Source organism: Balaenoptera musculus, chromosome 19 (assembly GCF_009873245.2).
Source record: "Balaenoptera musculus isolate JJ_BM4_2016_0621 chromosome 19, mBalMus1.pri.v3, whole genome shotgun sequence".
In the NCBI taxonomy this organism is placed as follows: domain Eukaryota; kingdom Metazoa; phylum Chordata; class Mammalia; order Artiodactyla; family Balaenopteridae; genus Balaenoptera; species Balaenoptera musculus.
Genome location: NC_045803.1, coordinates 58,508,725 through 58,630,620, shown reverse-complemented (window position 1 = coordinate 58,630,620; position 121,896 = coordinate 58,508,725). Strand labels below are relative to the sequence as shown.

The 121,896-nt window shown below is 48.9% G+C and overlaps 2 protein-coding genes across 4 annotated transcripts; both read left to right on the top strand.

Moving 5' to 3' along the window:
- Nucleotides 1-3,173: 3,173 nt before the first annotated feature.
- Nucleotides 3,174-46,447, top strand: FBXO31 (F-box protein 31). Of its 3 annotated transcripts, XM_036833705.1 has the most exons (12): nt 3,174-3,605; nt 17,825-17,896; nt 21,133-21,219; nt 28,657-28,733; nt 31,305-31,472; nt 32,091-32,165; nt 39,174-39,283; nt 40,743-40,896; nt 41,982-42,343; nt 44,299-44,752; nt 45,369-45,413; nt 45,952-46,447. In XM_036833705.1, exons 1-10 carry the CDS (start codon nt 3,257-3,259, stop codon nt 44,519-44,521), a joined length of 1,677 nt encoding a protein of 558 aa, XP_036689600.1. In that variant the 5' UTR covers nt 3,174-3,256; the 3' UTR covers nt 44,522-44,752; nt 45,369-45,413; nt 45,952-46,447. The 3 variants fall into 3 exon arrangements, with proteins under 3 accessions (XP_036689600.1, XP_036689599.1, XP_036689601.1); XM_036833704.1 differs by having other exon boundaries at nt 44,299-45,413; XM_036833706.1 differs by lacking the exon at nt 21,133-21,219 and having other exon boundaries at nt 3,176-3,605; nt 44,299-45,413.
- Nucleotides 46,448-54,477: 8,030 nt separating this feature from the next.
- On the top strand, nt 54,478-66,115 carry C19H16orf95 (chromosome 19 C16orf95 homolog). The gene is made up of 7 exons (XM_036832346.1): nt 54,478-54,537; nt 55,693-55,747; nt 56,505-56,643; nt 61,478-61,554; nt 61,704-61,850; nt 62,716-62,752; nt 65,892-66,115. The coding sequence occupies exons 3-7, from the start codon at nt 56,505-56,507 to the stop codon at nt 66,113-66,115; spliced, it is 624 nt and encodes a 207-aa protein (XP_036688241.1). The 5' UTR covers nt 54,478-54,537; nt 55,693-55,747.
- Nucleotides 66,116-121,896: the final 55,781 nt, after the last annotated feature.

Sequence of the window (121,896 nt, the reverse complement as noted above, 5' to 3'; positions counted from 1 at the left end):
CTGAGATGGTACTTTCGCTTAATAAATCCTCACTTTGCTTTCTTGAAAAAAAATAATTAAATTAAAAATACAACAAACTAGTGAACATAACAAAAGAGAAGCAGACTCACAGATACAGAGAACAAACTAGTGGTTACCACTGGGGGGGCAATATAGGAGTGGGAGAGAGGGAGGCACACATTTTTGGGTGTCAGACAGGCTCAAGGATGTATTGTACAACACGGGGAATAGAGCCAAAATTTTGTAATAACTGGAAATAAAAAGTAAGCCTTAAAATTGTATAAAATTTTTAAAAATTTCCATAAAAAAGGGCGTCTTCTATCTAGGTTTTCCTCATTTATGAATGTATCCTCCTTAGCGTTCTTTGTAAGGGATACAGTTCTATATAAGGCACTGTAAAAGTTTCAAGGACACAAAGCTTTCAGGGTTCAATGTGTAATAGTTCTCTGCTACAGCCTAACTCTTCCCCTCTGGTTCCTCTCCACCGACGTGGATTACCCAAGCTCTCACGGCTATCCTTTTCTTTCTGTTCTGATGGTCAGCACAAATTCCATCCTTTCACACCTTTGTGGGTTATTGTACACAGCCTTCTGTTGTTCCTGCTGTCAAGAATATATAGATTTAGAGGTATCTCTTCACTGAATTATGCATTATTCAAATTATGAACATACATTAACCATTCTTCTAAAGATGGAAATTTTTGTACATTTTAATGTACTCTAAACTGTATTTTATTAATAGGACCTGAGAATACTGTATTTTATTAATAGGAGACTACTGTATTTTATTAATTGGTGAATACTGTATTTTATTAATAGGACCTAGTAGGGAGTAGATAGATTTAAAAAACAAACTGATTGAAATATATAACAGCAAAGCTCATGCTTTACAATCTATGGATCCACACAGAACATAGCGTGTAGGTTAGTCAGGCATTCTATAAATATTTATTACATTAGTTAATGCATTTCTGTTTGCTGGGAGACTTCCTAGCTTGGATGGTTCAGGTGATAAATAAACTAGTCTTCTCTAAATCTGGTTCACGTTCCTCACTTTTTAGCCTTCTAGCCAGTTTATCATTTGTTCCTTTTTCATTGAACAAACATTTAGTCAGTACACATTTGCCGGTTACATGATGTGTGTTAGCAGGTCTATCATGTGACAGGAGATACATCTAGTAAGGCTGCTACCAAAGGAAGCAAATGTTTGTAATAAAACAAATGATGGTGCTGTAATAAAGGGACATTCTGAGAAGGGGCGGCTGTTTACTGGCACAGACTGGGGAGAGGGTTCTCCTGGCAGAGGAGACAGCTTGAACAAGGGGCAGACATGGTGAGTTTCAGTGGAGACAGGAGATGATGCCAGACTGGGAGGTTAGGACAGGATTGTGAGGTACTTTGTGTGATGTGATAAGAAGTCAATGGAGCCATTAAATATTTCTAAATAGGTGAGTGAAGCGATGAGTATGCTTTTGTTTATGTGTTGCTATTTGCAGGAAGAGAGTTCTGATAACAGGGTGGAGGACAGTTTGAAAAACCGTTGAGATACAGGGAGGGCAGTTACATGTTTTTCTTTTTTTTTTTGAGTGCGGAGTCTTTTTTTTTTTGAAAATTTATTTATTTTTATTTTTGGCTGTGTTGGGTCTTCGTTGCTGCGCGCGGGCTTTTCTCTAGTTGCGGCGAGCAGGGGCTACTCTTCGTTGCGGTGCGCAGGCTTCTCATTGGGTGGCTTCTCTTGTTGTGGAACACGGGCTCTAGGCGCGCGGGCTTCAGTAGTTGTGGCACGCGGGCTCAGTAGTTGTGGCTCGCGGGCTCTAAAGCGCAGGTTCAGTAGTTGTGGGGCACGGGCTTAGCTGCTCCGTGGCATGTGGGATCTTCCCGGACCAGGGATCGAACCCGTGTCCCCTGCATTGGCAGGAGATTCTTAACCACTGCGCCACCAGGGAAGTCCCTACATGTTGTTTTTCAATTGCCTGGAGCTGAGATGGTCAAGGTTTGAAGCACAGAACGGTTACTTCTGTCAGAAGATGAACTTCCCCGTTTATGGGATTCTGTGGACTGGGGTAGGCAGCCCTCTCTTCCGCTTGGAGACCTCCTTAGGGAGGTAGTGAATAGCCAGGACCTTGTGGAGGCTGGGCCCAGGGAACTGCGCGGTCACTATTTTCTATTTGAGTAGAAATAGAAACACTGACCAGAATGGGGTGGTCTGTGGATTCTTAACTTCCTTTTGGGCTCTGGTTAGTCTTCCTTTTGGGCTCCTGAAGGGCTCTCCAGCACTTCAGGGCATTGAAGTCAGTCTTGACCAGAAGGGAGTTGGGCCCACCCAGGCGGAGACTCCTATAATCCTGTAATCTTGTAATCACATCCATACCCTTGGCCCTACTCTCTGGTCAGTTTCTTGTTATCAGTGCTCCTTAAGGTGAAGCCACTGTCAGGAGAAGGTCTGCACATTCTCCACCCCCGCCCTAGGCCCCAGTCAGCCTGCAGAACCCAGTAAATAAGGTAACTAGGGCACAGCAAGATCAGACAGACTACACACCTAGCGTGAAGTTCTTGGGGTCCTCTGGGGAGTTCTGGTGGGCTCCTCCAGGCCTTCCTGGGAGGTCCTCGGAGCAGTGTCCTCTGGGCTTTCCTGGAGGATTCTTCATGGAAGGGTGATGGGGGGGGTTCTTGGGGGGCTACCTTGGGCCTTCCTGGGGGGTTCCGCGGGGGCCCTTCGGACCTTCCTGGGGCATTCTGGGTTGGGGGGAGGTGCCCCGTAGGGTGTTCGGGGCTGATCTCAGGAAGAGCGCGTCAGCCCCATACTCGGGAGGTGGTAAGTTCGGCCCTCACACCCGACAGCGCGCCATTTGCTGCCCAGGCGCCGGTCCCCCCGGGGGTCGTGGGGTCGTGGGGCCGCGGGGAGATGGTCCCAATGACACGGGGAGGGCGGGGGCAGGCGGGAGGCGTTCGGGTTCGGCCCAGGTCTTTGCAGGTCCCCCCTAGTGGGCGGGGCCAAGCCCTAGACGGCGAGGTCGCCTATGCATTGGGGGCGTGGCTTGAAAGTAGGGAGGGGCGTGGCTCGAATCCCAGGGGCGTGCCTTGCTGTCTAGGGGCAGGGGCTCGGATCCTCCGGGGGGCGGGGCTCGGCTCTACAGGGGGCGGGGTTCGACGCTCACCGGGGCGGGGATAGGCTCCCTTGCTGGTGGGGCGGGGCTCGGCTCTCTGGCGGCGCGTGCGCACCGGCGGCGGCGGCGCGGCGGCCGTCAGTCGCCGGCATGGCGGTGTGCGCTCGCCTCTGCGGCGTGGGCCCGTCGCGGGGATGCCGGCGCCGCCAGCAGCGCCGGGGCCCGGCCGAGGCGGCAGCGGCCGACAGCGAGCCGGACACGGACCCCGAGGAAGAGCGCATCGAGGCGGGCGCGGCGGCGCTGGCCGGGGCGGGGGGCGGCCGGAGCGCGGGCCCCTCGTCGCCCCCACGCTGCTCGCTGCTGGAGCTGCCGCCCGAGCTGCTTGTGGAGATCTTCGCTTCGCTGCCCGGCACCGACCTGCCCAGCCTGGCCCAGGTCTGCACCAAGTTCCGGCGCATCCTGCACACCGACACCATCTGGAGGCGGCGCTGCCGGGAGGGTAAGTGCGTCGGGGCGGGGCCTGGTGGAGGGGGCTCAGCCGGGGGAAGCTCTGGGCGGGGTCACCACGGGCTCTGGAAGGGCACCTGCCTCGGAACGGGGCTCCAGGGGGAGGGTCCCGGCCGCCGGGGCGTGCTGTGACCCCGGGGGGCCCTGCCACAGACCCGGGACCGCGGGTTCCGGGCGCGGTGGAGTTCCGGGTGGGCGGCGGACCGGGTTCTGCCTGCATGGGGTGCTCAGAGAGGGGTGAGGGGTCCCCCAGCTGCGGGGGCCAGGACGCCGAGGGCAGTGACGCGAGCTGGGGCTGGGTTTAGGCCGGGGAGCAAGCTGACGTCTGTCCTTGGTCCCCAGTCCTTGGGGGCGGAGCTGACGGGAACGATGAGGGTGAACTTGAATAGTTAGGGGAGCCCGAGGGTTTGGAGTGTCTCCTGAGGGCGAGGACCTGGTCTGTGGAGCGGTGGGTGGAGCCGGCCAGTGCTGCAGGGGGCTAATGCCCCCCTCAGGGATGGTGGTGGCCGAAGTGAGGATAGTGAGTAGTTTTGTAACAAATCCCAGGAAGAAAGCTTTACCTATTCCACAGTTCAAGTCTCTCTGTTCATTTAAACGTTGATAGATCTCTGATGTTCAGTGAGCTCTCATGTTTTGGTAAAAACAATAGGTAAGAAAAAAAAATCAAACAGTGAAGGACAACAAAGGGAAGAGAGTAAAATATCTTCCGGGACCCCTGCAATCAAAGATAAGCCACTCTTAAAATTTTGGAAAAATTTAGTATAAAAAATCTTCATAGTGTTCCACTGTCTATGTATGCCACAGACTAGTCCCTTACTGATAGACTTTTTTTTTTTTTTTTTCTGATAGACTTTTAAGTTTGCAGTTTTTTCTTGCTGTAAACAGTGCTATCAAGAGTGCCTTTGTGCATTTTATAGGAGTTCATGGGACTTACATGTACCTTTTAGAACTTCTGAGATTATCTTCTTGGAGTGTACTTCCCAAAGTGGGGTTGTAGGGGCAGTAGGGTGTGCACGCTGATAACACCTTAGGTACTCATTGCCCAGCTGTTGGTATTTGCACCCCCAGGAAGACTGCATGAGAAGGCCGCTTTCCCGAAATCCTTCCCAGCAGGGGATCAGTCAGTCATCTTCTTTCTGCCATAAGGCTCAGTGGTCAAGACTGATTTGTAATCTGTTTATCTGCTCTGAGATCCTGAAGACGCTGCTTCACCTTCCCAAGTGTTATTGGCAAGTGCTGCTCCCATAGGGTGACTTTGAGGGTTAAATGGGATGATGCAGATGAAGCCCTCACCCCCTAAATGGTTATGATGCTTCTTGGCCATTTTAATTTCACCTCTTGTGAATTCCATGTTTGTGTTTTGTTTTGGTTTTTTTGGTCTCTTTTTTTCTTAGGGAGTTTATTTTGTCTTAAAAATTAGTAAGAGCTCGTTGAATATTAGCAGTATTTTTTTTTTTTTTTTATGTTGAGGTAAGTTCCCTCTATCCCCACTTACTGGAGAGTTTTTAATCATAAATGGGTGTTGAATTTTGTCAAAAGATTTTGCTGCATCTATTGAGATGATCATACGGGTTTTTTGTTTGGGTTTTAATTTATTTATTTTGTTCATTTATTTTGGGCTGCTTTGGGTCTTTGTTGCTGTGTGCAGGCTTCCTCTAGTTGCGGTGAGCGGGGGCTACTCTTTGTTGTGGGGTGGGGGCTTCTCATTGCGGTGGCTTCTCTTGTAGCGGAGCACGGGCTCTAGGGCACGTGGGCTTCAGTAGTTGTGGCATGCGGGCTCAGTAGTTGTGGCTGGCGGGCTCTAGAGCGCAGGCTCAGTAGTTGTGGCGCGTGGGCTTTGTTGCTCCGCGGCATGTTGGATCTTCCCAGACCAGGGCTCGAGCCTATGTCCTCTGCATTGGCAGGAGGAGTCTTAACTACTGCGCCACCCAGGAAGCCCGATCATACGGTTTTTATTCTTCAATTTGTTAATATGGTGTATCACATTGATTGATTTGCGTATATTGAAGAATTCTTGCATCCCTGGGATAAGTCCCACTTGATCATGGTGTATGATCCTTTTAATGTGTTGTTGGATTCTGTTTGCTAGTATTTTGTTGAGGATTTTTGCATCTGTACTCATCAGTGATATTGGTCTGTAATTTTCTTTTTTATAGTATCTTTGTCTGGTTTTGGCATCAGGTGGCCTCATAGAATGAGTTTGGGAGTGTTCCTTCCTCTGCAATTTTTTGGAAGAGTTTGAGAAGGATGGGTGTTAGCTCTTCTCTAAATATTTGATAGAATTCACCTGTGAAGCCATCTGGTCCTGGACTTTTGTTTGTTGGAAGATTTTTAATCACAGTTTCAATTTCATTACTTGTGATTGGTCTGTTCGTATTTTCTATTTCTTCCTGGTTCAGTCTTGGAAGGTTATACCTTTCTAAGAATTTGTCCATTTCTCCCAGGTTGTCCATTTTATTGGCATAGAGTTGCCTGTAGTAGTCTCTTAGGATGCTTTGTATTTCTGCGGTGTCCATTGTAACTTCTCCTTTTTCATTTCAAATTTTATTGATTTGAGTCCTCTCCCTCTTTTTCTTGATGCGTCTGACTAAAGGTTTATCAATTTTGTTTATCTTCTTAAAGAACCAGCTTTTAGTTTTATTGACCTTTGCTATTGCTTTCTTTGTTTCTATTTCATTTATTTCTGCTCTGATCTTTATGATTTCTTTCCTTCTGCTAACTTTGGGTTTTGTTTGTTCTTCTTTCTCTAGTTCCTTTAGCTGTAAGGTTAGATTGTTTATTTGAGATTTTTCTTGTTTCTTGAGGTAAGTATTGCTATCAACTTCCCTCTTAGAACTGCTTTTGCTGTATCCCATAGGTTTTGGATCGTCGTGTTTTCGTTGTCATTTGTCTTGAGGTATTTTTCGATTTCGTCTTTGATTTCTTCAGTGATCTCTTGGTTATTTAGTAATGTATTGTTTAGCCTCCATTTGTTTGTGTTTTTTACATTTTTTTCCCTGTAATTTATTTCTAATCTCATAGCATTGTGGTCAGAAAAGATGCTTGATATGATTTAAATTTTCTTAAATTCACTGAGGCTTGATTTGTGACCCAAGATGTGATCTATCCTGGAGAATGTTCCGTGTGCACTTGAGAAGAAAGTGTAATCTGCTGTTTTCAGATGGAATGTGCTATAAATATCAATTAAATCTATCTGATCTATCGTGTCATTTAAAGCTTGTGTTTCCTAATTAATTTTCTGTTTGGATGATCTGTCCATTGGTGTAAGTGAGGTGTTAAAGTCCCCCACTATTATTGTATTACTATTAATTTCCTCTTTATAGCTGTTAGCATTTGCCTTATGTATTGAGGTACTCCTTTGTTGGGTGCATATATATTTATACTTGTTATATCTTCTTGGATTGATCCCTTGATCATTATGTAGTGTCCTTCCTTGTCTCTTGTAACATTCTTTATTTTAAAGTCTATTTTATCTTATATGAGTATTGCTACTCCAGTTTTCTTTTGATTTCCATTTGCTTGGAATATCTTTTTCCATCCCCTCACTTTCAGTCTGTATGTGTCCCTAGGTCTGAAGTGGGTCTCTTGTAGACAGCATATATATGGGTCTTGTTTTTGTATCCATTCAGTGAGCCTGTGTCTTTTGGTTGGAGCGTTTAATCCATTCACATTTAAGGTAATTATCGGTATGTATGTTACTATTACTATTTTCTTAATTGTTTTGGGTTTGTTTTTGTACGTCCTTTTCTTCTCTCTTGTTTTTTTACATTTAAAAAAAATTTATTTATTTATTTATTTATTTTTGGCTGCGTTGGGTCTTCATTGCTGCGCATGGGCTTTCTCTGCGGTGTGTGGGCTTCTCAGTGTGGTGGCTTCTGCTGTTGCAGAGTGTGGGCTCTAGGTGCACGGGCTTCAGTAGTTGTAGCATGTGGGCTCAGTAGTTGTGGCTCACAGGCTCTAGAGCGCAGGCTCAGTAGTTGTGGCGCACGGGCTTAGTTGCTCCACGGCATGTGGGATCTTCCCGGACCAGGGCTCGAACCCGTGTCCCCTGCATTGGCAGGTGAATTCTTAACCACTGCGCCACCAGGGAAGTCCCTTTTCTTCTCTTGTTTCCCACTTAGAGAAGTTCCTTTAGCATTTGTTGTAGAGCTGGTTTGGTGGTGCTGAATTCTCTTAGCTTTTGCTTGTCTGTAAAGCTTGCCGGGTAGAGTAATCTTGGTTGTAGGTTCTTCCCTTTCATCACTTTTAATATATCATGCCACTCCCTTCTGGCTTGTAGAGTTTCTGCTGAGAAATCAGCTGTTCACCTTATGGGAGTTCCCTTGTATGTTATTTGTCGTTTTTCCCTTGTTGCTTTTAATAATTTTTCTTTGTCTTTAATTTTTGTCAGTTTGATTACTATGTGTCTTGGTGTGTTTCTCCTTGGATTTATCCTGCCTGGAACTCTCTGTGCTTCCTGGACTTGGGTGGCTATTTCCTTTCCCATGTTAGGGAAGTTTTCGACTATAATCTCTTCAAATATTTTCTCAGGTCCTTTCTCTCTCTCTTCTCCTTTTGGGACCGAATCATGCAAATGTTGGTGCGTTTAATGTTGTCCCAGAGGTCTCTTAGGCTGTCTTCATTTCTTTTCATTCTCTTTTCTTTGAATATTAGCAGTATTAACCTTTTGTCATCTATTTGGCAAGTGAGTTTCTTTTGACATTTTAAAATAGAGGCAAAGTGAGTTCCACCTTTTCATTTGCTTTGTTTTGCATTTTGTACACCTGTGAGACCCAGGTTCATCACAGCTGTTCCTTTGTGGAGTTTCTCCATCAGTCAGCCAAACCTGTGTGGTGGTCTCCGGGTGTTGTCTCTGGGGAAACTGTAAGGTATGTAGCAAGAGAGAGTAACGGAAGACTTCTGTATAATCAGAAAACTCTAAGGTATGCCACATAGTAAAATTAACTGGAGGTACAGCTCAGGGCAAATTCTTAGAATTGCTAGTAGAAGCATAAGAAGTCCTCATGAAGATGTAGACAGACTTTGGGGGGCAGACAGAGAAGGACTCTTCAGTCCTTCTTTTCCTGCTTCTGTGCTTCTCAGTTCAGCTTTCGTGGGACAGCAGACACCGTGACGGTAGGATCAAGGTCTCTTCTTCACCAAGGTGGCTTAGCAGCTAGGAGAATTTTCACTTTGAGAAATTAAAAAAATGAAAAACAAACATGGTGAAACAGGCATATTCCTAGTCATCCCCAATAAATAACAGTTAAGTCTTCTGTCATATTTGCTTTTGAAATCTCTACCTTTTTTAAAAGAAAACCTCTCAGCCAGCATTTAAGTCCCTCCTGATCACCCCTCTCCTTCCCACTCCCAAGAAGCAACCACTATTGTGGGTTGAGTTTACTTGTATATACATACTCCTGTAACATCCCCAATGTATAATATTGTTTTATGGTACTTTAATTTTAAGAAATATATCATACCATAAGTATTGTGCATCTGCCTTTTCCCCCTGTCAACTTGTGTTTTTAAATTCTGTCCACGTTAATACGTTTAAGTCTGGTTCAGTCTTCTTGAACACTATGTGGTGGTTCATAATTTGAAGAGGCCACATGTGTTCCTTTGCTCATTTTTATTTTTTTCATACAGTGTACACAGTGTTACAGCGAACAAGCTCTTACGTGTCTTCAGATGCAGATAAATTTGTAAATTTCTCTAAGGAATATATCCAGAAGTGGTGTTGCCGGGGTAGTGGGCTGTGAGATTTGCAGTTTTACTAGATGCTGACCAGTTATTTTTTTGGAGTGATTCTTCACTCCAAATATAACATAGTTGTATTTTCCTCTTTGCACACCTGTCACGAGGGTGTGCACAGGCAAGTCACCGAAAATGACAGGAATGCTCTGTGTTTATTCACAAAGTAGCTGTCTTTGTGGTTTGGGTTCTTTAAGTTATCTCATTTAATCCAGTGTCCTCTAAATTCTTTCTAGTTTGAATGATTCATTTCTAAAAATCTGTGTCAATCTGGGTGAGAAACAACATCTCATTTTAATTTGCAGATGGCTGATAACTCGTGAAGATGCACATTTAAGAAATAAAATTATAGGCAATTTGGATTTCTCTTATTTGCGTATCCTTAATCTTTGCCCTTTTTCTCTATCGTTATTTTTTCTTATTGATTTGTGGGTTTTATTTATTTAATCTGGGTCGATTTCTGTTTAATATATGCAAAACATTTTCTCATAGTCAACAGTCCTTTGCTTTTTTTTTTTTTAATTTACTTATTTTTATTATTTATTTATTTTTGGCTGTGTTGGGTCTTCGTTTCTGTGCGAGGGCTTTCTCTAGTTGTGGCAAGTGGGGGCCACTCTTCATTGCGGTGCGCGGGCCTCTCACTATCGTGGCCACTCTTGTTGTGGAGCACAGGCTCCAGACGCGCAGGCTCAGTAGTTGTGGCTCACGGGCCTAGTTGCTCCACGGCATGTGGGATCTTCCCAGACCAGGTCTCGAACCCGTGTCCCCTGCATTAGCAGGCAGATTCTCAACCACTGCGCCACCAGGGAAGCCCAGTCTTTTGCTTTTTAACTTCATTTACAGTGACTTTTGCAAAAGTTACCGCTTTAGTCAAAGTGACTTTTGCAAAAGTTACAGCGTTAATCAAAGTTACGCACTTTTAACTTTGGGTTTAAGTAATCATTGTCGTCCCGAGGTTTTGAAGGTCGTCAGTTTCACTAGTTCATTTTGGTAGCTTTCATTTCCAGCTCATCTGGGTCCAACATTGGATGGTTGGCAGTTCCGTGTGTCATTCATAGGCATCTCATAGGGTTAGTCTAATTATGACTGGAATATGTATAATAATAGTCGTGTGTGAGACAAGTCTGATCTTATTTCCCTGCGCCCCAAACTTCTTCCATCCCGAAGCAGACATTTGGTTATGGTGGGTGTTAAGGCCAAAGTCGTGTCCACAGAGGCAGAAACCAAAGTGCTCCCAGCCTTGGTGAGCAAGAGGTAGGTGGTCCTAGCCCAGCAGGTTTCCTGGCCCAGAAGCTCCAGGTCCGGCCCTGACACGGCACGATGGTGCTTCCATTTGTTAGTGTCTTGGGAAGGTGAGTGAGACGTTAGTGAGTCTGCACGTTTACTACTCAGTGTTTACACGTTTGCTTTCTGTATTTTGATAATTGGGTTTCCCAGAGGAGAAGACAAGCCACAGAAAGGGGCACAGGGAGGAGGGTGCCACGCACCTGTGTTTTATTGCTTCAGAGCGTTTTGGGCCGTGATGGACTTCCAGGGCATGGGCAGGGCGAGCATGTCAGTGGCTCGTCGTAAAATGAGAGGAGGACTCAGGGGCAGGGGTGGGTAGGGACACTACAAACTTAAAATGAGAAGGCTTTATAGCGCTTGGTGAGAATCTCACAATTTTCAGTGTCCTAGCAATAATAAGTCAACAATAATAAATCAGTTGTTTTTATAGAATTTGGTCTTTTGAGCCCCCTGCCTGTTGGAGCTATTTGATTAACTATTTTCAGTGGTATTTCTGTGGGCGGGTTACAGAAAGTTGCTACTGAGAGGCCCAGTCTGTGCTCCTGTTTTGGGGGCAAATACACCAAATAGGCGCTATTTTCCCTCTTACAGGAAACCAAACCAGAGCAACCCCAGCTTGCAGGGTGGGCGCGCGGGGTCAGGAGCCGAGCAGTGTTTTGATGCATCCCTCCTTTGGCTTCAGGCCTCCTGCAGTTACTGGCATGTGGGGTATAAATAAGCCATCATTTCTCAGAGCATAGCGTAGAAGCCCAGTCTGTTCTTTGCCTTTGACCCAGAGGAGGCTTTTCTTGGTTAACACTTCACTGTTTAGTTGGTGAATTTTGAAATGCTGGCCGGTCTACCTGAGGCTAAGGCGTTTAGAAAATTCAGACCATGGTTCTAAATCAGAACATTCAAATAATAACAAAAGAAACATTTAAAAGCAAAGGAAATGCAAAGGAAATGCTCACACGTGTATTTTCCCTTCTACACCAAACTCTTAAATATTGAGACAGAGAGTGAGGTTTTGAATTTATAATATATAATTTGTCCATTTCTTCCCTTGATGGTAAGTGTTTTAATGACACCTGGAATAATATTTGTATAATATTTTGATCAGTTGTAAGTCTAAAGTGGGCTTAAATTCCATCATAATTAGAAATACCCTTTTCCCATAATGTATGAGCTTTATGACAGAAATCGGAAGTTAAAAACCAACATTTAATTTTGTATTTGCATGCAGAAGAAAACGCTTTCTATTCTGTTTGATATGCTGATGTGAAATGTGAGAAATGTGGCTTTTGTTAAACATGGCTGAAATTGGAAGGGTCATCTTGGGAAGAGGTGAAATGGGCAAGTTGTTGGCTTTGAAGTCGGCTTTGGGCATATTTTATGTCTCTTGTTAAGCAGTTGCTTGTTGAGCCTTCCTGTTTTGGGGCTGGGGTGGGCGGTGTTGAAGTAGTAGAAGCGTACCTGCCTCAACCATGAGAAGAGGAAAGCAGGCCACCTCCTGGACATATAGCAGGCTCTCAGAATTGTAGGGAAACATTTATCCTTTTCTTCTGCTTTGCTGATTGTCAGGACTACAGTCTCTTTATTTTTGGAAGTCGAATCTCATCCGCTGCTTCACAGAGAAACCTAATCCTTCCGGTTAGCAAAGTAGGAAAGGGTAAGGGAAAACGGTGCCTCTGAGGGACATTGCTAACCTTAAAAAAGCGAGCTGGGAAGTTGACCTGGCCCCCAGAAAGCACCGAGTGAAGATTTCCCCTTGGCCATGTTTAATTGGACAGATATGGTTGCCTTGCCAGGAAGAACCGATGGGCCGTTTTCACTGTTTCACTGTGTTTGCAAAGTGATTACATAATGCATTTGAGGATCTTGGTTTGTCTTTCTGGCTGGAAAGAGTGTGCAAATACAAGGGCATCTTTGGGACTTTGGAGGAACAGGTGTCCTGTGAGAAACCCAGGACCGGTCAGGAGGCGACCTGGGTTCTAACTCATGAGTCAGCATCCTTTGCCAGTGACACCCTCACTGTCCTCCCGGTGCTGATGGACAGGGGAGGAAACCCAGCATAGCCAAGCCTGTCTGAGGAGTATTAGTGGGGAGTCGAGAAGTGTCTGAAATCTGAGAAGGGGTCCGGAGTGAGGTGATGGCAGAGTCAGACTCTGCTTACCTCCTGGTCTCACGAGTGGGTGACGAGACCGAGAGGGTGTGCGTGCACCAGGAAGAAGTGTCCGGGCATGACAGGTGGGCCTCAGCTGGAGTGGGGCTCCCTTGGCCAGGGATACCTGTCGTGGAGCTGGACAGGGTCCGCGTCCTCTGGCTGGCAGGGCGAGGCTTCTCGAGGCTGCTGTGGGCACCAAGACTGTTCATCTTTGCAGGGGTGGAGCCGGTTGGGAAGGAGTCGCGTTGAGTATGTAGGCGCTGTCAGCTGTCCTTGGGAACTATTGGTTAGCATTCCGAATATTCTAGGTGTTGAATAAGAGATGCCTATGGGCTGTATCCAGGTTTTGGTTTTCACATTCTTCCCATCCTAGGATGAGCTAGCTGCTCAGTGTTTTTCCAGATCTGCTACATTATTAAAAAAAAAAAAAAAAAAAAGGCATTTCATGCAGTTATAGTAATAGCTAAGGAAAGCAGCGAGCTGGGGGACACACAGGGGTTTGGAACCAGCACTCTGCTGTTGCAGGGGTGTCCTCGGAGCAGCTGTGTCAGGAAGCCTGGGGGCCAGTTGCCTGACACCCCTGAGCCTGGCGGAGCCCCCTCCCCACCAGCTCCCACCCCTGCCTCTGCCTCCTTTTTCAGCCTCAGAAGTAAAGGTTTTTATTTATTTATTTTCCTTATTTATTTATTTTTTTGGCTGAGTTGGGTCTTAGTTGCGACACGCGGGATCTTTCATTTTGGCGCGGGCTCTTCCTTGCGGCGCGAGGGCTTCTCTCTAGTTGTGGCGTGCGGGTTTTCTCTCTCTAGTTGTGGTGCGCAGGCTCCAGGGCGCGTGGGCTCTCTAGTTTGTGGCCCGCGGGCTCTCTCATTGAGGTACGCGAGCTCAATTGTTGTGGCGCGCGGACTTAGTTGTCCCGCGGCATGTGGGATCTTAGTTCCCCCACCGGGGATCGAACCCGAGTCCCCTGCGTTGGAAGGCGTATTCTTTACCACTGGACCACCAGGGGAGTCCCTCGGAAATAAAGTTTTAACCATATTTTATTAAGGGATATAGTTATCCCCTAATTTAGTGCAAACAAAAATGCGCTAAATTTCCAATCAATACTGCCTTTTGGCTTTACTTGGAAAACTGTGTGAGTTTACAGCAGGTGGGAAACAAGCCCGCAGCGCTCCTCCACTCTTCCTCCTCCCACTCTCTCCTGCCTGCCGGGGGCCACAGCTGGGTTCCAGCTGGGCTCCCCCATCCTTTCCTGCCACCTCTGCCTTACCTGGTGGTGCAGTGGCCTCCTCATGGGACCCCCCACCTGCGTCTCCAGGTGTGTCTCCGCTGGCTCCACCCACAGGTTACCCGGTCCAGGCTGCTTTTCTACCTGAGACTCTTCAGTGCTTCTGCATTTCCTGTGGACTCCCGGCTCTGGCAGGACCAGGAGACCACCCCCTTTCCAGCCTTATCTTGTGTGCCCACCAGCTTGCTTCAGAGACTGTCTTAGTGCTGTGCCCTTCCAACGTGGCAGGGACCCTCATAAGTGGCATTTGTGGGGAGCATGGGGCTAAGTTCCCTCTAATTGCAGGTGCCAAGGCTGGTGCAGTGCATAGAATTATGATGTTAACTTTGTCATCTTCCATTCCGATGCAGAGTGTGTGCACGTCTCAGCCACGGCTGGCACAGGTACTGCCTCCGTTAATCTCCGTTAGTCTTCTCTTCGAGGGAAGTTGCCTCAGGAAGCAGCGTGTGTTCCTTGGGTTCTCCTGTAGGGGCAAGAGAGTGGAAAAGAGGGAGAGAGAAAACTCTTCTCACCCATTCCCACCCGCAGAGACTGAATAGACTTCCTGCACATTCAGACACATGCTCTGGGAGCAGGGGTTTTTGGTAATGCCCGTCACACAGTACTGACCTCACTGGACAGGAAGTGCGCCCCTGGCAGTCAGGTCACCAGCGGATGCAGCTTCAGTGTCGACTTGGCCCAGATTCCTGGGCTGGTTTTCCGTCTTGGCAAAACATTTGTTCAATAGCTTTCTGGAAATTTTCTGATTGGAGTATTTGAAGTGGCAACTTAATTTTTTTATTGTGGTAACATATACACAAAGTAAAATTTACCACTTTAACCATTTTTAAGCTACAGTTTAGTGGCATTAAGTATGTTCACATTGTTGTGCAGCCGTCACCACCATCATCTTCAGAACTTTTCCATCTTATCCAGCTGACACTCAGTCCCCATTAAACACTGACTCCCCGTTTTTCCTTCCTCAGCCCCTGCACTCACCATTCTACTTTCTGTCTCTGTGAAATTTGACTACGCTATAGAGACCTCATATAAGTGGAATCGTACAATATTGTCCTTTTGTGACTGCTTATCTCACTCAGCACAACGTCCTCAAGGTTCGGCCAGGCTATAGCAGGTGTCAGACTCTCCTTCCTTTTTAAGGCTGAATAATATTCCATTTCATGGATGGACCCTGTTTTGCTTATCTAACCTCCATCGATGGGCACTTGGGTTGTTTCCCCTTCTTGGCTATTGTGAATAGTGCTGCTATAAACATGGGTGTACAAACATCTCTGAGTCTCTGCTTTCACCTCTTTTGGGTATGTACCCAGAAATAGGATATAGCTGTATCATATGGTAATTCCATGGTTAATTTAAATTTCCTCAAGTCCAGCTCACCCATTTTTCTCCCCCTTCCCAACTTTTTTTTTACTTGTTGCCATTTTTGGAGCAGACACTTTCAAACCAGACTTTCACAAGCTACTGTACGTCATAGAGTAGCAAGGAAAGTATTTGAATCGGCAGTCTGCAACCCAAATTTGGCACTTAGAAAGCAGCTGTGGGCAGCACGGTTTGCTGTGCTAACTTTAACCATCTTGGGTAGGACGGCGTTAACGCTGGTCTTGGGTAGGATGGCGTTAACGCTGGTGAGTTTTTCTAGGGGGAAGGATCTGTGGTGCTGCATGTACACTGGCCTTAATGCTATTTTAAGGACACTTTCCCTGATGACTTATGGGAAGGTTTATGGAACAGTCAGAGGATGTGGAATTGTTCTGAGCCACTGTTTAAAAAAAAAGATTTTTCCATCATGTGAAAAATACTGAACATTTCTTGAAGGAGCAGTTGGGTCAGAATGACATTGTTCCGCTTCGGTGATTTTATTATCTTTTGGGAACATTAAGAAAAACCCACTAAGCGTCGCTGTATTTATTAGCACTGCATCATACTTTTGCTTTTCTTCTGATTGTTAGTGACATTTCTGTGGATGGTGTGTCTGCTCGTGCAGGTTCATCTCTTGTGTGATATTAGCAGCACCTTTTCTTGACACGATGTGCAGAGATTCTTGACAGTTTGGTCATCCTGGCTTTAAAAACCTTAGACTTGCTTGGAAGTCTGAGCGGGTGCTGGGAGGTGGTGCGTTGTCTCTAGCAGGTCGGAGGATCGCTGGGCTCAGATGCGAAAATCACCCACTGGCTCGGCAGATGCTGTGGGGCGGCACTGCTGCTTCAGTGTGCTGCAGGCCGCCGGGGCACACGCGGATGCGCCTTGGGTCTGTGCCCTGCATCTCACCGGCAGAGTGTCCACATGTATCACTAAAGCGCGCGGTTCAGAGAAGACTACCTGCCGCCCAACCCCGGCTTCCAAACTGTCTCGTCAGCGAGGCAGCAAGAGGCGCATCTCGTGTACCGCGTGCGCTGGTCACTGCTGGAACCGGGAGGGGAGCTGTCCTTTGCACACCACACGGGAAACAAACTGAGGCACCAGTCTTGTGCGGTGAGGGTTTTGGAGTGCCTGGTTGGTGCGAGGGAAGGACGCTGTTTATGGAGAGCACACGAGGTGGTGACAGCCGCTGTGGCCGTCAGGAGGGCCACCTGGCCTTGTGGACGTCCCAGAGCAGACGGGGGATCATGAAGACAGCTCAGCATGGAGCAGAGCTCTTCTCAAGAGCGCGGTAGACCAGCTCCAGCTGGTCGCTGCCCAGGGCGGGAGTGGCCCTTCCAGCTGGTCCCTGGCATGGTCTGCAAGGATTTTGACAAACCGGGGCCTCTCAGTTGCTGGTGACTCACGTGACATGCAGGTGTCACCCCGTCCAAGGTCACAAACAAGCACATTTCGTTATCTAGTTCCTCACAAGTTCTTGTAACTTGCATAACACTCCAGAGCGGAGTCCACATTCTTCCTGGCAGGAGGATAAAACGTGTGTTTTTGTCTGGTGACGAGCAAGGCCGTGGTCTGTTCTTCAGCAGTGGAAGCAGGGAAAGCAGCACCGTCGGGCAGGCCCATCTCGGGGAGGTTTGCCAGGTGCTAACCGCCTTGCCCCAACTAGTTTCTCCACCGTCTGCATCTTGAACTTGGCTTGGATATGGTCAAAATCCTCACAGAAGCATTGGGTTAGTGTCGTCATCCATTCCGCTGAAAAGACCAGGCCTTGGGGCCGGGGTGGGGTCTGTGATGTGATGAGGTGGACAGCCTTTTGCTGGCCAGACTGCAGTCCCCCTTCTGGAAGGACTGCTGAGTCACCAACCTCTCCAAGCCTGGGTTTCTCTCCCCGAGGTGGGGCAGAGCACTGGCCGTGGAGGTGGGTGTCAGGGTTTTGCTTCAAGGCCGTCCTGGGCAGCCCCAGCTGTGTCTTCGTTTAACAGAATCAGTAGGGGGTTAGGGGGGCCTTCGTGGAAACCTGACACCAGTGGTGGTCTCATTTCCATGGGAACTCGCATCGTCTCCAGACTCTGAGTTTCTGCCACACCGTGGTCATAAACCAGGATGTCTGGTTGTGGGTTTGAGAGATTAGGTTTCTAGAGCTTATCAGAATAGACATGGCAGGTTGCTATTTCATTCAGAGTGGTGTTACCTAAAAATAGAATAGTGGCTTCATTGGTGAGTGAGGGTGTTGACTGAATGTGGAGAAGGCCCATGAAATCTCCACAGTGAAAGAAGGGTCAGGCTGAGAACACAAGGCCAAGGCTGAGGCATGCCTGCTCCACCCCCACCCGCACGTCTATTAATATTTCTGCTGCTTTATGACTTCTTGACTGTAATTTCCAGCAAACGTTTCTTGTTGCAGAGTACGGCGTTTGTGAAAACTTGAGGAAGCTGGAGATCACGGGCGTGTCTTGTCGAGACGTCTACGCGAAGTGTAAGTTAATCTGTCACCATCTTCTGTTAACTTGTTCCAGAAGCAGGTGCTCAGTGACATCAGCCACGGAAAATAAAAGTCCATGGCCCTCAGCCCACAGGTCTGTTCTCAGATACCCTTTAAATTCAGTTTTGACATTGTAGAGACAGCGCTGGTAGTAACAGCACTGAAAAGGTCGGGGGCTCTCTTCTCCCTTTCTGAGTGAATCATGACCCTGATTTTGCAGCGCAGGTGGATGAAGGTGTCTATCCTCTGGGAAACGTGGCTGCCCTGGAAACAACTCTGGTGTGCTTGGAGGTGCCCGTGTCTCTAGATCCCAGGCCTGCAGCCTGGTTGGAGACGTGGACACCAGGAGCGACTGTGACATGCAGCCGTGGCAGCTGCCAGGGCCCCTCCTCGCCACCCTGACCGCACCAGCCCCGGCCCTTCCTTGGCTTGTTTCCTGCAGGCACGTTGAGTCTCCCAGCACCCCCATTTCTTGTCCCCGCCCCTTTGCTTTCCAGAGTCGCCAGCAACGCTCTGTGATGCCTAGAGCCCCCGGCCCCAAGCACCTCTCTGCTGGCCCTTCCTCAGGGCCCTTTGCGTGAGGCTGTGAGGGTGTCTGTTGGCACTGACGTCGCCCAGGGGCAGTGGGCACACCATCCCGCGGGGAGCAGCCCGCCTGTCCCTGCCCAGCGGGGTGTGGCGTGTGTTGTTAACGCTCGGGGCTGGTAGTAAAGGACGGGGTAAGAAGGATCATGACGGCCCGCTTCTCTTTGGCCTAAGGTTGACCTGTTGACCTCTCTGAAAAGGACCTTAAGTGTTCATCTTAAAACCGTCTTGGTAGATTTTGGCTTACACATTCTTTTGAACTCTGCACCAGTTCTGCACTGAACACTTAGACCAGATGGTGCTTCTTACTTAAACACCCAGAGGCTGGGGACCGGGCTCCCGCTCGGAGAAACGTGTGATTCAGGATGGAGGGGCTTCCCGGGGCCGGGCTGCTGGCTGGGAGCCAGTGTGCTGGAGGCTGCCTTCCAGTGCCAGGGCTCGCTCGTTGCCGTCGCTTGCTGTGTTCCCTCGTTTCCGTGGATTCGCTGCTCTCAGAGTCCCCCTGGGAGACGCCTCGCCTCCTTTGTCCCGCATCCCCCACACAGGTAGACTGTGGACTTCTGCGGAGCATCAGCTGTGTGGGGAGACAGCCCGGGGGGGGCGCAGTTGGTCCCCGAATCTGGGCTGATTTCTTCACCCCATCAGGCTTCTCTCCACCTCGATCCTGTGGCCATTTGGGATGTTGGATTGGCCAGTGTTCCTGGGTTAGAATTTGCTCACGAGTGGGGAGATCTCCTGTTGGAGGCTCTAAGTTCTTCGTGGACCTTCCCCGGCCGCCCTGGGCACGTGTGGTTCTCGATGTTGGCCCTCGGCTGTGCCTTCTAGGCTGTTGCCCCCTCCCACCTTCTCTGGGAGCCCTGTGTGTCCCAGCCCCACTTCGGCCACCTCCCTGTATCCCCTTCTCCCCACTTGCCGAGGGGCTCGGGCTGCACCCTCACCCACCCTCGGACGCCATCCCAATCCACTGCCCCGCCCCCGCCTGCCCCTGTCCTTGGTCCTGAAGCCCAGGGCAGGGCTGGTCTGCGCAAGGCCTCCCGCTCCTCCTTCACTGGCAGGTTTGCACTTTGGTTTCTTCTCTGGCCTCTGCTTCATGTCCCACCCACCCAAGAGAATGCGTGTCTCCAGGGGAAGTGGGTCTTGGGGCCCGAGTGGTCACGTCTCGTGAAAATGTAACTCCTTCCTGTCTTGTGGTCTCAGTGGTGAGAACAGTGCCACTTTGAATCCTGCAAAGCCCGGAGTTCCAGGGGTGGAAAGGTGGTTGTGTCCCCTTCCCTCCCCTCCCGCCCTCCATTCTGGGGGTGCCCCCAGGGCCCCGCCCCACTCTCGGCTCCACTGTTGCTCCCCAGAGTCCGTGTCTTAAGTCTCCCAGAGCAGAGAATCCAGGAGGCCGCCCTCGCTATGGGCGTCGTGTCCAAGTCAGAGGTACACTCCCCACAGGAGTCCCTGTGAGCGCACAGAAACGAGAGGTTTCCTGGCTTTTGGGGTGGTCAGCTGTTTCCATGAGGATCTCATATGAGAAGTCCTTATCATCTCACTACTTTTTGAGTTTGTCAGGCCATTTGATGATATCATCTCAAAGCAACTTGAGTTCTCTCTAAGAGTTGTAAGCCCTCAAGATACTCCTGGAGGGAGGCAGGTGCTCATACCTGCTAGGTGTTGGGGGCTGAAGCACCCAGAGGAGAACACGTGTGAGAATGAAGGCCCCCACAGAGCTCATCTCAGCTGTGGGCAGAGGGGTTGCCCGGGCCTTGGGGGCATCTGTCCTGTGGAGGGGACATCTGGACACAGGTGGATGGGCAGGTGAGCAGGAGAGAGGGGGAGGTCCAGGTGGGCCAGGGAGAGGGGACAAGGGCCACGGCGAGGTCACAGGCAAAGGAGGACATCTGGAGACTTCTTTGACTGCTGGTTCTCAACCCCTTGAACATGGTTGTCAAATCCAGAGACTGATTCATATTATCTGTTATCAGCACCCCAGAGCGTTTGATGTGCCCCGGCCAAAGCGAGCTTCAGTTTTCATTTTCACAGTGCAGGAACTGTGTTTTTGTGAATTTGCTTTGAAGGCCTTATCCAGGGGAAAATCACTTAGCTTCTGGAATAGGTGGTAGAAGACAGTCGCCCCTAGTTCCTGCTTAGATGGTAGAGTCAGCTACCTCAATCCAGGGGTGAAGGGGTCTGATTGAGTTAGGAGGCTGGCAAACACTGTCCTTTGTCAAAAACAAAACACACGCAACAGGTGAAGGACAATGCCAGATGTGCAGCGGGCAAGCTGGGGATCCTAGTTGGGGCACAGGGTTCCCTACACAGTCACCCCAAATATCTGTGAGCTGTGACCTCTGCCCTCCCACCTCGGTGAGCCCCGCTGATTGTGGTGGGTGATGGGGAGAGAGCCCGGAGGGGGTCCCGAGCGGGCCTGCCATCATGAGTTCCTGGTGTGGATCACTGACTGACAGGAACACCTGTCACCACGATTCCTTCTGGCCAGGCCGGCCTCCTTGGCAACCGCTTGCCTCCCAAGGTTCTGGGGGTCGAGGATGTAGGGAAGCGTGTGATGTCGGTGAGGGACAGGTGTTGAGTCCTGTGAAAATGGTTTCTACAGTCGAGAAGGCAGAACCATCTTCAGCCCTTTCCCTGCTGTGTCTGTTCAGGTATAAACCCTCGTGTGAAGTCGGGCCGTTTCATGAAAATTCTTCCCGATTACGAGCACATGGAATACAGAGATGTTTACACCTGCCGTACGTATCTCCTGCTGGCTTCCGCTTTTGTGGGCGAGCAAGACCGAGAAGCTGCATGGATAGGGCCTCTCACTCACAGCACGAGACAGCTTTGGTGCCGAGAGCGAGCTGACCTCCTTGGCTTTTGCTGGTTCTCACTTTGCTGCAGCGTCCTCCGTGGCTTGGCACAACCAGGGTCACTCTTGAGCGGCGACCCCAGGGCAGCTGCACAGACGGGCTGGGTGTCCGCAGCAGCTTTGGGTTTTTGGATTGTACCAAGCAAGATCACCACGTTGCTGTGCATTTTAACATTTATCGCTTCTTGAGACAGAGTAGAAGCCTCAAAAACCTTTCTATTCCAGAATGGAACATAAGCATTCACATCTAGGCTTTATTAGTCAATCACGTTTTCACAGCATATGTCAATTCAAAAAGTTTACATACACACACACAACAAAAGTGTGTAGAAACAGTTGATTATTTAGGTCCTGATTCCTCCTTCGATTGGCATTACTTGAGCTCTGGAAATTTTCTAAGCCACATTCCATAGGTGATGAATGCTGTCCCTGCCTTTTATTGGGTTGAGCCGAGATGCACTGAAAGCTCTTTTTTTTTTTTCTTTAAGTTATTAATTTTATTTACTTATTTTTGGCTGCGTTGGGTCTTCGTTGCTGTGTGCGGGCTTTCTCTAGTTGCAGCAAGCGGGGGCTACTCTTCATTGCAGTGCACGGGCTTCTCATTGCGGTGGCTTCTGTTGTTGTGGAGCACGGGCTCTAGGTGCGCGGCTTCAGTAGTTGCGGCACGTGGGCTCAGTAGTTGCGGCCTGCGGGCTCTAGGGTGCACAGGCTTCAGTAGTTGTGGCTCGTGGGCTTAGTTGCTCTGTGGCATGTTGGAGCTTCCCGGACCAGGGATCAAACCCGTGTCCCCTGCGTTGGCAGGTGGATTCTTAACCACTGAGCCACCAGGGAAGTCCTGAAAGCTGTTTTTACGTTTCGAGAAGCACAGGGACACCCCTTCTGCTCTTTACTCCACCCCCCGAGTGCTCCTCATGTCAGCGTTGCCGCCGTGGAGCAGACCCACTCCTGAGTCTTAGAGGTGCACGGTTTCGGGACTTCCCTGGTGGTCCAGCGGTTAGGACTTCACCTTCCAATGCAGGGGGCTTGGGTTCAATCCCTGGTCAGGGAGCTAAGATCCCACATGCCTAGCGGCCAAAAAACCCGAAACATAAAGCGGAAGCGATATTGTAACAAAGTCAATAAAGACTTTAAAACTGGTCCACATCAAAAAAGATCTTTTAAAAAAAAAAGGAAGTGCACAGTTTCTAACAAAACCTACTCAGAGTAGAGGAAATAGAGTTGTTTGTGGATTTTCTCCTAACCCCCATCGGACTCCAGCCACCTAGCTGCCATGTGCTGGCTGGTCCCGTTTTACTCAGGGGGTTATCCTGGGGTCCGGACGGGGCTGCCCGGGTGTGGGCAGCATGCTTTGGGGTGGTGTCTGGGCTAACAAACCCACCTTGTGTGTCACCCAGGGCCCGGGGGGATGGGTGTGGGAGCGATCACCACAAATCTGGGGCTGGGCTGGCTGGTTATGAGGACGCGAGTTCTGTTCTTTTCCCTGCCATCTCGGCAGTAGGCTCTCTAGAACGTTTTCTCACGGACTGCGCTGCTCTCCCTGCTTAGCAGTCAGTGAGCCCCGGTGCCTTCTCCAGCCCCACGGGAGAGACGGTGACGTAGCGGGTATTGATGAGAACAGCGGATCAATGACACTGGCTGTGCTGACGGGAACTGGGTGCCGCGGGCTTTTCGATACAAGCAGACAAGCACTTAGAGGTCCATTATGTCACACGGCTGTCACAGGCTTCTTCTGGAACAACAGCCCATCTGGAACTTAATACCATAGGGCTAGTGTGGAATTCTGACCCACCTCTGGGGGTGGCCGGGACCTAGGAAGCACCTAGAGTTGTTTTGGGGGGTGTTCTTTTTGTCCCCAAGCGGTGGGCAGAAGCTTCCTGCAGCTGATGAGGACAAGTCCTGAGTCCAGACTTTCTACCATGCTTCTAGGAGACCACGTCCAGAGTGTCTGGACTAGAGCCACATACTGTGATGCCCCCCAGTTGCTTGTAGCTGTATTGCAGACTTGTTTTAATTAATTGGGGACTACTGTCCCGTCTGAGGTGTGAGTGTAGTTATAAAATACAGTAGAAAACTTGAAAGATCTAGAAAACATAATAAAAATAACCAGTTGTCAGCATTGGTTGCCTTTCTCTGTGGACTGGTCTGTTACCTGGATGGTCTCCTAAAACATCAGGGAAAAACTTACATGCATGAAAAAAAAAAAACAGTTTCAACTGAATTTGAAAACCTCTGTACGCCCAGGTGTTCTGTGTTCCAGTGTCCTAGTGTGTCCTAACCGAGGGCACCTCAGAATTCATCCCTCTGACACTCACCAAAGCTCCAGAGACGTGTTGCTGTGACGACTGGCTTGTAAGGAACGAGGCCCTGGGGCTGTTCCTCATCCACTTGTGCTCTTTCCTAGAGCCGTGGGGCATCGTTGTCCCCTGGTCCCCTGAAGTCCTCTGGGCACGTTCACTTGGACCCAAGAGATATCTCCCCACAGCCTTGTGGCCCAGATCAGCTGCTCTTGGTGTGTGTATGCAGCTTCCTGGGAGTCTTGATAATCCATGTCTTGTAAAGCGTGGAGTGTCCTAGGGGATATATTGCCTTTACGACGGGTCTGACATGTGTCTGTGTGTGCTAATCGTTGGTGAGTGTCCGAGTGCACTTTGAACTTAAAAACAACGTCGTGTCCCTGTAGGGCTCTGGGTTTTGAGGTTCATACCCAGCATCTTGGCAGTGCTTGAGATTGCTCAAGTAGATACGAGGAATTTGGTGGACCCCCCCCCCCCCCCAACTGGTGAGGAGACGGACAGACCACTTTTAATCCTCAGGTGCAGATAACACAGGGTGGAGTCTTTGGAGGGGAAGGCCCCTCCAAAGTCCAGTCTGCCAAGTGGAGCCAGCAACACATTGCAGGATGGTTACTGAGGAAGGAAGGAGACCATTGGTAAGAATAAAACAGAAGGGTGCTCCTGGAAAGGGCAGTGGGGCACCAACGGTATGTACGTCTGAGAGAGGAGAGACCCTCTGCTGATTACGTGTCTATGGAATGTTTCTCCTGATTTTTGTTCTGTGTATTGATTTGTATCCTGCAACGTTACTGAATTCATTTATTAGCTCTAATAGCTTTTTGGTGGTGTCCTTAGGATTTTCTATATATAGTATCATGTCATCTGCAAATAGTGACTGTCTTACTTCTTCTTTTTCAATTTGAATACCTTTTATTTCTTTTTCTTGCCTAATTGCTCTGGCTAGGACTTCCAATCCTACATTGAATGAAAGTGGGGAGAGTGGGTATCCTTGTCTTTCAAAAGATTTCAGCTTTTCATTTTGAGTGTGATACTGGCTGTGGGTTTGTCATACATGGCCTTTACTGTGTTGAGGTACATTCTCTCCATACCCATTTGTCATAAATGGATGTTGAATTTTGTCAGAAGCCTTTTCTGCATGTATTGAGATGATCATGTGATTTTTTTAGCCTTCATTTTGTAAATGTGGTGCAGTACATTGATTGATTTGTGGATGTTGCACCATCCTTGCATCCCTGGGATAAATCCCACTTGATCATGGTTTATGATCCATTTTGGTTTGCTGATATTTTGTTGAGGATTTTTGCATCTATGTTCATCAGGAATATTGGCCTGCAATTTTTTTTTCTCGTTCTGTCTGTGTCTGGTTTTAGTATCAGGGTAATGCCGCCTCATAGAATGAGTTTGGAACTGTTCCCTCCTCTGATTTTATTCTAATTACCAACAGCTTCTAGCAAGTGGCAGGAGATACCATTAGTTGTATGATTTTCCTTTGGGCAAGAAACCTCAGTTCTGCAGCGACAGATGTGGTGATGTTACGGCCTTGCTGGGTGGTGGGCCGCTGTCCCGAGTGTGGTGGGCAATGGCAGCTGCTGGTAGGACAGCAGGGAAGCGACTGCTCAGTATCAGAGCATGCTGTGCAAGGAGAGTTGGGTCTTTTGGGTTGGGTGTTGTCCAGTGTGTCGGAGTTTCCCACTTGGCTTGTTAAGTGACCCTTCCTGTTGGCAGATGAGAACCCTGACTAGGACCCTTTTCCTGTTAGCTCCTGAGCTGAGCCGTCCCTTAGCCATCTTGGACTATTGTTCCTATTTTGGGGAGTAGGAGGGTTGCGTTAGAGCCAGGGATGGTTTTCTGAACACAGCCATGCTGACCTCGGGGATCAATGGTTGGAAGAGTCTCTGAGCTGGTGTTCATTCTGGAAGGCCCAAGTCCTGCTTCGTGGGGCTGAGAGCAGGAGTGTTGTCGTTATTCTGACTGAGTTTAAGTGTGGTTCTCTGGTATTTGGGTCCCCTTGCCCACGAATGCCTGTCTTCTGTGGTCTCCTAAGAGCTGGGACCTTTGAGCACACCTGCCTCTGACAGGAAAGCACCCGAAGGGTCTGACCCAGTCCACTTGCTGTCTTAGGTCCAAAGCCTGCCGTCTGCACCTGATCCGGTGTCATTGGGACTTAATCCCGTTTACTCTCCTGCATGGTCAGTGGTTGTTTGGAAACAGCGTCGGGAGGGCTTGTTGAGCTGGGATCTTCTTCCAGGCAAGGAGCCCTGGGGTGTGGTCAGCGCCTGGGCCAGGAGGTGCCGTGGATTCTGTCTTAAGCCCGCAGGCCCCTTGTGTGCCCTAGGCAGGGTCCGGGTGCGGGTCAGAGGAGAGCACAGGGGCCGCTGCCCGAGCTCATCGTGCTCCTTACCTCCTGTGGTGGTGACGCCTTAGAGCTGCCCTCCCCAGCAGGCCCCGGGCACAGAAGGTCGCCGTGTGGACAGGCTGCCCTCCCACTCCTGACACCTAGAGTTTCGTGCGACTCCAGTGGACTCCTTCTGTCTGAGTGCTGCCTGGACTTGTTGAGTCTTTCAGGTCACTTCTGCTGGACTAACTCTGCGACTTCTTAAAGAATACGTTATGAAACACAGGTGTCACGTGGCCTTAGGAAACCGCGTGCCTCACAGTCTGCCTGACGACGATGGTCTCTGACTTCCCCTCGGATTGTCCTGGGTGGGCCCAGGCTGGGCAAGCCAGCGTGGTGTCAGCGGGAGCGAGGGGCACACCCGAGTCTTCTAACGGGCACAGAGCTTTAAAATCCAGAGACAGTGCTGCTCTAAGCACACATGGGAGGCTGAACTTTTATTTCAAAGAGATGCTGCTTTTTAAAGCAAAACAAGGAACTCCCCTTTGGGAATTGCTGAGTCTGTGGCATATTCTTTGAACAGTCTTTCCAGGGGCTTCGAGATCAGATTGATTGATCTTGGAAAGAACCAGATGTTGCCAGCAGTCAAGTTGGGAGATGAGGGGAGGGGAGACAAGAGAAGACCATGCTGTATGGGCCCATTTAATTTTTTCTCCACTATTTTATCGTGAAATTTTAAAAACACACAGAAAAGTAGAAAGAATTGTACAGTGAACACCCATTTACCCGATTCCATAGCGCCCTGCTCCACTTCACTCCCATACACCCGTCCCTCCATCCGTCCTGTTTTGCGATGCATTTCAAGGTAACTGGCAGCCATCAGTCGATTTCACCCCTAAACACCTGAGTGTGTGTTGCACTGTCTGAGTTCAGTATTTGTTTATGGCTCCTGACCCTGCTTATTATTGCTGGTTTAACAAACACAAAACCCATCCGGGTATGGCCATAAAATAACCACTGACTTTAATGTGTGTCTTGTAAACCGACTCAGAGGATTGCACACGGCATGAGTGGCAGGTGCCCTGCAGACCATCAAGGCTCATTTAGAGAAGTGTGTCTTCAGGCTGAAACTTTGGGGAACAGTTGGTAGTTTCCCACCAGCCGTCTGCATGCCCTGCAGGCTTGGGATGGTTCTGGCCTCACATTCCTCTTCCCTGTACCCCGGACCAAGTGGTGGCTGGAGAGCTGCTGTCTGGGCTCAGGTCCCTCTGGGCCTTGCTGCTTGGTCTTCCTTCCTGAAGTCTGTTGTGATGATGCAGCTCCAGCACTTGGAGACCGTCCATGGCTCCCACTGGGTATTCGCCAGGGTTTTCAGACACAGAACCAATTTCTTCGTATATAAAGAGATTATTATAAGGAATTAGGTGGCACAGCTATGGAGGCTGACAAGTCCCAGGGTCTCCGGTCAGGAGGCTGGAGACCCACAGGCGCTGATGGTGTAGGTCCCCGTCCGAAATCTGACAGCCTCCAGACCCCGCAAGAGCCCATGTTTCAGCTCGAATCCAGAGGCTGGAAAAGACCAATGTCCCAGCTCAACGCGGTCAGGCAGGAGAAAATTCCTCTGTATTTGTGGGAGGATTAGCCTTTTTGTCCTCTTCAGGAAGAGCCCATGATTTTAGTTAGAGTTCGAAGTTAGAAAAGACTGATGTCCCAGCCTGCAGCCAGGCAGGAGGAGCGTCTCCTTACTGGTGGGAGCACCAGCCTTCTTCTGCCCTGGCCTTCAACTGATTGGACAAGGCCCACCACACTAGGGAGGGCAATCTGCTTTCTCTTTCCACAGATTTAAATGTTACTCTCATCTGGGAACACAGACACACCAGAATAATGTTTGGCTAAGAATGTCTGGGCCCCCCATGGCCAAGTCCAGTTGACATATAAACTTTACCACCACACACTGGCTGCAGAGAGACCCCAGACCCTGAAACTGGCAGGCAGGGCCCTGCATGAGCTGGTTGTCTTCTTTGTGCAGTTTGCTCATTCTTTCATTTGTTCACTGTTCACTCAACAAATACACGTGCAGAGGAAATGGAAGCGAAGGACTCTTCCCAGGGCATTTACTGCGCTGGCCATGGCCATGCAGTGGGGTCTCAGGTCGGCATTAGGTGCCCTTTTCTCCCGGTGCCCTCAATGAATATACATGCACTGCTTTTGAAATACGGGGGAATGTGTGTGTGTGTGTGTGTGTGTGTGTGTGTGTGTGTTTAAAAAAAAGACAGATGACCCAATTAAATCTTACTCTACAGCCCCATGATGTTTTGGACTCTGCCCCTGGTAAAGAATCCCACACCTCCTCCGTTGTGTAGACTGATGGGAGGGGAGGTTCACTGCTTCACAAGGGCGCCCACTGCACGTCCTTCGAGGCAGCAGTTCCTTGTCATTGGAGCTGATACGCAGAGGCTGGGTTTCAAAATGACCCAGTTGTCTGTTACATTTTTACTCTTAGAATGATTTAGACACTTGTAAGATTTGCTTGAATCCACATTTGTTTGCAAGGCTCTGTTATGAGCCTTCGTGAGGGATTTCTTCACACATCCCTCCTCCTCTTCCTCGTGCCCTTTCCTCCGATTATTGACTGTAAAGTGAAGATCAGCTGGCTCTACAATGAAGTCCTGTCCTCTCTCTTTCCCTGTAGTGCTTCACCGATACAGACACATTTTGGGACTGTGGCAGCCAGATATTGGGCCGTATGGAGGACTGCTGAACGTGGTGGTAAGTCCCAGAGCGTCGGGCCTGGGTTCTTGCGGATGGGACTGCGTCCTCCCTCCAGGGGGCAGGCCAGTGGTTCACAAAGACTCATTGGGCCAGATTTTATTTTCTAAACAAGCAGAGATTCATTTTAAGTGGCTCTTGGCTTCTGCCACATCCATGGACTTCGTGATGACGGGATGCCTTCCCCGGTCCCTGCCTCTTGGACACTGAGGGCCATCGGCCTTCACACCCCCGGGACACTCCAGTGTTGGTTTGTGCACTGGTTCGTTGCCCTAAATCAGGGGTCTGCAGGCTGAGCAAAGCAAAGGAGGCCGTGTGGGGCCCTCGGAGGCTGGCCCTAGACAGAAAGCCCATGCCAGGCCTGCTCCACCCGGGGACCAAGTGGCATAGGCTTGGTGTCATGGCAGGTGTCTGTCCCTTCTCTTCAGGCTTGCCCCCTGAGGTCTACAAGCAGCATTTTAACTTTACTTTATTCAGTCTTTATAGCTGGTCTCAGCAGGAGGGGCTGTTTGATACAAGCTCCTTGGTCGTAGCCAGGAGAAAAGTCTTCTGGTTTTAATTTTTATATGCTTCTTGGTCACTTGCCTAGAAGCATATAAGAATAGCTGCTCATTTTTGGGTCCATTTGAGAAACTCAGATCTGACTTTTCTTGGGTTTAACTGGTGTTGGCGTCTAGCAGGATGCAGCCCTCGCCGGTGCTCTTGCCAGGCACGAGTGGTGCCTCTGGGACAGAAGCCGGGACCTGAGTGGGGCCATTGTACTTGCTGAGCTCTGGGCAGGGGCCTGGCCTCAGTGTTGCCGTAGCTGATGGTGTAGGGAAAACACAGCCAGGTGCCCTTTGGCCGGCGCTGCACACGTGCTCGGCAGGCCAGAAGCCGAGTCCAGGGGACTGGCTGCAGCCCGTGTCATGGCTCACGGGTCTGCCTTGCTGTGGCCGTTGGGGCCCCCAGGGAGCCTCATTGTGGTTCACGTAGGCCACGGGGTGACTCTGGTTACTTCGTCACTCTGTATTTTGCTCACCAGGTGGGGTTTGGGCAGGGATAAATATTGCTTCATATTCTTTGTAATTTGGTGGAAACATGTGTTAAGAAACTTGCTTTACATTTGTTATGTTTAATATCACTGGGGAAGCCTTGCTTTTAGAACATTCTCACAGGGGCCAAGACAGACAGCTCCCAGCGTGGGCAGGTTCTTTCCTTTCTTTTAGTCGGGGAGGGTAATAATTGTTTGTCTTACTGGCAGTGAGTAATAGAGTTAAAAAAAAAACAAAAAAGGCTTCTGAAAGCAGGGGATAATTAGGGGAAAACGGAGCCCATGACAGAACACCGCCAATTGGCTCTTGTCTCAGATGGTTAGCGATTAAGTTCTCTCCTCTGTTGCTAGAGCCAAAACCTGTGGACCCAGGCTCCCCCAGGAAGGCAGGAGCGACTGCTGGGGCATCCCAACTGGGCTACAGAGGCCACCCCCTCCCCTCCACTGAGAACGTGCCTGGGGACTGCCCCCTCCTTTGACCTGATCACCACTTTTATCATTTGCCATTTTGAACCATACAAGGGTAGCGGGAATGGCAGGGTGAACGCCCACAGACGCCCACCTCCTGGACTCAGAGGTTGGCCGTAGTGTGCCAGGTTCACGGTGTCTGTCTCTGCCCCTTTGCCTTTGCTTTTCAGTATTTTAAAGCAAATCCCAGGCCCGTGTCAGTTCATGTTTGTACTTCAGTGTGGGTCTCTAACCATGTGGGTGTTTCCCACGTTCCCACACATGTGAGGTCCTGATCACACCTCACAGCAGTGGCAGTAATTCCTGGATTACCTGAGACCCAGTCCACACTTGAGGCTTCCTGACCGTCTCAGAACTGCCTTCGACAGCTGGCTCGTTCACATGAGGATCTAACCAGGCCCTCGTGCTGCTCGGTTTGTTTTGCCTCCTGAGTCTCTTCTGTGGAAAGCAGCACCCCCGTTTTCGTCTGGTCAGTTGCCCTATTGGGTGTCGCACTTTCTGGATCATTCCTGCTTCTTTCTTACGTCTTTTAGCTTGTTCTCCCGGCGCCTACCCACCCCCACTTCATAGCTGGAAGTTCTCTCTAAAAGACTTGCTCGGATTCGGGGCTAACCACTATATTTTCTATTAAAATATTTAGTTACTTTTTCAGCTTTACTTAGGTATAATTGACAAAACTGTAAGATATATAAAATGTACATTGTGGTGATCTGATTTGATGTACGAGTACACAGTGGAAGGATTCTCCCGTCTACTTAATTAACGTACCCATCACCTCACATTTTTATTTTTTTTTGAGGGGTGGGGAGAGCACTGAGTTCTATTTCTTAGTAGATTTCAGTGATACAGCAGTGTTATCAACTTTAGTCACCATGTTTCATGTTGCGTAAACCACTTTTCGATTAACACACACTGGTGGGCGGGGCCGTGCTCGTCCTGCTGCGCTAGATGGGGCCCCAAGGTCCCCGCGGGACCGGAGTGTGGAGACGGGAATGGTCCTCGTGGTGATCTGGGGGGTGCGGATGCTGAGCCTCCGCCTCCCCCTCACCCGTGTGTGCACCTCTGCACAGGTGGATGGCTTGTTCATCATTGGCTGGATGTACCTGCCTCCCCACGACCCTCACGTGGACGACCCGATGCGGTTCAAGCCCTTGTTCCGAATCCACCTGATGGAGAGGAAGTCGGCCACGGTGGAGTGCATGTACGGCCACAGGGGGCCCCACAATGGCCACGTCCAGGTGAGCAGGCGGGGCAGCGTGTGCAGGTAAGGGGCTGGGTCTCCTCACTTCTTCCCGGGCCTGCTGCCAGCGGTTTGCCAGGGTCTTCCCAGCTGTGCACCGCGCCCACGCCGGTCAGCAGGAACAGGAAGCGGGCCCTGGCGCGGCCCTTCTGTGCGCTGTTTGTGCCGCTGTCGCTCCTCAGAGACTCACTTGCTGGAGCCTCCCCTGATTCTGCCTCTGCTTAGAACCAGTTGTGCTTCCAAGCGAGGTTCCTCACTGTTCCTTTTTCTCATCTTCGCAAGGGCATCAGCTTGGAACCAGACGTTCTGCTCTCGGATGTGGGCCTGGCAGGTGGCCAGCCCACGAGCAAGCCTGTTCTCTGTCTCAGTGGGAGAGCGCCAGCCCCTTTGTGCTGCTCTCGGACGCCCCGGGGGACAGCGATGCCTGGCCCCCTGGGAGGGAAGCGTGTGCTCAGGGGGGTTCCAGCCTTCCTTCTTAGACGACCTCGATCTGGCGGCCTCTGGGGCTCCTGTAGACGAGTGGGATGCATGGGTGCGGGAGGGACTGGTGCACGCCTGCTGTGGTGGCGGTTAGGGGCTGACTCGTTACCCTTTCTCCTTGCTGTGGACACTCAAGGTCGTGAAGAAGGACGAGTTCTCCACCAAGTGCAACCAGACGGACCACCACAGGATGTCTGGTGGGAGGCAGGAGGTGAGGCCGGACCCTCCTGTCCTGCGGGGCAGCCGAGAGGGTGGGTGGTTTGAAGGGAGGGCCGCCTCCCGGGCTCGTGCTGGCGCTGTGGGCGTGTGTGCTGGGCCCAGGTTCTGAGTCCCCACCGCCGCCAGGATGAACGGGCCGAGTAGAAATAGTCCTCTACCTGGTTCTCCATCGCCCCTTTGACAAGAGGCCCGTGGGCGGTGGGGTCTCTTCCTGGATGTGAATTGCAGGGAGACCAGAGGCTTTTATTGGCGTGAACCCCGTGGTGGAGGTTCCCAGGTCACAGCCAAGTGGTGGGTGAGCCTGCGTGAGTGTCTTCGGGTTTCATTTCCGCACGAGTAATCTCACATCGCCTTTGAGTTTTAATTACACCACCATCTCGAAACATTCTTAGGAAAACCTCGGACCTTTAAGTACAGGATGCTCGTTGCAGCTTGCGTTTATTTGTCGGGTGCATCTCTTAGCGTTTCTGAGTCTGCTGGGTCCCTGGTAGCCAGGGGTCTGCGGGGAGACAGCGCAGATGGAGAGTACATACGTGCTGCTTGGAATCTGTTGAGGGTGAACGAGGCCCTTGTTTTCCCAAACGCATGGTATGTGAAGATGCTGGTAATGACATGCTTCCTTCTCTAATAACACTGTCATTCACGGTCTCACATACAACCACATACACATCAGTGGCTGCTCCAAGTCCACGTTTAAGTGAAACACGTCAACAACATATTTTCCAAGAATAGAACCTCCTCAGCTGTTGAGACCTTAAAAGGGCCGTGTCATGGATTTCTGGAAATACGCACTCTGGGATCAGAGAAAGTTCCTGTGAGCCAACTACCGTGTGTGGCCTCACCAATTTGGAGACGGAATGGTATTTTTTCTCATTGTGAGGGTAATAACATGCTCCTTGTGGAAACTAGAAAAACACCTAGAAGTTAAGGTGAGAATAAAATGCTTTGTTGGAATCCTGACTTTGGTGGTTAATTTGCATTTCTCTTGTGTCTGAGGCTAAGGTTAGTGTCCTGTGGTTCCTTTTCTGTGAAATCTGTGTTCATATCCTTTGCCTGGTTCTGTTTGGTGGTGTTATGTTTCTAATTGATTTGTAGGAGCTTTCATCCTGGGAGGACGTGAACCCTTCAAGATACGAGGAAATATTTTTTCCTCCTTCATTCTTTTGTCTTTGTTTGATATGAGGTATGTTTTCACTTGTGGAATTTAGTTTTTAATTTTTATATTTGCAGATGTATCTGTCTTTTCCTTTTTTTTTTGGCCACACTGTGTGGCTTGTGGGATCTTAGCTCCCCGACCAGGGATCAAACCTGGGCTCTCGGTAGTGAAAGCGCAGAGTCCTAACCACTGGACCGCCAGGGAGTTCCCCTTCCTTAATAGCTTCTTAGTTTGATGTCATCTTAAAATCCTTTCCCCACTTTGAAATTATACTTACAGACGAGCTCGTGTTTTCATTTTCATGCGTTTGTTTCCCACATTTATTGCTGGTTCTGTGGGTTTATTCTGTAGAGTGAGCTTCAGCCCGCCTTGGCTATAGTACAGGTACCCTTCAGTCACCCCAGCACTGGTGCTGAGTGATCCAGATTTCCTCTACGATTCAAAATGCCATCTTTGTCCTGTGCTGCCATCTGAATTTGATTTTCTTCAGGTAGATCTTGCAAGTTTGTTGTAAAACATCTGGTCTTTTGTTGCTGTTGTAAATGGACTCTTGGCTCTCGTATCTTTCAGCTGGTGATTTTATATATAAAAGCTGTTGCATATTAATTTTGTACCCACCCATCTTACTGAATTCTGTTTCATTTATGAGCATCTTTGAGTTGATTACCTTGAGTTTTCCAGGATAATACTGATTATCTGCAAATAATGACATTTCCTTCTTCCTTGACCCCTTGTGGTGAGGACAACACCCTTGTCTAGTGGTGAGTGTGGTTCACATGGTTCTGTCATGAGGCAGCAAGGTGGCCTTGGGGTCAAGATATACATTATTATGCTAGGGATGGAGCTGTTTATTTGTGTTTTATTAAGAGGGCTTTGTTTGTTTTAATTGAGAAATGATGTTGAATTTACCGGTTTTTTTGAGCATCTGTGGAAACCATCAGGTGATTTTTTTCCCCTTAATCTAGTAACGTGATGACTTATGTTAGTAGATTTCTAACCACTTCGAAGCCGTGAGAAGAGGTCTTGTTTGATCGTGGGGTACAGTTCTCTTTGCTCCTGGATGCTCTTTGATCCTGTTTTATTTAGGACTTCTGCATTGATGAACGGGCTTGGTCTAACATTTTTTGTGCTGTCTTTGGCTTTAGGAGCAGTCTTTCGCTGGCTTCTAGAACTGGGGAGCCTTTCTTTTCTCTCTAGGCCTCGGAATCATTTAATAGTGGACTTGGGACTCCTGCCGGGCTGGGGTGGGGAGATGCCGCGCGTCTGCAGGCAGAGCAGGGGCTGGGCTGCCTGAGGTGCCGAGGGATCCATCCTAGAGTCATGGGGGCAGGGGGCTTGCTGTCTGAGGCACGGTCGCTCTGTCCATCTCAGCTGCCCGGGGCCTCTTTGCTGGCTCCTTGTGCTCTGTCTCCCGTCTCCCTCCCTCTCGCCCTCCAAGGGGGGAGCTGGGGGACTGGGGGACGGGTTCTCCCATGGATTCCTGTGTCAGCCTGAAACATCTTCACTCTCTAGCTGAGCCTTTCAGACCCAGAGCGTGGCTTCAGGCTCCAGGGGGAGAGGAGGAGCCGTGAGGTGGGCACTGCCGTGTGTCCTGACAGCTCTGAAGAAGAGGTGAAAGTCTCGGCCCCGGATTCCGGGCTCCTCTGTGCTCTGATGGTTGATAGTCACTAAAATTCTGGGCCACAGGGGTGCTTCCCAAGGGAACGGAGGACTCCTGGTGGCCTAGGAGGGTAGGAAGGTGCACGGGCCTTGCTTGTCACCGTCCCCAGGCAGAAGGCTGTCCTTGGTACCGTGGAGCGATGTGGAGATGCCCGCCCCAGCCCCTGCAGACCGTGCTGGCTGTGGTCCCTTCGCCAGCACCCAGGGCCAGCTCTGCATAAGCTGCGTCCTGAGGCCTTGCCAACCACCCCGCTCCCCGTCCCAGTCCCCAGTTCTGGGACTTCTGCCAGCTTTGTGCACCTTCCACGGCCACGTCCTGCGGCGGGATCTGGCCCCTCAGGACCGGGGTGTCCTGCTTGCTCCTTACGTGCCCCTCCTGGGGGCCCTCCCTGTGCTGCTCAAACTGCAGCTTCACCTCCTGGGCCTTTGAGAGCAGCTCAGGCCTTCGCCCGCCCGGACCCCGGCCGTGCGTCTGCTCTCTGGCTCCCGCGGCAGACGCTGCCTGCTCTTCTTCCTGGATGATGGCGTGGCTGAGCCACCATCTTCCCTCCCTGCCCCCTCCCGTCCAGGCCCTGCAGCCTGAGGCTTCTGGAAATCTGGGGTGGGGGGCGCTGTGAGGAGGAGCAGAGATAGGGAAGGGCGTGTGGCCTGGCCCTGCCTGGCCCTGCCTGTGGTGTGCTCGGCCCTGCGGAAAGGCTCTGGCGCTGGACTCCCCAGTTGCACACAAGTGGCTTTCATTTTGCTTTCCTTTGTCTTCTGTCCTTCCTCGCCACATGCCTGAAATGATACCTCGTCATCGTCAGCTACGAAATCCTCAGAGTCGGGAGGGAGAAGAGTGCTGACACAGCCCCACGAGGAGCGGCCTCCGCGCCCGTCCTCCATCATCCCTTCAAGTTTCCTTCAGCCTTTGTGATGTAATTGCAGTCTAACTACCTAATTTGGATAGTTTTTCTTTTTTTTTTAGCTTAACCGTTATTCCAGAAACATTTCCCAGTCTCATTAGAATTCTTTACAAACTTTTTTTTTTTTTTTGGCCACGCTGCGCAGCACGCAGGATCTTAGTTCCCTGACCAGGGATTGAACCCGTGCCCCCTGCAGTGGAAGTGTGGAATCTTAACCACTGGACCGCCAGGAAAGTCCCTACAAACTTTATTTTTAATGCAGCGTTCCATCTGTCATCTGCTGCGATGTAATGACTGTAGGTGTGTGACCGTCCTGCAGTTGGACTTGGGGTTTGTGGTCAGATATTCCCCTGTTACCCTCCTGACCATGTGCCTCAGTGACTTAGCCTCTGGGAGCCTCAGCCCTTGTCTGTAAAACGGGGCCATGAGGTTACCTGCGGTGCCGAGTCATTCTGGAGGGTTGAGTAAGACGCTGCAGGTGAATGACTTAGTGCCAGGCCTGGTCGGAGCCGCCCAGGAGAGATGCCGGGCATTATTACTGTGACCCACTGCCTGAACTCTGCAAAAACGTTGTGGTTTTGGATTGTACAGAAATGGAATTGGGTAAAAGGCCCTGAAGGTATTCCAAATTCTCTTTACATGCTGTCAGTTTGCTGGTCCCCGTCTACAGCCCACCAGGGCACGTGAGCCCCCTGCCTCACTGCGTTCCTGCCAGCCCTGGCATTGGCCCTGGCAGAGATGAGACCGGTTAGCACGTGGCCTTTGGTTAGGTTTAATTCTGCCACCTGCTAGCTGGGTGGCTCTGGAAAGGTCTGTTGACTTTTCCAAGCCCTAAACCTCTGTAGAACAGGGAAGATGTTAGCACCCAGCTCCTAGGCCGCTGTGCAGAGTGAAGCAGTGATGGGGCGGTGTTGGCCGTGGTGGACGAGCCCTGGGTCCATAGTGGACTTACTCTTGTCTGATATGTTCTAGGCCCCTGTGTTTTTCCTTGTGGATACATATCTGGTAAGATAATTTCATAGTAAGCACATTTGTTCTGAGTAATTGGGTCTGCTTGGTAGTCTTAATGACTGACCTTCTCATGCAAAGTAAATAAGATTATGACTGTTCACAGGCCAGCTTCATGGTATTTAGCTCAAGTCTGATTATGCACCATGGCAACACTGAAATCACTACATTCTTTTACTTCCATTTTTATCTGTTATTTCTCTATTTGATTTTTTTTTAAGGGCCTATCCTTCATGAGTTAAGCCACTTAAGTGGAAGATTTTGATTTGGGTGAAGTCTAATTTGTCAAGTTTTTTCCTTAGTGGTTATTGTTTTCTGTGTCTTAAAAAACTTTGCTTACCCTCCAGTTGCAAAGAGAGTCCCTCTCTCTCTCTCTCTCTCTCTCTCTCTCTCTTCTTTTTAGAAGTTTGGTAGCTTCACTTTACTTTTCGGTCTGTGACCCATCTTGAATGGTTCCTGTGTGTGGTGTGAGGTGGGGATCGGGGCTCCTTTGCTCCCTGTGGTTGTGCAGTTGTTCGAGCACCATTTGTGTAAAAGACTTTCTTTCCCTGGGGGGTGGCTTGGACGCTGTGATCGAAAGTCCACTCCTGAGACACGTGGGTGTTGCCAGGCTCTCTCTCTCTCTCTCTCTCTCTCTTTTTTTTGGCTGCACGGCTTGTGGCATCTCAGTTCCCCGACCAGGGATCGAACCCAGGCCATGGCAGCAAAAGCCTGGAATCGTAACCACTAGGCCACCAGGGAACTCCCTCCAGGCTCTCTCTTCAGTTCTGCCCTCTTGCTCAGGTACCATCTTGGTTACTGTCGTCTTGTAGTGGGTCACAGTGCACGCTAGTGTACATCCTCCAACCTTGTTCTCTTGCAAGATTGCTCTGGATGTTCCAAACGAATTCCAGAATCAGCTTGTCAGTTTCTACAGAAAGCATGGTGGGATTACAATTGGCCTGATGTTGAGTCTGTAGATCAGTTTGGAGACAGTTGCTGACCTAATACCGAGTCTCCCAGTTCGCAGGTGCCTCTGCTCTGTAGGCCTCTTCCCCCGCCTTTCAGCAGCATCTAGTGGTTTTCGGAGTAGAGGTATCACGCGTGTTTTGTAATGTTTATTCCTAAGTCCTATGTCTTTTGAGGCTGTTGTAAGTAGGATTTTTAAGTTTTTTTTTACTTTCCACTTTTGTGCTGCTAGTATACAAAAATTCAGTTAATTTTATATATTGACCTTGTAGTTCTAATAGTTGTTTATTTCAGTCACTAGTAATTTCTCTTCTTTGCCAGGGATTGGGCAGTAACATATTAAAGCAATTGACAGATTGTAGCTTTTTTTTTGTAAATTCCTTTTGCTTCTGTTTGTAGAGCTAATTCTATATATTCATTAGAAACACTGTGTTGAGTTAGGATCTCAGAGCTGTGGATTAGTTATGTTAAGTGTACAGAATGAAACTGTTAAGCACTAAATATCCTTCATTGTTCGATTCCATAATGAATTATTGGGCTGTGCGAATGAGGTGTTTATAAAAGTTTTCTTTTTATAAATATACTTACTGAACATAACTGTGAAGGCACATTTTATTTTATTTTATTTAAAAAATTTTTTATTGAAGTATAGTTGATTTACAGTGTGGTGTTACAATGTGGTGTACAAAGTGAATCAGTTATACATGTGCATATATCCACACTTTTTAAAATTCTTTTCCCATATATAGGTCATTACAGAGTATTGAGTAGAGTTCCCTGTGCTATACAGTAGGTCCTTATTAATTATCTATTTTATATATAGTAGTGTGTATATGTCAATCCCAGTGAAGGCACATTTTAAAAAGGAAAATCCACCTACACTCTCTGCCCCGCCTGTCCCTATCCTGTTCCTCACTGGTGGCTGCAGAAAGCAGTTCTGCTGACTTGGCCGGCATGGGGGTCTGCTGTGCCCACTCCCCCAGAAACCTGAGAACCAGGCTCAGTGTAGATGCCACCTGTGTGGGTGGCACAGAAGTGAGGCTTGCACAGCTGCCTCCTAGGCACTCTCGACACAGGCTGCAGCCCCATCCTCCCCGAAGGACCCCCACGGTCCCTGCGCTTCCTTCCTATTGAAGTCGGGGAAAGCAGGGACCAGAGCCCCTGGTGCCACGCCTCAACAGGAAGGGAGGCCAGGAGCTGGGAGACCAAACACACAGCAGCTCCCCTCCGTCCTGCTCGACCTCTGTCTTCATCCCATGCACCCAGCATCACAGCCTCTCCGAGCCCTAGTGTTGTGGCGGTTTTCGTGACCTGTGTTCTCTTGAAGGAATTCCGCACGTGGCTGAGGGAAGAATGGGGGCGGACGCTGGAGGACATTTTCCACGAGCACATGCAGGAGCTCATCCTGATGAAGTTCATCTACACCAGTCAGTACGAGTAAGTGCAGCCCCTCGCTGGGTGTGAGCAGCCTCTGTCTCAGGCACTGTGAACACGGTCTCTCTCCCGGTGGGTGCTGTGTGCACAGCCCCTCTCTGGGTACTGTGAACATGGTCCTTCCCTCAGGCACTGTGAACATGGTCTCTCTCCCGGTGGGTGCTGTGTGCACAGCCCCTCTCTCTGGGTACTGTGAACACGGTCTCTCTCCCGGTGGGTGCTGTGTGCACAGCCCCTCTCTGGGTACTGTGAACATGGTCCTTCCCTCAGGCACTGTGAACATGGTCTCTCTCCCGGTGGGTGCTGTGTGCACAGCCCCTCTCTGGGTACTGTGAACATGGTCCTTCCCTCAGGCACTGTGAACATGGTCTCTCTCCCGGTGGGTGCTGTGTGCACAGTCCCTCTCTCTGGGTACTGTGAACACAGTCTCTCTCCCGGTGGGTGCTGTGTGCACAGCCCCTCTCTCTGGGTACTGTGAACCTGGTCTCTCTCCCGGTGGGTGCTGTGTGCACAGCCCCTCTCTCTGGGTACTGTGAACACGGTCTCTCTCCCGGTGGGTGCTGTGTGCACAGCCCCTCTCTGGGTACTGTGAACATGGTCCTTCCCTCAGGCACTGTGAACATGGTCTCTCTCCCGGTGGGTGCTGTGTGCACAGTCCCTCTCTCTGGGTACTGTGAACACGGTCTCTCTCCCGGTGGGTGCTGTGTGCACAGCCCCTCTCTCTGGGTACTGTGAACATGGTCTCTCTCCCGGTGGGTGCTGTGTGCACAGCCCCTCTCTCTGGGTACTGTGAACATGGTCCTTCCCTCAGGCACTGTGAACACGGTCTCTCTCCCGGTGGGTGCTGTGAACATGGTCCTTCCCTCAGGCACTGTGAACACGGTCTCTCTCCCGGTGGGTGCTGTGTGCACAGCCCCTCTCTCTGGGTACTGTGAACATGGTCCTTCCCTCAGGCACTGTGAACATGGTCCTTTTCTCAGGGTACTGTGAGCACACTCCCTGTCTCCTGGCCCACCTCGGTGTCCGTTTTCTGTCTGTTGGCCTATCATCACCCACCAGCCGTGTGCTGTCACGGGCCTGGCCTGTGTGTTAGAGCCTCATAGTTGCTTTCCCACGTCCACCTGTGGGGCCTCTTAGCCTCCTTGCTGCCATGCCCTTGCCTCCGGACCCTGTCCCATGGCCCCTGTTTAGCCCCTTTGCAGTCTCAGGGGTCCCTGCCCCAGGGTGATGGAGAAGGTGTGAGGTGTGCTGTGCACATGTGAGTTGGGGGGAGCGTAGCTCAGGAACGACGGGGTGCCCCTGCTCCCCACTGGCCTGGTGGGGAGCTAACCCTGGCTGCCCTGGGCCACCCTGCCCAGCCCGCCCTATGCAGCATGGCCGGAGGTGCATGAGCTCTGTACTCCTGCCCCGGCTCCCGTGCGGCTCTGTAGCCGAGCTCTCATGCTGCCCGCTCCCCCTGCAGCAACTGCCTGACCTACCGCCGCATCTACCTCCCGCCCAGCCACCCAGACGACCTGATCAGGCCTGGCCTCTTCAAGGGCACCTATGGCAGCCACGGCCTGGAGATCGTCATGCTCAGCTTCCACGGGAAGCATGCCAGGGGCACGAAGATCACGGTGAGTCCAGGGGCTGCCCTGGCAGGCCCAGCACCGTGTGGACCCCATCAGATGGGCGTGGCGTAGTGTGACTCGGGCCGCGCCCTGGCTGCTCAGTGTGGGCCCCGGACCTGGCACTGCTTCCCCGTGGAGCTTGCTGGGAACGCAGGCCCCACCCAGACCTGCTGATCCAGGGCCTGCCTTCCACAAGATCCCCCGGCGATTCTGGACGTTTCCAAGGCAGCCTTACCACACGGCTCTCAGCCCTGGCCACACCCTGGATCCCTGGGGAGGTGGAGGAGACACTGATGCTGGGGCCCCATCCCAGAGATTCTGATTTAATGGGGGTGGGCCGGGTGAGGGGCTCCAGGAGCTCCCTGGGTGACCCTGAGGTGCGGCCATGGTGGACACCCTCTGCATTAGCACTCCGGCCCCCGTGGCCCGTCCTGGCTTCAGCAGCTCGGGAACGCACTGGGAGGATTTCTGAGCTGAGTGGGGGTCCCGGATGACAGGCCCTCTGTCACCCGCTCTAGGGGCTGCTATTCACGTGCTCGCCTGTCGCTGTGCAGGTGTTGGGGGAGTCTCTGCGGAGGCGCAGAGCAGGCCTCTTCCTGGTCCTCACAGGGCACTGCTCGCAGCTCCGTCGGCCGGGCTCCTTGTGGACGAGGGCCTGGGACCAGGCCGCGGGGCCTGGGCGTTCTCCCAGGTTCATGCTGGGGAGCTTTCGTGTTCCAGGCAGACAGTCTGGGCTGGCATTTCCGGCCTGCCCCCCATCTGACCGGGGAGGGTCCATGGACCTCTCCGGGCCGTGCACCTCTTCAGCTGTCACGCAGGCCGGCTCCCACCTGAGGTCTCTGGTTGCAGATGTGCCCGCGGGCCCTCCCAGGGTCGCTCGTGGGTGCTGTTGTCCCCTATCCTCAGAGGTCCTTCACAGAAGGCTGCCTGCGCTGGGCGCTGCTTTCTAAGGGCTTCTGAGATCTTCTGACTTGTGAGGGGTTGCCGCCAAATCAGTAGGAAGGCTGAGCGAGTGCCCTCGGCCGGAGGTGTGACCGGGGCTGGAGGCTGCGGTCTCTGAGCCTGCTGACCGCCGCCCGCTGGCTCCGCAGGGTGACCCCAACATCCCTGCTGGGCAGCAGACGGTAGAGATCGACCTCAGGCACCGCATCCACCTGCCCGACATTGAGAGCCTCCGCGACTTTAACGAGCTCTCGCGCATCGTCCTGGAGGTGCGCGAGCAGGTGCGCCAGGAGCAGCAGCAGGAAGGTGGGCCCGAGGACGCCGAGGGCCTCGGCCGGCAGAGCCCCCAGCCCTGCGCGGAGCCACCCGCCGAGCAGGCCAAGGGGCCCGGGGATGGAGGGGCCGAGGCCGCGGCTGAGCCGCCCGCCCAGTCGGGGCAGGGGCAGCCGTTTGTGCTGCCAGTGGGCGTGAGCTCGAGGAACGAGGACTATCCCCGGACCTGCAGGATGTGGTAAGGATGCCGTGGGGCAGGCAGGACGGGGCTTCCCGGAGCGGGGCTCTGCCCGGCCAGCAGGGAGGTGGCCTGGGGTGGGGCCGACCCCGCATTGGGGGCCCTGCACCGGTGGGGAAGCTCTGCCTACTTGGGCCGGGTCCCAGCTCGGGCCGAGCAGACTGTGAGGCTCCTGTCCCCTCACCCCTCTGGGGCCTCAGCTGCCAGGCAGGGGGCCTCCTCCCCAGCGCCTCTCACCGCACAGCCGCTAAGGTCAAAGGTAGACAGGCAGACAGGTGAGACGTCGGGCGGTGCTGAAAGCAGGCCGTGGCGTCCCTCCCCACGCGTCCCCTGGAAAGCCTGCTCGGAGCGTCCTGGACGACCTTGCAGGGAAGGCCTGTCCTGGGGTCTCACCGCCTCCTCATTTCTTCGTGTGGTTTCTCCCTGGCTCTAACAGCCTCCCCGCAGAGGCCGTGGGCCCCGGTCTGGGACAGAGCCTGCCCGCTGCTGCCAGCTCCTCGCTTGGCGTGCTGTTTGCACGGTCCTGTCTTAGAGATGCACGCCCTGCCCCAGTCCCCTGCACTCCAGGGCTGTTTAGTTTAATTACAGAGAATAAAATGAAAAATTCAGGTCCTTGGTCACACTGGTCATATTTCAAGTGCTCAGTAGCCACTCGTGTGTTGGACAGTGCAGGTCTAGAACATTCCATTGCCATAGAGAGTTCTCATGGACAGTCACCTCGGGGTTCATTGAGGGAGGAACCTGTCAGTCTCCTGGCAGATTATTACAGCCGACTTGTCTCTGCCTTTGTCACGTTACATGTGAAGGTTTCTTTCTTTACCTCTGGGCCATCTGCTGCCTCCCTTGTGCCCGCAGTGGTCTCCTTGGCTTTTCACATGTAGGTGGGCACACGCCGAGCTCCCCAAAGGGAATTTAGGCGTCTGCGTGGACTTGATGGAAAAAATTCATTACATTTTCTCCATGTTAATACAGTGGTGATAAAAGAGGCTGAATTTGGGTTTTCTGGAGGGAGATGTACACATAGTGAATGTATGAATTTTTGAAAGGTCATAAAGGAAAAGGCTTTGTTATCCCTGGGAAGCTTGACAACTTTCAGCATCTCAGGGCCAGCTCAGAGCCCTCTGGCAGCGCCGGCCTGGAAGCTCTGGCCCAGCCCCCGGCTGTGTCACGGGATGGTCCTCCACCCGGTGCTAAACATCAGGGGCTCGGCCAGGAGGGGCACATGCGTTCTCTGGCACTGCCACAGTGCCTGCGCAGCACACGTCTCTGTGTATCTAAGCTTGGTGCCCCCCCTGCTCCCGAAACTCTCTGAGCCACGGGCCCTCAGGCGCAGGGCTGCTGTCCCCCTCCCGCCAGGCGGAGCCTCAGCATGGTGGGCGGAGGTGGGCGTCCCATGCACCATTCCGCGCATTGGGAGGTTCAGGCCAGCCCCTAACTCCTCGTCACCTGTTCTTTGCAAGAAAGAAAGAAACATATTACAGCCTGAGTCTCAAAACTTGGCTGTAATGGGTATTTGAAAGTTCTGCTTCTGATTAATGTCAGTTGCATGCCGATAAATCATTATTGATTACATTTGAGTTGTTCATACGTGGACCTAACTGTCCCAGGGACTGAGATTTCTGTTACCTGGGTCTGCATCATAAAGACATGTACTTTTGGATAGAGATACGAGGTGGGGCTGCCTGGGACCCTCGTCCTTTCGTTGGGTGAGCTGGTAGAGAGAGAGCAGTGGTCGGCAGGGTGAGCCCGACTGTGTGGGGTGAATGCCGGCCTCCCCGAAGGCGCAGGGCCCCACCTCTGTGCAGAGCTGCTGGCAGATGGTGGAAGTGGCCTGGAGGTGGAAGGGAGAATGTTCCAGAACGTCCAGGACCACGGGTGATGGGCTTGGGCCAGCACGTGCCTTCGAGGCCCCGCTCATCCCCTCTCCCCGCGCTTTCCCTCTTGTCCTTGTTCAGTTTCTACGGCACGGGCCTCATCGCCGGCCACGGCTTCACCAGCCCCGAGCGCACCCCCGGGGTCTTCGTCCTGTTCGACGAGGATCGCTTTGGGTTCATCTGGCTGGAGCTGAAGTCCTTCAGCCTGTACAGCAGGGTCCAGGCTGCCTTCCGGAATGCGGACGCCCCGTCCCCGCAGGCCTTCGAGGAAATGCTCAAGAACATCCAGTCCCTCGCCTCCTGAGGGCCCGCTCCCCCGCGGCGGGCGGCCCGGGCTAGGAGGGCAGCGGCGTGCGCTCAGGAGACGCGGCCTCTGACCGGGACACCCACCTCCTTGTAGGAGCCTCGGCGCGGCCTCCCCAGACGCTTTCTGTGGGCGCCCACATATCTGCCAGGAGCAAGGGGAAAGCTGAGCATGTCTGAAACAAACAACAGAACCAGAACCAACCGACTTAGAGGACGGGCTGCAGGGCATGTAGGTGACTGAACTGGAGAAATTGGCCATTTTCTAGGGAAAACAAAATCCTCCTCCAGGGAGGTTCACAACGCAACAGAGTCTGTTGCCTCCAGCCGATGGAAGGGGTCATGGGTGAGGTGTGTGGGCTCCACCGTCCCCTCTGCAGGAGGTGAGCCAGAGGGCCTTGGTGACTTCGACACAACCTGGGCGGGTGGGGGCACTGTGTGTGGAATATGAGCTCCAGGGAGTCGGGCTTGGGACCCACTCCTCTACCGACTTGCTTGGATTTTGGACAAAGGCATTTCACCCTAATCTCAGTTTCCAAATCAGTGAAATGGGGCCAATGATACGGGTCACTAGGGAACGCCACTGCAGGCCTTCCAGCAGCTCGGAGGCCCTGCGAGCACCACCTGACCCCGATCCCTGCGGTGCCGTGTGCCTGCCCGGCCTCTCTCAGGCTTTAGAACCTAGACCTTCACTGCAGCACTTCAGACAGGCATTCACTTAGTTCACGCCCTGCCCCTGCCCCGCACTCACTGGTGTCAGACCCTGAGCTGCAGCCGCTGGTCTCAGAACCAGGACAGGGCACCCTCTGAGATAACCTGCGTCTGTTCCTCCTGCTTGGTTTACACAGGTGCCGCTCTTGAGAGGGGCGAAGCAGCAGAAGGGGTTGTGCCAGGTGAGCGTGACGTCCCTTTGCGGGGGGGTGGGGGGGCTTTCTGGACGCTGCACGTAGGGAACGCACTTTGGAGACCAGGACCCTCGGGGAGCCTCCAGCATGCAGACCCTCGGCGCTGACCCTTCTGCTGGCATTGTCCCTGTGTCTTGGGGACCCCTGTGAGCGCTGATCTTGCTGTCTCCTGAAGAGTGGAGCCCCATGTGCCTGTGCACAGACCTGCTGGAGTTCTGTTCAGCCCTCCCTCCAGGCTGCACTGCCTACCAGGGCGTGTGGCTTCCCCGGGTGCACGGACTCTGTTCCTTCCCAGTTGCTCGTCCTTGTCGGCTGGACTCCGCTGAGCCCTCACACTGGGGGCGGGGGCCCCAGGGAAGGGGCAGCTTTGTGGTGCCTTCATGTAGAGACCAACCTGAGGTGTCCCATGAAACGTGGCCTGTGTCTCGTGATAGCGTTCTCCCTGACCGGCCCTTTTCTAAAATAACAACCCCCCACCACCCCCGCTTCAGCACATTTGGCGACTCTGGCCTTCCTTTGCTACCAGAATCATAGAAGCAGCAAGCTCTGGGCATGGCCTTGAAACGCAGACTGGGCCTCCCCGGAGGCTCCGTGGGGCTGCCCTGGGCACGCCGGGCGCTGTTGGCCGTCTCGTCCGAGGCACGGAGGCCCACCTCCCAGACCCTTCCAGCAGGACCCGGGGTTGGGTGGGGACGTGGTCCCAGCTCCTGCATCTCTCGAAGGACTGAGCCTTAGAGCTTGAGGCTCCTCCCTCCCTCTCACAACGCGGCTGTTCTTCTCTCGTGCCAAGCGTGGCCGTCCCCAGTGGTGACAACTGGCCGCAAAGCCTTGAGGACCGTGAAAACGGAGGACAGCTGGGCTAAGCTGTTCCTCTCTAGGTTTCATCATTGTTTAAATAAAATCAAGAAAATGCGTATTTTACCCAGAGCTAAGGGACCGTCTCCGTCTGAGGCCCCCAGCGTTGTAAAGCGCACACAGATCGAAGATGAGCACTTCTGATTAAAAACCAGTCTCAAACTAAATGCTGTTCTGCCTCTAGTGTCTGGCCTACGCATGGTTTCCACTAACAGTGACTAAAATAACCCTGCTCTCTTGGCTGCGTTCACGTTGGCCTCTGTCTCTGGTGTCAGGCGGGGCCCCCGGGCCTGTGGGTGGGGTCTGTCTAGCTGGCAGTGGCCTGGGTGACGCCAGGCAGGTCAGCGGCAATGAAGGGTGAGGGCTTGCCATCCGCACAGCCGGTCGTGCAGGGGTCTCCCAGTCTGACCCGTGCTCAGCCAGCTCTTGATGTCAGTAGGTGAGGTGTAGGGACAGCGGCGGTTCTGTGCGCAAACCCGGCACTGGCCGCTCCCCTTCCTGGCAGACGGTCAACCAGCTCAGGAGGGGAACTTCCAACCAGTTAACTTGTAGGCGAGGATTCAAAAAGGCTGATGTCGTTGTCCGAGGCCTAAAGGCAATCGGGCTTTTGAAAAAGCAGGTTCCAGTGGTGCACTCGACCCAGGTTAGGGGCTGGCAGCGTCCACGTGGGGCTTGAGCTGGGGGTGGTGGGTGGATCTCGGAGGGTCTTTGGATGTTTCCCATGGTTGGCACCGCCTTCACTGCCACTTTGCTATCGTGAGGTTGGGGAAGGAAGCTCAGGTGCACCTCTGCGTACCTGGGCGGGCTCCACGCTCCGCTAGTCGATCGGAAGTGATGTGATTGGAGATTTCAAACACGGGTCACTGGCGATTTTCCCTGTTGGGGCTGAGCGTTTTTTGGTGTGAGGCTGTGGGAAATGACCTTACTTTTGGGCCGTGGGACGTGGGCCTGGCCCCTGCTCCAATACAGTCCAGCTCACTGTGGCTGGTGCTCATGGCCACAGCTGCCCTGCTCCGCCCCTTGCCCCCTCCTGCCCCGACACCAGGCTGCTCAGTGCCAGGTGCCTGCGTCCCTGGCCAGCGCGGAGGGCGGGGGAGTGCACAGCGGTCTAACGAGCTGCATTCCTGCTTCCGGCAGAACAAGCGCAGGGGTGCAGTTGTCCTGCCAGACTTTCTTACTGAGTTGTTTCCAGATGGCCAGACCCCTCCCTTAGCCAGCTGCCCTCTCTGCCCGACACCTTCAGGGCTGGTTGCAGTTTGCGGGTTGCCCAGGTTGCACAGCTGCTGCTGTGAGGTCACTTCAGTGCTTGTGAGCTGAGCTGAAGAGGATCAGAAACCTGCTCAGCCCTTTGTCATTCGGGGAATTTCCTAAGTTCCTTGTGACCACGGTGTCTTGAGTGTAGACTTGGAGCACCTGACTGTGACTCAGTAGCCGTGTCCTTTTGGATACTTTCAAGAATGCCTACGGGAATGTTCTCATATAACCCTCACCTGCCTTGAGGATAAGATGACCCAATTCATGGTCCATCCCAGTGTTAACGTAGGCTAACTTCTCTGTCTTTACTTTTGGGAGAAGATCTGAAGTGTAATTTGTATGTTCTCAGAACAATTTAGAGAGAGAAGAAAGCCAAAATGCCATCAGTTTGCCTGATGCTGTGCATGGGAACCATACGGAGCGGTGTCATTTACAGCTCGGTGGCCTGCAGGCCAGCCTTCCATGGGGCCAAGGTGACCAGCAGTGACGCCTGAGGCTCGGACAGAAAGGCAGCCCCTCTTCTGGGTCCTTTCTGTGCTCGCCGGGAGACCAGCCAGAACATATGAAGGGATCAGAACATTTTGCTTTTTTAGCTTAATTCAGTACTTTTGGTTGTTGTTTGAGGTCATATAGCCCGCTTGGAGAAGAAAAACATTCATCCTGTTTGATCTTGAAACCCCACCCCCTGAGTGAGAAAGACAACAGTTGAGATGGAAGGAGTTGTGGTCGCTCTCAGGCATCCGTTCGGGCTTGCCGGGTGCGGCTGAGGCAGGGCCGGGACCCGAGGAAGCAGCTGCCGCGAGCCTGGGCCCCAGCTTGTGACCTGGACATGACAACCGTGCGGGGTTGTTTCTCCATAAAGCAGCTTCTGAAATCTTGTTGTGTGCTTTGTAATTTGTTTCTTTTGGGATGTGGTTCAGATGGAGGCTGGAGCCCTAAGCAACATGGCCTGTGGATGTGGGCAGGGGACGATCGTGGGAGGGGGCTGCGGGCCGAGGGAGGGGACTGGGGCACGGGTGGGGGGCCTCCCCAGGTGCCTGCGCTTTTCACACTTGATCTTGACAAAATTTTGATTTTCCCAGTTATGGAATGGAGTGGTGAGTGACCCCCAGGGAACCCAGACAACCGTGGGTCCCTGGATCCCTCCCTTTGACCCAGCGGACATGTGTCCCCCTCCCCAGCAAGGCAGCCCTGAGGGCAGGGCCGAAGTGGGTTTTCTTAGTCTGAAGTCTAAGTAAGTTGCTGTTTCTGAGAACAGAAGGGCAGGATAGATAGGGCAGGGGATGTGCTCAGCGGCTGGGCGTACAGCTGAGGAGCTCATTTATGTATTAACCTGTTTACAAAAGTAATATTCTTGTGAAAAATTCAAATATTTTATGTAGGAAGTAAAAGTACCTCATGTTCCCATCCAGCTGGGCCTGGAGCCCTGAGAAGGGTTGGGGCTAGGTCCCCTCCCCCATCCGGGCCGTCGCATCACCCCCATCCCTGAAGGCACTGTGCTTGCCCTTCCCCGCGGCAGGAGGCCGCATTGGCGGCCTTGGGGAGCGTGCTCCCCTCCAGTCTGGGGTCCCTGTGACCGGGTCCCTTTGTAGCCCGACCTCTAGTGGGCACATAGAGTCGCTGCATGCTGCGTGACCCCAGCCAGCAAGGTGAAAACAACAAAGAAAGATACGCCACTTGGGTAAAGTTTTCAGACCTTTCCCCCCACTTTGACTTGAAAATCCATGAGTGATGGAAGGCCGCCTTTCAGGAAACTTGGGGGAGGGAGGGCTGGCAGCTCTGCCCCGCCCTGGGATGAACAGGTGCTTCTCGGGGAGCGGACTCCGAAGGAGGCAGCGGGTCACCCAGGACACCCACGGGGGGCCCTAGAGGCGGACCTGAGAAGCAGACCTGAGGTCCACCCGACAGTCCTGCTCTCGTGGCACGCACACGCATCCTCAGCCTAGGCCGAGCCCCAGACACAAGATCTTTTAGGGGAAACCAGCCCTGCTGCTGCCTAGGCCCCTAGAGCTTCTCAGTCCCCAAGCCTGGCTGCTTGCTTGGGGTGGGGCTTCTCCACCAGGCATGAGGTTTCCACGTTTGGGGCCAGGTGATTCTGTGCTGGGCCACCCCGCTGCTGTAGCGGCTGAGCCGCATCCCTGGCCTCCCCCATCATGACAACCAAAAACGCCTCCAGATGTGGCCAGAGTCCCCTGGGGACTGTCACCTGGTGGAGAACCACTGGGTAAGTACCTGCACCTCCATGCCCCAAACAGGGTGCCAAGTGTTGGGGACACAGCAGTGAACAGGTGGCAGGGTCTCAGTCCTGCACAGGTCACAGAACAGAACATCCCCCAAATGGGCTCAGGTAGCCTCCCCTTGACTCTTGGGTGCCGTATCAGGTGATGATCTGTCTCTAGTGCAATGAGGGGTCAAGGCTGAGATGGAAGCTGTTGCAGGTGGTCATGTGGTACCTCGCCTGCAGGGCCCAGACGGTGGGCGAGGTGCTGTGTCCTCACCTATCTCCCTCTCTACCCAGGAGGACGTCACTCCCAGAACCTCAGCAGGGGCCCAGGAACGGGATGTCCGCAAAGCTCCAGAGCCGTGGGCTCCTCCCTGGTACCGGCACCGTCCTCGGCACATTTCCCAGTCTCCTGGTGGGCAGGAGGGGGCAACGGCTGTTGTGTCAGCAGCAACACTGCCTGCCACTCGAGCTGGTGGCTTGGCTTCCCGAAGGGTGGGTGGGCGTGAAGCTCAGCGCCACCAGGTCCTCAGCAGGAGGGAGATGCCTGCCCAGCCCTGGCATGCTGAACTGTGATCTCTGGGGAGAGGGGTTGAGCAGTCTAGTTTTGCAAACCCCCCAAAGGATTCTGATGTTGCACAAATATCTCCTTTTCCAAAATCTTTTGGGAAGAGGATTCCAGAGAAAATACCTCAAGGAACATGATTTTAAACACATAGCTGTTCTTGGCACTGTAGTGGGAATCACTGAACTGTCCTTTTTTATTTCATGGTTAGGTTTTTTGAGATACAAATTATGTCAACTTTTAGTGTAAGTATATTTCTTTAAGTTGACCAACACATAGAGCTGTGAACAGGCACCACAGTCGAGATACAGAATGTTCCATCTTCCTCAAAATCCCTGGTGCTGCCCCATCATAGCCAGCGCCCTGCTCCGAAACCACTCATCTGTTCTCCATCTCTAGTTTTGCCTTTTTTAGAATGTCAAACTGAATTGCATAGTATGTAGCTTTTTTAGTTTGGTTTCTTTCATCAGCAGTTTCTCAGCCTTTTATTCATTATCATCTCCCTCCAAGGAGCCTTTTTAGACATTTTTTCCCCTAATACTCCCCATGACAATTTAATGCCACAGATATAGTTTATATGTACTGTATGCATTTGTGTGGGTCTGTGTGCGTGTGTGAGCCCAGGTGGATGGCCCCACTGCTATGGAATGTCTCTCCTGTTCCCAGTGTTCCACAGTCCTATTGGAAGGCAAGCTCCCATGGGGCGCTATGGGTGCAGGGAACATGGTGCCGAGGCTTCTCCTAGAGGACGCTTCAGTGATCTCGGGGAAGGCACTAGAACGGGGCCCTTGGTACCTCAGAGGTGGGGGTGAGACAGTGACAGAGGCACTTGAAAACGAACAGACTCTCCTAGCCTGGTAGCCTGGCTTGGCTGTGCCGTTTCATAGTGCTCTGACAACAGTGAGGAGGAGGATGGCAGTGGTCCTGTGTCCCCCAGCGGATTGCAGGAGCTCGCAGTGAAGAAGGGAAGGGAAGCCGAGACGCTGATGTCAAAGCCACCGAAGAGAGAAGTCTAGGTGTCTCGGTCAGTGAGGGCGACGAAGCCTATGGTCCCACGAGGAAAGGGTAAGGTTTGGGGCAGCAGAGTTGACATCATGCTGTCCACCGGTGGGAACCTGTCACATCATGCAGGGCCCCCATCCAGGTAAAAAGTGAGTCCTGTGTCCAGGGCTGTGGCGACAGTGGCACCTGGTGTGATCTTGACCAAAAATGCTGTGCGGCTTGGGCTGGGAAGGGACTTGGGTGCTCAACATCAGAGAGACCCAAAAAGTCATGAGACATGAGAACTTAAGAATTACAGTTCCTATTTAGATTTTATTTGAACATCATGATTTCACTTAATCCGTAGGATTTAGGTTTGTGGAACTCCTATGCCTGTCACAGGTCAGTGAGGCAAGGCTATCCTGAAATAACAAGCCAACCTCAAAACAAAAGCACAACTTTTTGGTTCTTTTCTGGGTTACCAGTAATATGTACTTTTTTAGGAACGTTCTCAGAGACACAGATACGGATGCATGTCAAAGAGTGGGAAGTGGCTGTCCAGCTGCTGGCCGAGCCAGCACTGTGTGTGTTTTTGTCTGTGTCCTCTAGTGGACATAAGCTCTCACTCTCTTGGGTGTATACCCGGGTGGGGGGAACTGCTTGGCCATAGGGTAGTCACACGTTTAGGCTTTGTTAATACTGCCCAACAGTTTGCCTGTATGGTTGTATCCATTTTGTGAGTAATGTATGAGGGTTCCAGCTGCCACATCCTTGGTACTGTCAGCCCTTTTAACTATTTTTGGTGGGGATGGGGACGGTGATGAGTCACTCTTGACATGAGATGGCAAGTCCCAGGGGTGAGGGCCAGAGTTTCTAGGGGGGCACAAACCTGGCTTCTATGCTACCACGATGTTCCAGTGGGCTCAGGAGGAGAATGGAGAGTGCAAGGAAGCCAAGGGCCCTCCAAGGCTGGCAGAGACAAGACAGCCATAAATAAAATGCTAGGCTAATGGTGAGATTCCTGGATAATTTTGTCATTAGCTATTAAGAGACCAGTGGTGACATTATTTATAGACACACATGCGGTGGGGGGGTGGTGGTGTCTGAAATAATTAGCAGCTAATATGGTGGGGTGCTGCCCGGAGAGCCTGCGTGGGGGTACTGGCTGGAAGCTCAGACCTGTTTACACGTCATGAACTTAGCAGTTTAATAAAGGAGCCAAGAATCCTGAGCAGTGCCTGGGAACTCCTGTTTGTCCATGGCTAGAACACAGCACGCGGAGATGTGCCCCCCCCCCAAAAAAAGCAAAACAAACACTAAGAAGTCTGTTTCCAAAAAATACTTTTTTTTTTTTTGTGCCCCACGGTGTGGCTTGCAGGATCTCAGTTCCCCGATCAGGGATTGAAGCCGGGCCAAGGCATTGAAAGCTCGGAATCCTAACCACTAGGTCAGCAGGGAACTCCCATGCTTCCAAGAAATACAAATCTGATCTTGTGATAAAGATCACAGAGAGGCAGAAAACATTCAATTTTACTAAAATGTGAAGACAATCATCGTGTCTTCATTTCGGAAACTGCCCAGAGCGCACACGTTGCGAGGCGGAGGAAGGAGAGACCAACGGGCAGAGAAACGGGCAGAGCGTTCAAAACGACACGGCATCTCTGGATGTCAGTTGTTTTGAATTCCACGGCCTTCGAACCCCCAGGTTGCTTAAGAAACACACATTCTCTAAAGTCACAATTTGAGCCCGATTCAGCCAGTGACATGCGGGGCGCCCGGTTAAATCTGAACGTCAGAAAAACGACTTCAACTACAAGTACGTCCCGGGTCCTGCGTGGGACACGCTCCTACCGAGATGCTCCCCGGTATGCGGAATCGGCCCTGGGCCGGCACCGCGCCCCTGCGGCCTCGGGGGGCGGGTCCCACCTCTTTCTCTCCTTCCAGGGGACAGAGACCCCGGCTGGTGCGCCCCGCGGCCCCGCAGGCCCGTCCATCGGAAATGGTGAGTGGGCATTCCCGGGAGTGGGGGGGTGGGTCTTCCGGGGCCGACGCCCATCCAGGCCAGGCAGGGGCCACAACCGAAACGCGGCCACCCGCGCCCGGCCCAAACTCCGCTCCGTCCCCGGGCCCCGCCGGGCCCCACCCCGCCGGGCCCCACCCCACCCCGCTGACCCCGAGGCTCGTGGCGCCAGGGCCCAATCAGCTGCCAGGTAAGTGCCTAGAAGGCAGCGTCTGATTGGCTGAACGAGGGCCAGTCAGCGGCGTGCGCAGAGGGCCGTCGCCGGAAGAGCCTGGCCTCTGGGGCGGGGAGGCGGAAGAGGAGGGGCCTTGGGGGTCGGAGGAGGCCCCCGGGAGGGGCCGGGCGCAGTGAGGAGGACGGTCTGTGGGAGGAGTGACAGGCGTGGGCCAGTCCCCGCTTTCGTCACCGCCGTCGTCATGAGCTTCGTCACCCCCCTCACCACGACTTAGAGTCGCGGCGGGCACTTCCGGGAGCCCTCGGGTGTCCATTCGGTCTGTCAGCGCGCACTCATCCCGAGCGCGTCATGACAGGCAAGTGATCCCTCAGTCCTAAACTTTGGGCCACCACGCCACACCTGGGGGCCCGGCACCCGAGTCACCTGAGGGAAGCCGGACCCCGAGTCACCTGGGGAAGCCGGACCCCGAGTCACCTGAGGGAACCCGGACCCCGAGTCACCTGAGGGAAGCCGGACCCCGAGTCAGCTGAGGGAACCCGGACCCCGAGTCCCCTGGGGAAGCCGGACCCCGAGTCAGCTGAGGGAACCCGGACCCCGAGTCACCTGGGGAAGCCGGACCCCGAGTTCCCTGGGGAATCCGGACCCCGAGTCACCTGAGGGAACCCGGACCCCGAGTCCCCTGGGGAAGCCGGACCCCGAGTCACCTGAGGGAAGCCGGACCCCGAGTCAGCTGGGGAGGCCGGACCCCGAGTCACCTGGGGAATCCGGACCCCGAGTCACCTGAGGGAAGCCGGACCCCGAGTCACCTGAGGGAAGCCGGACCCCGAGTCCCCTGAGGGAAGCCGGACCCCGAGTCACCTGAGGGAAGCCGGACCCCGAGTCACCTGAGGGAACCCAGACCCCGAGTTCCCTGGGGAAGCCGGACCCCGAGTCACCTGAGCGAACCCGGACCCCGAGTCAACTGGGGAAGCCGGACCCCGAGTCACCTGAGGGAAGCCCCAGGACCCCCAAATCACCCTGTCCCATAGAAGCTTGTACCAGGTAGGCAGGACAGATACCATACCTACATCATGTAAGCCCAAAAGGGCAATTCGTTGTTTCACCTGAGGATGTCAGGAGTAAGTCATCAGGAATGGATGTACCCACATGCTCAAGGATGGTGGTCAAGGACTGTTTGTCTCCACCTTCGGCTTTGCTTTCTTCCCCTCCTGGAGGCAAAATGACCAAGACCTCTGGAGGCTTACAGCCTCAACAGAAAAGGACATTCCCTTTCCCAGTAATTTTAACACAAAGTCCCAGAATGGGTTTCATTGGGTTGACTTGGGTTATAATACCATTCTGAGCCAGCCTCTGAAACGAGCCGGCTTCACCTTCTTGGCTGGGGTTGTGGCCCCCCGCAAGGAAACAGCAGTGCTGTCATGAGCGTTGGGGGCTTGGGTGCTGTGCAGCGCAGCATTCCACATCCTGTGTTGTCGAGGATCAGTCGGGGGAGTTGAGCTCAGTGACCTGAAGCGATTGCTGTAATGGGATAGCAATAAGAGTGATTATTATGATGATATCACTTTTACCATTTCCATGTTACACATCGCTCTCAGGGAAGCTGGTCTTTGTGTTGGTTTTATGCCCACTGGACACTCTCCATACAGTGGCCAACATTCTAGCAACTTGTTTTGGGGAGAATGGGAAGAGTAACAGAGGCTATGCAACCCCAAATGCTTTGTCATCCCAGAGACAAAGCACCCAGGTTTTTATACTGCAAGGAATTTCATTAGATGTAGAGCTTTGATGATATTTTCCTTCAGAATTCCAAGTATGCTCAGGGTGTCTGTTAAAGCCTCATATATGTTGTGGTTGGCAGCTCCACGTCTTGGAAAATTCTCACCAGGTTGGAATGTTGCTGTCTCTCCCAAAGGGCCTAGCACGGGTTTAGCTATAGTGTGCCTGAAGCACGTAGGTTTGGGGATGCAGGATTCCACAATAGCTTGACATCTGGGAACCCCCAGACCTTAGCATGTGAGTGTGCACATACCTGCTTCTATTGTCACCCTCTGCCCCCTCTTAGGCTCAGAATGATAACCCCTTCCACTCTTGGGGTTTAATGGTATGAGCCAAGCTGGCCCAGGCCCTCACCCTAGTACTCCTGCTCCCAATTTACACGAAGCCCAGAACTTTCTAAGCCTTCCTGTTCTTTTCTAGGGAAAGAAGCACATTTCAAACTTTTGGGGAAGAAGTGTGTCCCATAGATCATTCGGTAAGGAAAGCAAATCTCAACTACTTTGCCCCAACCCTGACACGCCTCTGTGGGGTGGGGAGAGCAGAGAATGTGGGTCCAGAAGTAGCATCTCACGAGAGGGTGTGTCAGACAGGGCAGTCCGTGGTTTCAGGGACCATGCAAGCCCCCAAATCTCTATGTAGGGTCACCCACTGCCTCCCCCACCCCTCAGTTTTTCATGACAGGGATTCAGAAGGCCTGGGAGAACAAGTGTTGCCCCTTAAAGTGTCTGCTCTGGGCATCAGCTCCATCTGCCCCTGGAGAGGACGACTTTTCCTCTCCGCCTGCCTGTGGGTGTGGTGGGATCACATGGGATGGTTGTGGAAGCCTTTGCAAACATAAAGCGCTGTATGCAGATTGACATGGATTGCCACAAAAAGAGCAATCATTCTCCCCAACCCCTGCTAGAGTTGGTTGTACTTCCCCATTTTTAGGGGGGAAATCCAAGACTTGCTCATGGTAATGTGGCTGTAAGTGGTCGCACATCCCAGCATACCTGGTCTGCAGGCTCTGGTGGTCCCCCTCTAAGTGACTTTGGAGGGCCTCAGGGCAGGCCAAGATAGCCTGCCTCTTTGTGAGCTTCAGGAGCTGAGGCTCCTGTCCCTGCACCTGCCCCTGGATGCCCTGTCTTAATCTTGCTCCCTCTGAGCATGGATTTACTATTTCAGAGAGTACCTTGACTCACATCACTAATGCAGCATCACATTTGATTCTCTTTTTTCTGCCTCTGGTTCAGATGTGCCCTGCCCCCAGCTCTGTTCACCGAGAGCCCATCTGCTGTGAGTGCCAGGCCAAATTTGGGGGTCGCCTGCCGGTGCGCAGGGCTGAGGCAGTGCTGCCTTACTGGGTCCCTCTGTCCTTGACCCTGAAAGCAGGTAGGTGACTCGAATCAGGGGTTCAGATTTATGGAGATACGATTGGCATATGATAAACGGCACATATGTAAAATGTAGTGTTTGATAAATCTTGACATATGCACACACCCGTGAAACCACCACTACAATTGTGACAATGTACAGTCATCTCTAGGTATTCAAAGGGGATTGGTTCCAGGACCCCTGTGGATATCAAAATCCAGGGTGCTCAAGTCCCTTGTATAAAATGGAGTAGTGCGGTACATGTACGCAACCCTAAAAGGTTTCCTTGTGCCCTTTTGAAATTCCACTCAACCCCCTCTGCCCTGCGGTCCTCAGGCGACTGTGGATCTGTTTCTGTCACTAGAGATTCATTTGCATTTCCTTGAATGTTATATAAATGGAAGGCAACTATGCTCACCACTGTCCACCAACTCACACTATATAAATGGAATCATCTAGTATGTACTCTTTTTGTCTGGCTTCTTTTACTCAGCATGATCATTTCTCAGATTCATCCACGTGGTTGTGTGCATTGATAGTTCATTCCTTTTTACTGCTGAGTAGCGTATCGTTATACGGATAGACCACAGTTTATCCATTCATCCAGTGAAGGATGTGTGGATCATTTCCAGCTTTTTCTATTCTGTCCAACAAATAAAGCTGCTGTGAACATTTGTGTACAAGTCTTTGTGTGAACATGCCTTCATTTTTCTTGGGCAAGTACCTAGGAAAGGCATTGCTGCATCATATGGTAGGTATCTGTTTAACTTTTTAAGAAACTGTCAACTGTTTTCCAAAGTGGTTGTACCATTTCACAATCTCTCCAACAATGTATAAAGTTCCAGTTCCTTCACATCTTCACTGACACTTGGTTTGGTCAGTCTTTTAAATTTTGAGCATCTTAATAGGTGTGTATCTCATTGTGTGTTTTTTTTTTTTTTTTGGCCGCACAGCTTGCGGGGTCTCAGTTCCCCAAGCAGGGATTGAACCCGTATCCTTGGCAGTGAAAATGCGGAGTCCCAACCACTGGACCACCAGGGAATTCCCTCTCATTGAGGTTTTAACTTGTATTTCCACAATGACTAATGATGTTGAGCATCTCGTCATATATTTTTGCCATCTGCATATCTTACTTGATTTGTGTCTTTTTTGCCCCTTAAAAAAAATTGGGTTGCTTTTTTTAGATTAGTGAGTTTTGAGAGTTTTTTATATATCTGAATACAGGTTCTTTACCAGATATTTAATTTGCAAGTGTTTTTTCCACGTCTTTGGCTTGTCTTTTAATTCTCTTATCACTGTCTTTCAAAGGGCAGAAGTTTTAAATTTTGATGAAGTCCAGTTTATCAATTTAATCTTTTCTGGATCTTGTTAGGCGTGCCTGTCCCCAGCACAACAATGGATCATGCTTTCTATGCATTTCTAAGAAACCTTTGCCAACCCAAGGTCAGAAAGGTTTCTTCTATGTTTTCTTCTGGAATTTTTATAGTTTACTGTTTATATTTAGGTCTGTGGTCCATTTTAAGTCAGTTTTTGTATATGGCATGAGGTATGGACTGAAGTTTATTTTTTGCACATGGATGTCCAGTTGTTCTAATACCACATATTATAAAGCTCATCCTTTCTCCACTGACTTGCCTTTACACCTTTGTCAAAAACCAATTGTCCATATACACGTGGGTCTATTTCTGTTGCGGTATTCTGTTCGCTGACCTGATTGTCTATCCTTGTACCAGTACTACACTAACTGGATTACTGTGGCTTTATAATTATAAAAAGTCTGGAAATCAGGTAGTGTTAGCTCTCCAACATTGTTTTCTTTTCAAAGTTGGTTATTGTATGCTCTTGGCATTTCCACGTGAATTTTAGAATCAGTTTGTCAATTTTTTACAAAAATGTCCTACTGGGATTTTGATTGGGATTGTGTGTAGATCAATTTGAAGAAATTGTCTTCTTAGCCATATTGAGTCTTCTGATCCATGAACATGGTAATTTCTATATTTATTTAGGTTTCTTTACTATTTCTCAGCAGTATTCTGCAGTTCTCAGTGTACAGGTCTTGCACATCTTTTGTCAGTTTTATTTATAAGTATTTCATATTTTTGATGACATTGTTCTTAAAAGTCAGTTTATGTTTGCTCATTGCTAATATTTAGAAATACCATTTATTTTTATATTTTGATCTTGTGTCCCACAGTATTGTTAAACTCATTCTGGTAGCTGTTTTTGTAGATTCCATCAGAATTTCTGCATGGATGATTATGTTATCTCCAGATTGAGATGGTTTTATTTCTTCCTTTCCAATCTGTGTGCCTTTTATTTATTTTTCTTGTCTGATACACGGATAGAACTTCTAGTAAACTATTGAAGTGGAGTGGGGAAGTCAGACATCCTTTTTTTCCCCTGATCTTAGAGGATACGTTTGAGTTTTCACCATTAAGTATGATGTTAGCTGTAAGTTTGGATGCCCTTTATCAGGCTGAGGAAGTTCCCTTCTATTGCTAGTTTGCTGAGAGCTTTTATCAGAAATGAACGTTGGATTTTGCCTGTGTCTATTGAAATCATTTTATAGTTTTTCTTTTATGGTTTATTAATGTGATGAATTATATTGATTGGTTTTCAAAAGTTAAACCAACCTTTCAAACACATTTAATTATGATGTATTAATCCTGGCATCGTAGAATCAGTTGGGAAGTATTCTTTCATTTTCAGGAAGACTTTGTGTAGAATTGGTATTATTTCTTCATTGAGTGTTTGGTAGAATTTGCTGGTGAAGCCATGTGGGCCTGTAGCTTCCTTTGTGGGAAGGTTTTCAACTACAAATGTAATTTCTTTCATAGATACAGAGCTATTTAGTTTATCTATTTCTTCATGAGTGAGCTTTAGTAGTTTATACCTTTCAAGGACTTTGTCCATTATATCAGTGTTGTTGAATTTATTGGCATAATGTTGTTCATAATATTTCCTTATTGCCCTTTTAATATCAGTAGACTCTGTAGTGATTGTAGAATGTGGAATCTCTCGTTTCTTGTTTTTTAATAGACTCTCAAAGGGGTCAGTGTATCAAGATGACTAAGTCATATTGTTCTAGGCAGAGGTGATAGCCTCAGTCCCTCCTGTTGGTCATTGTATCATTTGAAAGTTGGGCAGAGTAAGTATTATCATCTCCCTTTGGCAGATGGGCAAACTGAGGTCCAGAGAGGGACGGGGGCTTGTCCAAGATCACACAGTCAGTCCATAGCAGATCAGGGTTTAGAATCTAGGTCTCTGGCTCTGATTCCAGCACTCTCCCCACTGAATTTTGTTGCTGGGTGTCAGGGGTAAGGGTGGAAGGAATATAGAAGTCAAGGTGCCCAGCACATCTCACCAGGGTGACTGCCCAGCCTCCCAGCTGGTCTCCTTGCCTACATCCTTTCTAACTCTGACTGTCCATTTTCTGATCTGTAGCTGGTGAGCTTTTAAAACCATATATCTGGTCCTGTCACTCCCCTGTGGAGACCCATTTCCCTCAGAATATGGACCAAACTCCCTGACACAACTCTTGGGGTCCTTCTTGACCTTGCCCCTGCCTGGATATCCAGTCCCCTTTCCGCTTGCTCCTCAGGCTCCTGTTCCATCAGAAGGGAAGTGTTGGGCGCAAGAAACAGAAAACTGACCCACAGTGGGTTCAACCAGGGTCTTTGGTAGAGAGAGGATTCTTCTAGGATTGGTTTTTTGGCTTTATGATGTCTGCAGGGACCCAGATTCTCTTCATCCTTCCACTCAGAGTGTTTGTGCTGTCACTTCTAGTGTTTTTAGATGGTGGCCACGGGTCTCTGTTTTACACCATGTTACACATGGCAGAAAGTGAGTCTTTCGGAGTCTTCCAAAGGCTTACTGTACCACTCTCTCTTTCTTCTCAGGTATAAAACATTCTCAGAAGCCCCAGCTGACTTCCCCCCTACCCCCCAACCAAGACTCTTTGCTGGCAAAGTGGGACTGGCTGATCCCTGGGGCCTGGCCGCTTTGCCCTATGAGCAAAATTGGTTTCTTTTTAATTTATTTATATTTTATTCATTTATTTTTGGCTGCGTTGGGTCTTCGTTGCTGTGCACGGGCTTTCTCTAGTTGCGGCAAGCAGGGACTACTCTTTGTTGCGGTGCGTGGGCTTCTCATTGCGGTGGCTTCTCTTGTTGCGGAGCACGGGCTCTAGGCGCATGGGCTTCAGTAGTTGTGGCACGTGGGCTTCAGTAGTAGTGGCTCGCGGGCTCTAGAGCGCAGGCTCAGTAGTTGTGGCGCACGGGCTTAGTTGCTCCGTGGCATGTGGGATCTTCCCGGACCGGGGCTCAAACCCGTGTCCCCTGCATTGGCAGGCGGATTCTCAACCACTGCGCCACCAGGGAAGCCCCCCCTCCGCCCCCCCACCTTTTAAAAAAAAAACGTAAATGGTAGCATACAGTGCTGCATTTCCCACTTAATATCGTGTCTCTGTGCTCATTCTATATCAGGACAGACAGGTCTGCCTCATTCTTTCCAAAGGCCACCCATTCCCTCTGTTCCCACGTCCATTATTTATTGTCCCTTATTATAGGCATTCAGGCTATTTGGTCACTACAGCCAGTGCTGTACTGAGTGTTCTTGAGCAAATGCACATGTGTCCTCCTGGGATACAGTCCCAGGAGTGCAATTGCTAGACCAAAGACTATCCATTTTAGACTCTGACCAATGTTGTCAAGATTCTGGCAGAGCGCTCTCTCTAGCCGAGAGTGCTGAGGCTCAGAGAGGCTAAACATTGTGCCCAAGGGTTGTTCCTGGAGGCCGCCAGGCTCAGGACAGAGCCAGGCCTCCCGACTCCCACCCATGTGTCCCGCCACAGTACCACACAGATGCCCCACTGCAGAGGTGCAGGTGGTGGGTCGTGAGGGTGCCGGCCACTCCTGGGAATATCATGGAGTGGGGACCTGCTCCCTCAGCTGGGCTGTTGGGGTGTGCTGTGGGCGGGGCATAGGAGAGGCGCTCTCCAGGGCCCTGTCCCCGAGGCTGAGGTTGTCTGGGGCATGGCTCCACCCCGCTTTGGACCTTCTCTTCCCTTCCTCTGTTAGATCCAAAAGATGGTCCGGTTTTATGTCCCCAAAACCACCAAGGCGTGCCCCTGCCCATGCCACCACTTTGGGGGCCGCCTCCCAATGCCTAGGGATCAGGCCATGATGCCCTACTGGGTGCCCCAGGTCCTGAGGTCTCACAAGAAGGTAAGAGGGAGGCTCGCATGGCAGCGAGGCCTGAGAGTGAGGGGCAGGCTAAGGAGGGACCCAGAGATGAGGGGAAAGGGTGCTGGGTTCTTTCCCCACAGTGGCCTCCATTGATGTCTGGGGGCCTTCTGGAAGCCGTGGCTCAGGGCAGCAGAGTGCAGGAGGCAAGTGGTACTCAGGGCAGGCCCAGGTCAGGTGTCCTGGTGGTGTTGGGAAGGGTGGGGTGCACTGCTTTCTGATGAGGGTGCCCACCGCTGCTGTCACCTTTCCGGCCATCTCTTCTGTCCCCTTCTCCTCTCCTGCCTTCTCCTCCCTCTTCCCTCTTCTTCTCCACCTCCCTCACCTCCCTCCCTCTTCCTTCCCACCCCTCTTCCCTCTCCTTGCCTCCTCTCCCCCTCAGCTCTCTTCGCCTGTCTGAGCATTCTGCACTTGTAGCCCCAGCCTGGCAGGCCTGGAGGGAGGGTGCTGGGGAAGGACCACTGCTCGAGTGTCTGTCCTTGCTCTTTGGCTCTGTCTGGTACCTCCACAGCTCTGGGTTCCAGGTCAGCAACTGTGGTGGGAGATGGTCAGCCAGGTCCAGCCCAACTCAGCTCCAGGGCCACTTCTCTCCCTTGCTTTCTGAGTGTCCTGGAGTTAGAGGCTTCCTTCTGCCTTCACCCACATTCCAGCTGCTGGTTTTCTGTCATCAAGTAGCATACTGCCCCCAGAATTAAGACCCAGAGGCTTTTTAAAAGGAGAACACAACTTGCATTCTGAGCTGGCCATGGACCCCTTCCAGGGGGTTTCCAGGCCAAATCACTGGGACCCCGTCTTGGTGGATCACTGGGGCTGACACGCTTGCCCACATCCTTATCTTTTATCTTAGGTGGTGAAAAGGCTGCAGAGTTTTAAAGGCATCCCAGGTAACTCAGTGCTCACGTGTCTCATCCCTTCCCTGTCCCCAAGGAAGGCGGGGGTCTCATGAACATCATGATGGGGTGGGGGAGACTCCTGTCATCCCCAGATGGGTGAAACACAAAGAAGACCACAGACTGGCGCACACACCACTTCTCCCACCCCAACCCTCACCAGGCATCACTAATCATCTCCCATGTTTTCCCAATGAACCCAGAGAAGACTCAGGCTCTACCAGTTATCAACACTGGCTCTCAGGATGAAACCAATTTGCAACCTGGGGTTAGGTGGTATCTGAAGTGTTTTTTAAGCTCTAATCTTCTATAATTCATGATATGGTATGTGTATGTATGTGTTGTATATAAATATGTATTTATGACATAGTATATATGTTTGTAGATGTATTCCTACTTTCATATGTTCATGACACGTTATATGTTCATGGCACCACATTTATGGATATATTCATCATGCAGTATATTCATACATTCATATGTTTATGACAGGCATAGCACATACTCGCATGTTCATATGTTCACAGTGCAGTGCGTAGTCATGACAAGGTGTGTTCACATATCCATATATCTGTGGCCTGATGTATGCATGTACTCACGTGCTCAGTCATGGTGCACCAGGAGGTGGTGTCTCCACCCGCACCTTTACTTTCTTTGTCTCTAAAATGAGTGGAGGTGCTTTCCCTTGCAGATGGCCGACACGTCTGCTTTCTCTGCATTGCATGTGAGCAAAGGAGTGGACGTTTTGTCGGCTCAGATCACACCCTCCCCTTTTCGTGCTGGGGCCAGAGGGCATAGTGAGTCACCTTGATGGACTCTGTGAAGGAGGGACTGGACAGGTACTGAGAGGTTGGATGTCTGACATGGGGTTCCTGTGATGTGCAGGTGATTTGAGAGGCCTGCCCAGGGGCACTCAGCTAAGGGGGAGAGCTCTTGGGAAACAAGCAGCCACTACCCCACACGCCTACCTCTTCATGCAGAAGATACCTTACTTTTTCCTGATTTTAAAAGTAGCACAGGAGGAACACGAATTGTCACAGTCTTTGGCGGGAGGTTTGGAGGTATCTATCAGATTTTATAACGTGCACAATCTTTAATCCAACAAGCCCACATCTGGGTAATACATGTAGACACTCCACGCACATCTGTCTGCAGCAGTGATTTCCTTGGCAAAAAACTGGAAGCAACTTAAGTGTCTCTCAGTGGGAGGATGGACATGAATGGGGGTGCATTTGAAATGTGGTACCAGCTGCCTAGAGTTCGCAACTGTTAGGGACGATGAAATGAACTCCCACACACATTGCAGTGTAGGAGAAGAAGTCATTGTAGCCCAGGTAATAGGACTCCATTAATGTCAGTTTTAAAAATGAAAGCTCTGTTTGTGCGTAGGTGAAGGTTGGTGTCATTTGTCTCAGCTGACAGTCACAGGTAACCCCTGTGGGTGGGGAAGGGGGCAGGTCAGGCCCAGCAAAGAGAGGCTCTTGGTGGGTGCATGATGAGCAAAACAGGTAGCAATACGTTGCCTCAAGCTTCAGGTGGAAGAGCCAGAAATCACTTCATCAAAAACAAAAAACAAAACAAAAATAAAACAAAAACGAAAAAACAAAAAACAAGCAGTAGAATGAGAACCACCTGAGAAACTACTCTTCTCACCCTATAATCACCGATCTATGGGCTTATTTTTATTGGTTGTTTTTGGCTTTGAACACTCTGAATCTTTAAGAAAGTCTAAAAGCTCAGTCAGTTTATTGTTGAATAATGCATCCACTGATACATTGTTAAAAACCAGTATTAATTTTTTTTTTTTTAAATTATTTATTTATTTATTTGTTTATTTATGGCTGTGTTGGGTCTTCGTTTCTGTGCGAGGGCTTTCTCTAGTTGTGGCAAGCGGGGGCCACTCTTCATCGCGGTGCGCGGGCCTCTTACTATCGCGGCCTCTCTTGTTGCGGAGCACAGGCTCCAGATGCGCAGGCTCAGTAATTGTGGCTCACGGGCCTAGTTGCTCCGCGGCATGTGGGATCTTCCCAGACCAGGGCCCGAACCCGTGTCCCCTGCACTGGCAGGCAGATTCTCAACCACTGCGCCACCAGGGAAGCCCGAACCAGTATTAATTTTTACTCCAGCCATTGTTTTATAGTTCAGGTGATTTATGTTAATGTTTCAAGCCTCAAACCCATTCAAGCCAGAAGGTGTTCACAGGACAGGAGTGAGAGTGCGAGTCTCACTGCTGCCAGGAGGATAAGGATCCTTCTCTCCTTGAGCTGAGCTCTGTACAGAGTGACTTAAAAATATGGGATGGTTCCCTTGGCCTCAAATCCAGCTGATTTCCATTTTAAAGAGAAAATCTGTGTTTCTGATCTTGTATTTTCCTTGTAAATAGAGGGCTCATGTGCTTTCTTCTTTATGCTTTTGTGGTAGAATTTTTTATAAGGAAAATATACTTTATATTGAGGGCATTTTATATTAGTATAATTAGAGTGTACATTTCATAGTAGTAGCATATTAATAGTGTAATAAGGAAATAAGAGATATAACATCAGGAGGGTCACATGTGACAAAAGCAGGTCTTGAAAAAGCTAAAGAGCATCAAGGAGATGGAGATGTTTGAATTCTGTTTGTGGATGTGGTGGTTGTTGACTTCTTATTATGGGAAATTTCAAATACTCCACTAAAGCCCAAGTTCCCGTCACTCATCTATAGCCCTGACCAGCTCCTGGTAGATCTGGTTTCATATGTGCTTCACCCACTCCATCCCCACCTCCAAAAAAAAAAAAAGAAAAAAATGAAAAAGAAAAAGATTAATGTGGAGCATATCCCAGTTAACTACCATATCATTTCATTCATAAATATTTCAGTAGGCAGCTCTAAAAGATAAAGACTCAGAAAACACAGCCACGAGGCTCCACAATCACCCTAGAAACAAACAAACAGCAGTGCTCTCTTCACCTCAGTGGGCGCCGGGTCAGCGCCCACACCCCTGGGCTGTGACCTGCCTTGTTGGGACACCTGGTTTCCTTGCCCTGGGTTCCAGAGGGCTCTCTCATGGGTGCAGACTTGAGAGCATCCTGTCCCCACCGAGGCCTGATTTGCTTTCTCTGCCTAGAAGGCCTGATTTGCTTTCTCTGCCTAGAAGTCCCCCTGGACGTGCGCTCTGGGTACAACCGCTGGCGAATCTGTGACGGCGAAGGGCGCTGTCTCCTCAAGTGGCAGCAGCTCCAGGTCCTTCACCAGGCTGAGCCGGTGGCCCCGGGGCAGCCAGCAAGCCTCCCGGCCTCCCTCCTGCCCCTCAGCCTCAGCCTCAGCCTCCTGACCCTCCTCCAGGCCCTACTGAGTGTCATCGTGGCCATCCTGTGAGCAGGTGCTGGCGGGGCAGTGGTGGCCTTGGGCTCATCTCACTCCCAGGGTTTAGTTGAGTTGAGGATGTGGGAGAACTTGGTTGTTGCTCAGCAGAGGGTGAGAGATGAGCACGGCCATGATTACTGTTATGTTGTTACCATTGTCTGGACTCTTGCTCACACCTGACACAGGTATCTTCTTCCAGAAAATGCAAGGGAAGAGCAATCCAGATACGCCAGGGCCAGGGCCGATGGTGGGGAGGTGGGGCATCTTGGGACCACCCACCTTTCTTTCCTCACCTCTTCCCTGTTCCCAATTTCCCAAATTCCCCTGCCCCCAAAGGGCCATTGGTTCCAGTTTCTGCAAATTTCTGTTGTGTTGGGGTTGGAAGTGGATTTTAAGCCAGCTTGACCAGCCAGCCTTCTGAGGTCTGAGCGCACCGCACCCTCGGGGGACCTGCTGCCTCTCCCCCAGACCAGCCCCAACCATCAAGGCTCCATATTGAAAAGCCCTTTCTCCGGCCTCGGACCCACTGGCCTTGCCCAGGCCTGTGTTTCTCACCTGGAACCCCACTCAGTCCCCCACCACCACCCAGGAAACCTCCAGGGCGACTTCAGTTTCAAGACAGGGTGTCCCCTTACCTGGTTGTTTGCTTTAGTTTTCTTGGAAAAAGCTCTCCTCCTCCTTCTCCTCTAAACGCCGCTGCCCCAGTTTACCCATCTCCCCAACCATTACCCCCATCCACCCCCTTCTTCCTGTTTCTTTCATCACACCTATATGTAAATACGTGCAAACATACACACACAAATATGTAAATATGCAAATACATAATCAACATGTAATTGTGCACAATTAGAATTTACATATATTGACTTGTTTGCTTTTTGTCTGTCTCCTCCACACAGTTGTAAGGGGAATGTTCTAGAAAATGTCCAGTATCTGAAAACAGCTTCAGATGTCTTCTGCCCAGTTTTCTAGTTGTTCAGACAGGAAGGTAGCCCTGTCTTTGTCCCACCATCTTGTCTGGAAGTGGAAGTTCCTCTCCTGGCATCCTGCTTGTCCACTCTCCTAGTATTGGGCACTCCCTGTGGTCACATATGATGCTGTGATGCACATCTGCATACAAGTGCCTATATGGACCTGGGTTGCAGCTTCTCTAGGGCGAGTGCCCCCAGGAAGGGGCTGGGCGGGGGTCCGTCAGCTTTGCGTGATCTGTGAACCTTAGTGGGGAAGCACTGGAGATTTCCTTCTTTTTTTTTTTTTTTTTTTAAGTTTCATCTTTCTGTCTGTGTTTGCCATCTTGATGTCAAATTTAATTGGACTCCCTGGTTCCCACTCTGGGAAGAGCAAAGAAAGAAACTTGTCTGTAGATGGTCTGTGTTAAGTAGTTGGTCCAGGTGGGCCAAAGGAAAATTGCTAATGCTTTTCTAAGAGGTGTTTGCTTCTGAGCCAGGATCTTAGGGCAGAGGTCAGGCACCAATCACCTGTTTAGGAGAAATATCTTACCTGCCTGAGGTGTATGTGGGGTGCCCTGTGAGATCCCCCAAAGCACACGCCCAGCTTATCTCAGGAGAAGCTGCTGGCCCATCTGCTGGCCTGGCAGAGACTTGCTAGAACTTCAGAGGCCTCAGGAGATCAAGCGAGCTCTGAACTGCCCGACAGGGAGCCCTGAAGAGTAGTGATGAGTCAAGCACTTGCCTTCTTGGCTGGACTTGCCATACGTAGCCTTTGTTTTATTTGATTCCTTCCACAGTTCTGCAAAGCTGGGATTCTCCTCGGAGTTCCAGAAGGGGAGAGTGGGCTCGGGGGGTTGAGTGCGTCGCCTCAGGTCCCACAGCTGGAAAGTGAGCCAGCCAAGGCTGCACCCTGTTTTCTGCCTGGGCTCCTCAGGGACCAAGTGTACATCCTGCTCTGTGGTGGGGTTTTCTTCACCCTCCACCCCTCGGAGGTTCCCCGAACAGGCCCTGCAAGGGCAGCGTGGTTTCAGTTTGGGGGGCAGTTCCTAGTAATTGCCTTTCTCTTTGCTTTCTAGCCAGTTTTTTTGGGTTTGAAGTTGGAATCAACAGCTACTGTCAAGAACATCAACACAAATGTCAGTCATACTCAAGGTCTTTAACGAAAGCCATCACATCAGGAAGAGTCTGTAATAGCCACTGTTTTCTCAGATCATATAATTCACACCCAAGAGTCAATCCGAATTATTTATCATCAGGTGATTCTTAGTTGTAGTGGAGTTGTGTGAATGCGGGTGGGATTCCATTATGAATACGGTCAATAAATGTTATTTGTGAAACTCTTAAAGTGGCTACTTTTAAAATGATAACTGATTTTCCTTTGTGAAGGTGGGACTTGTTCTTCACCTCTGTGTCCCTGTGGGAGGGGGGCCATCTCTGAGTCTCTCTTCCCTTTGCAAGGACAGCAGATCCTCTGGATGAGGATCCTGAAATGGTTTTAGCACCTGTTTCATGTGGGTCTCACTTTAAATAACATAAAATTGCATGTAATTTGAATTTTTAAAAACTGAAATATCATTCACATACCATAAAATGCACCTTTTTACTGTATATGATTTAGTGGTTTTTGCTATATTTACAAGGTTGTGCAATCATCACTACTATCTAATTCCAGACCTTTTTCGCCCCCAAAAGAAACCCTATGCCTATTAAGCACTCACTCCCCCTTCCCTTCTCTCCCCACCCCTGGAAACCACTAATCTACTTTCTCACTTTTCCAACTCTGGACATTTCATATAAATGGAATCATATAATATGTGTCCTTTGTGTCTGGCTTCTTTTTGTTTGGCATAATGTTTTCAAGGCTCACCCACATTGTAGCATGTGTCAGTGCTTCATCATTCCTTTTTGTTTTTGGCTGCGTTGCAGCATGTGGGATCTCAGTTTCCTGACCAGGGATTGAACCAAGGCCCCCTGCAGTGGAAGCACAGAGTTTTAACCACTGGACCACCCAGGAAGTCTGCTTCATTCCTTTTTATGGCTGAATAATATTGTATTGTAGGGACATGCCACATCTTGTTTATCCATTCATCAGTTGGTGGACATTGTTTTGTTTCTACTTTTTTGGCTGTTATGAATAATGCTGCTGTGAACATTTGTTTACAAATTTTTGTGTCAACATGTTTTCATTTCTCTCGGGTATGTACCTAGGAGTGCTGAGCCATAGGTAACTCTCTTTAATGTTTTGAAGAGCTGCCTCAATTTTCCACGGTGGAAAACTGTACACCATTTTGTATTTCATATTCCCACCAGCAAGGTATGAACTTTCTGATTTCTCTGTGTCTTTGCGCACTCTTGTTATTATACGTTGTTTTGATTTTAGCCATCCTTGTGGGTGTGAAATGGTATCTCATTGTGATTTTGATTTGCATTTCCCTAATGACTAATGACACTGAATATATTTTCATGTGCTTATTGGCCATTTGTATAGCTTCTTTGGAGAAATGTCTGTTCAAACCAATTGCGTATCTTTTGATTGGTTATCTATTTCTTTGTGTCACTGTTGAGTTTGTGTTCTGTATATATTTTGGATACTAGATCTTTATCAGATAGATCTTCTGCAAATATTTTCTCCTCTTCTGCTGGTTGCCTTTTCACTTGCTTGATGATATCCTTTGAAGTACAAAAGGTTTTAATTTTGGTGAAATACAATTTTCAGTTATTTCTTAGGTTGCTTGTGCTTTAAGATATATGGTCGTATCTAAGAAATCATTGCCTAATCCAAGGTCACAAAGATTTACTCATGTTTTCTCCCTAAAGATTTATAGTTTAGCTCTGACATTTAGGTCTTTGACGTATTTTGAGTTAATTTTTATATATGGTGTGAGGTAGGGGTTGGGGTTCATTCTTTTGCATGTGGATATCCAGTTGTCCCATGTAACATTCCTGAAGTGATAAAATTATAGAAATAGAGAACAGATTAGTGGTTACCAGGGATTCAGGAGAGGGTGAGGTGGGAGGGACGTGGGTGTGACTATACAAGAGCAACATGAAGCATCCTCGAGGTGAAAGAAATATCCTCCATCTTGACTTTATTAATGTTCTGCTATGAAATTGTATTATAGTTTTGCAAGGCTATAATTGGGGCAAACTGGAAAGGGTAACATGGGATCTCTCTTTCATGTAAATCTACAAATATCTTAAAAGTTTAATTTAAAAAGCAGTACAGTTTGCTTTGGAAAATTTTGAGAATAGAGAAACGTGTGATATACAGATTTTAAAAGTACGAAATTATGTACTTTTATTTCTGGGACCTCATTTAATTCTTAAAATTCTCACATTTAATTCTTGGAAGCTGAGATAATTATTGTTATCCTGTTTTTGAAAAAGGGGAAACTGTTGCCCCAGAGAGGGTCTTTTATGGCTGCACAGGACCACACATGGCCACATGGGGTCACATGGGACTACAAGGGACCACACAAGACCACACAGAACCAGGATCTGTCCCATAACCCTGTTTCTTTTAAATGCTGATACCTTCCTAGCCTGTATCTCAGCTTTACTATTGCTGGAAGTTTTGCAGATAGCAATTCTTTCCCAAATGCATTCCATGGAACATTCACTATGTTTGGTGCTCTTAGAGGGTTCCATTGTCAAATACGTTTGGGAGTGTGTACTGTAGACGTGTGTCTGAAGAGACCTGTGCACACAGGGCATTGCCATGAGTGCTGGTTGTACGGTGACTCCTGTCTGCTATTTCTGTGACACAGGTGTATTGATGTTTCTCAGAGTGCCTCTATGATGCAACCCTACCACACAGCAGTAAAAGGGCCTCCCTTCCCCATACCTGCACCGGGCATTCCTCCTCTTTTGAATCTCTGCCAGCCTGAGAGGTAAAGCATGCTGTTGCTGTGTCATTTTCATTGGCATTGTTTAATTGAGGCTTGAGCAGCTCCTCACAAGTTTGCTGGTGTTTGCACTGCCTCTGCTGGAAGTGGTCTGTCCATAGCCTTCGTCATCCCATGTGGTTCCAGCTGAGGACAGCTGACAATGCCAGTCAACATACTAAAAACAAAACAAAACAAGACAAAAGAGTGAGGCATCTTTAACTGGAATGTCCTTGGACTTTCAGCAGTAATGGGGGCTGAGGTCATGGCCAAGGGCGTGTGTGAAGCATGGAAAGTTAGCCGGGCATAAAACTCAGCACATGCTGACTTGTGTGGGTCCCTGAGTCACTAACATTTATGAGCTGGGACGGCAGTGCCCAAACCCTCATGGGCCTCCAGTTGTCATCAGTGGACAAAATTGGGGACCGAGATGTGCCATTTCATAGACATCGCTTTCTTCTCAAGCAGGTCTGACTCTACAGAAAGTGAAAGACAATAAAATATATGTAAGCAAAGAGGTGGTCAGGTGGTGACGGTGCTAGGAAGAAAGGCGAAGCAGAAAAAGGATGGGTGGTGATTGGGTTGGGGGCCTCTCTGAAGAGAAGACGCTGGGCAGAGGATTGAATGGGGCGAGTGTGGGGACAGAGTGCCAGACAGAGGGGTGGCCGGTGCGAAGGCTCTGAGGGTGGACATGCAGGGAGTGTGAAGAAGCTCAGGAGCCCAGTGTGGCTAGGGTGGAGAATGAAGTGGACTGTGGTCAGGAGTGGAGGTCTGGAGGTCAGCTCAGGTCCAGTCCCGAGGCCTTGGCATCATGGGAGGGACTTAAGGTTGATTCTGACTTGGGAAAACCCTTTGGAAGCTCCTGGACTGAGTGGCCCCAGGCTGGATTCTGACTCGCTCCCTCTGGTGGCCATGCTGAGAACTGGCTGAGGAGAGGTGGCCTTGCGACCTGGGATGGTGGGAATGAGCCTGAGATACTGGTGGATTGGCTGGGGTGGGAGAGCAGGGGGGAAGGAGTGGGAGTGGTGGGCACTGCAGAGGAGCCACGTGGAGGTGCTGGCGTGGCTGTTAGAACCGAGTCTGCGTGGAAGGGTGAGGTCTGGGCTAGAGGTGTAAATCCGAGTTACCAGCTGGCTTGTTTTGGAGCCCTGGGGCTGGATGCAATCACCTGGGGAGTGGGTGTGGGTGTGGGTGGGGAGGATGGAGACTGAAGCAGAAGAGGGGTTGGCTGCAGTGGGTCCTGCCACCTCCATGTTCCAGGTCATCCAGGGCACCAGCAAACGGGACATTCTCTACCACTGGGATTTTTGGATGGCAGAAAGTTGAGAATACACACCATGCAGAAAGACTGTGATCTGGTCACTAAAACGATACTTAAGTATTCCTACATGATTGAACATGTGCTATAGCAATAAAAATGGGTTCTGGTGTCATTACCACCACCCCCCACCTAGCCACCACCTCCTCCCTCTTCTCCTCTCCCATTTCCTCATTTCCTCTCCTTCCTTCTCCTGTCCCCCTCTTACCCACCTTTCTCCTCCCCCCTCCCCCCAGTCTTGTCTCCGGATCATCTTTCTGCCATCAGTGATCATGTACTAGAGGCTCTCTACAGCCTAGGAGGGCCAGCTCCGGGATCCCACAGTCTGTGTTCTTCTGGTGCAGAACCTTGGAGGACCTCCTCCCCGCCACTCCCACCACTGAGGAGTTGTCAGGGTGCTCTGTGGCTCCATAGTCTAAACATACTAAATTCAAACCCAGCCTTTATCTCTCACTAATAGTGTGGCCCTGGGCAAGTTTCCTAGGTGTCTGTACCTCAGTTTCCCAGGGGTAAGATGGGTTTACAAATATCTACATTATACGATTTGGGGAAGGATTAGGTAATGTGGTAAGTATAAAGTGTCTGTGATATGATAAATATTCAACCTGCTGACCTCTCTTCTGCTTCCTGGTCATTTCAAACATGGACTCTGAGCTGAGTGGTCTGGTTTGAATCCTGTTTCTACAGCTTACTCTGTGTTTGGTCTGTGCCTTGGTTTCCTCGTCTATAAAATGGAGATAACAATAGCTCCTACCTCATAAGGTTGCTGTGGCCATTAAATGAATTAATAATTATAAAGCAGTTTCAACAGTTCCTGACAGATAAGTGCCAAGGAATTATTTGTTAAATAAAAACAACTGTCATGATAAACATGCTCAACAAATGAGGAATAGAAGGAAACTATCTCAACGTAGTAAAATCCATATATAAAAACCCCACAGCTAACACCATACTCAGTGGTGAAAGATTAAAAGCTTTTTCTCTAAGATCAAGAGCAAGGCAAGGATGCCCGCTTTCACCACTTTATTCAACATTGTACTGGAAGTGGTAGCCAGAGCAACTAGGCAAGAAAGAGAAATAAAAGCCATTCAAATTGGAAAGGAAGAATTAAAATGATCTCTCTTTACAGATGATATGATCTTATATGTAGGAAATCCTAAAGATTTCACAAAATTGTTAGAATTAATAAACGATTTCAGCAAAGTAGAGGGATGCAAAGTCAATACACAAAAATCACTTGCATTTCTGTACCCTAACTATGAGCAATCCCCAAAGGAAAGTAATTAAACAATTCCATTTACAGTACCATCAAAAAATAAAATATTTAGGAATAAAGCTAACCAAGGAGGTGAAAGACATGTATACTGAAAACTAAAGCCATTGGTGAAAGAAGTTAAAGAAGACACAAGTAATTGGAAAGATATCCCATGTTCATGGATTGGAAGGCTTCATATTCTTTAGATGTCAGTACTACCCAAAGTGATCTACAGATTCAACATAACCCCTATCAAAATGCCAATGATGTCTTTTGCAGAAATGGAAAAACACATCCTAAATTTCATATGGAATCTCAAGGGTCCTCAAATAGTTTCAGCTGGTGAAGTTGAAAGTGTTCTTGATACAGATGGTGGTGATATCCCATTACGCATGTATTTAATACCACTGAAGTATACACTTAAAGGTGGTAAAGGTGGTAAATTTTGTTTGTGCATTTTACCACAATAAAAAAATAAATGAAAACAAAACCTGAATCATTGGTATTTATCATTGGTGTAGATCATTTGCTTTTTGTGCTCACAGCTGTTCTTAACTCTTGAGTGCTGTGATTTGTGTCTCATGCAGCCTTGGGGACCTGTGGGCTGGGATCCAAGACAGAGCATGTTGGTGGAATCAGCTAATCTCCAGGGCAGGGGGATCCTGTTGACTTGCTCTATATGTTTTACAAGGTGCCTACTATGTGCTGGGGGATGTGCCAGCCACTCGTGTGGTTCCAGCGTCTAGTGTGAGGCCTCTTAATTGGCTTCAAATGTAGCTTGCGGTGTTCCCGAGCCGCTTAACGACCTTGGGTAATGAGGTGTCTCAGGCTCAATATTTGTTTAATGCTTTATTCATGGGCTCAAAACAGTAGTAACATTAACTTCAGGGGAACTTTAATGATGTATGTGTTTGGGTGAAGTCCCCAGCTCCTGACCCTTAAGGTGCTAGATCTGTTTGGGGCCATGTAAAATGTTTTGCCTCACTTACAAGAAAGAGAAAAGAGGTGCTGTTTTTCCTCGGGAAAAGATGAAGTATTTCACGGCCAAACCTTGTTCTCCTGTGGAACATTTTCAAAGACTGCAGAAAGCAAACACATGGAAATTTCCAGTACTTCTAAGGGAAGGAGTTGGACTTGTCACAACCAGTACAGTGGGCCTAGTCCTCCATTTGCTAATCCATTCATCAATCCACCCATCCACCCATCTACCCACCTATCACAGGCTGAGGCCTGCTCTATTCCACCAGTCCTGGGGTCAGTGTGTGCGTCCAGCCAGCCAGTGGGTGAGGCCAGTGATTTCACCTTTCTGAGTTCCCTTTTCTTCACTTGCCAAGTGAGGCTGTGTTGGTGACAGGTTTAGCCTAATGCCTGGCCTAGAGCAAGCAAGCCTTCAATACATGTAGCCAAGTTACAGCCATGATCAATAATAATAATAATAATATACTCTGAAATAGACAATTTTCACCCCATTTTACATAGGAGGAAACTGAGGTAGAGTGCTCTGGTTCTGTTCCCTCTCAGAGCACAAATGTGAAATGTGCAGGAGCCTCACCAGGCTGGACCCCTGGAACTGCTCCTTGCTACTTGCGTGGCTGTGACTTCTAGATCCCTGGGTGTCCCTGAGGGCCTGGGTTCCAAGGGCTCGCCTGAGAGGAAGCCAAAGGTTGTAATTTCCTACCTCTGGACACAGTGAAAAGATCAAAAACAAAAAGATTATCACTTCATTTATTTTCCTATTAAAATAGCTGCTTTCCTTCCCACTCTCCTCAAAGCACTCCAAACAAAGTTTGCTTGGGGTTTTCAAGCTTCTCTCTGGTTTCTGTACTCCCAGGTGAGAGAGAAGCTGATTACGACCCGGTCGGTCGGGCACAGGTGGCCACTGTTTATGCAATCCCAAATTCTTCCTTCTTAAATAAAATTTAAGACCATCTGAAAACGAGCTGCAGGGGTGACCTCTTGGCTTTGATTCTTGGTTGAGTTTCTGAAATGCATATGAGGCCGAGCCTGCTAATGTGCTGAAATAATTACCCTCCGCTCGAGGGAGGTGTTAATTCCTGAGGTATACGCCTGCCAGTTGTGTTGCAGCTAGTGAGAAGCAGTGTCAACCTCTCCCATTTACTGTCAAGTCGCAGCCTTCTCATCCTTTTCAGGATTGCTGTCGGTCCTAATTGATGGCAGCCACTTGACCATGCCCGGGAGGATGATGTAGGCACCCCCATCTGTGCTCCCAGACGGTGTCCTTGGGAACAAGCCTCAGGTCGTGACAGCCAGCCTCCATGATGCCCAGTGGTTCCACCTCCTGGAATTCACATCCTTGTGAATCCCCCCCGCCGCCCTTCTTCCTCCGTCTCTCTGTCTCTTTGTCTCTCTGTCTTTCTGTCTGTCTCTCTCCCTGCCCTCTCCCCTTCTCTCTTGGATCCTTTCCTTTGTGGAAGCTGGCGGCCATGTCCTGAACACCCCTATGGAGAGGACACATGGTAAGGAACCTCAACCTCAAAAGCCACTTGAGTGAACCTGGCTGAAGATCCTTCTGCTCCTGTAGAGCCTTCATGACTGCAGCCTTGGCCATCTACTTGGCTGATTCTTCCTGCAGGAAAGTATCTTGGATCTCGTAAGAGTTGGAGATGTTCACTCAGTTAATACCCACCTATCAGGAGGGAAGATGATCATGAATGTGCTCAGGAATGTACGATGTGAGAAGACGCTTCTATGAAATGAGCTAGACAGCTTTCTTTGCTGCAATTACTAATGATTACATTAGAACGTTTTGCTTTTCTGTGATGGGAAAGGGGAAGGGAAGTGAACTGATGTTTTTTGAGTGCCAACAATGGTGATAGCTACTATTCACTGTTTCCCACCTCTACCTGCTCCACAGACTTTTTACATGCATGGTCTTAATTCATCCTTCCTTTAACAGGTGAGGTAATGGAGGCGCTCAGAGAGGTATAGTGATTTGCCCAAGGTCACACACCTAGTCACTGAGTGAGTGTGGGTTCAACCCAGGGATGTCTCCTTCCAAAGGGGTGAGTAGTGAATGGAATAGATGTGAAGGGACAGAGCCTCAGAGCTTGAAGGCACTGAGGTTCTATAGACTGTGATCATGTTATCAAAAAAAGAAAAATTGAGACCTACAGAGTGACAAAATTTTTTTTCTCAGATGTATGAATTTATGAGAAAAAAAATCTTAAAAGATAGTCAAATAAATTGTTTGTTTTGAAGAGTATTCCATGAAGGGAAACCAAAAATTATACAGGAAGGTTTATACCTATCAATATTAGTATCATATCTGAATATTGGAAATTGGGAAGATCCTAGAAAATCGGGCACTTACGGTTGTCATGGTTACATGACATGGTTATTCCAGGTTAGCTCTGGGGATTGAAGCTTTGGTCACCTTGTCTTCCAGGTGAAGCAGCTAGCGGGGTTTCAGGTCCTGGCTATTCCTGTGTCAGTCAGACTAATTTTTAAGTAAAGTTTTAATTTTGTAATAACTTTAGATTTGCCAAAACTAAGGAACATTGCTCTTAAGTAAACTGTAGATGGTATTCAAATTTCACCAACTTTCCCATTAATGTCCTGGGACTCAATTCAGGATACCTTACTGCATTTCTCACACTTTTTGAGTGAACCTGAATTTGCTTTTAAAACCTTGGACCCTGAGCTAAAGTTCCGCTGGCTAGTCAGGAATCCATTCAGCCTGTCCCTTAACAGATGGCAGCCCAATTACTTCTTGCAATTTAAGCCCATTGCCTGTAGTGGCATGGAGGTCTCAGTGCGTAGATATAGTTCATCTCCTGGGCCAATTCTGATCTGTTGGTGGGTCTGAGTGGTGTGTCAAGAATGAGGATGAGACTGCATCTGAGCTCTGTGATCAACTAGCAATGTCTTTTGCAGGCATGGGAGTAGAGAGGGGTGATGCATGCTGAGTATCTGCCTTCAGTCCCAGAATGTTTCACATTTGAGCATTCTACCCCCATGTCCAGGAGGGGAACCTGTATTTGAATGTTGGATTATGGAATGGGGTGTTGCTACCATCTAGGCACACTTAGCTATAGGGTGGTGATGGTGGTGATGGTGATGATGATGATGTAAACATAGCTAGGTACCATTTATTTATTTATTTATTTTTAAACATCTTTATTGAAGTATAATTGCCTTACAATGGTGTGTTAGCTACTGCTTTACAACAAAGTTAATCAGTTATACATATACAATATGTTCCCATATCTCTTCCCTCTTGCATCTCCCTCCCTCCCACCCTCCCCATCCCACCCCTCTAGGTGGTCACAAAGCACCGAGCTGATCTCCCTGTGCTACGCGGCTGCTTCCCACCAGCTATCTATTTTACATTTGGTAGTGTATATACGTCCATGACACTCTCTCACCCTGTCACATCTCACCCCACCCCCTCCCCATATCCTCAAGTCCACTCTCTAGTAGGTCTGTGTCTTTATTCCCGTCTTGCCACTAGGTTCTTCATGGCTTTTTTTTCCCTTAGATTCCGTATATATGTGTTAGCATACTGTACCTGTCCTTCTCTTTCTGACTTACTTCACTCTGTATGACAGACTCTAACTCCATCCACCTCATTACAAATACCTCCATTTCATTTCTTTTTATGGCTGAGTAATATTCCATTGTATATATGTGCCACATCTTCTTTATCCATTCATCTGTCGATGGACATTTAGGTTGCTTCCATGTCCTGGCTATTGTAAATAGAGCTGCAATGAACATTTTGGTACATGACTCTTTTTGAACTATGGTTTTCTCAGGGTATATGCCCAGTAGTGGGATTGCTGGATCGTATGGTAGTTCTATTTGTAGTTTTTTAAGGAACCTCCATACTGTTCTCCATAGTGGCTGTATCAATTTACATTCCCACCAACAGTGCAAGAGAGTTCCCTTTCCTCCACACCCTCTCCAGCATTTATTGTTTCTAGATTTTTTGATGATGGCCATTCTGACCGGTGTGAGATGATATCTCATTGTAGTTTTGATTTGCATTTCTCTAATGATTAATGATGTTGAGCATTCTTTCATGTGTCTGTAGGCCATCTGTATATCTTCTTTGGAGAAATGTCTATTTAGGTCTTCTGCCCATTTTTGGATTGGGTTGTTCGTTTTTTTGTTATTGAGCTGCATGAGCTGCTTGTAAATCTTGGAGATTAATCCTTTGTCAGTTGCTTCATTTGCAAATATTTTCTCCCATTCTGATGGTTGTCTTTTGGTCTTGTTTATGGTTTCCTTTGCCGTGCAAAAGCTTTTAAGTTTCATTAGGTCCCATTTGTTTATTTGTGTTCTTATTTCCATTTCTCTGGGAGCTGGGTCAAAAAGAATCTTGCTGTGATGTATGTCATAGAGTGTTCTGCCTATGTTTTCCTCTAAGAGTTTGATAGTGTCTGGTCTTACACTTAGGTCTTTAATCCATTTTGAGTTTATTTTTGTGCATGGTGTCAGGGAGTGTTCTAATTTCATACTTTTACATGTATCTGTCCAATTTTCCCAGCACCACTTATTGAAGAGGCTGTCTTTTCTCCACTGTATATGCTTGCCTCCTTTATCAAAGATAAGGTGACCATATGTGCGTGGGTTTATCTCTGGGCTTTCTATCCTGTTCCATTGATCAATATTTCTGTTTTTGTGCCAGTACCAAACTGTCTTGATTACTGTAGCTTTGTAATATAGTCTGAAGTCAGGGAGCCTGATTCCCCCAGCTCCGTTTTTCGTTCTCAAGATTGCTTTGGCTATTCGGGGTCTTTTGTGTTTCCATACAAATTGTGAAATTTTTTGTTCTAGTTCTGTGAAAAATGCCAGTGGTAGTTTGATAGGGATTGCATTGAATCTGTAGATTGCTTTGGGTAGTAGAGTCATTTTCACAATGTTGATTCTTCCAATCCAGGAACATGGTATATCTTTCCATCTATTTGTATCATCTTTAATTTCTTTCATCAGTGTCTTATAATTTTCTGCATACAGGTCTTTTGTCTCCTTAGGTAGGTTTATTCCTAGATATTTTATTCTTTTTGTTGCAATGGTAAACGGGAGTGTTTTCTTAATTTCACTTTCAGATTTTTCGTCATTAGTGTATAGAAATGCAAGAGATTTCTGTGCATTAATTTTGTATCCTGCTACTTTACCAAATTCATTGATTAGCTCTAGGAGTTTTCTGGTAGCATCTTTAGGATTCTCTATGTATAGTATCATGTCATCTGCAAACAGTGACAGCTTTACTTCTTCTTTTCCGATTTGGATTCCTTTTATTTCTTTTTCTTCTCTGATTGCTGTGGCTAACACTTCCAAAACTATGTTGAATAGTAGTGGTGAGAGTGGGCAACCTTGTCTTGTTCCTGATCTTAGTGGAAATGGTTTCAGTTTTTCACCATTGAGGACAATGTTGGCTGTGGGTTTGTCATATATGGCCTTTATTATGTTGAGGAAAGTTCCCTCTATGCCTACTTTCTGCAGGGCTTTTATCATAAATGGGTGTTGAATTTTGTCGAAAGCTTTCTCTGCATCTATTGAGATGATCATATGGTTTTTCTCCTTCAATTTGTTAATATGGTGTATCACATTGATTGATTTACGTATATTGAAGAATCCTTGCATTCCTGGGGTAAACCCCACTTGATCATGGTGTATGATCCTTTTAATGTGCTGTTGGATTCTGTTTGCGAGTATTTTGTTGAGGATTTTTGCATCTATGTTCATCAGTGATATTGGCCTGTAGTTTTCTTTCTTTGTGACATCTTTGTCTGGTTTTGGTATCAGGGTGATGGTGGCCTCGTAGAATGAGTTTGGGAGTGTTCCTCCCTCTGCAATATTTTGGAAGAGTTTGAGAAGGATAGGTGTTAGCTCTTCTCTAAATGTTTGATAGAATTCACCTGTGAAGCCATCAGGTCCTGGGCTTTTGTTTGTTGGAAGGTTTTTAATCACAGTTTCAATTTCAGTGCTTGTGATTGGTCTGTTCATATTTTCTATTCCTGGTTCAGTCTCGGCAGTTTGTGCATTTCTAAGAATCTGTCCATTTCTTCCAGGTTGTCCATTTTATTGGCGTAGAGTTGCTTGTAGTAATCTCTCATGATCTTTTGTATTTCTGCAGTGTCAGTGGTTACTTCTCCTTTTTCATTTCTAATTCTATTGATTTGAGTCTTCTCCCTTTTTCTCTTGATGAGTCTGGCTAATGGTTTATCAATTTTGTTTATCTTCTCACAGAACCAGCTTTTAGTTTTATTGATCTTTGCTATTGTTTCCTTCATTTCTTTTTCATTTATTTCTGACCTGATCTTTATGATTTCTTTCCTTCTGCTAGCTTTGGGGTTTTTTTGTTCTTCTTTCTCTAATTGCTTTAGGTGCAAGGTTAGGTTGTTTATTCGAGATGTTTCCTGTTTCTTGAGGTAGGCTTGTATTGCTATAAACTTCCCTCTTAGCACTGCTTTTGCTGCATCCCATAGGTTTTGGGTCGTCGTATCTCCATTGTCATTTGTTTCTAGGTATTTTTTGATTTCCCCTTTGATTTCTTCAGTGATCACTTCGTTATTAAGTAGTGTATTGTGTAGCCTCCATGTGTTTGTATTTTTTACACATCTTTTCCTGTAATTGATATCTAGTCTCATAGCGTTGTGGTCGGAAAAGATACTTGATACGATTTCAATTTTCTTAAATTTACCAAGGCTTGATTTGTGACCCAAGATATGATCTATCCTGGAGAATGTTCCATGCGCACTTGAGAAAAATGTGTATTCTGTTGTTTTTGGGTGGAATGTCCTATAAATATCAATTAAGTCCATCTTGTTTAATGTATCATTTAAAGCTTGTGTTTCCTTATTTATTTTAATTTTGGATGATCTGTCCATTGGTGAAAGTGGGGTGTTAAAGTCCCCTACTATGATTGTGTTGCTGTCAATTTCCCCTTTTATGGCTGTTAGTATTTGCCTTATGTATTGAGGTGCTCCTATGTTGGGTGCATAAATATTTACAATTGTTATACCTTCCTCTTGGATCGATCCCTTGATCATTATATAGTGTCCTTCTTTGTCTCTTATAATATTCTTTATTTTAAAGTCTATTTTGTCTGATATGAGAATTGCTACTCCAGCTTTCTTTTGATTTCCATTTGCATGGAATGTCTTTTTCCATCCCCTCACTTTCAGTCTGTATGTGTCTCTAGGTCTGAAGTGGGTCTCTTGTAGACAGCATATATATGGGTCTTGTTTTTGTATCCATTCAGCCAGTCTGTGTCTTTTGGTGGGAGCATTTAATCCATTTACATTCAAGGTAATTCTCGATATGTATGTTCCTATTCCCATTTTCTTAAATGTTTTGGGTTTGTTATTGTAGGTGTTTTCCTTGGTACCATTTATTGAATGCTTCATATGTCTCAGGCAGTATATTAACTGTGCCACATGAATATTGCACTTATTCCTTAGAACAGCTCTGAGGTAGGTCACAATTGTCATTCCCATTTTACAGGTGACAAAACTAAGATAAGTTAAGGGACTTTTTCTCGCTCCTGCAGCTGTAAGTTTCCTTTTTTTTTAAAAAAAATTAATTAATTTATTTATTTTTGGCTGCGTTGGGTCTTCGTTGCTGTGCACGGGCTTTCTCTAGTTGCGGCAAGCGGGGGCTACTCTTTGTTGCAGTGCGCGGGCTTCTCATTGTGGTGGCTTCTCTTGTTGTGGAGCACGGGCTCTAGGCACACGGGCTTCAGTAGTTGTGGCATGCAGGCTCAGTAGTTGTGGCTCACAGGCTCTAGAGCACAGGCTCAGTAGTTGTGGTGCATGGGCTTAGTTGCTCCGCAGCATGTGGGATCTTCCCGGACCAGGGCTCGAACTCTCCCCTGCATTGGCAGGCAGATTCTTAACCACTGTGCCACCAGGGAAGTGTCTGTAAGTTTCCTTTTAGAGGAGTCATTGTTTTTCAGCAAGGCAGGGGTTTGCCAAGTGCTGTCCACTCAGAGGTTCACTGTCTCATGCCACACGTCACACCCTTCTCCTAATGTGTTGGTCTTCACCAGATCAAGTAATCCGTATTGGGTTCTGGCAACCACAGCATTCTGTGAGATTTATTCAAAGACGTTTGGGGCTAGAGCAGGATTGAGTGCAATTTCACAGAGGTGACAAATAGGGAGGGCCAAGAGCTACATGCCAGGAGAATTTCTGCGGGATTCAGGAGTTCAGAAACTATTTCCTTAAATGGGTAATGTATATCTGTGCCAGTGATGCAAATTAAAATTTGGAGTTTCAAAGGAAAAATTTCCATCCCCCTAAAGGAATTCTTTCATTGATTGCAAGAATAGATTTTTTTTCTATTGGTAGGTAAAGTCCTCAGTCATCTGAGCCCTACGACCTGTGAAACCCCATCTGCCACAGGCTTTTCCGGCCCCCCCCCCCCGCCAAGCCAGACTGGTCCCCTAGTTTTTATTTCCAGCTTCCTTTACTTTGTTCCTCTCACTCTCTCTGCCAGGAGAGCCCTCCCTACCTGCGCTTCTCCCTTTCAGAGTCCCTTTCTTGTGGATGCTGCTCCTCTTCCCTGTGCCCCTCTCCCTGCTGTGTCCCAGCTGGAAGCCTCTGGAGGGCAGTATTGTATGTGATGTCCTCAGTGCTTGGCCCAGGGCTTGGGGAAGAGGTGGTGCAGGAAGGTTCGTACGCGAATCAGTGTCTCTTAAAAAGTGACCACATCTGTAGCCAAGAGGAATCTTCATTCTTCCAGCTACGTCTTCAGAATTGCAGGAGCTCCTTAGGCAATATTTGTGGCCAGAGCAATGATTAAAGCATCCCATGTTTATCATACTCTTGCTGCACCGTGGGCTGAACACATGCCGTCTTATCTCACCCTCACTGAAGTCCTCTGGTTGGGGGGGGGAGAGTTTCCCCCTTTTATCGAGGAGGTTAAGGAAACTGAAGTTATTTGCCCAAGGCCCCACAGCTGTCAGGAATTGTTGCTGATACTTAAACCCAGCAGCCGCCCGGAGCGCAGGCTCCCAACCTGGAAGGATCGTTAGGGTTGAGGAAGGTGGTGGGGCCAGGATGCAGGGTTTGGGGCAGCCTCCTCCCCACCACCTCGCTCTGTCTTCTACTGCCCACCTGGGATCATCAGCTCAGGCTGTTCTGTGTGCTCGTCTCCTGGTTACCTTCTCCCTCTTGCTGGAGAGTTGCAGCCACATGTTCCTTAAAATGCTATCATGAAGACAAAATAAAAATTAGCTACCTAAAGCTTTGCAGAATCTTCAAAATGTATTAACACTGTTCCACCCAATACAAATCACTTTAAATGTTATAAAGAAATAAACAGAATTTTGGTAAATTGTTAAATTTGGTAAATTCTGAAAGTTAAGTTGCTCATTGAGCAAACCGATTCTTTGGGGGAAGGGGCGTGAGGCGGTCTGAGCCCGGTCAGGGTTGCTGCTAACCCATGCGGTGGGCGATTGGGCTTGATTCTGTCGGGGATTTCCAAGGAAGTATGTAGAATGAGCCTAGAGATTGTCCACTGAGCCCGAAGGGGTGAGTGGTTACCCACTGGCTCTGATCTCTCGTTGGTGGAGGGCAGTCCCACAGGGTGGTACGTCTTTGGCTCTTCCATGACAGGATGGGCTTCTGGAGGCAGTAGGCAGAGAAGCTGGGCAGAAAGCAAGGCATGCACAGTGCAGTGAAGCGCGCTGCTGCTGGACTGCATCTGTGCACAGCTGGCTGCTGCAGAAAAATGGTGCAGAATGGTGGGCTGGGAAGATAGCCTACGGGGCATGAAACATCCAATATGCCAGCCTCAAAGATATGCTGGCTCCACCCAGACATGCCCTGGGCTTTCACATCACCTCCTTTCCTCAAACAGTTCCCCCTTCTAAGTTGAGTCACGTTTCTCCCATGCAAAATGGAAAATGGGTAATTCCTTTGACCAACATCCCATTTAGAGATCATTCTGTAGGCTTTATTTGCTGCTCTTAGCCTAGGATTTGGACACAAAACCTAATGGAAATTGTTATTCCATTAGGGATTTATTAGATTCACCGCAGTATTATCTAATATTAGATTCATAGTAATATTTACATGTCAAGGGCAGATTGGAGAATGTTTTGGCTGGTTTGCTGTAGAGTTTGTGTGTGGTTTCTACATTCATCTTCAAACCAGCCAGACTTCTTAGGGTCTTCCCAAGGTCAGACACAGAAGTGCCGATGCCCATCACAAGGTAAATGTGCATTACAGATGTCGGGGGGATTACAGAATTCCTTTTCTCAGCATGAGCTGTTTGTGGTTCTCTCTGTCCCTTTCTCTAGGTAAGTTTATTTTTCCTGACTGCCATTACTGACTAAACTCTGTCTGCCTCACTTACAAGCTCCTGGGAGGTGGGGAGACTGAGTTTCTGGAGGTGGAATTGATTATAGATTATATTACAGACCAGGACTTGAAGACACAGAGCTGGTTGGCAGTTAACCCACTTCCTTGTGAGCCCCAAATAGGAAGTCTACATTCAGCTTTTTGGGGGTCTCTGCTTTGGCAGAAATCCTAATTCTGTCGTGTAATGAATGGGATGTATGCTACCGAACATTCACTCATTCATTCAACACTTACTACATGTCAGGGCTGGGCTCCATACTGCGCACATGTGATCTCATTAAGTTCTCTTCATAACCCTGTGAGGTGGGCAGTGTCCTCATTTTACAGATGTGATTGGTTTGGTCAAAGAGATGTGAGTAAAAATTTCCTGCAACCCCAACCGTGGTGTTATTTTTCTCATACATTTTATTCTACAGATGTTATGAACTCTACAATACATTGTTATTATATCATTAAACAGTTAATGATATTTTATTGGCTGTCCTAGGGTTTAGAGTATACATCTTTAATTTTTCACAGTCTACTTTCAAATAATATATCACTTCATGTCTAGTGTGAGAACTTTGTAACAGTTTACTCCCAATTTCTCCCATCTTTTGTGCTATTCTTATCACCTATTACTTTTACATAGGCTATAAGTCCACAATCCTTTGCTTCTAATTTTGCTTTAAACAATCTTAAAAAGTTACTTAAAAGGTCTTTTATATTTACCTTCATTTATACAGTTTCCAGAGCTCTTCATTTCTCTCTGTAGATCTATGTTTCTGTCTTGTTTCATATTCCTTCCACCTGAAAAACTGAACTTTAATATCTTGTAGCACAAGTCTGCTGATAATTCATTATCTCAGATTTTGTTTTTCTGAAAAAATTTTAAATTTTGCTTTCAATTATGAAAGGTATTTTTTCCTGGGGGTAGAATTCTGTGTTGACAGTTTTTTTTTTTCTCAGCACTTTTATGATGCCACTTCACTGTTCTCTGTGTTGTATAGTTTCTGATGAGAAGTTTGCTGTCTTTCTTACATTTCCTTAATTCCTTAATTTCTCTGGCCTGCCTTTAAGATTTTCTCTTTGTCTTTCAGTATTTTGAATACCATGTGTCTATTTTTATTTATTTATTTTTAATAATCCTGCTTGGAGTCCTGTGATCTTTTTGGATTTGTGACGATATATTTTATTACTTTTGTAAAATTCTCAGCCATTACTTCTTCAGATATATCTTCTACACCATCATGTCTCTCTTTCTCCCTCTGGGATTTCAGTTACATGTATATTAGATTACTTACCTTGTCCCAAGTGTATTTAAAGCCCCTCATTGTCATCACCCTCTTCCTCCCTCTCGTTTTCTTTCTCCCTTTCTCCCCCTTCTCTTCCTGCTCCTTTTTCTCCTCCTTCCTCTTTGTTTTACAGTTTGGATAATTTCTATTGACCTAGCTTCAGGGATTCTTTCCTCAGCTGTATTGCATCTACTGATGGTCTCAGTGAGGGCATTCTCTGTCTCTGTTACCATGTGTATTCTCTCATGAGACTCACCTCTGTTTCCACTCTCCCAGGCATGACTCTCTTGAAATGAGATTGCTTGCATATTTCTTCTTTTTTGTGTATAAGGTAGGAGGATAAATCTGGTGCTTATTACTCTATCATTGCCAGAACCATCCTTTTACTTCAAATATGTCCATGTCTTTATATTTAAAGTTTATTTCTTGTAGACAGCATGTCACTAGTTTCCTGCTTACTTGAATCAGCAGATAGAGTGTGGTTTTTCTGAATCTAGGCCAACACTGAGAATAATATCAGGTATAGTCTGTGTCCATGTAGTCACAGAGATGAGGACTTGATGTCCTCGTCTCTAGGTGGTGATATATGGGTAGTACCCTGACTGTAGACTTTGGGGTCATACACACCTGGCTTCACATCCCAGTTGGCCAGATTCCTTAGCCTCTCTGAGCCCTGGTTTCCTCATGTATAAAGAGGAATAACAGATGATTGTACTAAGGACTAAGTGCAATGACTCTGTCTCGCTCTCTGTCCCCTTTACCACAAGGCCTGGTACGCAGTAGATGCTTATTAAATGCTTTTGAATGAATGAGTGCTTTCTTGAGTTCTGCTGGCTCATTAAAATAAATAAATAAATAGCTGCAAACCCTTCATTCCATTCCTTAAGATCCTATATCTGGAAAATGATTCTTGCCCTGACCACCAATTTCACTGCCTCCCCTCATTCAATACAATGTTTGCTTTCTCCAAGAAGATTTTCCAGATTAATTGGAATACATTGATTTATGCAGTTGCCATCCCACAAAATGCCATTTGTACTTAGATTTTTCTCTCAATATAAACATTCAATTTAAGAGACCTATTAGGAGCTTGATTTAGGAGTCAGGAACACAAACATTTCTTGCCAGCTTGGTTGCCATATGACCTTGGACAAACCCTTTAACCTTTTCTGAGCCTTAGTTTCCTTGTATGTTAAAGAGGGATAAGTGGCTGAAGATAAGTGTGAGAACCAGACATAGAATTGGTCTCAAATATTAAGTATCCTCCATTTTCTCTCTTACCTTTTACTCCCCCATCACCTGTTCCCTCCTGTGACTTCACTAGATGTAGGCAGGGGCTCCAGCCGACTTTAAAGGGTACCCAGTGAGGACAGGTAGGGGGATGTGAAGGATTCTTTTTCTGGTCCTCACTTGGTACTAGCTGTTGCTTTTGGTCTCCTCCTTCATGCCCAGCTAAACCTTTAAGTCAGTTGTTCTGTTTGCCCTGGATCCTGAAAAGAGTAGAATATTAGCTTTGGAATACACAGGAATTGCAAAATTTTGCCTCTCCATAAGACAGTCTCTTTTTAGAGACGAGCTCTTGGGGTGGGGAAAGGACTTTGCCAGTGGTCCATGGGCCCCTCCTCTGCCCCATCTCCAAGTTCTAGATCAAGGGGACAAACCCCATCTACCTGACACTGCCTTCAGAGGGAGGCAGCCGTTCCCAAGGCCCTGGGCAGTGCGGGGAAGGGAGTGGCAGAGGAGAGGAGGACTTCTTGTCCGTTTCTTGATACAGTGAACAGGTCTTCTGTTACCTTGTGACTCAAAGTGTGGTCCGTGGACCAGAGCAGTGGCATCTCTGGTGCTTCTTTGAAACACAGAAACAACCTCACCCTGGACCCATGGAATCAGAATCTGCAACTTAACAGACCCAGGTGATTCACATGCATGTTAACGTTTGAGAGGCACTGTCTACATGGTCAATGAGGAAAAGTCGGGGCAGCAGAAGCATCAGGTGTGTGCAGTAAGCAGCATTTGGTGCAGACGATGGAGCTGTCAGATGGAAAGGGCGGGAGGTTCATGGGAGCCTGTGGAGAGGCGGCTTGAGCTGGGGATGTCTCCATACCCAACAGGGCTTCAGTCCAGAAGAAGGACACCTCCTGTTGCTCCCCTAGGTATGGGGTTGTCTCTTCACTTTTTGATAGTGTATTTTGAAACTTTAAAATTTTAATCAAGTCCAGTTTATCTAATTTTTTTCTTTTATTGCTTGTGCTTTTGGTGTCACATCTAAGAACCCATTGGAAATTCCAATGTCATGAAGATTTAGCCCTATGTTTTCTTTTAAGAGCTTAAAGTTTAGCTCTTACATTGAGCTTCTTGATCCATTTGAGTTAATTTTTGTGTGTGGTGTGAGGTAGGGGTCCAGCTTCATTCTTTTGCATGTGAACAGGCTTTGATTTCCTTGTTCAAAGGATCTCTCTAACTACTGTGTGGAGAAAAGCTGGGGGCAAGAAGGAATCAGGGAGACTAATTTCCCACTGTTACGTGGTAATCTGTCTCTGAGAAAAGGTATACTGCAGTGCCAACCAATAAAGTTAGAGGAAATGGTTAGAAACTCACCACTGGACAGCCATCATAGCCATAATTGATTCAGGCAAGAATCATTACTGGATGCTAATGTAAGGTTTTCTTGAGTAACAGAGTATCTATGTGGTCTCAAAGAACCTCCCCATGAGAAACTTATCACAAAGGGCAAAGAATGAACTTCATAGTGAAGAAGCCTGGCAGACACCATCTTAATTAATCCGTGGCCCGGGGGTTGGGAACCCCTGCCTTATGCAGCCTTTCTTTCTGAACTACTCATACAAACAGCCACTTCTCTAGGGTGTGTCCTGGGTGCCAGGTATTCTTAAATCTTCACATCAGCCCTACTCTTATTTCCATTTTACAGATGAGGAAACTGAGGTTCAGAAAGAGGAAATCAGAGCCAAGTTTGAAAGTGGGTCTGTCCAGCTCTGCTTGAGCAGTTTGCCCCCCACGGCCCCCTGCATCTCATTCTCTTGTTCGCTTGTTTATCATCTGTCTTCCCAGGCTCAGCTCCTTGAAGGGCACTTGTTCTGTTCTGCTCACTGATGTATCCTGAGGAACTGGCTCAATGCCTGCCCCATGACAGGAACTCAGTAAATATCTCCTGAATGAAGGACCATCATGGGGCTTAGCACACTTAATACTTGGGCATTGGGCTTGAACTTCAGCTCATATCTGCTACTGAGAAGCTGTGTGACCTTGGATAAATTAATTAACTTCTCTGGAACACACTTTCTGAATCTATGAAATACAGATTCTGCTCCTGCCTCACAGGGGTTGTGGTGAAGATCTAATGCACCAAAGTGCTTATTGCAGTACCTGGCATTGTGTAGATGCTCAGTCCATATTTACTGAACGAACGAATGAATGAAAGTTTCAAGTGGCCTCTGTCTCTGGGGGCCCTGTCTCCTCCTATAACAGTGTTTATTGGGAGCAATATGGAGGGCCTTACCTGGAGACTTTAACGTACTGTAACAAACCACGTGGGACTGTTATCTATGTATTTATTTGTGTGTTTCCAGGGTCTCCTTCTACCGTGTGTGTGCTGGACTGGCGGGGACCCTGTCTGCCTTGTTCAGGCTGTACCCCTTGTTCAGGCTGTACCCCCAGCATGCCCACAGCTGTGGCTCAGGGCAGGCAGGCCTGCTTGCTGATTGACTCAGCTCGTTTTACTTCCTGACATATTTACTGGGGCTCCCCCTGTTCCAGGTCCTGTACTGGGCACTAAGCACTTGCCCTCCTGCCCTCGATTTGTCCCCTGGGGCCCCCAACCTGGCTCATGGCCGGGGCTCGCTCGGCCCGGTTGCCTTCCCCCAAAGCCTGCCTTTGGCTGCTCTCCCAATCCCGGGAAGCCCTGTGTCCTCTGGCTTATGTGCCCGTTTGGTACTTGACCTTTGAAATAGGCTGCTGGGCAGTCCTGGAAGCTCCTGTGTTATCGCAGCTCCTGCAGCAGATAAGCGAATGCACGGAGGCCAATCCAACCTCCTTCCCACACCTCGTGTCCATGTTTATTTCCTCTCCTGATTGGGACTGAAGAGGCTAAACTGCTCAGGAGATCACAAGGACGGCCAGCTCGCTGGACACCTCTCGGCTGGACGCCTGCTGTCCTGTACCCGCTGGCCAGCAGGTGGCGCTGTCCCACATTTTATAGGTTGGGAGGTGAAGGAGAGCAGAGAAATCCCCGTTTTTGTCCCCCAAGTGAGACTTTAAGATCAAGGGAAAATCATGGGCATTTGGACTAGTTTTCTGGAAGAAAAAAAAATTCCGAAAATAAAATGATGAGTTAAGGCTTCCATTCAGGTTCTGTGTCTGAGTTTTGAGTTCTGCTCACAGGAGGACCCATCTTAAGTCAGAAGAGATTTTTTTTAGCTCTGCCTAGAAATGCTGCAGGAAGGACTGATGGGGCTGAGAACCCAATTTTGTTTTTCTAAGTGCTGGAGAAGGCGGGTTCTGAGCTGTGCCCCTTTCTCTGTGTCCCTGGGCAAGTTGCAAGAGAGAAGTGGAGATGAAAGTCCCGATGTCCATGGGTGGTTGTGGTTGTGAGTTGGTGACTATAAAGCGCTTGCCCTGTGCCCACTGTGTAGAAAGCAGCACTGTGGCTGGGCTGGTGGGTCTTGGTGCTGAAGTTAAGATGGTGGGCGCCTCAGACACGCTGCTTTGACCGAGGGGTTTTGTTGGGGAATGCAGCCTTCCTTATTGTTGTAGGGAGGTGGAGCTGGCACTTCAGAGCACCATCTGTGCACAGGGAGCCGGGAGGACACAGATGAGAACCCCCAACCCCGCCTCTCGGGCCTCAGAGGGGAAAGTGTGTGATAGTCTTTCTGAAGATTCTGACCAAGGTGCTCGGGGGACAGGGACGGAGAGGGACCTGGTCTGCCCGGGCGAGTTGGTGTAGGGCATCACAGAGGAGGTGACAGTGGGATTTCTTCAGGAGAGGACATATGGGAAGGGTGTTTTGAGCAGAGGGCACAGTCCAGGCAAAGGCATGGTGATGGAAAAGCTTCAGGCGTGGCGGAGGGCGGGCTAGGGGTGCAAGGTGGACCCACGTGGGTGTGGACTTCACTCCCACAGGCCCATGGGTTCTGGATGGGGCCTTCGGAGGTGACTTTTAAATCACCGTCTGCTTTCCTGAAACGTGGTGAGACGTGCACCGTGGAGCTGCCCAATGGCTTTCCTCAGAGCCCAAATTTCAGCCTTAAGCTGTATAAAAGGGAGAGTGACGGATTCACGGTTCTCCTATCTCCTGCTCCTTACCTGACGGCTCCCTTCCTTCTCAAGGCCGGGCGCCTCCTCGACACGCTCGCTGTCCAGTTGCTCACTTGGGCAGAGGCCTTGCCGTGCCTGCCTTCGCCTTTTATCTCCATGACGCAGAGCTCACAGAGCTGGGTCCTGATGCATCACTTCCAGCCTCCCGGGCTCCCACCCGGCAAGGTTACGTTTGAGTGTCCAATGGTTTTATCTGGAGGACCATTCAACTGAAGTTTCAAAGACTGTTGGCTGAACTCAATAAACAAATTCAGGGACTCTAGTTCCTCTGCCATTTCTCCCCAGAGCGTGAGCGCCTGCAGTGCCCGCCATCCTCAGGGGCTCTTTCACTGGAACCAGCACACGGTCCAGCCTGGAGCCCCTCCTGGTTGATCCTTTGTGCTGCATTTGGCTTTCTGTGGAGGGGACCGCTTGGGCTGAGGCCACATTGGATCTGCTGTGGCAGGGACGGTGCCAGGGGAGTTGGGCTCAAGACCGGGGATGTCACAGCTGCCTGTCTGTGTCCAGAAGGGGATAGGGGGATCCCACTGGTGGAAGCACCCTTGTATTTCAGTGTTTTGAGGTGAAGAACAGGCCAGATGCCTCGGCCCCAGCCACGGAACCGTGTCGCTGGAGCTGGGGGCAGGGTAGGGGCCCAGTGTTGGGCCGCAGAACAACATTTTCGTTTTCACCCTTCGCACTGAACAGCCGTTAAATGGAAAGGGGGCCTGTGTCCCTCCCTCAGCAGCCACGCCGGCCGCCATCCTGGCACCTCACAGAGCAGCTTTTGTTTGGGGTCCGGAGTGTAAAATTGGAGTGGCAGGTTGTCGGTGCGCACATTTTGAATTTCCTGGCTTTTATCAGCTGCGCCACTCAAAACGACAATATTTAATCCCAAATGTTTCCTTCCCTTCCCCTCCCCCTCCTGTTTCATAAACAAGGGGGCTTCCCGCCTTTTTTGCACAGTAGACTTTGCTGCCATTTCTTCAATCACAGTGAAATGTATATTTGTGATTCTTCTCTCATATATTTGCAATTACACATACCAGGGGGCTTTAGGAGAACCTGACTTCCTGGGACCTGGTTTAATGTAACCTTCTTGCTGAGTCCTCCAACCCCACCAGCCATCTCATGAGGGAGAGTCGAACACATTTTACTTCCAGGGGTCAGATGGTGTAGCAACAACTCCATGCCATTTTATCCTCCTGGGTGTGGCTGGGGTCACATCGCCCATTGGTTTTTCCGTTATAGGGATTTTTCATGGTAGTCATTTTATTAAATAATTCTCCTAGGTGGGAGAATTAGCCCCCTGAAATTTAAAACTTGAAGTTTCTTTTTGTTGCTTAGTAACTTTGAGAAGCAACTGCTGAGCAAGACAGCTCTTGTGAGACAACCAAAAGATTCTGGCAACATCCTGTCTGGATTTTCTACGTGGGTACATACCTATGTGTGTGTAAAGTCACTGTCTGCATCTTGCATGGTGCGCTAGAGTATCCCAAATCATGTTTCATGTAGAGAAGCAGCATGCTGTCCTAAGATGAAGCGTTTTGGAGTGAGAAGGAGCAGGTGTGACACCTGCTTGTGTCTCAACTATGGCTTCTTGGCGTGTGCAGCCATGGGCGGGTCTGAGGTCTCGGTGGGGTCTGACACCCGAGCAGGATCTGCCGCCTGGCTGAGACCCCCATGGGCCGTGGGTTGGTCAGTTTTGTGTGTAGACGTGGTCAGGCTGTAGGACCCAATTATTTGATCAAGTGCTAATCTACGGGTTGCCGAGAAGGCTTTTGGTAGCTGTGGCCAATCAGTAGGCTGTGTGAATCAGTAGGAGAATCTGGGTGGGCCTCATCCAATCCCGTGAAAGGCTTATTAGCAAAAGCCGAGTTTTCTCTGCGATGAAGAATTCTGCCTCAGGACGGCAGCATCAGATCCCGCCCGACTTTTCAGCCTGCAGCTGCCCTGACGGATTCTGGGCTTGCCCTGCCCCACAGCCAGAAGAGCCACTTCCTTAAGATGAGTCTCATCCTATACACACATCTCCTGTTGGTTCTCTTTCTCAGGGGGGCCCTGACTGATAACTGGCTGAGCTACATAAGAGAACAGCAGTCCCAGGCTGCCGGCCGAGGGTCTATGAAATCAGAAACGAGCTTCTCTGTGCCTCTCTAGGACCTTCTAGGAATCTCGAGTTGTTTTCCAACGAGCGTGTGTGTCGTGGCGGGGGTGCGCAGTGATGCGAACACGCAGGACACGCATCACTGTATGTGTGCTCTGCCGGCAGGCGTGCCCACTTCACTGGGAATCAACCACCACAGCTGAATTCACGGCCACGGGCAGAGGGTTCTGGGAGAGGGTGCTGCAGGTGGTGAACTTCTGGGGTGGACCACGGAACTTATGGGCAAGGGGTGAATAAATATTGATGAGGTATACCAGGAGGTATAGTAGAGGCATGTGGCATCATGTCATGCAAAGAAACGCAGAAGTCATTCAGGTGGGTTGTGCCATACTGTTGCCCACCCCAGCTCATCCACCAGCTGGCAGTGGAGCAAGCAGGTTAGCCCTTCTGGGCTACAGGTGTAAAAGGGTGTCAACTTAGGAAAAAAAAAAAAAAAAGGGTGTCAACTTAGTACCTGCCTTTAGGGTTCTGAGGCACAGATGTGTTGATGCAGGTGAGGCCTTCAGAAAAGTTTCCCCACTTTGGGACACTAGGTAAGGACAGATACTTTCATTATTAAGATAAGCTCCTGCTCTGTGGCCGTTTGGCATTGAGCCCAAGCCCCAGTGCTGCCGCACACAAGCTCTGTGGCTTTAGGTAAGTTCCTTAACCTCTCTGAGCCTGGTGTGTAGAGGAAGGGAGGAGCTGAGCTGTCTCAGGCTTGCTGTTGTGATTAACTTAAAGGTATAAAGCTCTCTGTGGTATGCTGCCCAGCCTCAAACACCAGGAAGCCCTGGAACATCAGCCTGCCCACTGTGCTGGCTGCACGATTTATGTCCTGTCAGGACTGGATCAGGTGAGGGGAGTGAGGCCCAGCTTGCAAAGTTTAAGGTGGTGCCCACCCAACCCTGCATGTATACCTCCCTGAGAGTGACCACCGCCTTGAATTATGCACCCTGGGTACCTTGCTCCCCTCGCCCGAATCCTAGCTCTCATTTTGTCATACAAATGCCATGCCAGCTTTGCCAGGTAAGGGGATGGGCCCATGTCGCAGAGCAGGACAGAGGCCTTGCCCCAGCCCCCCTGGGCTATGTGAGCTCTTGGAAGGCAGTGGCTGCCCCTTGTTTGTCTCATGTGCTGGCATACAGCACCTGGCACACAGTAGGTGCCACATAAATGCTTACAATGGTTTGAAGGAAGGAGAAGACGGAGGATTCAAACTCTGACAGGGTTTCCCATGATCAAGGCCGTCCACTCCAGCTGCGGTGAGCAAGCGGTTCATTGTGAGGATAGGACTGAGAGCCATTTTTATCGTCCTCCCATGGAGCGCTTAGTCAGAAGGAAGGAAGCCATCTCCCACTGAGGGTGAATGCTGCTTCAGGACCGCCCTAAAGCCAGATTCGGACAAAAGGTCCCATGTTGTATGAGTCCATTTATATGGAATGTCCAGAGTAGATAAGCCTATGGAGACAGAAAGCCAGGGGCTTCCAGGGCCTGGGAGGAAAGGGGATGGGGAGTGACTGCTGATGGGTACAGGGTTTCCTTTTGGGGTGATGAAAGCACCTTGGAACTAGACAGAGGTGGTAGTTGTAGAGTCCTGTGAATGTACTAAATGCCGCTCAGTTGTACGCTTTAAAAATTGTCATAGTGGTAAATTTTATGTTACGTGTATTTTAACACACACACACACACAAGCTGATTTTGGCAGGACTCTTTGGGTGTATATGACAGACAAGATTCAGGTGAAAGGTCAGTTACTGCTCATGGGATGGAGTGGAGGTTGGTTGGCGTGTGGCTGGACACCAGGTCTGCACTGTCTCTTGGAGTAAAGGTTGCTCAGTCACGCCACAGCTCTCCATGGGCTCTCCGTCTGTGTCTTCTTCAGGCTCATGTAGAGTAACTCCCCTTTCCTCCCCGCCAAGGCCTCCTGGGTGCATATGGAAGCCTGGACCAGAGCCCCGACATGCGTGTTTGGGGAGGGAGGAGGCAGCCAGGGAGCGGCACACCTGGGAAAGCTGTCATGATGGCAAATTTGGGAAGGGGTCGTTGGGGTGCTTCTGAGATTAAGGCCGAACAAGGCGATGGAGTAGGTCCCACGGGACAGCCTCCACCACCCAGTGGGTTCCCCGGAGAACTGGGCAATTAACGGGTATCTCGGTGCCACGTAGACTTGCAGTTCGGACCACCTGAGTCAACGTGACACCACAAGTGCGGGCATGAGTGTCGGGGTGCATGTTCTGTGGGTTTGCAAGTTCGTAAGCCACGACTAAATAATGGGTCTTGGTGGCTGGTTCTGTAGTTGATGGAACATCTGTTCAGCTTTTGACTAAAAGCCAGTGGGAGATCTCTTTGTCTGATCCCCAAAGATAGTTTCACCTACTGTTCAGGAAAGAGACTGTGATAGCTCTAAAACAAATAAACAAAACCCAGCTTCAAACATGATTGGTGTCCTGGGGGAGTTTCCTTTCCTAACCTTAATTTTGGGATTAATTTGTTTTAGAAGTTCCTTGGCTGCTTATGTGTGTACACGTGTGTGCATGCGTGTATGTAAGAAAAGAAACACTAAGAAGAAAACGTGTCATGTTCCTCCGAAACCTCCTCCGGCTGGGTTCCCTCTCTGTACCTTGAGGATAGCCTGGCCTGGGGCCTCTCTCATGTCCACGGTCTTTTTTGAATCTGGCTTTGAAAGAATAAAAGGAAATCGGGCCACCCCGAGCCTTGCTCCCATAGTAGCTCCATGCCAGGACTGTCCTCACCTGTGTATTTTGAGTGTTTTATTATTAACACAAAGTGATCTTGGTTAATAAAAATACAGAGGCAAAAGCTGGGTGCTCTCTGGTTTCCAGCTTTGGTCTTTTATCATGCTCATTAAGGTAAAATAGCTCGCTACTTTGATCCCCCACCCCCCCCCCACCCCCGTTCCTGCTCCTGGAGGTTGGGGTCAGTGCTGTGCAACTCTCTCCCCTGAGCTTATGGATTTGAATTTCAGATTATGGGGCTCCAAAGACTCGTTCTGTAATGGTTCCTGAATTCTTGTCATTCAGTAGGAGGTATTAGTTATAAATGAGTTTCGTTTTTGTTTTTCTTTATTACTTTATAGAGTATCCAAGCTATGCAAGAGTATATTTTCAGGGTTAAATATTCAAATGATTCTGAAGTTCAGGGCAAAAGGTGCTGCCCCTTCCCTCCCCAGGGAATCACCGTCCTTTTAACAGAGTATCTAGGTTTCAGAGCCTCCTTCCAGGTTCCTTCCCAGGCACTTATATATGTGTATAGATAGTAACAGTTTTGTCATTTAATGCCACATTCAATGGTAGCCAATATTCAATGTATAGAATAATTCTATACATATTTATTGGTTCAGCTAATATTTCTGAGCACCTGCAATGTGCCAGGTATGATGCTGGGAGCTTCAGATTCAATAGTGAGCCATCACACAGCTCACAGGCTGCAGGCATGTTGTGCTGGGACTTAGTTTCCCTTCCATTTAACAGAGTATCTAGGCGTTCTCTCCACGGTCATCCTTATATGTCTGTCCTGTACTCTTCAATGTTGAGAGAGAACACTGAATTTTGATGGACAGCAAATTGAGTTCCAAATGATTTTCCATTATAAAAAAGGAAGCAGTGAAGATCTCGTTGAGCACCTGGGTGTTTTATAAGATTTAAAGATTTTGGGACGTCCCTGGCAATCCAGTGGTTGAGACTTCGCTTTCCGATGCAGGGAGTGTGAGTTCGATCCCTGGTCGGGGAGCTAAGATCCCAAATGCCTCCCGGCCAAAAAACCAAAATGTAAAACAGAAGCAATATTGTAACAAATTCAATAAAGACTTTAAAAATGGTCCACATCAAAAAAATTAAAAAAAAAAAAAGATTCTTAGGGCAGCAAGACAGACACAACACACCAAGCCTCTTCTAGAGGAGACTCCTTCCCGTTTGCATACCATAGTATTGCAAATTACAGTTTTCAAAACAGAGTCTTCAAGTACAAGTTCTCACTGAGTCTTCACTACCAGCCTGGGAAGCAGATACTGATAGTTCTACAGTTATACAGATGAGGAAACTGAGGCTCAGAGAAGTCACAGAACTGGCCCAGGGTTCCAGAAGCGGCAGAGCCTTGAGTTCAGACTTTGTGATGCTTACCCAAGAAGTTTCCATTTCAACTCCATCTGGAGTCTGGCTGCTATGCTCAGGGTTTGATCTCTGCCCATGTGAGTGTCTCTAGGAGTTGTCACAAATCTGAAGAGGAAGCACATAGCCATCTCCAACCTCTGACAGAAAGCCAGGCCTTTTCTCTTCCATATGATGGTCCATTTCATACCTGGAACAAGGAGATTTTCCTATTCCAGGGGTGCTAAGCCATGACTCCCTTGGAACATTATAATATCAGAGTATGAACAATTCCCAAACGTCGCTTGTCAACGTCTCCCACAGCCCTGACACCTGGAGAATGGAAGACCATTCCAGAGGAAGAGAGATGCCCTTTGAATCATTTTTTCAGGTACATGTCACTCTGCTTGAATTATTTTTCTTGAAGGAGAACACTTTTCAATAGTCCAAAGCAGGGACCAGTCATTTGTGAGAGCTCTTTGACGTGTTGCTGTTTTAAAAATTAAGTATGTGGAGTTTGCAGAATGGACACGGCCTTTCAGTTTTTTAATTTAAGGTTTAAAAAGTGCTTTCACGCTATAATCCTTGGGGGACAGGAAAGGCTGTTTGTTCTGTCCCGGGCCTCCAGGAAATCTGGCCCAGACCACCTACGGGAAATTAGCTTGAGACCTCAGCCTAGCTGGGAAGTGACAGCAGCGCTTCTCGGCACTGTGGCTATAGTTCTCACTACATAATCTAATCTTTCAAGGATATTTTCATCTGGAGAGGCAGTGAGCTGAATAACTAAACAGACACAATGCTGCTAATCCCTCTTCCTGAGGCTGAAGGGTTGAACTCCTTGCCTTCTGTTTTAAGGCAGTGAGCTCAAAGTGGGCTGTTGGGATCAACATCAGAATTTCATAAAAATCATTTGGTTTTGTATTCTGTGCTGACTGTATGCAGTGTCCCTGGTTCTACTATGTGTGTGGCACTGCTCTAAGGGCTTCAAATAGAGTAACTTGGTTACTCCTACCGTAGGAAGTGGGTACTGTTATTAACGCACAGAGATGTTAAGTAATTTGCTCAAGGTCACATAGTAAGGAGGGGGTGTGGGTTGGGATTCAAACCCAGACCAGCTGCTTCGGAATCCATGCTCTTGACGCCTGTGCTCCTTGTTAAAGAGGAAGGCTCTGAACGACTCTGAAATGTCTGCCTAGTCAGTTTTCATTCATTCAGTCATTTGTTCATTCATTCATACACTTCTTCATTTGCATTCAGCACCTGTGCTGTGTGAATGCCAAGGTGATTTAGATAGAGGCAGTCATAGGCCTCCCATGAGTTGGCAGCCAGACATGGAAATGAATAAACCTAGAAGTAATTATGATGCAGAGAGTAGAGGGCAGCAATAGCTGTGCAGGGACCAGAGTGGCCAACGGAGTGAGGGAAACATTGAACTCAGAAGCAGGAGAAAGTCAGGAAGGCTTCTCCAGTGGGTCAGGAGGAGGAGGGTGGGGCATTTGGCATGAAGAGGTGATGATGCAATGCCTTTTGGGAAACTCCTGGGGCATGTGGTCAGCGTGGAGGGCTGTGAGAGGGAGCAGAGTAGAGGCAGAGAGGAGCCTGGACTTGGTTAGCTTGGTCTAGGCAGGGTTTTAATGAGAATCTTATGAAAAAGCAGGCAGGTGAATAATTCCATTAGACCTGGTCATTCAGCAGCTTAGCAGCCAGCATTTCCAGGTGGCATATGGGGTGCGAGGGCACGGTCCTTGCTGAAACCAACAGGATGTAGGACTTTATTTCTGCAAAACCAGAGTCTCTCACCTGGTCATCAGAATATCCACAGAATACCACTGACAATGGCCTCTCAGCGGCTCAGGAGCTGTTGCCATGTGACTCAGCCAGCTTCAGCCCCCTCCCCCCAGAAGACCCAGGAGCTCTAAGCAAAGTCCAGCCCCCCAGGACACAGGTCAGGGGCAGGTTCTTGACCCTCATCCATCACAGCGTGACTACCGTCTGGTGCAGGATGTGAGTGGGTTCCAGCTGGTTCCATCCCAGTGGCGGCAGACAAACCATCCTTGCATTTTTGCTCTGCAGCCCCAGCCCTAGGGCAGCACACAGACCCCAGCAGAATGCCCCTCTCTCCAAGCCCAGCTTGGCAGAGCCGATGCTGAAAGTGATGCTCAGTCAGCCGGCTTCAGAGTGGCTTTGCAGTGGGGAATGTTGCAAAGATATTTGGAGCTGGAAATTGCCCTTCGCTCTTTTGAAAGGTGCAAAATGATTCAGTAATTACTTCAAACGTGGGGGCCTCCTTCCTTGCCTCACCTGAACTCCCTGTCAGCTTCCGCCTGTCAGACTTGTGTTGGTTTGAGCTGGGTGTTCCTTTCCCCATCTTCCCCCCACCTCCCCGTTTCCTCTGCCCTTTGCAGCCTTCCTCTGCCTGCCTCCCCGCCCCCCCCCCCCCCAATCTGGAGCTTGGAGTGAGTTCTAAGGGCGCCTCATTAACGACTTAGATTTCTTGTGACTGCTTCTTTCTTCGTTTGTTTGTTTTCAAGCTTTCTCTTAAATAACCTCATAGAGAGGGGCCCCGTTTATTTATCTTGCTTAGTGTATCCCTGCCAATCAGTTCTTCACCAAACAAAGGTCGCCAGGACTAAAGAGAAGTGGGGAGCTTTTCACTGAGGGAGAGGATTCCAGCAGACACACCTGCCCCCGGGAAAGTGGCCCACTTGGAAGGGCTGTTTGCCAGGTGATGCACATTAAAACAGCTCACCTTTATGTGCCAGAATGACGGCCATTTCATAGATTAGGAACCTGGCACAGTTAGTTGCTCAAGGTCACACAGTACATTATGCAAATGAACTTCACATTCATGGTCTGTCTAAACCAGCGCCATCCAGTGGAAATATAAATGAACTCATGTATAATTCTAAATTTTCTGATAGGCCCATTATAAAGAGTGAAAGTGAAATTAATTTTAATAATATACCTTATTTAACTCAATATATCAAAAATATTATCAACATTATAAATATCAGTGAGTGTTTGGGCAGAATGTTTGTGTCCCCCCAAATCCAGTGCAGTGATACTTGGAGGTGGTGGCTCTGGGAGGGTTAGGGTTAGATGAGGTCGTGAAGGTGGGCCCCCCAAGATGGAATCAGTGTCTTTAGAAGAAGAGGAAGAGGCCAGAGCTCTCTCCTCAACGTGAGGGTACAGCGGGCAGTCGACAAACGCCCCTGTACAGGGCTCCCTGATTTAGAAGCGATGTTGGATGTTTACCTGCACATCGTGCAGAGAAGGATGAGCTGAGCCTCTTGGTTTTGAGGAAAGGAAGCTGAAGTAGTGTGATGGGTTCAAGCCTGTCTATGACCATTTCCATATGTTTTCGTAATCCAGGTGGTGAAGTTAATTTCAGATCCTTCCCTCGTCAAAGACAAAAGGAAAAGTGGATCTGTAAGCCCTTAGTCTTCTGCTTTTACTTGGTTAGAGTGACACTTTTTTTCTTCTCTAGAACGTTATTATGTATTTTAATAGCAAAAAAAATATTACATTGGAACAATGGGGAAATAATGAAAGCATATTGTAAAAATACTAAGTGGTCCTCAGAGGCAGATTTGCACACATGTGGATTAGTAGTTTGAATAGAATGTATAATGTAGCTATATTGTTTTCCATGCTAATGAAATACATCAGTCACTGAAAAACTTTTTTCAAAAATAGCTTAGTCCTTTATGTGAGCTCATTTTACCTCAGTTTATAAATTTGGAAAGCAAGGAAGTGGGGAAATGTAGAAGAGGAAAAAAGAGTTAAAACACACTGCTTACTCTGATGATGGAATGCTGTTGAGTGTAACATCACCTTTGGAACGGGAGAATTCTACTTGCACATTTAGTTTTCTTTCTGTTCATTTATTAATTTGTTCAACAAATATTTGAGTCAGATCCTGAGCTGGGAGCTGGGGAAACCGCAGAGAAGAAGACCAATGAGGTCCCTGCTCACATGGGGCTCCGAGTTCAGTGGGGGAGACAAGTAAATACTGCAGAACCACAGTGTGGTTGGGATTGCAAGGGGAGTGCAGGTGTATGGGGGTTTGTACAGAGGGCCCTAAGCTGGAAGGGGGTGGCGTCTGGCCAACGGAGGTGGTCCCTGGGAATTGATGCTTGCTCTGAGACCTGAAGGGGGAGGACTTGACCAGGTGAAGAGCAGACAGGGGCCAGGGTGCTGCACGCAGAGGGAACAGCATGTGCAAAGGCCCTGAGACTAGAAGGAGCCTGGGGATTTTGACCCCAGTCTGTGCCACAGGTGTAAACTGGCAGAGGAGACCTTCTGTGGGAGACCCTGGCTGTGAAAGGCGCTCTGTCCCCACCCAACTGCCCAGCAGCAGGCACAGTGCCCACCATTGCCCACATTGTTAGGAGCCAAGTGAGAGTTTCCGTCCCAGAAAGCAGACCTGACTGGTGTCTGCTGGGGAATCCCAAGGGTGGCATGGAGCAAGGAACACCGTGCACTTGGGGCAGAGCTCATCTTCCGTTCGGCAGCGCCCCCAGCTCTTCCTTTGTGTTGCACTTTGTAGCCCCTGCTACATAGATTTAGCTTAGTGATGACAGCACATTCTGTTTCTTTTCTACCCAGTAACTACCCTTCCTTTTCCTTTTACCAGAACTCTGACCTAGTCCAGGGCACCCAGCCCCAGCCCCATCTATGTCAGGGGTCAGCAAACTACAACCCAAGGGCACCGCCTCTCTGTGTAAATAAAGTTTTATTGGCACACAGACACATCACTCATTGACGGCTCCTCCGTGAGTACTGTTGCGTCGCAATGACAGTCGAGTAGTTGTGACAGAGACTGTGTGGCTCACAAAGCTCAAGATACCTACTACCTGGTCCTTTACAGAAACAGTTTGCCAACCCAGGTCTAAGTCAATGGCTCACCTCCCAGCTTCCATTACAGCTGGTTCGGGGACTAGGCTGTGGAGTGTCAGGCAAGGCATGCAGCTTCTCTGAATCTCAGTTCCTGATCTGTACACACGTTATGTACATTATTTCACTTCAACTTCATAGCAGCCCATGAGGTAGGTTCTATGGTTATCTTGAAACTGAGGAAAAGGAGGAACAGAGAGGTCCAGTAGCCCACCCAAGATCACACAGCTTGAAAATGGTGGAGTCAAGACTGGAATCCTTAACCTTAGAATCCTGGAGTTGAGGGCTGGTGGGAGTGGGCAGGAGGAGGGAGCTGTTTGGATTCCTATGAATTGCTGATCCTAGTTAACATTCTCATGTGGAGAGTGAGGTCACCCACACTTGTGTTCCTGTTCTCCCTCACGTGTAGCATGGAGAGGGGTGAAGCATGTGGGCTTGGAGTCCAATTGCCTGGGTTGAAATCCTAGTTCTGCTTACTGAGCCTCAGCTCCCCCCATCTGTCTAATGGTAAAATGAGGTTAGTAACTCCTAGGGCTCTTGGTGGAGTTATGTGGGTAGTACTAATAATGGTCGTAACTTGGTACACAGTAAGTGCTCAGTAAAACTAGCCATTATCATTTGCTCAAAAACAACCTTTGCCAAAGGGAAAAAATACAAGGTTCAACTCAATCATTTGGTGAATCAATTATTAAAGAAGAATTGGGAGGAGGAAGTGAAAACCATCGCATGGGATCCCTTGACACGTGAGTCCCGGTTTTATTTTGTTCACTCTTGATGCGAGAGGTGCTTTTGTTATGCTTTCAGATGAGGAAAATGAGGCTCGGAGAGGAACATTCTCTAGCTCACAGCCCCTAGCGGGCAAGTGGCAGGTGGGTACTCTCTGTGAAGCCCAGAGGGGTTTGCAGCCCACACTGTGGCTAGACCCAGTCTCACTAGCTAACAACCAACGTTGCAGAATCCACAGTGATTTTTAACTTTCTCTGCTAAGAAGTGGCAAGCCAGGCCCGAGTGACTTGCCCAGACCACAGGGGGAGTTTAAACTGGGCCCAAATTAGAGCTCAGAGCAACCAGGTTTACGGTCTGAGGCTGGGGTTACTAGCTCAGACCTCAGTTTTTTGGCCTATGAATTTCTACTGAGTCAGTTAAAAACCAAATGAATCTATTTAAGTGAAAATGCTTAGAGGCAGGGAATTTAATTATTCAATGACTTGTTTCTTTCCTTTTTTTACTATTGAAATTAATTAAAAAATAATTTCGAAAATGTATGGCTGACACTCTGCCAGGAACATGTCATGTGTAAAATTATTCCTCTCTGCATCGTGTATTCCTAAATCCCGGCTGGTCATCTATTTTCATAAGACCATTTGGAGCCCACCTTTAGGGATTTTTTTCCCAAACAAATTAAGATTTATAACTTTTCCTTGGGAAAGAAAATCCTGATGGTTATATATACACACGCACAAACACACGTGCACACACACGCATATATGTGTGTAGGTATAAATATATACATGTGGATATATATGCGTATTATCTTAGCACAGTTTTTAGGCTAGCTAGTAGTGAGTGATCAGAAATAGCTAAATGTCAAATGCAGTAATACTGGTTTAAATATTGACTTTTATTTTTTTTTTAATTTTATTTATTTATTTATTTATTTATGGCTGTGTTGGGTCTTCGTTTCTGTGTGAGGACTTTCTCTAGTTGCGGCAAGTGGGGGCCACTCCTCATCGCAGTGCGCGGGCCTCTCACTATCGTGGCCTCTCCCGTTGCGGAGCACAGGCTCCAGACGCGCAGGCTCAGCAATTGTGGCTCACGGGCCTAGTTGCTCCGTGGCATGTGGGATCTTCCCAGACCAGGGCTCGAACCCGTGTCCCCTGTATTGGCAGGCAGACTCTCAACCACTGCGCCACCAGGGAAGCCCTAAATATTGACTTTTAAATCATAGCCTCTGACTGACATCAGAACTGATTTGAACTTTTGGGTCATTTCTTTGTTTAAAACTTCTTCCCACCTACTGTATAAGGTGTATGTACTCATTAAAGAGATGCACCTCCATCTCTTCAGCTGCTAAATACAACGCCTGTTAAATGTGATGTGTTTCTTTACAGTGTGTATTTTTTTTATGTACTCCTAGTTAGTAGACGTGGTACAGTTTTGTATTCTAGTACAACCCTTGTTAAATGTGATGTGTTTCTTTCCAGTGTGTGTGTATATATATATATATATATATTATTATTTTTTAAAAATAAATTTATTTATTTATTTTTGGCTGCATCGGGTCTTCGTTGCTGTGTGTGGGCTTTCTCTAGTTGCAGCGAGCGGGGGCTACTCTTCGTTGCGGTGCACAGGCTTCTCATTGCGGTGGCTTCTCCTGTTGTGCAGCATGGGCTCTAGGGGCGTGGGCTTCAGTAGTTGTGGCATGCGGGCTCACTAGTTGTGGCTTGTGGTGTCTAGAGTGCAGGCTCAGTAGTTGTGGCGCACGGGCTTAGTTGCTCCACGGCATGTGGGATCTTCCCGGACCAGGGCTCGAACCCATGTCCCCTGCATTGGCAGGCGGATTCTTAACCACTGTGCCACCAGGGAAGTCCTCCAGTGTATGTATATTTTTATGTGCTCCTAATTGGTACATGTGAGTACAGTTTTGTATTCTCCTTTTTTTCACTTCAAATTATATTGTAGGCGTTTCCCCAGGCATTACGCAGTCTTTAAATTATTTTTGGTGGCTGCGTAGTATTTCGTTCATTGGGTACTGAGGCTAATTAACTACACTCCTGTATTTAAACCTTGAGGCTGTTTCTCACTTTTCAATGTCACCAATAAAACCCAGCCATGAACAGCACTGTGTAAAAGTTCTGCTCCTGAGCACCCGGTCGGAGCAGGCTCCCCCCTCAGTGTCTGCCACACTGTCCTGGTTATCTCCTTTGTCATACACTCATTAACAGTAGCTCCTCTTGCCTACTTGTCTGCACTCCCTCTAGAATCAAAGTGTCGGGGAGTGGGTCCTCTTGGCTGGGCCCACTGGGGTGTCCCCACCCCCATGGTGGCCTCGGTCACAGCTGGTCGCCTGCCTCACATGGGACATCAGCTGGCGGCCACGGCCTGGGCAGGAGCCCGCCTCCCGGGCGTGTGGCAACTCTGCTCAATTTTCCGTAAATCCCAGACTGCTCTAAAAACTAAAGTCTGTTAATTAAAAAAAAATCTTTCCTGGTCTGTTCAGGAAAACTGCCCCTTAAACAAAGGGGGCATTAACAAAAGAAAAACTTATCTAGGATATTTGGGACAGATGGGCCCAGGAGAAACTGGGTGAATGTGTAGAACCCTCACCCCCTGAGATATCTTGGGATGCACGCTGTTTGCAGCTCCAGGGCAAGGAAGGGGAGCAAGAGGGCTGCGGGGTGGCTATGTCTGCCTCTAACTCAACTCTTCAAGTCTCCGCCCTCTTCCCCCGCACCGCAGTTTGAAGAGTCCTGCCTCTACACAGCTCGCCGGCCTTGTCTCTGGCTTGTTTTCCCGTGTAGATGAAATGCCTTGCACCAAAGGAAAATTATACAGTGTAAACATTTTTTCAGAAAAATGGTTTGCAGCGTTACCTTCCCGGAGTGCTTGGCTGAGAATCAAAGCCTGGTATGAACGCCTGCTGGCATGGACAGGAAATGGAACCCTCTGCTCAATATATTTCCAGCTTTTATGAGGCAGCTTTAGTGGAGACGTGTCAGCCTCTTGCCCAAAGCACAGGCTGGACAGAGCCCTGCCCCCACGCCCGACGGATGCCCGGGTGCGGAGACGGGTCGAGAGTGTTGGCACCAGGGGCTTGGCGACCAAATGATGCTATTGGTGACTTTCAACTCAGTTCGAGGGGGCGAGTGAGAAGAAAAGGGGGTACAGTGACCTCAGAATCCTGTGGGTCTGAAAGGGATGGTCTCACTCGTGTCCTGGACACCAAGACCACGAACTCTGAAGATGTCCCCATTTGGAGACACAGGCACACGTTGCCCCTGACTTTGGCACTTCTTTTTTTCTGCTTGATTTTCTCCAAGCACAATTGCAGATTGAATTGTTTCCTTTGAAAAAATATGTTCAAGTTCTAACCCCTGGTACCTTTGACAGTGACCTTATTTGGAAATAGGGTCTTTGCACGTGATCCAGTTAAGATGAGGTCATTAGGGTGGGCCCTGATCCAGTGACTGGTGTCCTTATAAGAAGAGGGAGACACAGAGATACAGGGAGAGGCCATGTGACTGTGGGGTAGGCAGAGATTGGAGGGATGTATCTACAAGCCAATGAATGCCAAGGACCTCCGGCAACACCAGAAGCTGAGAGAGGGGCATAGGACAGATTTTTCCCACAAGTGTCAGAGGGTGTGGCCCTGCCAACACCTTGGTTTTGGACTCTGGCCTTCAGAACTGTGAGAGAATAGATTTCTGCATTTTAAGTGCCCCAGTTTGTGCAATTTTGTTACAGCAGCCACGTGACACTCATACATACTGGATAATTTATTGCTGATGTTTAGGGCCTGCCTTCTCACCCCATCTCTGGGCAAACAGAGATCAAGGGGGAGCACCTCGTTTTTCACCCACAAAGGCAGTGATGCTCACCTGGCGCTCTGGTACCAGCCAGGCTGGGAGCTCCCTGTGGGCAGGAGGGACCCTTCCCCACTCACAGAGTGTCTCCTGCTGGACAGAGCCTCAACCTTGAAAACAGATGTCCAGGGTTTCAGCCAGGGTGAGCTTTCCTCCTCCCATGTGCTCTGGAAAACGGGGGACACCGCAGAACCAGGGGGAAAGCGGGACAAGCCTGGGCCCTGGAGGCTGGACCCTCATGCCTGGGCTGGATATGGTCAGCTACATGGAGCAAAGTCCTGGTCCTCTTCTGCCGGGGACTGTGACCTCCAGTCCTCGCCTGCCAGGCTTGGGGGCCTCTCCCAGAAACTCCTGCCAAGTGCAGGGTTTAGGGGAAACCAGGGAGCAGCCCATGCTTCTCCTCTCTCTCCCATGGCCTGAGGTGGATGGGAAGAAGGCAGAGTATGGCTGGGCTTGAGGGGCCAAGTGCAGGATCAGATCCCTTTGGGGCTCAGGGAAGTGATAGAGTCTCGTTGAGTTGGCACTGGGACCCAGGAGACCTAATATTTTTTGCATAATCCACTTGTCTGACTTTTATTTATTGAGCACCTACTGTGGCCAGGCATTATCATTAGTACTGAGTGAATGAACCCAGATCCCCGCCCTCCTGGGGCTGATGTTCTGGTGATTAATAACGACTCTACTGAGATGGTGCTTAGGTGTACACTCACTCATTTGTCCTCACGCAAAGTTTGGTGAACGCCAGAAAAGGGGGTGGGAGAAGCACTGGCAGTGTTTGCGGTGGGGGGGTGGGGCCTCCTGGTGAACAGCTGAGGAGGGGCGTGGGCAGTCAGACCAGCAGAGCCGCAGGGAAGGAGACCTGCCCTGCCCCACCCCCACAGGGGAGCTGGCTGTAACTGGATCACGCATCGTTCTGTTCCGGACTCTGTTTGCCTTACGTGTTTATGGCTTCTGAAGTTATGATTTCATGATCAGGGGGTCATGGCTGAGGCCTGGGAAGGGGTTCTCATTCTCTGCTGGACCCTCTGCTCTAAGCAGTGGAGTTCCCACTGTTTCAGCTCGCTCCGGACCTGTGTCCTCAGGCACGGGACTTGTGTCCTCTTTACTGTCTTGCCTATTTCTCCAGATGTCTGTGTTCAAATCCCCCTTTCACCATGTTGTGGGCAGGAGGGCAATTGACTTAACTTTTCTGCTCATCAGCTTACCCCGAAATGGGGGGGTGTCGCTGCCTGGTGCCTGGCCTCCAGAGGGTGCTCAGCAGAAGCTCACTGTCTTTCATCCAGGAGGCCTCGGATGTCCAGCCCAGAAGGATGGAAGGCTCCCTGAGGGTGTTGTACCCCCGAATCAAAGGGTACCGTTCTCATTCTGTGTTCCTCGTGGGAATTCCGGGGGGCTTGAAATTCCTCTTAGCACAGTGTAGTGTGAGGACTGAAAGAAGAACTAAGGGAAGTTGAATGGAGAAGACGAGAGCGTCTCAAGGTGAAGGTGGCCCCTGGCTGCGTGATGCACAGGTGCACGAGTGAGGATTAGGTGTCCTGACCTAAGACTCCGTGGACGAGCCATTGTCCTCCTGTCTGTGCAGCTGATTGTATCAATAGGCGGAGGGCAATTAGCTGTGCCCGTTCCCTGCACCAAGCCAACGGGGCTGTTTTAATCTCCCACAGCTCTGACTAAAGAGGAGGCTTCGTTGCCTTATTTCTGAAAAACGAATAAGAAAGCAGTGGTTGGAGTTGCTTTTCCTCTTGTGATTTTCAAATAAAATCAGAGACTAATCCCTCGTCTAATACCAATTTATTAAGGGCTGATTTAGAACGTAGTCAACTCCATTTATGAACAACGGTTAATATTTCTTTATAGAAAGCTATACTATTTTCAGAAGCATTTCAGACAGACATCCTAAGAAGACTTAGCAGGCTCAAGATGTTTACCTTGGACCCAAATTTTGTTTTTAATTAACCGAGTCTTCAACAGTCCATCAGAGAATGCAGTTATCTGCCAAACTTCACACCTAAGGGGAAAAAATATTCCCAATAAAATTTTCCTTAAAAAAAATCCACTCGCTTTTACCACTAAGACGTCCTCAACATATTTAAATCAATCCCTCTCCATGAACACACAGAAAACTAATGTTCTAGACCCCAAGCCTGTCTCTGTGTGTCCCAGATTTCGGGAAAGCCATTTAATTCAACATTAAGTTTTCAGCAGACACTAAAGCAGGAATTCTGCGAAGATGGAGGGGCTGAATGTGTGGGCGCAGTGAGTCTAAGTTTTCCAGGCTGCAAACACACATTCCTGCGATACCACACATTCTGCGAGGAAAGTTTAAATGATCGTATTGTCTCAATTCACCTTACAGGAGCAGCTGCTTATGGAAAGTAAAGCTTTCCTTCTCTCTGTTCAAAAAGAGACTGGTTTCATAGAGAGGCTGTGGGTTTCTCTCATGCTTCAACATCCAGCAATTTGGAGTTTATTTCGAGGTACTGGGTTGGACAGAGTGTATTTTCTCAGATGTAAGTTCCTTGGGAATAAGGATGTGGAGGTCCATAGAGTTTGAACCTTTCTGTTCTGTTTACTGCTGCCCTCCCCTCCATGGCACTGGGTACCTAAGAGGCTTTTGTTAAATATTTATTGAATAGGGCTTCCCTGGTGGCGCAGTGGTTAAGAATCCGCCTGCCAATGCAGGGGACGCGGGTTCGAGCCCTGGTCCAGGAGGATCCCACATGCCGCAGAGCAACTAAGCCCGTGCGCCACAACTACTGAGCCTGCGCTCTAGAGCCTGCAAGTCACAACTACTGAGCTCACGAGCCTACAGCCCGTTCTCCGCAACAAGAGAAGCCACCTCAATGAGAAGCCCGCGCACCGCAACGAAGAGTAGCCCCCGCCCACCGCAACTAGAGAAAACCCATGTGCAGCAACGAAGACCCAACGCAGCCAAAAATAAATAAATAAATAATATTTATTGAATAAAAAAGTGCTCCTTGAATAGGTGTAACAGCTTGTTTTACAAATAATTTCCTAAATTTTACCTACAAAGATTCTTGGAATTTTAGATCATCTGTCCTACCCCAGCAAAGGTACTTGGACACACACACACACACACACATACACACACACACACACACACAAACACACACGCAGCTTGTTGATTGTCGTAGATTGGTGAGTAGAAACTTAGCCTTTTTTCTTCTGATTTAGCTTTTAGCTTGTCCTGAAAACAACAACAACAACAACAGCAACAAAACCTCATGTCAGTGAATGAAATTCTTAAGTCTGTCTCATGTGGTTTAGTGGAACCAGGCTGGTTTGTGAAGGAGGATGTGATATTGTAGAAAACCCCCAGATCTTGACTTCACCACTTCCAAGCTGTGCGGCCGTGGAAAAGTTACTTACCTTCTCTGGGCCTAATTCTCCTTATCTGTTAATTGTGGAATTGAATTGATACTCTTAGCAGCCCTGCCAGTTCTGACAACCTGGGCAACTAGAGGAAGAATGAATCCTCAGGTTTAAGATTCAGAATTACAGATGTGATTCACTGCTTCTGCATGGCAGTTAATAGAGTAGGACAAGAGCCCTACAGTGAAAACTCTGTGTTTCTGAAAGGTTGACCAGTAACATATTGGTTTTCTTTTGCTGGCTTTTTGGGGAAAATTCTTTTTATATTTACCTTTGTGTTTCTCTTGCACACTTCTTTCTGTCACAGAGTAATTTTATTACTTATTTTGGTTTGAGATATGAGAGAGCAAGTGTTTACTTATTTTAGTATTTATTCTTAACCCATTTCAGAAGAAATTTAGAATGACTTAAAACTAAAATACAAAGTATAAAAATCATTAATCCAGAATAAAAGGCAAGATTGAGGAGAATAAAGGTGCAGAGATAGACAGAAATTATATTACAAAATCTAGACCGAGGGAATTAAGCATACAGCTTAGCTCTGAGCTTCCTAGCAGCCAAGGAAAAAAAGCAAAACTAAGAGAGTGTTGTTAATGTTAAAGGTTAGGGAGGCAGAAATTCAGAAGGGGCTGACGGTCCTCAGTTGTCTCCTTAAAGTTCCTGGAACGTTCTTTTTTTTTTTTTTTTTTAATAATAAAGAGTTAATTGTATAATCAATTTTTATATGATTGAGTACAGCTCTCTTTTTTTTTTTTAATTTATTTTATTTATTTATGGCTGTGTTGGGTCTTCGTTTCTGTGCGAGGGCTTTCTCTAGTTGTGGCAAGCGGGGGCTACTCTTCATCGCGGTGCGCGGGCCTCTCACTATTGCGGCCTCTCTTGTTGCGGAGCACAGGCTCCAGACGCGCAGGCTCAGTAATTGTGGCTCATGGGCCCAGTTGCTCTGCGGCACGTGGGATCCTCCCAGACCAGGGCTCGAACCCGTGTCCCCTGCATTGGCAGGCAGATTCTCAACCACTGCACCACCAGGGAAGCCCCCTGGAACGTTCTTGATCCTGGTCTGAAAGGAAGATTTTGTGAGAGTGTGGAATCTCTTGCTCAAGTTCAAATCCAAGAAGCTGAAAGTTACTGACCTTCAGTTTCAGGTGCTCAAAAAATGTTAAAGTTTGCTGGCAAAAGTATAGATGATATTTTTTCCCAGGAATTAAGAACTGATGAAAATAAGCAAATCTTACTGAAAGAGGATGTGTGATATGGAAAAAAACCAAAACAAACCCCAGAACCACTGGGTGGAGGTAAAGAGACCTGGATTTGAATTGCAGCTCTGCCAATAATCTCTGTGTCTTAGGGAAGGTCCCATAGCCTCTCTGGGCCTCAGTTTCCTCATCAGTAAAATAAGAGGGTTAAACCAGGCTCCTTTGAGATCTCACGTGTGAGAGTTCTGCTTCTGTGACTATAATGGTATGGGGGGATTATTCTTTTGTCGTCCACAGTCAGACCTGCTTAAGGCACAAAGCTTGCATCTCAGAAATCACTTTGAGACTGCCATGTTGGACTCCCTAGAAAGTAAAATGGCCCCCTTCTAATATAATCTCTTGAAAGAAAAGGTCTCATCTCATCATGTGGAATTTTTCCAACCGAAGCACATTTCTGTGATACAAGGCGTACACATTTGGCTGCAGGTGAAATACGTCGGCACAGACAAGGGTGTCAGGCTTTCTCGGGCTCAAACAGGGCTATCACGAGGCTGAAAAACTGCAAAGAGGTTTTTCCAAGAAGTCGTCCCTGGGCAAAAACGTCGCCACTTTCATTGGGGAAAAAAATGGTTTCAAATATTGCCTTTTGTTTTTATGGAAAATGGTGAAAAGTTTCAGGGAAAACCACAAAATCCTTTGCTTTTATTGAAACCACAAAAATTGATTAATTTTTTTTAAAGAACAGTTTTTGCTGAGGGCTGAACTTTCTTCTTTGAAAGGCTCTACTTTTCTTCTTTTTTTGAAATATCTCCTGAGAGCCCCATGAAAGGTCTTTCTGTTAGCTTGGCTGAGCCGAGCCCAGGCATCCTGGAGCTCTACACAGAAGCATGTTTTCTGTGCCCAAACACTGCCTTCTGGGGATGTCTTCATGCTCCGATCTCCAGATACTGGCTTACCTCTTCCCAAATCTCCAGGGAGGCATGGTGCCCATGAAGCTGGTTAGTGCAGCCCCGGCCTCAATAAAATCATTGAACCTGACTTTGCTTCCAGGCTCATCTCTCTTTATCGCTGCTGCTTCCTGCACAAATGGAAAACTGTGTGCATAGGATGCTGCCTTTGCCACTGGGGGTCTCGAAAGTTGATTTCATGAGCTAATCGGTCCCCCACCTGGTGGCTGGCGTGGGCTGTCCCTGGGCAGGAGAAGCTGTCTGTCCCAGCTGAAATCTGTCTTGTAGTCTGCCCACAGCGGACACCCTGCCAGCTGGGCCAGGGTGCTGCTCCTTCACACGTGTTTCTTGACAAAGGCAGCTGGGGCATTCTCCTGTGCCACGAAGAGGCAGTTGGCTTCTGGCCGCCAGAACAGGTTCGGTCTTAATGCAAGTTGGAAGGTGCAGGGAACAAGGGCCTTCAGGGCATCTTTGAGGGACCCCCCTAACTCAGCTCAGAGGCACATTCAGGCCTGGTGTGCCGAAGGCCTGCTGTCGGCCAAGAGGCTCGGTCTGTGCTGGCCTCCACCTTCCCTGTCTCTCCTGGCTGGGGTGCCTTCTCCACAGAAGGGCCCCTCCATTCCTGGAGCTGGACTGCTGGGTACATATTCCACTTGCCACCTCCTGGCAGGTTTCTTAGCCCTTCTGGGCCTTGGCTTCTCCCTTTGTCAAATGGGAACGGTGATAACACCAACCACGTAGATTAGTTGTGAGGCTTAAATAGAACAGTGCTGGGCACACAGTAAGTGCTACTAATTATTATTTACATATTCTAGAAATAAATCCTGGTGAATCCAAGACTTACTTCATTTTACAAATGAAGAGACTGCAATGTGACAAAACTCAAGACAAATTTAAAGAAACGATTATTAGCAATCTCCCACTATCCTAATGCAACGACTGTATCCAGCTTGTGTGTTTTACTTTACTATTCCTGCACCTACTCACCATCAACATCATGAAGTTCAGCTACCACTGAGTAAGGGTCCAGTGTAAGCCAAGCACCATGCGAAGTGCTCTCCAGTCACGGGCCCCCAGTGGACCCAGCTCTGGGGGACGTTAACCCCCTTTACAGACAAGGGACCTGAGGGTCTGAAAGGTGAGCCCACCCAAGGTCAACAAGCAGAAGCTGAAAGAATTTGAGCCCTGACTTCAAAATCTCTGGGGTCGACCAAAATGCTATACTCCTCTGATCCCCATGTGAGTTTTAGACCAAGAGAGTCACATTATTTAAAAGAAAGAAACGGGAGGTTTCAGTCTGAAGCATTGTTCTGGTCTGTGGTCATAGTAGGTGAAACCAGTGGAAGGTTCAGTCCCTTGTCCATCTAGGAAAATCTCTTCCAACCTCACAGAGGTACTGAGGGAATGGAGCAGAAAGCCCACTCTAGTTGGGTGGATGTCCCTTCCCTGCCCTGCAAAGCAAGTGACACAGTGTGTGACAGTCCGGGCAATCAGTGTCCCAGAGCCCAAACCCCAAGTCCTGCTGAAGTCCAGGAAAAGGACTCCGGGTGCTTCCCTTCTGTTCCTCGTTGAGGTCACCTTCACCCCGGGAAGACCTAGCCCTTAGAGGCTGGATCTTCTCCCCAAAGCTCACCCCTTCTTGGTGCTATCTGGGTTATTATTATTCAAAATACAGCCTGCCTGCCCATTTGTCCCCGGGTAGGAAGAGTGGGTTAACAGGCAAACACTGCTTTCCTGATCACTGACCTGTAATTTCATTAGCTTTTAAATTCAATGTAAATATTGTCTGATCATGGGCTCCGGTGCAGTTTGGAACAAGTCTCTTTTTTGCTCTGTTATCGGATTATCTAAGAAGACATCTCATTGTTCAGATTCAAGAATAACAAGTTTCTCCACATCCAGTCCCCTCAGCTCTTCATTTTTCTTCATTCTTTCTGTCCTGTTCAGCATCACATAATTACAGAAATATGTCTGTAAGCTGTTTGCACATCTGATAATCAGATTTTCTCTTGTTCCCAACTCTTTCTCCATCTGCTCCCCTCCCCCACCCCATTCTGCCACATCTGGAACAGTCCCCTGCCACTCCATGCCCAACTGACTGCTGAACTATTTCCAAATCACATCTCTTTTCCAGTCCTGGCCGCCTGATATGCTCAGTCATAATATACTCAGGCCCTAAATTCTGGTCGTCTCTCATTCCTCTCTACTCGGATGATAACTGTGGGGCAGAGCCACTGTCTCATTTCTTCCATTCTGACCTGGTCATGTTAAAATATATTTTTCAAAAGGTAAAATCATGTCTCTCGTGCAAATATAAAATGAACACAGATTAGAGATTTTATTTAGGTCACTAATAAGTTGGTATGATGTTACAGCCGGTTCAAAGGAGAGTGTGAAGAACAAACGTGTCTGTAGGCAATCAGGCAAATGGAAGTGTATTTCCTAGTAGGCGCACACCTAGTTTATGTCTCTGGGGTGGAATATGTGTGTTTGGAATCATCTTTTCTATGGGGTGAATGAATTGTATCTCTACAGGACAGAATTTATTTGCACTTCTGGGGCAAGAGTCATTTGCATTACTCTGTGTTCTATGATACACACTTGTCTTGTAGTGTGTACAATACACACTTGAAGACCAGGGCAACTCCAGAGGCTTTGTCAGACAATTCCCAGCATTCAAATGAAGTATCCATTACTATTTCAATTCAGTCAGTCAATTTCATTGATTCCAGTGATATCCTTTGTCTGTTTCAAAGTGTTTCACGATTTTTCTTAACAGCCACTTTTAATTAATTAATTAATTAATTTTTTATAGGTAACTTTTTTTTTCCAAACTGAGCTCATACTCTTTTTAAAAAAAAATTTATTTATTTATTTATTTTTGGCTGCGTTGGGTCTTTGTTGCTGCACGCGGGCTTTCTCTAGTTGCTGCGAGCAGGGGCTACTCTTCGTTGCAGTGTGCAGGCTTCTCATTGCGGTGGCTTCTCTTGTTGCGGAGCACGTGCTCTAGGGCATGCAGGCTTCAGTAGTTGTGGCATGCAGGCTCAGTAGTTGTGGCATGCGGGCTCTAGAGCGCAGACTCAGTAGTTGTGGTGCACGGGCTTAGTTGCTCTGCGGCATGTGGGATCTTCCTGGACGAGGGCTCGAACCCATGTCGCCTGCATTGGCAGGCGGATTCTTTTTTTTTTTGTTTTTTTTTGTTTTTTTTAAATTTAATTTAATTAATTAATCTTTTATACAGCAGGTTCTTATTAGTTATCTATTTTATACATATTAGTGTATACATGTCAATCCCAATCTCCCAATTCATCCTACCATCAACCCCCACCCCCACTTCCCCCCCTTGGTGTCCATACATTTGTTCTCTACATCTGTGTCTCTATTTCCACCTTGCAAACTGGTTCATCTGTACCATTTTTCTAGATTCCACATAGAAGCATTAATATACGGTATTTGTTTTTCTCTTTCTGACTTACTTCACTCTCTATGACAGTCTCTGTGTCCATCCACATCTCTACAAATTACCCAATTTCGTTCCTTTTTATGGCTGAGTAATATTCCATTGTATATATGTACCACATCTTTATCCATTCATCTGTCGATGGGCATTTAGGTTACTTCCATGACCTGGCTATTGTAAATGGTGGGCAGGCGGATTCTTAACCACTGAGCCACCAGGGAGGCCCACTTTTTATTTAAATCTATTGTGAATATTCACATGGAAGGACTGTAATTTCCAAGCCTCACTTTAAGAGAAACTCAGGAGAACACAGTCAGGCAAGGAGCAAAGGCACCACTAGTTCAAGGTAAATCTTCTAAAAATGACACTTTAGTCCAGGGAATTCTTGGCTCAAAGACCTTCCGTGGCTCCTTATCACTAATGTGATAGTTTCCAGATACTCCCATGTGGCATTTAAGCTTTTCCACAACCTGGCCATGATATATGTTTAAATCTTCAAAACCATTTGTTAAAATAATAGATGGCAATGGCAAAAAATTCAGAGATTACAAAACCATATCAAATAAAGACTAAGAGCTTCCTCTACCTCCTAAATCTTTAGCATGGACGCAAGAAAAAAAGAATAACTGGTTGACAATCATTGGTTGCTGACTGAGGGTGAACTTGAAGTTTATTTGAAAATTGCTTTAGCATTTATCAGAAATGCCAGTTTCTTCCCAGAAGGAGGTTGTTAATGACATCATGGAAGAAGGTTCTGTCTGAGACCAGGTTTGGGGTGATTTTTCATTATCATCTCTCTAGAAATTTTCTTGATATAGAAAATCATATTTACTTTTACATCTATAGCCGTATAGTTTTAAACATAAATGGTATCATTCTACCCATACCACTTTTTCAATACTATTTTTTTTTTTTTTTACAATTACCCGTGTGTCCCAGATACTGTTGGGAATAGGTTATGTTTAATATATCTGAGATCTCTTTCTGTATCAGTGCAGACATATCTACTCACTCTGGCCCATGATACAGACTGTCCCATCATCTAGATGCACAGTGATTTATTTAACCGCTACAGATTCATCCAGTTTACTTTCCTCCTACATGATTTCTCTCATTGGAGCCAGAATAATTCAGTCTCTTTCCTTAAAAATATCTTACCCATTCCTGCTAACATGTCTTTCCGTCTGATGTAACATTCAAAATAGATGCACCATCCAAGTAGAAAAGAAGGACCAGTGTGGGTGGGGCTGGCCCCCTGGGGCCTGGTGAGGACTGTCCTGCCTCTGCCTGATGTGCCAGTCCCACCCACGTACCCAGGCCATCCTGTAGGTCTAGTTCATCTTTGGTCTTCCCCCGGAAGCCATCCTTGATGACAGTTATTAAAGTTTACTTTTCAAAAAATTGAAACTATATCAAATATCTATTGACCAACTCATCAGAGAGAGAAGCAGTAGGAAGGCACGTGCTGTGTAGATGCTTGTGTACGCTGTGTGCTCCTGGGACACTGGGTTCTCACCTCCCCCTTTCTCTCCCTCCTTCTCTCCCTCCCTCTCCCGCGCTTCTATCCATAAATAATCCTATGCTCTAAGCCGTGCAATGGATGCTGAGAATTCAGCAGTGGGCAGAACGGAAACAGTCTCTGCGTGTTGCAGGTTCCAAGTCCCATCAGAGAATTAAGCACATGTGTAAGTGTAACCTTCCAGATGGAGATCCATGCTCTAAGGGAAGAGCACAGGGTGCTGTGAGGGAGAGGAGCAGGGTGTTCTTTGTCCATGAGCTTCAGTAGGAGGTTTAGAGGGTAGGTGTGGATGCCTGGCCACGTGGCAGAAAGGAGCCAGTGAGGGCAGGATGGGCGGGGCTTGGTCCTGCAGGCCCTGCCTCAGTCTCAAGTATGAATTTGACTGGATGTTCGATGGGAACATAATTAACAAAACACAACCTAGCTTATCTGGTCTGTATTCATGGAGCCCCTTGTAGGAGGCAGTAGTCTGTAGTGTGAAAAGTGGGGACCCTGGAGCCCCATCATGGCTTCAAAACTGGCTTCACCACCTGCTGGTGACCACGGACGAGAAGCTCCACTTCTCTGTGCCTTTGCTTTCTCATCAACAGAATGGGCGAGATACCAGTACCTGCTGCATCGGGATGTGCGGCCAACCCAGTTAACCTTGCCCAGTGCTGTGGCGGCTCCTGGCCTGTGGTGCACACTGTCTGAGCTGTTCTCACACCACCCGCTATCACACAGCTTTCCTTGGACAGGCTCAAAGATTCAGGCTTGAAGTTGCGTCTCAACAGGCAAAGAGAAAGCGGGGAGTCATGGGTGTCTTTTGATGGTTTGCCTAGCACCCCTCCTTCGCCCCGATTCTGTGGTTGAGGCCTACCAGCTGTGGCAGCCTGTGTCCCATAGTCTGTTTGCTGAGTCTGTGTTTCCCTGTGGCGTGGGGACGGGATGTTAGTCATCCGGTGGGGATGTGGCTAAATATAAGGTAAATATTTTTCTCCATGTTGGTGAGTTTCCCAGGGCTGAGGGTGGGAAAGCCAGAGGTGGCGCTGAGAGTCAGGAAGACCTTTGGGCGCTCTAGGGTAGAGTTCTGGGTAGCTGATGGAAGCTAAGAGCCGAGACTGAGAATGGAGACCTGGGGAGTTAAACTCACAGGAACTGGACTCAGGTGGGCTACTCATAGCCTCACCTGAAACCGAGCTGCGCTCCGAGTTCCCATCCACACCTGACTTGCTTCTCGGTCCAAAGCCTTCCAGTGGCTGCTGTTGCTGCTATGGGGAATCAGATTCTGCCCGTGCCTTGGCAGCACTGCAGGCGCCCCTCCCGCCTCCCTAGCTGCACCCATGCCCTGCCTGCTCCCCAGGTCCCCCTCCTCACTCAGCCAGTCAGCCTCGCCCTTCCCACCTGCGGGCCTTGCCTGCACTTTCCTCTGCGTGGGGGCTCTTTCTCCGTCATTTGCTTGGTTACCTTCTAAAGAATTTAGATTTTAACTCATGTGTCACTTTAGATCCCAGGCCAACTCCCCACCCTCCCCCGCCATGACAAGTTATTTTCACCGTGACCCTCTCCTCTCTATTGGTGTGCTTATTAAATTCCTATCTGCATGCCCCACCCCTCCCCATCAAGATAGTGACATCTTGAGGGCAGAGACGAGGTCTCTTTTGCTCATCATGGCACCCCCCTTGCCCCCCAGCACCAGGCCTGCATACAGTAGGTGCTCAATGTGTTATTTGTTGACTGACTGGATATGAGAATGGCTTCCAGGAGAAAAAAGAGCACTTTATGTGAGCCCCCTGGCCACGATGACTTGGGCAGGGGGTGGACATTTGAATGCAGGTTGGCCAGTCCAGTTCTTTCATGTAGAAGTTTGGGATTTGGAAACTGCTCTCAGAGGTGGCTTGAAGTGTGGGTGTACTGCTGGGAGCTGTGGGGCGTTCATATCCCACCACGCACACAGAGAACCAGAGAAAGTGGGTCTGAAGTCAGGGAGAGTCGGAAAATGCCCACACAAGAACATGGGACACATATATGAGTAACCTGGTGACGGGGGCCCCAATTTCTGAAGGCCTTTTGTTCCTGTTCCAGCCCTCTGAGACCTGAGTCTCATGAACCACCCATATCACCTTACAACAAATCCCTCTCTTGAGTTGGCTTGGGCCAACTCAAGTCAGTTTCAGTCCCCTGCAACTCCCAGGTGCTTTACCAAGATAATCAGGGAGCAGGCAAAAAGGGAGGCCAGAAACCCAGATAGCCTCACATGTGGGATATGGGACGAGCCTCCTTCGGTCTTAGGGTGAATTGCCCCTCCTCACGCACTGCACGGGGTCCAGAAGTGAAAGGGGCTGCTTTCTCTCTGACACATGCCCTGGGCTCCAGAAAGGGATTTGCAGAATCCACAAAGAGACAGAGCCGCCCCAGTGGGCAGGGTCTTGACACACATTCCACCCAGGAATGGTAGGGACTCCGTGGAGCTGGACAGGCCTCCTTCCTGGTCCCTCCAGACCGGCCCCAGGAGCCGGCACAGACTTCTCTTTGGACTGTGTGACTGCTCCAAGCTTCGCTCGGATGGCACTGGCTCCCCCTCAACATTTACACCTTATAAACCACCACCGTGACCGACTGGGGCTGCTTCTGTGAGGCGATGCACGGCCCCTGGTAACAGAGAGTAAATAACTCAGCAACGTTTCCTTGCGCTTTTCCAGCTTTCATTCAGTCTCAGAAGAAATAAAACAACGAACTTAATGGTGTTCTTAATCTTCTGCACCAGTGGCTTTCTTTATAAGGTGTTATACAGAGTCCGTGTAAATCCAAACTTTGCAGTGGGGTCAGTGTTTCTCAACAGGTGCTGGGTGGGTTTGGGGTAAGATGTGCCCACCCCCCACCCCAGCCTCCTGAACAAATACAGAAGGAGGAACTTTCTTTGCAACACAGCTCTTGTTCACAAGCCAGATAGCTGCTCGTGGCCAGCTGCTAGGACCCTTTCTTCCCCCACATCGTGTTCCCACCCCAGCTCAATGGAAATAAGGTACAAATGGGGATTTATTGAAAGGATGAAATCCAGGCCATGGGAAGGGCAGGTGTGGACCTGGGTCTCTGTGTCAGCTCAGCCAGGGGAGTGAGAGAAATGTTTGTCTCTCCCATATCCATTTCTTTCAGCATGTCACTCTCCACTCACTCTCCAAAGCAGATTCCTCCATGTGAGGGCAGAAAGACAGCATCTGAGCTGTTGTCTCCTGGCTCATAAGGCCCCAGGGGAGAGGGGCTCCTCCTGCTACTTCTCCCAGTTGCTGAGAAAAATCTCAGGAAGCACTCTGACTGGCTCATAGGTTCTCCCCTGGGCCAATCAGCTGTGGCCACAGAGACGGAGCCATGGCAGAGTATGGCCACCCGCACTAGAAGAAGGGGTTGGGGAGAGATAGTGTGTGTATCAGGAGGAGGGGTCATACGGAAGGTAGGAGGGATGCCCTAGTGACAAGACTAGACTCCATTGCATGCCCCTGACATGGCCCTGCTATTACCTGGATCCCAGGGCCTCGAGGGAGGCTGGAGCCCGCAGCACCTCTGGTGGCCCTCACAGGGGCTCAGGGTTCCTAGTGCCCCCTGGCAATGAGGGCATGGACAAAGAGACCAAGGGTAAAGACCTTGTCCCCACCCTCATCTCAGCCTTCCTGGACCCCATTACTGCCTGACCCTCCCCACAGTCCAGAGGATTATCCAAGCTTGGGCTCTTGGGATTCTTATTTGTGAAAGGGCCCGGGGGTCTTCAAGGCCCCTTATTGGCCTGATGTCCCTGTCACCAGGTCCTGACATATAAATCACTCTTGCTGCCCACTGCACCCCATGTGTGGTCTCTCTGGTGTTTATACTGTCGGCCCACTTGCCTCTCTCCGCAGTGCCAAGATCTCAGAATATCGGAACACTGAAATGTTTTTCTGAAGTTTGCCCCAAACTGATTGGGTGGTAAAACTTGACCTGAACTGATGTGAGTCTGTTTGGGTCTTTGTTTATCCCAATTAGTGGAGGCATGTTCATATGTTTTGCTGCCAGGGTGTCAACATGCTTGATCCCAGAGGCTGCCCCAGACCCTGCTGGAGTGTGAAGACCATACGGGATGAATGCCTCATTGCCTTTTTAAATCCCCAAAACTCTGAACTCTGAACCACACCTGGCCCCAGAGGTTTCAGATAAGGGATTGTGGACTGGCTAAAGTCCTGCATCCTTGTCAGAGTTCTAGAAACCTT

Bases quoted from the DNA above. Each gene is read 5' to 3' on its own strand.
- FBXO31 (XM_036833705.1), top strand. From the start codon at position 3,257: ATGGCGGTGTGCGCTCGCCTCTGCGGCGTGGGCCCGTCGCGGGGATGC. The intron at 21,220-28,656 runs GTACGTATCTCC...CTTTCCCTGTAG, and splicing joins CAGAGATGTTTACACCTGCC to TGCTTCACCGATACAGACAC. The intron at 28,734-31,304 runs GTAAGTCCCAGA...ACCTCTGCACAG, and splicing joins GAGGACTGCTGAACGTGGTG to GTGGATGGCTTGTTCATCAT.
- C19H16orf95 (XM_036832346.1), top strand. From the start codon at position 56,505: ATGTGCCCTGCCCCCAGCTCTGTTCACCGAGAGCCCATCTGCTGTGAG. The intron at 61,851-62,715 runs GTAAGAGGGAGG...CTTTTATCTTAG, and splicing joins TCCTGAGGTCTCACAAGAAG to GTGGTGAAAAGGCTGCAGAG. The intron at 62,753-65,891 runs GTAACTCAGTGC...TTCTCTGCCTAG, and splicing joins GAGTTTTAAAGGCATCCCAG to AAGTCCCCCTGGACGTGCGC.